The sequence below is a fragment of the Anomaloglossus baeobatrachus genome, chromosome 3, assembly GCF_048569485.1.
Source record: "Anomaloglossus baeobatrachus isolate aAnoBae1 chromosome 3, aAnoBae1.hap1, whole genome shotgun sequence".
Taxonomy (NCBI): domain Eukaryota; kingdom Metazoa; phylum Chordata; class Amphibia; order Anura; family Aromobatidae; genus Anomaloglossus; species Anomaloglossus baeobatrachus.
The window spans coordinates 127,025,983-127,170,161 of NC_134355.1; the positions used below are offsets into that span (position 1 = coordinate 127,025,983).

Consider the following 144,179-nt stretch of genomic DNA (forward strand, 5'->3'; position numbering starts at 1 on the left):
TGACAGCCCGACCTGATCTGCTGCAGTTCAGACTCCGGCAATAACTCACACTGATCCCAGGCAGAGCTGCCGCTGACACTATGGAATCCGGTCTGGTGTTATCAGCGGCGTCCTGCTCCCTCCTCACTGCAGTCTCCTGCCCGGCCGGCACCATGATTAATAACATCATACTTACCGGGATCCACTGAGACCTCCGGTCCTCCCACAAGCTCCTCTACGGCAGGAACTTAGAAGCAGCAACAGGTGCGCGGTGACGTCATCCTAGCAGACGCAGCCCACAGAGCGTGCAGTGGGCGTGTCTGCAGAAAAGTGACGGCCGGGATTGAAATTCTTTAAAGGTACAGTGCGGTCCTGAACCACACTGCGGCGTTAATAAAATGGCGCCCACACTGATGGTGGTGGGGGCCCCCTCAGAAGCTCTTGTGGTGGGGGCCCCTGGGCGGGAGCCCCGTCTGCCCCGCCTATAATCCGGCCCTGCCGGGCGGGTAAGTTCATCATCTGACCAAAACCTTTTGTACAGTACATATGGTATGGTGGTTACCTGGGAACCTGTATCCAGCAATGCTAAAGTGGGAATTCCGTCCAAGGTGATGGACAGAATTGGTCGTCCTCCTACATACTGGTCTCGCCAGTCAGCTGGGTCTTTTCTCCTTAATCCTGGGGTTTGGCCTTTGGCCCCAGGGTTTGCCGGTTTAAAGGACACCTGCGTGCAAAATGGTCAACCTCGATGCAACAACGGCAGATGGGTTGTCCAGATGAGTCGTTGCGGTCACTGCTCCTACCTCTGGATGATAGGATTCTCCTACCCCCGCATCCAGGGACCGTCCTCAGGGCAATCAGCTAACTGGATCTTTTGCAACGGCTTGGATTCCGGCTCTGCATAACTTTCAAAATCATAGTAACATCTTTGCTCAGCTTCTGTACCTGGGAACACAAGTCAGTTGGAGCACCAGGGGGCGCAGCCTGCTCAATAGCTGCTGCCACGGTTGAGGAAGGGGGTTCTATCCGCACAGGCGAGGTACTGGTTTGCCAGGACTGGGAAACAGAGTCTGTGGTTACAGGGCATTGCAGGGCTTTTATAGCTTGGTCTTTTAAAATATCAAAGTCCAAGTTTGGGTGTTCCAGGATCCACAGGCGTAGTTGTTTGCGGTCCTCTACAGATTGTAACCCCTGCAGGAATTGTTCAACCATCATTTTGTTTCCTTCCTGGTCATCAATGGAGTCTATGTGTTTCAAAGCCCGTAGTGCACCTTGCAATCTTAACGCATAGTCTCTAATGTTATCCTGGGGTCGCTGCCTGCAATTATAAAAGTCCATCCGCAGCTATGCTTCTGTGCGGGTTTCAAAAGCAGTCTTTAATTTTTCAAAGATGGTGGGCACAGATTCCCGATCTATATCGGACCAGGTTTCAACCTCCAGTTCTGCTGCACCGATTAACTGTCCCAGCACAATAGATGCCCACTGCTTACCCGTCATAGCATACATGTCTAACACGGTGCATATTTTCTTTTTAAACCTGGGTAAGGCGTCTGGTTTGCCATCATACTGGGGCAGCCACAATGCTCCGGGGACATACGGCAGGGTGATTGACATGATCGGTACCACTGCTCCGGTTCCGGGTGCTGCAGCTTGATCTACCAGAGCAGGCCCTGCTGCATTCCCGCTATCAGGTGCCTGCATTTTTCCGTTCCCCCTAGGTGTTTCTCACCACTCTCTTGAAGGACTCGAGCACCTCTGGGAACTTCCGGGTCAGGTTACTGCCTTCTTCCGCCCGTGCTTAATGCAGTCGTGGGCGGGGTTTCTTTTCGTGCCTTTTGGTCTGCTGTGGCACAGTTATTTTTCACAGCAAAATGGCGGCGTTTTTTCAAACAATAAAGTACAGTCCATAAAACACAGTTTTTAAGGCACACGTCACCTGGTTTAGCCGGGTCCAGTTCAATCCTGTTCGTGCCGCCAGGAAAAAGGGTTGTCACACCCAGGGATATGGGGTACTCAGTGCTCGGCAGAGTCTCTATTGGGAATGTCACAGTGGTGGCCGTTGCCCGATTCCGTGCCCTGGGCTCTTTTTGTAATGGTAAAATTTATAGGGGGGAATAAGATAATGTTCATTTGTGATGCCACTTGCGGTGTTGTGGCTAAATGTAGGGACCCACTGCTGCAGAATGTCTCTACTAGGGCTGGTGGAATTGGCAGCTAGAATGGTAGACCCTCCGCAAGTAGGGTTTTGCCCCAGAGGGTGTATGGTGCAGTGGGCATTGGAATAAGGTAGTCCACACAGGTGTTCAGTGCAACTGGTTTACTCACTGCTAGTAGGTGTTGACTGGTTGCCCGAGGCCAGCTGGTTTCGCCTCCAGGTCCCCTTCGTCCCAGTGCCAGTTTGGTTCTCTGGTACCTTCTTCACCTGCATCTGTCTCTGGTTAGTGGGTCTCCGTGGTATAGAACAACTGGGGGTCCCCCGTTCTGTGGTTTGTCCACTTCTGTCCGCCTGATGGTAGCGTGAACCCTGTGGGGTTGGAGTCTCTGGTCCTGTCCCCAGTTCTCACTTTGCTACTGAGTCTTCATATTCTTTATGGTCAGCAAGGTCCTTGATGGTCCCCTTGCTGTGCAGGTATTAACAGGTTGGCTTGGAGCTCTTTCCTATCCTAGGGTCCTGTACCCCATCAGTGCGTAGTTCCGGGAGTACTCCACCGTACTCCATCGGCAACTACTTCTCCTGAATACCAGTTCACCATTAACCCGAGTCAATACCTCACTTCACTTCCACCTTCACTCCTCGCCTGTCTGACACTCGTCTCTCTACAGTCACTGCAATGCTCACTACTGACTTCCTGTGTTCTCTCTGTCCACTGTCTGCCCCTCCCCCCCTGGTCAATTAGTGGACAGGATTGGCTCCACCTCTAGGCGGCCATCCATGGTCCCACCCTAGCTGGGTACCATTGTATGGGGGATTGTTGGGGAAAACTAGATTTACCTGGGTTTTTGGTGGTACCGGCACTTTTATTTGTTCGCTGATGTAACTGTATGAGGAACTGGGCTACTTTTATCCCTATAAGGACCTTATCTGAAAAGTACCGTATTTTTCGGACTATAAGAATATATATATATATATATTTCCAGAATCTGTCCCTTCATCAATTCTCAATCTACAAAAATGCTAGTGCATGCTCTCATAATCTCCCGCCTCGACTACTGCAACATCCTCCTATGTGGTCTCCCTGCTAACACGCTCGCCCCTCTCCAGTCCATCCTTAATGCTGCTGCCCGACTGATCCACCTCTCGCCTCACTACCACCCCGCTTCTCCTCTCTGCATGTCCCTTCACTGGCTCCCAATCTTCCATCATATCCAATTCAAACTACTAATACTGACTTACAAAGCCATCCACAAATTGTCTCCTCCATATATCTCTGAACTAATCTCTCGCTACACTCCAAAACGTAATCTCCGGTCCTCCCAAGATCTCCTTCTATCCTCCTCTCTCATTCGCTCCTCATGCAACCGTCTCCAAGACTTCTCCCGAACATCCCCAGTCTTCTGGAACTCACTGCCTCAACACGTCAGATTATCTACTACACTTGCAAACTTCAAACGGAACCTAAAGACTCATCTGTTCAGAAATGCCTATAACCTTGAATGACCTCACTGCCCCACCACCGTGCGGAGCTGCCGCCCCACCACCGTGCGGAGCTGCCGCCCCACCACCGTGCGGAGCTGCCGCCCCACCACCGTGCGGAGCTGCCGCCCCACCACCGTGCGGAGCTGCCGCCCCACCACCGTGCGGAGCTGCCACCCCACCACCGTGCGGAGCTGCCGCCCCACCACCGTGCGGAGCTGCCGCCCCACCACCGTGCGGAGCTGCCGCCCCACCTACACCCCACCTACTGTCTCCTCCCCATAATCCTATAGAATGTAAGCCCGCAAGGGCAGGGCCCTCTTCCCTCTGTACTAGTCTGTCTACTGTAACTTGTACATGTATTTTGTATGTAACCCCCTTCTCATGTACAGCACCATGGAATCAATGGTGCTCTATAAATAAATAATAATAATAATAAATAATAAGACGCACTTTTTTTTTACCCCAAACTTTTGAGGGAAAGTGGGGGGTGCGTCTTATAGTCTGATGGTTGAAGTGAAGGAGGGTGCTGTGGTGGTGGAGCGGATCAACAGAGGCAGGAGCAGGCGGTAGCAGCGCCTACCGTGACCACATGGGCCCACTCATTATCTCTTTTCTCATGCACTGCATCCCGACATCAATCATCTATCAGCGCTGAAATCGACACTGACAGATGGGCGGGATGATGGGCTGGGGATGCGCGCATAATTAACAGCCAGCCCGCAGGATCATCCCTGGCAACTACAGCCTGGAGTGATCATGTGTGGCTATATTCACGGCCCCCGTGCATCATGATCAGCGCGGGGGGGGCAGTGAAAAAGTATGTTCACCGGTCACCGTTCTTTGCAGCATCGCAATGTCCTTCTGCCTGCCTGATGTGTGTGGAGAGCGGTGCTCACAGCGATGACATCATCACTGTGCGCATGGCTCCACACAGGTCAGCGGCGCTGCTGCTGGCACAGACAGGAAGACGAGCGATGCTGCAAAGGGTGAGGAAAGGGGAGTATAAACGTTTATTTTTTGTATGCTGCAGTATACAGGCCATATACCCGGATGGGAATACATAGCAGGATCAGGGCACATATCAGGATTGGGGTATTTATCAGGATGTTTTTGTTTTTTTTAATCAGGATGGGGGTATATAGGAGGATTGGGGGCACATATCAGGATGTGGGCATATACCTGGATGAGGGACATATATACAAGGATGGGGATCATATACAAGGCAGGAGGATCATTACCAGGATGGGGTACCTTAGTAGAGAATTTGGGGACATCACCCCCATAACAGTATCGGCAGCAGATCCTCGCCCCTTAACAGTGTGTCAGGACCACATTTTTTGCTTAAAATGTTATTTTCCTATTTTCCTCCTCTGAAACCACGGTGCGTCTTATCGTCCGAAAAATACGGTATGTCATTTGTGCTCTAATCTCACAGTACTTTGTAAGGATTTACTTTGCACGCTGCGACATCGCTAGCCCATGCTAGCGATGCCGACCGTGATAGTACCCGCCCCCGTCGCACATGCGATATCTTGTGATAGCTGCCGTAACGAACATTATCGCTACGGCAGCTTCACACGCACTTACCTGCCCTGCGATGTCGCTCTGGCCGGCGACCCGCCTCCTTCCTAAGGGGGCGGGTCGTGCGGCATCACAGCGACGTCACACGGCAGGTGGCCAATAGAAGCGGAGGGGCGGAGATGAGCGGGACGTAACATCCCGCCCATCTCCTTCCTTCCGCATAGCCGGTGGAGGCAGGTAAGGAGATGTTCCTCGCTACTGCGGCTTCACACACAGTGATGTGTGCTGCCGCAGGAACGAGGAACAACATCGTATCTCCTATTGGTGCGATATTATGAAAATGACTGACACTACACAGATCACCGATTTACGACGCTTTTGCGATCGTTTATCGGCGCATCTAGGCTTTACATGTTGCGATGTCGTTACCGGCGGCGGATGTGCATCACTTTCAATTTGACCCTGACGATATCGCAGTAGCGATGTCGCAACGTGCAAAGTACCCCTAACTCAGTGGTCTTGAAGCTGTGGCTTGGGAGCCATATTTGGCTCTTGGGTCTATGTGGCTCACTGCTCTGCCACCTAGGTGGATTTTCACCAGGTCTTGCAAACAGCTATGAAGAGCAAGTCTCCAGACATTTGAGTAGCCTCCTACAGAAGAGCAGATCTGACTGGAGCTAGGAACCCATGGATCTTGGTATATCCCCTTGGTTTGATTATTTTGGTAGTAAAGCTTTGGCTGTCATTATACTGTTAATGAGGGCTGTGGGTGTCACTACTGTGAGGGCCAAAAACTGTGGCTTGTGATCCTCTCTAAGAGCTGGATGTGGATGTGTATTTATTTATAATAAAGCGTTTTTTCTCTGTGAGGTGTTTTTTTTTTTTTTACCGTTTATTGGAGATTACTAATGACCAAGTCAAACTTGGCCTGACATTAAGAATCTTATGCTTAATACCAGCTGGTAAAACAAAGCTGTTATTAACCCCTTACCAGAGCTGCTGGAACAGTTGGATACAGCGCCAGAAGATGGCGGTTCTATGAAAGTGCCATTTTCTGGGGTGGCTGCGGACTGCAATTTGCAGTGGGGGGAGGGGGTCCAGAAAGCTTGGGCCAACCTGTGCTGCGGATTCCAATCCCCAGCTGCCTGGATGTACCTGGCTGGATAAAAAAAATTGGGTGAAGCCCATGTCATTTTTTTTTAATTATTTCATGAAATTCATGAAATAATTAAAGGGTTTCCCTATATTTTTGTTTCCCAGCTGGGTACAAATAGGCAGCTGGGAGTTGGGGGCAGCCCATTCCTTCTTGCTGTACCTGGCTAGCATACAAAAATATGGCGAAGCCCACGTCTTTTTTTTTTTTTTTGTTTTTGTTTTTTGGAAAAAAAATAAAAAAAAGGGCTTCCCTTGATTTTCCATTGCCTTTGAAGATAACACTAAGCAGTGGGAGTTAACAGTCAGTAGCTGCTTGGGTTACCCTTAGCTAGCAATAGAAAATGCAGCGGTAGCCCACAGATTTTTTTTTTCTACCCCTAACCCTTGGGTTCGGATTATGTGTATGGGTTTTTTTCTTTTATTTTTTAATGATTTAAAAAAAATTAAAAAAAAAAAATCGACATGGGCTTTGCCATAGTTTTGTATGCCAGCCAGGTACAGCAGGCAGGTACGGGCTTCCCCCAACCCCCAGCTGCCTATTTGTACACAACTGGGAACCAAAAATATAGGGAAACACTTTTTTAATTATTTCATGAATTTCATGAAATACTTAAAAAAAAATGACGTGGGCTTTGCCCAATTTTTTTTATCCAGCCAGGTACAACTAGGCAGCTGGGGATTGGAATCCACAGCGCAGGTTGGTCCAAGCTTTCTTGGCCCCCCTGCTGCAAATTGCAGTCCGCAGCCACCCCAAAAATGGACCGTTCATAGAAGCGCCATCTTTTGACGCTGTATTCAACTCCTCCAGTGGCCCTGGTGCCGGGTGGCTCGCTGGGTAATAATGGGGTTAGGGACAGCTGTGTATTATCAGCTGGCCCTAAGCTCAAAATTCATGGTGTCACGCCAATATTAGACATGGCCACCATGAATTTCTGGTAAAGATAAAAAAAAACACAACACAGAGAAAAATATTTTTATTAGAAATAAAACACAACACAATTAGTGACTCGATCTTTATTGACCTAAGGAACCCCCCTCCGCCGTAGTCCTAAAGTAGTAGTAAAAAAATAAGGGAACACCAAAATACAAAATCCTTGTTTAAGTGTTGTTCCCTTTATTTTTTTGAGCAGTATATATCAGAAAGACTGACTGGCACATCCAACAGGTGTGAACAGGTGCTAGCTGAAAACACATTTATAACTGCAAAACACATACATACAGGTGCACAGTAAAATGCTAACAATGAACAAGGGAACTATGGTGTTACATCACTGCTATAAGAATATTTGAATAAAGAGATTTTTAGCTTATGTATTGGCCAATGGATGTGAGTCTGGTAAGCAGCGGCAAGGTATATCTCTATATACCGGGAACCTAACTCAAATGCTGTTATCTGTTTTGTAGTTCTACACAAAGATAGACAGGAGAACAGAGCTGTATTGTTACATCTCACACACTAAAAAACCTAAGCTATTGTTGGGACATGCTGCTGCCTGCTTATGATTGGGCACCTCAAATAGGGAGAAAGTGTACCCGCTCTCAGTGAAAACTCTGATAACACTCACTTGGACTTAACATACTCATTAGTTGTTAAATACCTTGATAATATCGCCAAAATGGAGAGGCAAAATTAAAAAAAAAAATGTTTTATTCCACCCTGCAGCCACTATTACATTGAATGTCTAGTTCAACATGAGAAATTTGGTGAAATGTCCTCTTGAAACAAGAAAAACACCTACAAAAGTATCTTAATATTTATTCCCGGTAAATGAAAAAACCCTATAATAAATCAAAATATAGTAATCCGGTCTTTAAAGGGGTTGGTCAGTTTTAAGCTAAAAGTCTGCCGTCTCTCTATGTAACTGCAGACTTGTGAATCCTTTCATCTCGTGCATTGAGCACTGTGAAGTTTTGCTGGTACCGGAAGCAGTGGGCCTGTGACCACAAATATGTCTTATTTGCATACAGGAGATCATGTGCTGACTAGATGGTGCGACCTTGCTTAATGCAAATGTCATATGCGGTTACATGAATCATCATAGCGCAAATGTGAGAATTCACAAGTCTGGAGCAACATAGTGATTGCACACTTTTACCTTATAACTGGACAAGCCCTTTAATTTCATTTCTTAGGCTCTTTCATAAAAATAATTTCCAAAATGATTTCTTCATGACGTCATAATTAGAGTTGAGCGCGGTTCGTGGTTCTCCAGTTCGCGGTTCGAGTGATTTTGGGGACTGTTCTAGATCGAACTAGAACTCGAGCTTTTTGCTAAAGCTTGATAGTTCTAGTTACGTTCGAGAACGGTTCTAGCAGCAAAAAGCCAAGCTAATTACTAGCTGGCTTTCCGCTGTAATAGTGTAAGTCACTCTGTGACTCACACTATTATGAAATTTCAGCGTATAGTGTGCGGGAACAGCGCATTCAGATCACTGCTGCTGGGATAATGGCGATCGCCATTTTTTTTCCCCTTGTCTTCCTTCCCTAAGCGCGCGCGTGTAGTGTGGGCGGGCCAGCATGTCAGCCAATCCCAGACACACACACAGCTAAGTGGACTTTTAGCCAGAGAAGCAACGGCATGTGTGATAGGATGTCCATGTCACATGTCCCTGCATTATAAAAACGGGTATCTGCCCGTCCGGACGCCATTATCTCTTCTGCGTCTGGGTGTCAGTCACCGCTGGCATAGCTCCTGTCTCCGATACTGCTGTGTACGCTCTACACACAGCGCTATACAGAATAGGGATAGAAGTTTCTATTAGCCATTGTAAGGGCTAATAACAGCAGGCTCAGAGACATAGGTGACAGTCAGGTCCGTGGAAACAGATTTTAACAGCTACACAAGATAACAGCGTCTGTGTAGCTAAGGTCAGGGACTTCCTCGCTGCATTTCCCCATTAGGAGGGATATAAAGTCAGGCTTACTTTCCTCTACCCAGACCCACAACCCTGCCACTGTACCCTCCTGCCCTTTGCACACTCAAGCTCATTGTTACTAAGCCATTATACTAGAAAACACTGAGTAAACTTAGTGGCATTCTAAAAGTGGCTGTTGGACTTCCATTAGTGTCCCACTAATGCAAAGCTATTTGCAGCACCACTGCATTGCACACTCAAACTCATTGTTACTAAGCCGTTATACTAGCAAACACTGAGTAAACTTAGTAGCATCCTAAAAGTGGCTGTTGGACTTCCATTAGTGTCCCACTAGTGCAAATCTATTTGCAGCACCTCTGCATTGCACACTCAAACTCATTGTTACTAAGCCATTATACTAGCAAACTATGCTGCCAGTTTAAGGGCCGTAGTTGCATTGTCAGGGATAATTATTGTTGTTTATTCTGCTGTTAATAAAGATAGACCACCGCTGCAATCTACACCACCTCTCAATTTTTACTACCACATTTTAAGTGCACAATCTTGTCGCAATCAAAATGAGTGGCAAAATGACAGATGCTGGTGGAAAGGGGAAGAGACATGTTGGAAAAGAAAAAAAGGGTTTGTCCGTGGGGAAGGTGGCAAAGCTCCATGAACATCTGCTGAAGATAGACCATTTTCCAGCAAAAGTAAGATGTCTACTACTTACCGTGGACAATCCGATGTGCTCCCTTTTTTACGGACACGAACAACTGGAACAAAGGTAGATGATGGCCAAAAAAGGAAAATGCTTGAATGGATATTAAGTGGTCCAACAAGTGCCCTCTCCACCACCTCAAGTACCACATCCAAAAAACACCAGTCCTCTGAGTTGTCATCCCAATCAAACTTGCTTTCTCCCAGCTCTGAAGTCTCCATCCGCCCTGCACAGTATGGTGGAACTGAGATGGCTGAGTCTGCAGAGCTGTTCAGTCACACTATAGCCTGGGAATCAGAGGTCTGCTCCCAAGCTACAGTGAGTACAGACCAGGAAATGGTCTGCAGTGATGCCCAGAACCTTTGTGACTCTGATTCAGGCTGTGAGGACCAAGTTTCTGAGCATAATGTTGACCCTTTTTCACAAACTGTAACACCTGTTATTATAGATAATGAGAAACATACTGACGACGATGAGACGCAGATACCAGATTGGGATGACAACTTAAATATTCTGTCAGGGCAAGAAGAGGCTCGGTCTGAGGGTGAGAGGAGTGCAAACACAACAATTGATGAGGAAGTTCTAGATTCCACCTACTGTCAACCCACAGTCAGGCACTCGAGAAGGTCAACAGAGGCGGTGGAGGAGGATGCAACCGACGACGAAGTTACCTTGCGCCTTCCTGGACAGAGTCGGAGCACTGGTAGCACGTCTACAACTGCCTCCTCAGCCACCACTCTGACTCTGAGCACTAGTCGGGGTGGATCAGCAGGTCGCATGCTCTCTAAGCCTTGCCTAGCCTGGTCCTTTTTTGACATAGCAAAAGGTCGCCCAAATTATGTGATCTGTAAAATTTGTCGTGATTCTGTTAGTAGAGGGCAAAACCTCAGCAGTTTGACAACTTCTTCCATGAATCGTCACATAAATAAATATCATATGTCCCGGTGGGAAGCTCACCGTGCTGCAATGCGGCCTAGCGGAGCGAACTATCCACCGCCTGCCCCTTCCAGTGCATCCATGCGCTCTTTATCTTCTAGGACTGTGGGGACAGCTGTCACACCTGGTTTTCCACGCACAACTTCCACCACTGTAACCGCAACAGGCAGTTTGCTTGGTAGGTTGTCAGTTGGTTTGGAAGGGGAAACAAGTGCGTGTGTACAGCTCTCTCAGTCATCTATAGCACCAACGTTGGATGAAGGCAACATCATGTCTACGCCTGCACTTTCCTCACAAACCTGCATTTTTCCAGGGACACCCTACTCACCACCCTCTACACACAGCAGCCAGATCTCTATCCCTCAGATGTGGACAAATAAAAGGCCATTTCCTGCGACCCATGACAAAGCTAAGAGGTTGAATTTATCCCTTTATCCCTCTGTAAGCTCTTGGCTACCGAAATGCTGCCTTTCCTCCTGGTGGACACACAGGATTTTAGAGACCTTATGTCTGTCGCTGTGCCCCAGTACCAGATGCCCAGTCGCCACTACTTCTCTAAGAAAGGTGTGCCTGCGCTACACCAGCATGTCGCACACAACATCACCGCTTCCTTGAGAAACTCTGTGTGTGATCGGGTGCATTTCACCACCGATACTTGGACCAGTAAGCATGGACAATGACGTTACATGTCGCTGACTGGGCACTGGGTAACTATAGTGATAGATGGTGAAGGGTCTGCTGCACAAGTCTTGCCATCCCCACGACTTGTGTGTCAATCCTCTGTCTGTCCAAGTTCCGCCACTGCTTCTGCCTCCTCCACCTCGTCTGGGTCCTCCACCTCCGCCCCAAGCCTGCCTGGTCAGGCCACCAGCATTGTAACTGTGCAGAAGGAATCACGCACCCCTCATTGCTATGCTGGCAGCAGAGCGCAATGGCATCAGGCGGTCTTTAGCTTTAAATGTCTTGGAAATAAGAGTCACACAGCGGCTGAGTTGTGGGCAGCTCTGGAGACTGAGTTTTATAAATGGTTGTCTCCACTCAACCTGCAGCCTGGTAAGGCCGTGTGCGACAATGCTGCAAACCTGCGTGCAGCCCTTCACCTGGGCAAGGTGACACACGTGCCTTGTATGGCTCACGTGTTGAACCTTGTTGTCCAGCAATTTTTAATACACTATCCCGGTCTAGATGGTCTTCTGAACAGGACACGAAAACTGTCTGCTCACTTCCGCCGTTCAACCACCGCTGCTGAGCGACTTGCATCGCTCCAGAAGTCTTTCGGCCTGCCGGTTCATCGCCTGAAATGCGATGTGCCGACACGCTGGAATTCGACTCTCCACATGTTACAGCCACTGTGGCAGCACCGTCGAGCCCTGGTGCAATACGTCATGACGTATAGCCTGGGCCAACAAGATGCAGAGGTGGGGCAGATCACCCTGATGGAGTGGACTCAGATCAAGGACCTATGCACCCTTCTGCACAGTTTCGACATGGCGACGAATATGTTTAGCGCTGACAATACCATTATCAGCATGACAATTCCAGTCATTTACATGCTGGAGCACACGCTAAACACTATTCGGAGTCAGGGGGTGGGATAACAGGAAGGGGAGGAACTACAGGAGGATTCATATACGCAAGACAAAACAACATCACCAAGGTCCAGACGTTAATCATCACCAACGCGGCAGGCATGGGACCATGGGGGATAGGGATCATCAAGGGCGCATAGTGTCAGGCGAAATGTTGAGGAAGGTGCAGGAGAACATGAAGAAATGGAGGACGAACTGTCCATGGACATGGAAGACTCAGCGGATGAGGGAGACCTTGGTCAAATTTCTGTTGAAAGAGGTTGGGGGGAGATGTCAGAGGAAGAAAGAATGGTTAGCACCTCTATGCCACAAACACAGCGTGGACTTGGTCCGCATGGCTGCGCAAGACACATGAGCGCCTTCTTGCTGCACTACCTCCAACATGACCCTCGTATTGTCAAAATTAGAAGTGATGATGACTACTGGCTTGCCACACTATTAGATTCCCGGTACAAGTCCAAATTTTGTGACATAATTCCAGCCATAGAAAGGGACGCACGTATGCAGGAGTATCAGCAGAAGCTGTTACTCGATCTTAGCTCGGCTTTTCCACCAAACAACCATGCAGGTGAAGGGAGTGAATCTCCCAGTTGTAACTTGACAAACATGGGACGGTCTAGTCATCTTCAACAGTCTACCCGTACCAGTAGGACCGTATCTGGTGCTGGTAACAGCAATTTTATTGAATCTTTTCATAATTTTTTTAGACCCTCCTTTGCAAGGCCACCAGAGACAACAAGTCTGACACATAGTCAACGGCTGGAGAGGATGATACAGGAGTATCTCCAAATGAACATCGATGCCATTACTTTGCAAATGGAGCCTTGCTCATTTTGGGCTTCAAATTTTGAAAAATGGCCAGAGCTCTCCAGTTACGCCTTGGAGATTTTGTCGTGTCCAGCTGCCAGCGTTGTCTCTGAACGTGTCTTCAGTGCTGCTGGGTGTGTGCTGACAGATAAGCGCACACGTCTGTCCAGTGACAATGTGGACAGACTAACGTTCATCAAAATGAACAAGTCATGGATCCACAAGGAATTTACTACCCCTGTGTCATCCTGGGTAGAGTAAATGCTTGTGGATTTGGAATGTGCTTGATACAAATGTACCTGTGAAGTGTACAACTGGGGCACAAGTGCTGCTACTGAAGGGGTGTCTGTGTGGCCCAATTTTTGGAAAAAAGGGAGACTCTTCTTGGAGTAACCCTTGCTGTGTTTTTTAAAAGGAGCCAAGATGAACAGAGCTGGGATCAGGAAAGACTTAGCTACCTACCCCGGTGTCATCCTGGGGACGGTTAAGGATGGCGTATTTTTGAATGTGCTTGATGCAAATCTAGCTGTGAAGAGTACAACTGGGGCACAAGTGCTGCCACTGAAGGGGTGGGTGTGTGTGTGGCCCAATTTTTGGAAAAAAGGGAGACTCCGCTTGGAGTCACCTTGCGGTGTTTTACATGATTTTAGAAGGGCGTGCCATGCCTATATCTGTGTCTCCTCCTCTTTTTCCTTGTCTAGGTCTTTGTTTTCGCATGAGTATATGTCCTTGTCACTTTCCCATGTGTTTGTGTTGTGTTGTGAGTTGTTTGTCACCTTTTGGACACCTTTTGAGGGTGTTTTCTAGGTGTTTTTATGTGTTTGTGATTGCCTCCCATTGTTTCCTATGCGGTTTGAGCGGTTCGCCGAACCGGTTCGCCAAACCGAACTCGAACGGGACCTCCGTTCGGCGAACCGAACTCGAGCCGAACCACGACCGGTTCACTCATCTCTAGTCATAATTTTAGAATATACAATATATAGACAGAGCTCAAAAGGAAAGAATGTAGTTACGCTCACCGTCAGATATAACATCATCCACACTATTTCTGTCTGTCAGTGCATAAAACCTTTGTACGGAAGTCAGTCTTCCTTATCCAGCACTCATCAGACGATTTTCATAAAAACATTTGTTTATTGTAAGAGCTAAAAGTAATCCATCAGTGCATATTCTAAAAATGAAAACAATAGAAAGGTTTTTCCTGGGGAGTATGACGCGTTTCAAACTGTAACTCCTATGATTATGCATGAGAACTCTGGAATTAGTGTTCAAACTGCATAATGCTCCCCCCAGAGAACGTTTTTCATCATAATATTTAAATATGCCATGATGGATTACTTTTAGCATTTTTATATAAATACATGTTTTTGTATAAATCACCTGACGACAAGTGCTGGATCAGTCTTTCCAACTATAAGGGCAGAAGTATTGGAACATATTAGGTACCTCTTAATTAATTCAGCTTTCTTATTAAGTCTCTTGCCATGCAGTCTTCCGTTACTAACAGTTGTGAAAGAATAGATTGTTTTCAAGAGTAGAGATGAGCGAACCCATGGAGATCAGTTCGGTGGGTTCAGCCAGACTTTAGATAAAGCCATCAATAAGGCGTAAAAGCTGAAATGCGTCATTTTTTTGCAGTGGGGTGCCTACCATCTGTCCTTACACATGTACATGGTGTTGTCTGATCTGTGTCTTTATACTTTGATACAATAAAGCCAGCTTTTATACATCATTTGCCAGAAACCTATTTCACATCACTGGATTTTTTTTCCACTTTCTTCTATATCTTAGAGAAAGTTCAGTTTGGGACGCAGAGTTTACCTGAATCCCAATGAAAGTCGCTAATTGTGCAGTTTGGGTCTCCGCTTACATGCAGCCAGCCATAAACAGATTACTGGCGAGGATTTTCTTTCTTTCTTTTTAGTACACACTACATCTGATCACGCTGTTGTTACCCCCAGTGCGAGCCATTCAAACACTGCAAGCAGCTCGCACTGGACTGAGCACTGAGCGTACCCGAGCACAGCAATGCTCACGTGAGTGCTCTGCATACGAAAAGGATCTGAACTCCGAACCTGAACTATTTTTTTTGAGAAAAGACTATGTTCGGTACAAACACCGAACACCAAACCTCAGGTTTGCTCCTCTTTAACGAAATGCTCACTGAATTTGAGTGTGGTACTGTGAAAGGAAGCCACAACTGCAAAAAGTCCCTCATGAAATTTCTTCCTTCATAAATATTACACAATCAATTGTTAGTGTTAGAGATGAGCGAACCAGTCGCGGTTTGGCTCGAGTTCGGTTCGCCGAACAGAGGTCTCGTTCGAGTCTATTCGGCGAACCGGTTCGGCGAACCGCATAGGAAACATTGGGAGACAATCACAAACCCATAAAAACACCTAGAAAACACCCTCAAAGGTGTCCAAAAGGTGACAAACAACTCACAACACAACACAAACACATGGGAAAGTGACAAGAACAAATTCTCATGTGAAAACAAAACAGCGTTACAAGAAAAAGAGGATAAGACACAGATATAGGCATGGCAAGCCCTTCTAAAATCATGTAAAACACCGCAAGGTTACTCCAAACGGAGTCTCCCTTTTTTCCAAAAATTGGGCCACACACACCCCCACCCCTTCAGTGGCAGCACTTGTGCCCCAGTTGTACACTTCACAGGTAGATTTGCATCAAGCACATTCAAAAATACGCCATACTTAACCGTCCCCAGGATGACACCGGGGTAGGTAGCTAAGTCTTTCCTGATCCCAGCTCTGTTCATCTTGGATCATTTTTAAAAACAGTGTAAGCAAGGGTTACTCCAAGCCGAGTCTCCCTTTTTTCCAAAAATTGGGCCACACACACACCCATTCCTTCAGTGGCAGCACTTGTGCCCCAGTTGTACACTTCACAGGTAGATTTGCATCAAGCACATTCAAAAATACGCCATACTTAACCGTCCCCAGGATGACACCGGGGTAGGTAGCAAAGTCTTTGCTGAATCATGACTTGTTCATCTTGGCTCCTTTTACAAAACACAGCAAGCAAGGGTTACTCCAAGCCGAGTCTCCCTTTTTTCCAAAAATTGGACCCCATACACACCCACCCCTTCAGTGGCAGCACTTGTGCCCAAGTTGTACACTTCACAGCTAGATTTGCATCAAGCACATTCAAAATCCACAAGCATTTACTCTACCCAGGATGACACAGGGGTAGTAAATTCTTTGTGGATCCATGACTTGTTCATTTTGATGAACGTTAGTCTGTCCACATTGTCACTGGACAGACGCGTGCGCTTATCTGTCAGCACACACCCAGCAGCACTGAAGACACGTTCAGAGACAACGCTGGCAGCTGGACACGACAAAATCTTGAAGGCATAAGTGGAGAGCTCTGGCCATTTTTCAAGATTTGAAGCCCAAAATGAGCGAGGCTCCATTTGCAAAGTAATGGCATCGATGTTCATTTGGAGATACTCCTGTATCATCCTCTCCAGCCGTTGACTATGTGTCAGACTTGTTGTCTCTGGTGGCCTTGCAAAGGATGGTATAAAACAATTATGAAAAGATTCAATAAAATTGCTGTTACCAGCACCAGATACGGTCCTACTGGTACGGTTAGACTGTTGAAGATGACGAGACCGTCCCATGTTTGTCGAGTTATAACTGGGAGATTCACTACGTGCACCACGGGTGATTGGTGGAAAAGCCGAGTTAAGATCGAGTAACAGCTTTTTGCTGTTTCCTTTCTATGGCTGGAATTATGTCACAAAATTTGGACTTGTACCGGGAATCTAATAGTGTGGCAAGCCAGTAGTCATCATCACTTCTAATTTTGACAATACGAGGGTCATGTTGGAGGTAGTGCAGCAAGAAGGCGCTCATGTGTCTTGCGCAGCCATGCGGACCAAGTCCACGCTGTGTTTGTGGCATAGAGGTGCTAACCGTTCTTTCTTCCTCTGACATCGCCCCCCAACCTGTTTCAACAGAAATTTGACCAAGGTCTCCCTCATCCGCTGAGTCTTCCATGTCCATGGACAGTTCGTCCTCCATTTCTTCATATTCTCCTGCACCTTCCTCAACATTTCGCCTGCTACTATACGCCCTTGATGATCCCTGTCCCCCATGGTCCCATGCGTGCCGCGTTGGTGATGATGAACGTCTGGACCTTGGTGATGTTATTGTGTCTTGCGTATATGAATCCTCCTGTAGTTCCTCCCCTTCCTGTTGTCCAACCCCCTGACTCCGAATAGTGTTTAGCGTGTGCTCCAGCATGTAAATGACTGGAATTGTCATGCTGATAATGGCATTGTCAGCGCTAAACATATTCGTCGCCATGTCGAAACTGTGCAGAAGGGTGCATAGGTCCTTGATCTGAGACCACTCCATCAGGGTGATCTCCCCCACCTCTGCATCTCGTTGGCCCAGGCTATACGTCATGACGTATTGCACCAGGGCTCGACGGTGCTGCCACAGTCGCTGTAACATGTGGAGAGTCGAATTCCAGCGTGTCGGCACATCGCATTTCAGGCGATGAACCGGCAGGCCGAAAGACTTCCGGAGCGATGCAAGTCGCTTAGCAGCGGTGGTTGAACGGCGGAAGTGAGCAGACAGTTTTCGTGCCCTGTTCAGAAGACCATCTAGGCCGAGATAGTGTGTTAAAAATTGCTGGACAACAAGGTTCAACACGTGAGCCATACAAGGCACGTGTGTCACCTTGCCCAGGCGAAGGGCCGCACTCAGGTTTGCAGCATTGTCGTACACGGCCTTACCAGGCTGCAGGTTGAGTGGAGGCAACCATTTATTAAACTCAGTCTCCAGAGCTGCCCACAACTCAGCCACTGTGTGACTCTTATTTCCAAGACATTTCAAGCTAAAGACCGCCTGATGCCGTTGCGCTCTGCTGCCAGCATAGTAATGAGGGGTGCGTGATTCCTTCTGCGCAGTTACAACGCTGGTGGCCTGACCAGGCAGGCTTGGGGCGGAGGTGGAGGACCCAGACGAGGTGGAGGAGGCAGAAGCAGTGGCGGAACTTGGACAGACAGAGGATTGACACACAAGTCGTGGGGATGGCAAGACTTGTGCAGCAGACCCTTCGCCATCTATCACCATAGTTACCCAGTGCCCAGTCAGCGACATGTAACGACCCTGTCCATGCTTACTGGTCCAAGTATCGGTGGTGAAATGCACCCTGTCACACACAGAGTTTCTCAAGGAAGCAGTGATGTTGTGTGCGACATGCTGGTGTAGCGCAGGCACACCTTTCTTAAAGAAGTAGTGGCGACTGGGCATCTGGTACTGGGGCACAGCGACAGACATAAGGTCTCTAAAATCCTGTGTGTCCACCAGGCGGAAAGGCAGCATTTCGGTAGCCAAGAGCTTACAGAGGGATAAAGTCAACCTCTTTGCTTTGTCATGGGTCGCAGGAAATGGCCTTTTATTTGTCCACATCTGAGGGACAGAGATCTGGCTGCTGTGTGTAGCCAGTGGTGAGTAGGGTGTCCGTGAAAAAATGCAGGTTTGTGAGGAAAGTGCAGGCGTAGACATGATGTTGCCTTAATCCAACGTTGATGCTATCGATGTCTCATAGAGCTGTACACACGCACTTGTTTCTCTTTCCAAACCAAATGACGACCTACCAAGCAAACTGCCTGTTGCGGTTACAGTGGTGGAAGTTGTGCGTGGAAAACCAGGTGTGACAGCTGTCCCCACAGTCCTAGAAGATGAAGAGCGCGCGGACGCACTTGAAGGGTCAGGCGGTGGATGGTTCGCTCCGCTAGACCGCATTGCAGCACGGTGAGCTTCCCACTGGGACATATGATATTTATTCATGTGACGATTTATGGAAGAAGTTGTCAAACTGCTGAGGTTTTGCCCTCTACTAACAGAATCACGACAAATTTTACAGATCACATGATTTGGGCGATCTTTTTCTATGTCAAAAAAGGTCCAGGCTCGGCAAGGCTTAGAGGGCATGCAACCTGCTGAGCCCCCCCCCGACTAGTGTTCAGAGGCAGAGTGGTGGCTGAGGATGCAGTTGTAGACGTACTACCAGTACTACTCCTCTGTCCAGGAAGGCGCAAGGTAACTTCGTCGTCAGTAGCATCCTCCTCCACTGCCTCTGTTGACCTCCTCGAGTGCCTGACTGTGGGTTGACAGTAGGTGGGATCTAGAACTTCCTCATCAAGCGTTGTGATTGCACTCCCCTCACCCTCAGACTGAGCCTTTTCCTGACGTGAACCAATATTTAAGTTGTCATCCCAATCTGGAATCTGCGTCTCATCGTCATCAGTATGTTCGTCATTGTCTATAACAACAGGTGTTACAGTTTGTGAATAAGGGTCAACATTATGCTCAGAAACTTTGTCCTCACAGCCTGAATCTGAGTCACAAAGGTTCTGGGCATCACTGCAGACCATTTCCTGGTCTGTACTCACTGTAGCTTGGGAGCAGACCTCTGATTCCCAGGCTATAGTGTGACTGAACAGCTCTGCAGACTCTCAATTCCACCATACTGTGCAGGGCGGATGGAGACTTCAGAGCTGGGAGAAAGCAAATGTGATTGGGATGACAATTCAGAGGACTGGTGTTTTTTGGATGCGGTAGTTTAGGTGGCGGAGAGGGCACTTGTTGGACAACTTGAGATCCATTCAAGCATTTTCTTTTTTTTGCCATCATCTACCTTTGTTCCAGTTGTTCGTGTCCGTAAAAAAGGGAGCACATCGGATTGTCCACGGTAAGTAGTAGACATCTTACTTTTGCTGGAAGATGGTCTAGCTTCAGCAGACGTTAATGGAGCTTTGCCACCTTCCCCACGGACAAACCCTTTTTTTCTTTTCCAACACGCCTCTTCCCCTTTCCACCAGCATCTGTCATTTTGCCACTCATTTTGATTGCGACAAGATTGTGCACTTAAAATGTGGTAGTAAAAATTGAGAGGTGGTGTAGATTGCAGCGGTGGTCTATCTTTATTAACAGCAGAATAAACAACAATAACTATCCCTGACAATGCAACTACGGCCCTTAAACTGGCAGCATAGTTTGCTAGTATAATGGCTTAGTAACAATGAGTTTGAGTGTGCAATGCAGAGGTGCTGCACATAGATTTGCACCAGTGGGACACTAATGGAAGTCCAACAGCCACTTTTAGGATGCCACTAAGTTTACTCAGTGTTTGCTAGTATAATGGCTTAGTAACAATGAGCTTGAGTGTGCAAAGGGCAGGAGGGTACAGTGGCAGGGTTGTGGGTCAGTGTACAGGAAAGGAAACCTCACTTTCTATCCCTCCTAATGGGGAAATGCAGCGAGGAAGTCCCTGACTTTAGCTACACAGACTCTGTTATCTGTAGCTGTTAAAATCTGTTTCCACGGACCTGACTGTCACCTATGGCTTTGAGCCTGCTGTTATTAGCCCTTTCAAGGGCTAATAGAAACTTCTTTCCCTATTCTGTATAGCGCTATGTGTAGAGCGTACACAGCAGTATCGGAGACAGGAGCTATGCCAGCGGTAACTGACACCCAGACGCAGAAGAGATAATGGCGTCCGGACGGGCAGATACCCGTTTTTATAATGCAGGGACATGTGACATGGACATCCTATCACACATGCCGTTGCTTCTCTGGCTAAAAGTCCACTAAGCTGTGTGTGTGTCTGGGATTGGCTGACACTCTGGCCCGCCCCACTACACGCGCGCGCTTAGGGAAGGAAGACAAGGGGAAAAAAAAATGGCGATCGCCATTATCCCAGCAGCAGTGATCTGAATGCGCTGTTCCCGCACACTATACGCTGAAATTTCATAATAGTGTGAGTCACAGAGTGACTTACACTATTACAGCGGAAAGCCAGCTAGTAATTAGCTTGGCTTTTTGCTGCTAGAACCGTTCTCGAACGTAACTAGAACTATCGAGCTTTAGCAAAAAGCTCGAGTTCTAGTTTGATCTAGAACAGCCCCCAAAATCACTCGAACCACGAACTGGAGAACCGCGAACCGCGCTCAACTCTAGTTAGTAGTGTGCCGCCCCGGTGTTAGTCGGGTTGCTCGGATCTGGTAATGTGGGGGGACATCCGGAACCAGCTTGGCGGATACTTTGATACATATAAAGGGGGTACCAGGGCAGATGGAGTTAAGCAGCCAGTTGTTAGTCCCTCCACAGGTAGGGAAGGCCCCGGGCTCAGGGTGTTGGTGGTTATTTGGGAGAGCAGGGTGCAGGGGACCATGGTACTCACTGTGGGTAGTCGTGGTGCTGGATGAGGATTATAAAGGAGACACAGACGCTGCAGGTAAACTAAATTCTCTGTGTGCCGCTGCAGGAAGCCCGTCCAAGTACCCGGTCCCACCGGTGTAACATAGTAATCCGGAGCCTGTCTCTGTGCACAGTTTCGTGTCCATGTGGGTCCCTCTAGCTTGAAACTATAAGGTCCCGCTCTTCAGTTTTTAAGTGAAGATTTGCTCCCAAGGGCTGGCACTTGGGACTTTAATGGGTTGCTTTCTCTGGAAAACCCTGTTCCCCGTGCTGATGCCCTCAGTCTCTAAGCTCTCTGGGAAGGTCCCTGAAGGTCCCCTTCCTCTGCAGGTTTATTGTCAGGACGTTGAATCGGCTCTTGACCTAGGGTCCTGTACCCCGTCGTGCTCGGTACGGTCAATTCTTTTGGGCTTTCTGGTGCCGACAGTCCTCCAAGACAATGTCCGCCGCACCCTTATCCAATGTCACTGCTACCGGTCTTTGACTCCTCTGGTCCCAGACCACTGTCTGCGACCCAACCTAGGTCCTTCTAGCTCCCCGGGATCTCACACTCCCCAGCTCCTCTTTCTTCAAGGGCTCTCCGTAGACTCTTTCTTTTGTTCCTCCTACCAGTCTGCCTGACCCCTAGGTGGATGGCCCTATTCCAGCTAGACCAACCCACTGGTGTGTCTGACAGGTCATGATGTGAAGTGTTGATTGGGATTTTGGTGCTGATGGAGGTGACACCGATTTCTGGGAACTTGGAACCATGGGGGGTAGGTCCTGCACCCTGGGAGAAGGATGAAGTTCCCTGTAGCACCCTGATGTATTCACTACAGTAGTATTATTGAAAAGTCAAAGTGTTTACAACCCACAGCAACTCAGCCATGAAGTGTCAGACTGTTTAAAGTTACTGATTGGGCCCATCATGCATAAAATTGAACAAGTCTCTTTTGACTCAATAACAACAGATCCCTGAACATTCTCTGGCATTACCATCAGCACAAGAAAAACCCATGCTCTTTGAGCTTTAGGGCATGGGTTTCTATGGTCAAGCAACGGCATGCAAGCCCTACATCACCAAGCAGAAAACACGCCAACACGGTGCTCTTGATCAGTGGAAAAGTGTTCCCTCGAATAACAAAATATTAGTGTTGAGCGAGTAGGTAACTATTCATACTCGCTATGCTTTTAGCGAGCACTGTCCGCTACTCGCATATTCGTTATGAGTAGCAGGCACAATGTAAGTCAATGGGAAATACTCACTAATCAGCAAGTAACCCGAAAGCCGTACTATTCGCTACTCGCAAGAAAAGTACGGCTTTTGGGTTACTCGCTACTTAGCGAGTATTTCTCATTGATTTACATTGCGCCTGCTACTCGTAACAAATATGCGAGTAGCTGACAGTACTCACTAACAGAATCAGGAGTACGAATAGTTAACTACTCGCTCAACACTACAAAGCATCACTGACAGTCTTCTGAACATGTTTGGCTTTTGAAAATGCCAGGAGAACGTTACCTGCCTGACTATATTATGCCAACTGTAAGGTTTGATGGAGAAAAGATAATGGTATGGGGTTATATTCTAGGCGTTGACCTATATAGGTGTTTCACAAAATAATAATCATTTATGGACACACTGACAACGCAATTGTCAAATATTTTTCTTTTAATTTGAAAGCGAAATTAAATTCTCTGCTTTGCAAATAAAATGTAGATTTCAAATATTCATCATTCTGGTACTTTTGTGCTTTTTTTATACGTACCAGAATCACGGATATACGCAGACCAATTATAATCAATGGGTCTGCGCACACATCAGTGATTTTTCACTGACCGTGTTCCGTGCGGCGTACACGCATGTCCATGATTTTTTTTCTGGCATCACTGATGTCCCACGGACCACACTATGGTGTGATCCGGGAAACACGTGCCAGAAAAAAAACGTACATATAAAATAAAAAACATTTTCAACTCACCTTTACAGCGACGCTCTATGCAGCCCATGCTCTCTGCAGCTTCCTGGCCGGCTCATGCATATTCATGAATGCAGCCAGAGCAGACCCGGAAGTAGCTGCAGAGAGCAGTGTGCGGATGCTGCAGAGCCGAGGAGTTCAGCACCATGGACAGCAGGAATGGGACAGGTAAGCATGCGTCCATGTGCAATCACGGATCACGGAGGAACATAGGCGCTTTTTACACGTTAGTAAAGAATGTCTGTGTTTTCTATTGACATGTGAAACAGGCCTAAAGAGGATTAGACGTGGAACAACACACCTAAACATTTCAGGGACATGAACTCTTCCTCACCTACTTGTAATTGGAATGTCATAGAAACTCCTATAGGCGTAGTCTGTAGGTATCCAATATTTTTTGGGCATATAGTATTTTTAATTAGATGACTTGCCAATTGTGTGTGCATATATATATATATATATATATATATATATATATATATATATATATATATATATATATATATATATACAGTCAGGGCCAGAAATATTTGGACAGTGACACAAGTTTTGTTATTTTAGCTGTTTACAAAAACATGTTCAGAAATATAATTATATATATATAATATGGGCTGAAAGTGCACACTCCCAGCTGCAATATGAGAGTTTTCACATCCAAATCGGAGAAAGGGTTTAGGAATCATAGCTCTGTAATGCATAGCCTCCTCTTTTTAAAGGGACCAAAAGTAATTGGACAAGGGACTCTAAGGGCTGCAATTAACTCTGAAGGCGTCTCCCTCGTTAACCTGTAATCAATTAAGTAGTTAAAAGGTCTGGGGTTGATTACAGGTGTGTGGTTTTGCATTTGGAAGCTGTTGCTGTGACCAGACAACATGCGGTCTAAGGAACTCTCAATTGAGGTGAAGCAGAACATCCTGAGGCTGAAAAAAAAGAAAAAATCCATCAGACAGATAGCAGACATGCTTGGAGTAGCAAAATCAACAGTCGGGTACATTCTGAGAAAAAAGGAATTGACTGGTGAGCTTGGGAACTCAAAAAGGCCTGGGCGTCCACGGATGACAACAGTGGTGGATGATCGTCGCATACTTTCTTTGGTGAAGAAGAACACGTTCACAACATCAACTGAAGTCCAGAACACTCTCAGTGAAGTAGGTGTATCTGTCTCTAAGTCAACAGTAAAGAGAAGACTCCATGAAAGTAAATACAAAGGGTTCACATCTAGATGCAAACCATTCATCAATTCCAAAAATAGACAGGCCAGAGTTAAATTTGCTGAAAAACACCTCATGAAGCCAGCTCAGTTCTGGAAAAGTATTCTATGGACAGATGAGACAAAGATCAACCTGTACCAGAATGATGGGAAGAAAAAAGTTTGAAGAAGAAAGGGAACGGCACATGATCCAAGGCACACCACATCCTCTGTAAAACATGGTGGAGGCAACGTGATGGCATGGGCATGCATGGCTTTCAATGGCACTGGGTCACTAGTGTTTATTGATGACATAACAGCAGACAAGAGTTCCCGGATGAATTCTGAAGTGTACCGGGATATACTTTCAGCCCAGATTCAGCCAAATGCCGCAAAGTTGATCGGACAGCGCTTCATAGTACAGATGGACAATGACCCCAAGCATACAGCCAAAGCTACCCAGGAGTTCATGAGTGCAAAAAAGTGGAACATTCTGCAATGGCCAAGTCAATCACCAGATCTTAACCCAATTGAGCATGCATTTCACTTGCTCAAATCCAGACTTAAGACGGAAAGACCCACAAACAAGCAAGACCTGAAGGCTGCGGCTGTAAAGGCCTGGCAAAGCATTAAGATGGAGGAAACCCAGCGTTTGGTGATGTCCATGGGTTCCAGACTTAAGGCAGTGATTGCCTTCAAAGGATTTGCAACAAAATATTGAAAATAAAAATATTTTGTTTGGGTTTGGTTTATTTGTCCAATTACTTTTGACCTCCTAAAATGTGGAGTGTTTGTAAACAAAATGTGTACAATTCCTACAATTTCTATCAGATATTTTTGTTCAAACCTTCAAATTAAACGTTACCATCTGCACTTGAATTCTGTTGTAGAGGTTTCATTTCAAATCCAATGTGGTGGTATGCAGAGCCCAACTCGCAAAAATTGTGTCACTGTCCAAATATTTCTGGACCTAACTATATATATAATATATATATATATATATACAGTACTATAGTGCATTTAGCAGGTATGACCTCAAAATACTAAAATCAAACATATTCACACACCCCTTACGCAGTGCATTCATCAATTCTGGTGGCCTGCACCAAGACCGAAAGCCATGACATCTCGCTGTTTGGTCGCTTGATCACTGAGGCTTGTGATGGTCATTATCGGTCAGACTGGAACGGTCATCGGTTGTGCCTTTGATAATACAACATAAATTTTTGTATTTTTGCATTCTTGGAATATAGAGAATAGAGGTGGTTTCTTAAATGTTCTATTGTTAAGAATTTTTATGCCTCTGCTGTGCCAAAAGTGAAAAATGTAATTATCTTTCCTTTACCTTTTTAATTCCAGGCCATGTACATAATCTCCTACTTTTAAATCCTAGCTGTAAATCAATAAGTAAAATATTTTCATTAAACTTCAGTGCACTCCATTTGTCACTCAAAAAACAACATGACTCCAAGTGTGGCTATTTTTAATTTCGCTAATAAGGATAAAGCAGAAACAATATTATAATTGGCAAACTTAGAATGACAAAAATGTCAAATATTGTACTTGTTATAGATAATTATCATTTTTTTGTACAAAGACATCGGATTACAAAATATTACATTATGTCAATTTAAATTTATTGTGTGGTCATTAGTGATGAGTGAACACTAAATGCTTGAGTGCTCCATACTCGAATCGAGCAGATCGGATGCTCAGATGGGCTCGATTCAAGTACGGAGTACTATAGAAGTCAATGGGAAACTTGAGCATTTTTCTGGAAGACCTTTTGAGGAGGGGTGGTGAGGCAGGAAAATCACTGAAGTGGATAAAAACAGTACTCAAATGGAACGAGAATAGCATGGTGAAGACACCTGGATGCATCTCTGACTCCCAGGTTACTGCTGGGAACAATATTATCAGAGCACTACTTCACTTTTACAGACTGACAATAAAAATGGATTTTATAGGAAACTATATTTTTCATTGTATAATGACTTATATATAAAAAAGGCAGATTTAAAAAGAGAAGAAAAAACCTGCCTCCTCCACCTCTTAATACCCAGGCCTTCTCTCAGTATATTTCTCCATTGCAGATGACTACAGTAGATGGTTGACATAGTAGAGGGGGAAATAAAACTACATCCACTGGTAGGCATCACTAAATGTAATTGTAACATTTTACTACCTTATCTGGGCATGTGGTGTGTGTGACCTGGTCAGACACATTATGTTTTATTTATGAAGGAGGGACTCTGAAACTCGCAAAGCCTATGTAGACAATGCAAGAACTGCCAAAATTAGTTGGTAGAAGGACTCCGATATACCCTGTATTAGGCATAAAGGATGGCCTCATACACATTCTGTTAAAATTGTTAGGCGTTAGGATTCTAGGAATACCATTACCTATGTAATAAGTGCAAGGGCTGCAATATACCCTGGAAGACATGTAGAGGAGGGCTTCACAAAACATCCCCCCCTTCATTTTTAAGGAGTTGGACTCCTAGACTGGTAAAGCGTATACACTAAATACAATGGCTGAAAATCATTTACTCCTGGGGGTACACATTTATATATGTAAGAGAATTGTAGAGGGAGGCCTCATACACATACTGAACAAATTATGAAAGAGGGCATCATACATACCATGGAAAAATTAAAAGCATAGGCCGCCTGATTATCCACTAAAAATTTGGAGCAAGGGTCAATTCCAGGTCATAATGCGCTGCGTGAGACCCGGCACCTTTAATGAACAGTGACATCGGTAATGTTATCGCTGTTCAGGGTTGAAACATAAGAGCATAGCCTTAGACAGGTTTACAGCATAAAGAATTTCATGGGAGTGATTCTTTAGATCTGATGAGGGACTATAAAATATTTATTTTCATATCAGGATTATATAGTTTATTCTGATATTGATTTTCAGAAAAAGTATACCAGTCTCATAAGGTATAAGAGATCTATTTAATAATATATGCAAATTGTGTTGTTGTGAACTGTAGTGAAATATCCAGAAGATATAATTATACATTAGTAATGCGTGATGACAGTTATTAGCAATGATAAACGACATACTCCAATACTTTTGTATACTTACAGGCCAAATTATTCAAACCACAGATCTGCAAAACCCGGAAACCAATATGCTGAACATCTCATTTGTATCCCTGTGTGAAGTCACACCAGCTGATAATGAAACTGCACAATTACAGCACCACAACAAAAACTGTTTAGAAATATATATGATTTTTTACTTTTCAGTGTCATTTGAGTCAATGACAAACCTCATGTTGAGCACATTTGTACGCAATAGTAATTCCCCCGTCAAGCTCCTAGGTTCTGCTTCCCAAGACACTTTTATCATCAAGCACATCAGCAAAGGCTATTAGATATTTACTGGTTCTGAAGACTGCGCATAATACGGGGTCTTGTACATAGCTGTATAATGGTTCTGTTTGGTACATGACATCTCTGTTGTAATGTATCTCTATATGCCTTTGATTTTATAAAGTGGCTGTGACGGTTCTCTATGCAGAGCATCTCACACACCTGGAAATGCTCTGTAGCACTTACAGATCTAGCAGTTCACTATACTGCAGTCCAGGTTGGTTCTGGGATGTGCTGGTTACTGAGCTATTCCAGCTTCTGGGTAATTGCTTAGGCTTCTTTACTGAGCATGTTCCCCCAGAATTCAGTCAGTTGTATAATTTTCTGGCTCTGTTGCTACAAGCGTCTGTCTCCTGGTATAGTGCCTGATCTTAGTATTCGACCCTTGACTGACCTCCTGACTTGCCTCTGTCTACTACCCTCTGACTTCTCCATTTCTGTCTGGCTCCTGACCCCGGCTTTCTCTCCTGACTACTCTGTTGTCTGCCCCTTGTGTTCATACTTTCTCTCCTGGTTACCCAACCTCCGACTTGTCTTACGACCTCTCTCCTGTTTGCTCCCTGTGTCTCTCCATGTCCTCTCGGTTCTGACCCTGGCCTGTCTGACTTCCCTTAGCCTCTAGATATCCCCAGTGCCACCTAGTGTACAACCTTATTACTGCATCTCTCATTCCTCTGTGAGAAGGACATTATAGTGGCATTTTTGCTAAACTCTGTCTTAATCCAACAAAAAAGAGTCAATTTCATATTTCATTGGGTCTTGTTCTGATGTTCCATAGTCTTACATCGTAAACACCATTTTCATGTCACATATAGAGAGTCAAATGAGTGGTGATGTTGTAGCATCCACAGTGCAAAGGCATAACTTTATACTCATCGCCGGGCTCGGTGATGTTGGGTCTGGTGATGTCACAGGTGGCCCTGCCCGGTTTCATGACCCTGAGGTGTACAATAAAGAAGGGTTGGGGAGTCATGATGGTGAAGGATTTGTGTTGTGACGTCACCTGCGGTACGCGGCCAGGGAATAGCTGCTGCTGTTGTCGCTGTCCTCCAGGGCAGATGGTTATAGCAGATAAGATGTGTCTGCTCCTCACAGTTGGAGCGCGCCCTGGGGAGGATGATGGGGGTTGTGGTAATGGCGGGCGCCGGCAGGGACAGGCGGAGACAGTGTCTGCGGGTTCAAGGTTTTCTTTACTCACAGTCCTGGTTTACCCGGGAGATGCCGGTCAGCGCCGTGATGGGCCCCAGCCGAACCCGAGCAATTCAATGTCACCGCCGGTTTTCCCACTGTGAGTCCTTTCTGGTCAGGGTCCCTCCAAATCCCGGTGTATATGGAATGTGGAACGGGCTGCGGGTGTTTCCTGCACTCTCCGCAGACCCTAGAATCCAATGTAGCTGTGTAGAACCCGGGCTGAGCTATATGCTCCAAGCCACGGGTCCTATGGAGCTCCCAGAAGTGTGAGGTAAAAGAAGATCTGACCGAGGTCCCAGTGTGTGCCTCACCCCAAGCTTTGCCCGAGGCTAACTGACTAAGTGTGAAGATGCTCCTTCCTTTTTCTCCAAGTGGTGTCCACCCCCCCAGGTGGTTGTCCCAGTGACCGGGAAAGTCCCATGCATCATGATGGCCACCCCCCTGCCTACCCTAGGCCATCCCCCCCAGTGGGAAGGCACCTAACTGTGCGGTTTGTATGAATGTGGGACACACCAGCAATTACCCCTCCTTACTCGGGATGTGTACTACATCTTAAAGGAGATACAGTACCTTGTGGTGACTGAGGCCTCAGAGGCGCCACAATGTCAGAAGTGCAGAATGGTGCTGGATCCCAGAGAAGTTAGCAGTAGATAAATATATTAACACACTGATATTACAATACATACAAATATACACAAGTTTATGTAAAAAAAAAGTTCATGGGAGTGAAATTTTCATGGGGTTATTGGATATACAAAAAAAACATTTTTTTAGGCAGAGATGTGTCTAAAATAATAAATGGAGACATAGCCTACGCTAAATCCGCAGAGGAGCTGGAAGGTTATCTCAGAGGTCTGCCCTCGTCCTAGAAGCGATGTTTACTCTGATCCAAAATTAGCTTTTGATTGTCTGCAGTGGTCAGGTGCACATCTTCTGACAAACTCTGATTTCAATAAAGAGTAGTCATCTCCTCCCTGGAGCAGCACAGACCTTCAGTCTGTCCTGGATACGTGGAGGGACTGGAATGTGAGTATGCTACTGTTTTTTATTTTAATTGCATGCATGGCTATTTATTTATTTTTTTCAATATTGGACAAGAAAGGGGCTTTAAGAAAGTAAAAATAGCTATTTCCCTCCCAAAAAGGTAATAAAACCATATATTATCATTGAAATATATAAAACAGTTATCCTTGTAGGCACAGTGGGTGAAATAAGTATTGAACACATCACCAATTTTCTTTGTATATATACAGTACAGACCAAACGTTTGGACACACCTTCTCCTCTCTAGAACAACTGTTAAGAGGAGACTTTGGGCAGCAGGCCTTCATGGTAAAATAGCTGCTAGGAAACCACTGCTAAGGACAAGCAACAAGTGGAAGAGACTTGTTTGGGCTAAAGAACACAAGGAATGAACATTAGACCAGTGGAAATCTGTGCTTTGGTCTGATGAGTCCAAATTTGAGATCTTTGGATCCAACCACCGTGTCTTTGTAGAAAAGGTGAACGGATGGACTCTACATGCCTGGTTCCCACCGTGAAGCATGGAGGAGGAGGTGTGATGATGTGGGGGTGCTTTGCTGGTGACACTGTTGGGGATTTATTCAAAATTGAAGGCATAGAGAACCAGCATGCCTACCACAGCATCATGCAGCGGCGTGCTATTCCATCCGGTTTGCGTTTAGTTGGACCATCAATTATTTTTCAACAGGACAATGACCCCAAATACTCCTCCAGGCTGTGTAAGGGCTATTTGACTAAGAAGAAGAGTGATGGGGTGCTACGCCAGATGACCTGGTCTCCACAGTCACCAGACCTGAACCCAATCGAGATGGTTTGGGGTGAGCTGGACCGCAGAGTGAAGGCAAAAGGGCCAACAAGTGCTATGCATCTCTGGGAACTCCTTTAAGACTGTTGGAAAACCATTTCCGGTGACTACCTCTTGAATCTCATCAAGAGAATGCCAAGAGTGTGCAAAGCAGTGATCAAAGCAAAAGGTGGCTACTTTGAAGACCCTAGAATATAAGACATATTTTCAGTTGTTTCACACTTTTTTAAGTATTTCATTCCACATGTTATAATTTATAGTTTTGATACCTTCAATGTAAATCTACAATTTTCAGAGTCCTGAAAATAAAGAAAACTCTTTGAATGAGAAGGTGTGTCCAATCTTTTGGTCTGTACTGTATTTCTAAAGGTGCTATTGACATAAATTTCTCCCCAGATGTCAGCAACAATCCATTCGATCCACACAAGCCAAGAAATCAAACCATAGATGTCAATAAATTAAATGATGTGAAATAATGAGAAAGGACACAGGGAAAAAGTATTGAGTACATGAAGAAAAAGATGTGCAAATAGCCATGTAAAGTTGCCAAAATTTATCAATAATTAGAAAGCAATCCTGCCACTTGGTGAAAAATATTAGCAGGTGGTTCAGCTAATGGCCTATAAAAAGTTGTCTCATTACCAAGGTGCCACACAAGAAACTTCTCATGATGGGTAAAACCAGTGATCTGTCTCAATACCTTCTCAACCTTAGTGTTGCAAAGCATACTGATGGCATTTGTAATAATAATGCAACTCACTTGGCTGCTTGTTGAGGTAGAGACTGGAAATGTTTCTATTTAAATGTCAGCTGGTTTATACAATCTTCATAAACCGCTCCATATGATGAACATAAACAGCCAATTCAAAGTGCAAAGTAATGTACTGGAACACAAAAAAGCAAGTTCATAGGGTACTGTAGGATCCTCCCAGTCAGGATGTATGTAGCTCTTTAACCGGAGTAATACCACTGAAGGTCTACACACTTCCACACACAGACAGACTTTGAGACTACAGGTCTCCAATTTATTTGTAAAACCACACCACAGAGTGGGGATATGTGAGCAGTCAATCCCATCCTTCTCTCTGGCTGCTCGTAAACCTGGTCCTTGCTAGCCCTATTAGCAATCTCAGTCTTAAGGTACCGTCACACATAACGAGATCGCTAGCGAGATCGCTGCTGAGTCACCGTTTTGGTGACACAGTAGCGATCCCGTTAGCGATCTTGTTATGTGTGACATCTACCAGCGATCAGGCCCCTGCTGTGAGATCTCTAGTCGTTGCAGAATGGTCCAGGCCATTTTCTTCAAAGGTGATGACCTGCTGAGCAGGACACATCGCTGTGTTTGACACTGTGTGACAGGGTCACAGTGACTGCTGAGATCGTTATACAGGTCGCTACTGCGACCTGTATTGTTCCTGCATCGTTGGTAAGGTCTGACTGTTTGACATCTCACCAGCGACCTCAAAGCGACTTACCAGCGATCCTTATCAGGTCACATCGTTTTCGGGATCGCTGGTAAGTCGTTGTGTGTGACTGGGCCTTTATGTTGAACTAGATCTTGCTTGCAAGCTTATATCACAAAGGACTACCATCTATGTGATAGATATCTCCACTTGAGGACCTGTCTGGTGGCCTTCTTACACATTGCTTACAGAAGAATTTCTAAACTACTCAAGGTTCCAGTGAGCACTGTGGGGGCCAAAATCCAAAAGTGGAAAGAACATAATTTCACAATAAATGGGCCATGAGCAGGTGCTCCCCGTAACATTTCAGACAAAGGTGTTAAAAGAATAATCACAAAAAATTGTCCAAAAGCCAAGAACCAACTGTGAAGAGCTACAGAAAGACCTGAAATCAGGAGATGCAATTGTTTAAAAAATACAATAAGCAATTTACTCAAATTCCATTGCCTATATGCATGCTCATCATGCGAGACTCCATTGCTGCACAAAATACATGTTCAAACGAGTTTAACGTTTGCTCAACATCATTTAGACAAGCCTGTGAAATACTGGGATAATATAGTCTGGTCAGATGAGTCCAAAATTGAACTCTTAGGATGCCATGATGCACACCTTGTTTAGAGGCCAAAAAGCACTGCACATCATCCCCATAACACCAAACCAAGAATGAAGTTTGGAGGTGGGAATATCATGGTGTGGGACTATTTCACTGCATACAGCACTGACAAACTTCAGATAATTAAAGAAAGGATGAATGGACAAATGTACTGAGACAATCTTGATAAAAATCTGCTGCTATCTACCAGTATATTAACCCCTTAGTGACAGAGCTAATTTTCTTTTTTTTTTTTTTTTTTTTATGTTCAACAGACTTTATTTTATGACTTTTTACCACCGATTCCTACACATGAGGAAATCTGCTTTACTGTTTAGTCTTCCTCTTCATCATCTCCACCTCCGGCTCCACCTTGGGCCTTCTTGGCATTCTTTCTCTTGACACGGCCGGGACGTCCGCCACCGTATGGTGAGCGCAGGGAGAAGTCGATGTGTTTTTGGGAGTCCAAGCGCACAATGAAGGATGGGATGTTCACCACTTGCTTGCGGACGCGGATGTGCCTCTGTCGGATCAGCACACGGGCGTGATGGATGGATTTGGCCAAGCCCAACTTGAACACTTGGGTCTGAAGACGCCTTTCCAAGAAATCTTCAATTTTCAGGCCGAGAATGTAATCAAGCTTCATCTTTCCCTCATCTAACACTCCAATACGTACCAGACGCCTAAGCAGGGCATTACCTTCAAACAGACGCTTGGGATCCTTCTCATCCAGAGTCAGCAGTTCTCTGGCAGCTTTGCGGATCTTGGCGAGCGTGAATTTCACCCTCCACACCTCACGCTTGTTACAGAGCTAATTTTCACCTTAATGACCAGACCAGATTTTGCAATTCTGACCAGTGTCACTTCATGAGGTTATAACTCTGGAACGCTTCAACGGATCCCGGTGATTCTGAGAATGTTTTTTCGTCACATATTGGACTTCATGTTAGTGCCAAATTTAGGACAATATTTTTTGCGTTTAGTTATACAAAAAATTGAATTTTGGCAAAAATTTAGAAAATTTAGCAATTTTCAACTTTTGAATTTTTATACCGTTAAACCAGAGATTTCTGTGACACAAAATAGTTAATAAATAACATTTCTCACATGTCTACTTTACATAAGCACAATTTTGGAAACAAAATTTTTTTTTGTTAAGAAGTTAGAAAAGTTCAAAGTTTATCAGCAATTTCTCATTTTTACATCAAAATTTACCAAAACATTTTTTTAGGGACCACATCACATTTAAAGTGACTTTGAGGGGCCTAGATGACAGAAAATACCTAACAGTGACACCATTATAAAAACTGCACCCCCCAAAGTACTCAAAACCACATTCAAAAAGTTTATTAACCCTTCAGGTTCTTCACATGAACAAAAGCAATGTGGATTGAAAAAAGCAAAAATTAAATTTCACCTAAAAATGTTCCTCTAACCCAAATATATTCACTTTTAGAAGAAATAACCCAACAAAATGGACCACAAAACTTGTACCCCACTTTCTTATGAGCGCACTGATACCCCACATGTGGTCAGAAACCTCTGTTTGGACAAATGGGAGGGCTCGGAACAGAAGGAGCAATATTTGAATTTTGGAAAGCAAATTTGGCTGAAATAGATTGCGGGCACCATGTTGCATTTACAGGCCTGCTAAGGTACCTAAACAGAAGAAACCCCTCACAAGTGATGCCATTTTGGAAACTAGACCCCTCAAGGCTTCTATCTAGGGGTATAGTGAGCATTTTAGATCCACAGGTACTTCACAGATTTTGTTAACGTTACGTTGTCATATTGAAAATTTTAATAATTTTCTCAAAAATGTTGCTTTAGCATCAATTTTCTCACTTTTTCAAGAAGTAATTCCAAAAATTTGACCTCAACGTTTGTTACCCACTTTTTTATGAGCACGGTGATACCTCACATGTGGTCTGAAACCTTTGTTTGGACAAATGGGAGGGCTTGAAACGGAAGAAACAATATTTGAATTTTGGAAAGGAAATTTGGCTGAAGATTGCAGGCACCATGTCGCATTTGGAGGTCCCCTAAGGTACCTAAACAGCAGAAACCCCGCACAAGTGACCCCATTTTGGAAACTAGGCCCCTCAAGGAATTTATCTAGAACTTTGATGAGTACCCTGAACCCCCAGGTGCTTCACAGAATTTTATAACGTTGAGCTATGAAAATAAAAAAATAAAATTTTACCACAAAATTTCAACCAGGTAGCTTTTTTTTTTACAAGAGTAAAAGGAAAAAATTGAGCATAACATTTATTGTGCAATTTCTCCTGAGTTTGGCGATATCTTATATGTGGTGGAAATCAACTGTTTGGGCGCATGACAGGGCTCGGAAGGGAGGAGTGCCATTTGACTGCAAAATTGGCTGGAATCAATAGCGGATGCCATGTTGCATTTGGAGAGCCCCTGAGGTGCCTATACAGTGAAGCTCCCCAACATGTGGCCCCATTTTGGAAAATAGACCCCTGAAGGAATCTATCTAGATGTTTGGTGAGTACCCTGAACCCTCAGGTGCTCCACAGAAGTTTAGAATGTTGAGCTGTGAAAATAAAAAAATACATTTTTACCACAAAATTGTTACTTCAACCAGGTAGCTTTTTTTTTTACAAGTGTAAAAGGAAAAAATTCAGCATAAGATTTATTGTGCAATTTCTCCTGAGTATGTTGATACCTTATGTGTGATGAAAATCAACTGTTTGGGTGCACAGCAGGGCTCGGAAGGGAAGGAGCGCCATTTGACTGCACAATTAGCTGGAATCATTAGCGGACGCTATGTTGCATTTGGAAAGCCCTTAAGGTGCCTAAACAGTGGAGGTCCCCCACAAGTGAACCCATTCTGGAAACAAGACACCTCAAGGCTTTTATCTAGGTGTATAGTGAGCAGTTTGAATCCAAGAGTACTTCACAGAATTTAATAAGCTTAGGTTGCCATATTGAAAATTTTCATTTTTTTCACAAAAATGATGCTTAGCATCAAATTTCTTACTTTTTCAAGAGGCAACAACAAACCGTGGACCCAACAGGTTATCCAATGTCTTATGAGCACAGGGATACCCCACATGTGGCCAAAAACCTCTGTTTGGATAAATGGGAGGGCTTGGAATGGAAGGAGCACCAATTGAATTCTGGAAAAGTTGAAATAATTTGCGGGCACCATGTCACAATTGCAGGGCCCCTTAGGTACCTATACAGCAGAAACCCCCCCACAAGTGACCCCATTTTGGAAACTGGATTTTATTCAGGAGTATAGTAAGAATTTTGAATCCACAGGTACTTCACAAAAATGTTGCTGTAGCAACAAATTTCTCACTTTTAAGCTATGTGGCCATGATCCAGTGACACGGCGTTTAGTATACAGTGTCAGCCTTCCTGCAGAGATGTGAGTGTTGTCCACGGGAGAACGCAGCTGCCCTTGCCCACGATTTGGGTTCAGGCTGCTGTGGAGCTCTATGCTACCTGCAGAGAACACTCTTGTCTCCGCAGCATAAATTGACATGCTGAGGCTCGGGAAGCTGCACCACAGGTCAGTGTATGCTGCAGAGAAAAAAAGCACAGTGGGAATAAGATTTCTAAAAATCCTTCCACTGTGCTTCTACTGCACAACACAGCGTTATGGATGCAGGAAAAACACTCTGCGCCCAAAACGCTGCAAACCCCGATTGTTGGCGCACAGCCTAAAATGCTACAATGGATGAATGGATAGAGGTCAAACAATTATAACATCCCACCCCCCTGCATATTCTAAGCTGGCACCCTTTAGTGCCTTTCATGTGGCACTAATGGGTGCCTAGCCTTGTATTTAGCCCCCCCAAAAAAATTAATAATTAAAATAAACGACGTGGGGTCCCCCCTATTTTTGATAGCCAGCTAGGGTAAAGCAGACAGCTGTAGCCTGCAAACCACAGCTGACAGCTTCACCTTGGCTGGTGATCAATTTTTAAAATAAACAAACAAACATGGGGTCCCCCCCAAATTAGATCCCCAGCCAAGGTGAAGCGGACAGCTGGGGTCTGGTATTCTCAGGGTGGGAAGAGCCATGGTTATTGGACTCTTCCCAGCCTAAAAATAGCAGGCCGCAGCCGCCCCAGAAGTGACGCATCCATTAGATGCGCCAATCCTGGCGCTTCGCCCCAGCTCATCTCGCGCCCTGGTGCGGTGGCAAACGGGGTAATATACGGGGTTGATACCAGCTGTAATGTCACCTGGCATCAAGCCCTGGGGTTAGTGAAGTCACGGCATCTAAACAGATACCCAACATCACTAACCCAGTCAGTAATAGAAAAAAATAAAGACAAAAAAAAATTTATTTGAAAAAACACTCCCCGAAACATTCCTCTTTCATCAATTTATTGAAAATAAACAAATTCTGGTCGCTGTAATCCATTTTGGAGGTCCCACGCCGACTCTGGATCTTCTAGAATATGGGGGCACGTTAAGGGAACGTATCCCCCATTTTCTGGAAGAGCAAGCTCTCCATGAGCAGTGTGGGTGCAGTAATCTGAGAATACTGCACTCACACTGCCCCGGTCCAACCTAGGGCAGAGTGACCTACAGTAACCTCATTCCAGATTATGAGGGGCATGCTCACAGAACATACCCCCCAATTTCTAGAACAGCAGGCTCTCCATGTGAGGAGTGTGGCTGCAGATTACTGCACTCACTCTCCCCCGGTCCACAGTACAGCAGCATGTGCAGCAGCAAGGTCAGCGTCCCTGCTTGCAAGGATCCAGCTGACAGCCACTGTCTGCACATGCGCCGCCAGCTTTCCAGAAGGAGGCGGCGTGATCGCGGGGACAGAGCAGCAGCCAGGTAACGGGGAAGACCAGGGGCTGACGCGGGGTGACGGCGGGAGACCTAGCGGGACCTGGGGACAACTTTTCTGTCGCATGTGACGTGTCACATGCGGCAGAAAGAGCAGGATGAATGCGGCCGCGCGCTACTGTGCGCTGCGCGCCGCCATCTTGCATGCTCCGGAGGGGGGAAGGGGGGCGGCTCTGGAGAACCGGAGGGGGCTCCGGGGGACCAGACAGCTCCAGAGTACCAGAGGAGGGGTCAGGGGGAGGACATTTCCCTGCGATCTGAAATGTTTGATCATTTCAGATCCGAGGGAAATGAATGTAGAGCCGGCGGCGGCAGTTTTCGGCGCCATCCTGAATGCTCCGGAGTGGGGCTCTGGAGAACCGGAGGGGGCTCCGGGGGACCAGACAGCTCCGGTGTACCGGAGGAGGGGTCAGGGGGAGGACATTTCCCTCCAATCTGAAATGTTTGATCATTTCAGATCGGAGGGAAATGAATGCAGAGCCGGCGGCGGCAGTTTTCGGTGCGCTTCGGCGCCATTTTGACTGCTCCGGAGGGGGGGTGGGGGTGGGGGGGGCACTCTCTGGTACCAGGGGCCTTGGGGGCACTAGGGGTTTATATTTCTTTCTCATCTGACATGTTTGATTACGTCAGATGAAAAAGAAATCAGTTTTACCGGCCATTTCTTTTTTTTTATGTGATCGTCGGTATACGGGGTGTACCAGCCATCACATTATCGGGGTCCAAAAAATACACCACGATTCATAATCTGGGGGGTCTCAGCTACCCCCGGTAGCTGAAACCCTGAGATTTTCGGTCGCTGGGGGGCGCTACAGGATTTTTTCAGAGCGACGCTTTAAAGCGGCGGAACAGAATAAGTACCCTGTTTTGCCGCCGCTTTAAGTCGTACGGCCGTCATTATGAGGTTAAAGATGAAAAAAGGATGGACACTTCAACAAGACAATGATCCCAAACACACAGTCAAGGAAACTCTCAATTGCTTTCAGAGAAAGAAAATAAAGATGCTAGAGTGGCCCAGCCAATCACCTGACCTGAATCCAATAGAAAATGTAGGAAGGAACTAAAGCTTAGACTTGATAGAACGAGACCACGAAAACTTCAGGATTTGAAGAGTGTTTGCCTGGAAGAATAGGCCAAAATCATACCTGAGCCATGCATGCGACTAGTTTCTCCATACAGTAGGTATCTTAAAGCTGTCATCACCAACAAAGGTTTTTAGACAAAGTATTAAATACATTTCAGTAAGCGTGTTCAATACTTTTTCCCTGTATCATTTCTCATAATTACACATAACTAATTTATGGACATCTTTGGTTTGATTTCTTTGCCTGTGTGGATTGGATAGTTGTTAGTGACATCTGATGACAAATTCTGTTAATAGCACCTTTAGAAATATATGTACTTAGAAAATTAGTAACATGTTTGATACTTATCTCACCCTTTGTATTTGCAAAATTTGAGAATGCAGACATTTTGCATGTCTCATACTTTTAGGGGAAACATTTTCTCCTGTAGGGAAAACTTGCAATGTTTTTTGTTATCCACTATCTGTCAAAAATCACAATGGAGCCTTAAGTGTGACAGTGGTAAAAAAAAAAAAAAAGGTTGCATTTGATAAATATTTTATGTTTTGTGTTAAGATTTGCCTTAGTTTCTTTAGTAAAAAATGTTTTTAGAAATATATTCACCTTTTTATCTCTTTATTCATGGCTGGATGAGAGAAACATTCATAGCTGAATGCCAAAAGTTTGATTAATACTTCTTTGCACTGGTTTTATTATACTATGCAGCATCTCATACATATAAAATGTAAGATTTGCCTACCTATTTAGTGGCATCAAATTTACCACTGCACATAAACATTGTATCTGAATGTTCTGCGTACCCTGAGATCGAGCTTAAAATGGGCTTTACAGGTTTATATAGCATAACTGAACCTTGAAAAACCATTATTGTTCATAAAGAATGGAAACATTTACAAGGACAAAAGAAAAATCGTATGTGAGAGTATGTCGGAAAAGCCCTTTCCAAAAGGAAATCCATTCATCGGAGACTCGGGTGCATTGTGAATGAGATGTTTGCTGAAAACTGGGAAATTAGAATGTATGTTACTCGACTTTGCTTAAAAGAATAGCTTGCAGGTAAAGGTTTTCTTTATTGCCAATTGTTTTGTAGCACTGCAGAAGCACTGAAAAGCTCGTTGAATTCGTAATGTCTTTTCTTCATCTCATTTCCATTCCAGCTTTAGAATGATCAGTAATAACACTTGCTTTTGTTTTCCAGCGGCAAATAGGAATTACGTGGTGCTATATTTTAGTCATTTCAAGTTTTACTATTTATTTACTAAAGTGCAGCAATAATATAAAAATAAAACTCAAAATACGAATGGTAGATTTCCTAACAGTAATATTTTCAATGTACTTAGCTGGATATCTGTTGTGCAGAATTCAGGCGTCCTAAGTCTCTGCTTAGAAGGGTTTGATTTATTTTAAGGTTCTAAGCTTCCTTCACTAGTACATAATACATTTATTGTTAACTACCCCCATCTTGTATCTAAATGTTGGTCTATTCAGAAAAGCAGCATCAAATATGCAGGTAAGTATGTTGTAAAAATGAAGGTTCAATCCACTAAGGACAGCAACCTGTTATAGCCAGGATTGGAATGGCCATCTGGCAGTTTTGGCAAGTGCTAAATGGGATGGTCCTATAGTGGGCTGCATCGCTCCGTAACACTCAGGATGTCAATACTGATGACAACTGAAGCAGAGCAGAGAGCCATCAGGTCCCTGTTCTACCATTTACTTGTGGCGCTCCTGAGGCTCTGGTCGCAACAGGGTACTGCAATTGAGATAAGGCGCAGTTCCTATCTGGGGTAAGTGACACCTGGTTTGCCGGTGCTCACACCAGACACGTTACACATGCAGTTAGGTGCCTTCCCCACAGGGGGGAGTGGACTGGGGTGGACAGGGAGAGTTAGCCATCCAGTAGCATGGGACTTCACAGTCACCAGGACAACCACTGGGGGCGGGTGCCACATGGGGTATAAGAGGAGGTAGCCATGACACATAGTGAGCTTTTTGGAGGGACGTCCCATGAGACCAGACTGGGTGCAGGAGAGCACCAGTGCTGGTGGGATGACACACAGCTTATCTTTCTGTTGTGGAGCCTGGGGCTTGTGAGCTGGAGCTCGGCCAGGTTCCTTCGGCCAGTCGCTGGAGAGCGAGGACAAACAGGACATTTACACTGACACCAGTAACTGCCTGAAACTTGCACTGGATAACCAGAGACTTACCAGCAGTGAACCAGTACGCTATCAGGCAATCTCCTAACCAGTGAGTAAAACACCTGAACCGGAGCTCTTGCCTTATTTCCATTATTTACCGGCGACGCCGTCCCGCACTCCGGCACCCACTACCAGCCAGCCACCCTCCCGGGGCAACCACTCCGCCTGTGGGGAGTGACTCTATCTTGGCTGCAATCAATATCGACTCCCGGTAAGAAGAACCCTGCAGCGGCAACCCCTACCTGGCTGCAAACCACAGGTGGTGTCACGAAAAAAGCTCTATTAATATCCCTGTAAATACCCCCTTTTAAAAGCAACCCCCCAGGGTCACGGAACCGGGCACCAGCCATTACACCCGTGACACTTCCCATATCCCTAGGGTGCGTCATACTCACTCAGTCTGCAAGTTGTGTCTAGCCTGTGGCCAGAAAGAGTATGTGAAGCAGCACAATAACATCACCACATCGTGCCACCTGCACCAACACATGCTTCAGAGGACAGGCACACTGGAGTTATTAATTATTATTATGATTAAGAGCCTTTTTTCGCTTGAAAAGCGTTGACATTTCTTTGCTCTGTACCCGCCCTAACAATTTTTGATATGGGCTTTTTAATTATACTTAAATACATTTTTACATTTTATTTGCTGGCACTGCATTTTTTCACCTCCTATGTTGTTCTTCACCTGCCAGCCGAAGCAGGTTGTCCGTGCACCACCACCCTCAATGTTCTCCTGCGAGCTGTGCATTTCTCCTTTTTCTGACACTGGAGTTATTATTATTATTAGGGGGCAGAAGGCATTACAATAATAATAATAATAATAATAAAAAAAAAAGAAGCCTATGTTGTGCTTCTTTATAATAATAAAGCCTGCCATCAGTGACAGACACAGACAGAAGAGTCCCCTGCACAAGACCAATATCTCATTTTTTATAACTAGCGTAGATTAAGCATAAGGGGAATGGTATTCTCAGGTTGGGAAGGACCATTGTTATTGGGCCCTCCCCAGCCTAAAAATAGCAGCCAGCAGCCACCCCACAATTGGTACATCCATTAGATGTGCCAATTGGGACATTTTATTATTAATAATAATAATAATAATAAAAAAATAAAATAATTATTTATATAGCGCCAACATATTCCGCAGCACTTTACAATCAGGTGGGGGCTTGTACAGACAATTCCCATATACTACCCCATTGCTATGGCAATTGGGGTAATATATGGGGTTGATGTCAGCTGTGATTTGTCAAAAATCACAGCTGCCATTAAGTGCTGGGTTGGTAACGGAGAGGTGTCTATGAGTCCCTCCATTACAAACCCTGTAAGCAAAAAGAAAAAAAAAACACAAAAATTCTTTATTTTAAATACTGTGTTTTTGCAAAAATAAAATACTGTCTTATAATTTTTTTTTGCCCCCCAAAAAGCACTAGGGCTTATCTTCAGGGTAGGTCTTTTTCTTGGAAAAAGATAGTTGGGGGTCAGTTATCTTTGGCAGGCCTCTCCCAACACATAAGCTCCATGTTGCTTCCAACCTTTTCTGGCCAACACACTCACATAAATCAGATGGTACTTATACACACACATACATATCAGATCACACACACAATCACACATCAGATCGCTTACACACACTCGCCACATCCAGCAATACCGATTGCTTCCGGCCAGCAGGGAAAGATGGGACACAGTGCAGTGGTACGCATGGAGGACCCAACTATGGAACGAATCAATGCATTACACTGCAGGTCCTATGTGTTCCACTGCACTGTGTCTCAGGGTTCTCTGTCGGCCAGAAAAAATCGGTACCGCTGGATGTGGTGAGTGTGTGTGTGCGATCTGATGTGTGATTGTGTGAGCGATATGATGTGAGATTATGTGTGTGATTTGATGTTTGTGTGTGTGTGATCTGATGTGTGTGGGTTTGCAATCTGATGTGTGCGGATGTGCAATCCACTGCAAGCCCTCCTGCTTGGCACCTGGTGAGTATGATTGTGAGGTGTCCGCTGTCTATAATGAAGTATCCTGCAGTATTCTTTAACTTTTTTAGCTGCATGGACTGCATTATTGAACTGCGACTAGGGCTTATTTTCGGGGTAGGATTTATATTTAAGCCTTGCTCCGAATATGCTGAAAATCCCTGCTAGGGCTTACTTATGAGGGAGGTTTTGTTTTTAGAAAAACACGGTAATAAAATAAAACACCCCCTTTACCATTTTTTTAACCCCCCAAACACCTCTGCAGGTCCAACGTAATCCAGACAACGTCCCACTGCTACATCCGGAGGCCATGGTGAGCGGTGACATTAGAACACGTGACTACTCACTGCTGCCTCCAGGACACAGTGAGAGCAGCATGATAGCAGCCGGAAGTGACCTCAGGTGAACTATGAATGTCTGACTGTGTGTCATGGTGGCAGCTCAGTCTGGCAGTCTGGCACCGAGTTCACCTGTAGTCACTTCTGGTGGTTCTCATGAGACACTCAGTGTGAGCCACACGCAGACGCAGTGACCTCAAGTGAATTCAGTGTCAGGATTTTGGGTTTTCTATTGAGCTTTATGCATTTGTTGTCTTAATCAAGATGATGGTTGATGATTAATTTTGTCCCATGTGGTTCCTGTCAGTCTGCCTATTTAAGTTCCGATGCATCATTCATGCCTTGCCTGAGTATTTGTTTACTTAGCTTGGTGCTCTGAGTGTGCTACTCCCTGGACCTTACTCCTCTGACTGTGGTTGCTCCTTACTTCTGGCTGTTCCCGGCTCCACTCATGGTTTCCGGATCTCTCTTGCTACAACTGTTTCCAGCAAAGATGCATTAAAGCAGAATCACTGGATATGCTGTGGTTTCCTGGCCTCTCTTCTCCCTTCTCAAGTCTCAGGTGGACTTGTCTCTACTCTGTTTTAAGGGACGTGATCCAAGAAGCGTGTCTAATCTGCCAGCACTTATACAGTACAATGGTCTGCATCAGCATCATGTAAGTCAGTACCTGTTGGCAGTGTCTACACTGTCCCATACACTTTACTGTGCAATCTTGGCCTGGTTATTAAGGACTGTTCGCCACTTGTTTTTTCTGTGTATGAACTGTTTCCAGATCTAAGGAAAGCCCTGCTATGAACCTGAACAGACTTATTGCTGCATTTCACTAATTTACTTACACTTGCTTGAATTAGTTTTGTGTGAGCTTTGTTGCACTGTTTTTGCACCTAGGTGAATACAGACTTGAATCACCATCTGTTTTGTCTCAGTTCAGTCCCCCACCATCAGGTTCCAAGGTAGCCATTAAATCTTAACCTCTTCACAACACATGACGTACTGAGTACGTCATGGATCGTGTGAGGTTAACCACTGCCGGCTGCCACTGGCAGTGGGCAGCGCTATTCCTGCACATCAACTGATTTGAACAGCTGACATGTGCGGATATGAAGTACGAGTGGATCCGTTCTCCACTCACATCTGTTAACCCCTTGCATCTAGCTGTCAAAATGTGACAGCGAGATGAAACAGCGCGCCGCGGTAAACATTCCCTTACCTGGCACCATTGGAAGTCCCGTGATGTGATCAAGTGGATCCGATGGTTGTCATGGTAGCACAGGGTCATGTGATGACTCATGTAGATATCCTGAGTCACTTCCTGGCAGACTGCCCTGTGTAATAGGAGAGCTGAGTTTCTGTAGATCTCAGTTGTGTAGCTGTGATCTGGAGAAATGGAAGACCGATCAGACTGCTGATTCTTATAGTCCCCTGGGGGACTAGTAAAATTTTAAAAAAACAACTAAAAAGAAAGTTTTAAAAAAATTAAAAAAATAAAAAAACCTAAAAGTTCAAATCACCCCCACCATTCGCCCCATTGAAAATGAAAGGGTTACAAAAAATAATACACACATTTGGTATCACCGCATTCAGAAACGCCAAATCTATCAAAATATAAAATCAATTAATCTAATTGGTAGACAGTGTAGCGGCAAAAAAATTTCCAAACGCCAAAATTACGTTTTTTGGTCACCGCATATTTTGTGCAAGATGCGATACAGGCGATCAAAATGTAGCATCTGTGAAAAAATAGTACCGTTAAAAACATCAGCTCAAGACGCAAAAAATAAGCCGCCACTAAGCCGTAGATCTCGAAAAATGAGAACGCTACAGATTGTGGAAAATGGTGCAAAAACTGCGCCTTTTTTTTTTAACAAACTTGTGATTTTTTTTTAACCCTTTAAATAAAAGTAAACCTATACATATTTGGTGTCTACGAACTCATACCAACCTGAGGCATCACAGCGACACATTACTTTTACCATATTTTGAACACGGTGAATAAAATATCCCAAAAACACTCAGGCAATCACACTTTTTTTGCAATTTTTTTCACACTTGGAATTTTTTAGCTGTTTTCCAGTACATTATGTGGTAAAACTAATAGTTTCATTCAAAAGTACAACTCATTCCGCAAAAAAAGCCCTTATGTGGCAAGATTGACGGGAAATTAAAAAAAGTTACTGCTCACGTTAGAAGGGGACCAGTAAAAAAACAAAAAACGGAAAATCGCCCAGGGGTGAAGGTTAAAAGGTTAAAACTTAGCACTGTATGTGTCATGGGGCAGTGTATTCAGGCAGTCCAGTAGCTGTGAGGCCTAAAATCCTTAAAAGAGCTTTTAAAGTTCCTGGAGTTCCCAGCTGTTGGGACACCTCTTACTAGAGTTCACAGCCTCCAAATGTCCTAGCAGCTGAGACCTCCAGTATCCTTTAAGGGAACCTGTCACCAGGTTTTTACCTTATGAGTTGCAGCAACCAACAATGAGCTCTTCTGTACAGCATTCTACAATACTGTATATAAAAGCCCAGGTCATTCTCTACAACATAAAAAACTTCTGTATTATGCTCATGTGGCGCCCCTGAGGCTTCCGTCGCCACAGGGACATTGCACCCCAGTCAGAGGTGTAATGTCCCATCCTGGGTAAGGAAAGGGGTACATGCCAGTTCACAGGTAAAACTGCACTACACCCATTGCTAGGCACACACTGGGACCAGGGACAGTGGCAGCAACCCTCCCATGCTGCATGCTGGGAGGGGTCGTAAGACCCATCCCTGCTCCCATAGGGTGGTAGCTTAGCAACCGGGCGGTGGGAAGAGCCAGACGAGTGTAGAGCAGAGAGGAAGGTCAGAGTTTCAGTTTACCTTAGGGAGTGAGAGAGTGAGGAGTCAGCATGTAGCTGTGAAAGAGAAAGGAGCTCTGTGAGTTCAGAGTGTCCGCAACAGAGAAAGAAAGTAACAGAGGAGAGAAACCGAGAGTAGAAGAAGAGCTCTAGTCAGGCAGGAGCTAAAGAAAGAAGAAAGTGACGCTTCCTGGTGAAGACCCTGGGACTCGGAGGGTCCAGGTGACACCAAGCAGGGAACGAAGGGATTCCAGGGCCACAGATAGCTTCAGAGCTGGTGGCCAGTGAAGTCAGCAGAGAAAGGACACAATTAGAGGGGTGCACTGGCATTTGCCCCCAGATCTACCCAGGATCGGCGGAGGTCCCTGACGGTGGTCCCAGCAGTCCAAAGGCTCCTGCAGGCCTTGACAAGAACTGTGAGTAAAGACCTTGAAACTGCACCCCTGGTGTTGCCTCAGTTATTTCTCTGCATAGACACTAATAAGCACCAACAGTGTCCCCGGGGGCACTGCTCCACCTGTGGGGAGCAGTACCACCATTGCTGCCATTCCATCACCCCGGAGGCCTCACACAGCAGCGGCGGCTTAATAGCCGCAAACCACAGGTGGCGTCACGACAAATATAAACTTTATTCACCCCAAGTCACCAGCCATTTTAACTGACACCCACTAGGGCCACGGAGCCAGGCCCCGCCATCACTGACGACTCCCGGACTAGTCCGGCCCGGCACCGGGTGTCCCATAGCCCTGGGGTGGGCGAGTCACTCACCTAGGAGGTGGACCAGTCCAATGGCTGTCTCTGCTCTTGGTGCAGCACTTCCTCCATCTTTAGTAATAACTGTCCACTGTCCTCCTGCCCAGCCCCCCAATAACATGGACCTTCGCAGCCTGAAAATACCAGTTCCCAGCTGTCTATTTTACCAGTGATTGTTATCTCAAAAAGCCGGGGGATCACACGTCACTTTTTTTTTTTTCCACTTTACCTGACAATTACAGTAATGCCAGTAGAAAAGATGGCTACAGCATTACTGTGATTGACAGACAATCCCCACATGTTTAGTGGCAGAAAATCAGGCTCCAAACATCGGGAGGGGACTTGAAACTTGCAAAGCGAATACCAAAATACTCTATGAATAACGAAAATCCAAAATACCTTAATATTTGTGTGAGTAATGAATATTGCTAAATACAGTATATGCCCTCATAAGGAAGTAAATTTGTAGTATAGTCCAGCAAACAGGTGCAAGGAATATTTTAACCCCTTAGTGACGGAGCTAATTTTCACCTTAATAACCAGACCAAATTTTGCAATTCTGACCAGTGTCACTTCATGAGGTTATAACTCTGGAACGCTTCAATGGATCCCGGTGATTCTGAGAATGTTTTTTCGTCACATATTGGACTTCATGTTAGTACCAAATTTAGGACAATATTTTTTGCGTTTATTTATGAAAAAAATTGAATTTTGGCAAAAAGTTTGAAAATTTAGCAATTTTCAACTTTTGAATTTTTATACCGTTAAACCAGAGATTTCTGTGACACAAAATAGTTCAAAAATAACATTTCCCACATGTCTATTTTACATCAGCACAATTTTGGAAACACACATTTTTTTGTTAGGAAATTAGAAGAGTTCAAAGTTTATCAGCGATTTCTCATTTTTACATCAAAATTTACAAAACCAGTTTTTTATAGTGGAATTTCTGTCCCTTACGTGCTGCAGTGAGTAGTGTCCGAGTAACCCACCTAATCTAATAGTAAGGGCGTGGTAATAGGTTGCTGGCTGGACACCATGCGCATACAAGTGTGAACAGTGCCCTATGCGCGCCACTAGTGTGCAATTTACCTTGCACCTGTGAAGTGTCCATCATGTTGAGAGGCTTGTCTGCATCCTGTTTGTGCATTGAATGTGTTGGCCTGGGCTAACTGGACTGGTTGCCCTTTTTTGCTGTGAGTACATTTTATAATACATTTTTGGGGGAGTTTTTATCTCCTCTTCTTGTTGCTATTTTTGACATTTTTTTAGGGACCACATCACATTTGAAGTGACTTCGATAGGCCTAGATGACAGAAAATACCCAAAAGTGACACCATTCTAAAAACTGCACCCCCCAAAGTACTCAAAACCACATTCAAGAAGTTTATTAACCCTTCAGGTGCTTCACATGAACAAAAGCAATGTGGAATGAAAAAAAGCAAAAATTAAATTTTACCTAAAAATGTTGCTCTAACCCAAATTTATTCACTTTTAGAAGAAATAACACAACAAAATGGACCCCACAACTTGTTCCCCACTTTCTTATGAACGCACCGATACCCCACATGTGGTCAGAAACCTCTGTTTGGACTCGGAACAGAAGGAGCAATATTTGAATTTTGGAAAGCAAATTTGGCTGAAATAGATTGCGGGCACCATGTTGCAGTTACAGGTCCGCTAAGGTACCTAAACAGAAGAAACCCCTCACAAGTGATGCCATTTTGGAAACTAGACCCCTCAAGGCTTCTATCTAGGGGTATAGTTAGCATTATGGATCCACAGGTACTTCACAGATTTTGTTAACGTTACGTTGTCATATTGAAAATTTTAATAATTTTCTCAAAAATGTTGCTTTAGCATCAATTTTCTCACTTTTTCAAGAGTTGATTCCAAAAATTTGACCTCAAGGTTTGTTACCCACTTTTTTATGAGCGCAGTGATACCTCACATGTGGTCTGAAACCTTTGTTTGGACAAATGGGAGGGCTTGGAACGGAAGGAACAATATTTGAATTTTGGAAAGGAAATTTGGCTGAAAAAGATTGCTGGCACCATGTCGCATTTGGAGGTCCCCTAAGGTACCTAAACAGCAGAAACCCCGCACAAGTGACCCCATTTTGGAAACTAGGCCCCTCATGGAATTTATCTAGATGTTTGGTGAGTATTCTGAACCCCCTGGTGCTTCACAGAATTTTATAACGTTGAGCCATGAAAATAAAAAAATACATTTTTACCACAAAATTGTTATTTCAACCAGGTAGCTTTTTTTTTACAAGAGTAAAAGGAAAAAATTCAGCATAAAATTTATTGTGCAATTTCTCCTGAGTTTGGCGATACCTTATATGTGGTGGAAATCAACTGTTTGGGCGCATGACAGGGCTCGGAAGGGAAGGAGTGCCATTTGACTGCAAAATTGGCTGGAATCAATAGCGGATGCTATGTTGCATTTGGAGAGCCCCTGAGGTGCCTATACAGTGAAGCTCCCCAACATGTGGCCCCATTTTGGAAAATAGACCCCTGAAGGAATTTATCTAGATGTTTGGTGAGTACCCTGAACCCTGAGGTGCTTCACAGAAGTTTATAATGTTGAGCTGGGAAAATAAAAAAATACATTTTTACCACAAAATTGTTACTTCAACCAGGTAGCGGTTTTTTTTTACAAGTGTAAAAGGAAAAAATTCAGCATAAGATTTATTGTGCAATTTCTCCTGAGTATGTTGATACCTTATGTGTGATGAAAATCAACTGTTTGGGTGCACAGCAGGGCTCGGAAGGGAAGGAGCGCCATTTGACTGCACAATTGGCTGGAATCATTAGCGGACGCTATGTTGCATTTGGAAAGCCCCTAAGGTGCCTAAACAGTGGAGGTCCCCCACAAGTGACCCCATTCTGGAAACAAGACACCTCAAGGCTTTTATCTAGGTGTATAGTGAGCAGTTTGAATCCAGGAGTACTTCACAGAATTTGATAAGCTTAGGTTGCCATATTGAAAATTTTCATTTTTTTCACAAAAATGTTGCTTTAGCATCATATTTCTTACTTTTTCAAGAGGCAACAACAAACCGTGGACCCAACAGGTTGTTATCCAATGTCTTATGAGCACAGGGATACCCCACATGTGGCCAAAATCCTCTGTTTGGATAAATGGGAGGGCTTGGAATGGAAAGAGCACCATTTGAATTCTGGAAAAGTTGAAATAAATTGCAGGCACCATGTCACATTTCCAGGGCCCCTTGGGTACCTATACAGCAGAAACTCCCCACAAGTGACCCCATTTTGGAAACTGGATTTTATTCAGGAGTATAGTAAGCATTTTGAATCCACAGGTACTTCACAAAAATGTTGCTGTAGCAACAAATTTCTCACTTTTAGGTTATGTGGCCGGCGTCTAGTACACAGTGTCAGCCTTCCTGCAGAGATGTGAGTGTTGTCCACAGGAGAACGCAGCTGCCCATGCCCACGATTTGGGTTCAGGCTGCTGTGGAGCTCTATGCTACCTGCAGAGAACACTCATGTCTCCGCAGCATAAATTGACATGCTGAGGCTCGGGAAGCTGCACCACAGGTCAGTGTATGCTGCGGAGAAGAGAAGCACAGTGGGCACGGGATTTCTAAAAATCCTTCCACTGTGCTTCTACTGCACAACGCAGCGTTATGGATGCAGGGAAAACACTGCGCCCAAAACGCTGCAAACCCTGATTGTGGGCACACAGCCTAAAATGGTACAATGGATGAATGGAAAGATGTCAAACAAATATAGCGTCCCACCCCCTGCATATTCTAAGCTGGCGCCCTTTAGTGCCTTTCATGTGGCACTAAAGGGTGCCTAGCTTTGTATTTAGCCCCCCAAAAAATTAATAATTAAAATAAACGACGTGGGGTCCCCCCTATTTTTGATAGCCAGCTAGGGTAAAGCAGACAACTGTAGCCTGCAAACCACAGCTGACAGCTTCACCTTGGCTGGTGATCAATTTGGAGGGCTCCCCAGGCGTTTTTTTTTTTCTTAAAAAAACCAAACAAACGTGGGGTCCCCCCCAAATTAGATCACCAGCCAAGGTGAAGCGGACAGCTGGGGTCTGGTATTCTCAGGGTGGGAAGAGCTATGGTTATTGGACTCCTCCCAGCCTAAAAATAGCAGGCCGCAGCCATCCCAGAAGTGGCGCATCCATTAGATGCGCCAATCCTGGCGCTTCGCCCCAGCTCATCCCGCGCCCTGGTGCGGTGGCAAACGGGGTAATATACGGGGTTGATACCAGCTGTAATGTCACCTGGCATCAAGCCCTGGGGTTAGTGATGTCACGGCATCTAAACAGATACCCGACATCACTAAAGCAGTCAGTAATAGAAAAAAATAAAGACAAAAAAAAAAATTTTGAAAAAAAACTCCCCGAAACATTCCCTCTTTCACCATTTTATTGAAAATAAACAAATTCCGGTCGCTGTAATCCATTTTGGAGGTCCCACGACGACTCTGGACCTTCTAGAATATGGGGGGCACGTTCAGGGAACGTATCCCCCATTTTCTGGAAGAGCAAGCTCTCCATGAGCAGTGTGGGTGCAGTAATCTGAGAATACTGCACTCACACTGCCCCGGTCCAACCTAGGGCAGAGTGACCTGCAGTAACCTCATTCCAGAATATGAGGGGCACGCTCACAGAACGTACCCCCCATTTTCTAGAACAGCAGGCTCTCCATGTGAAGAGTGTGGCAGCTTTCCAGAAGGAGGCGGAGTGATCGCGGGGACGGAGCAGCAGCCAGGTAACGGGGAAGACTGGGGGCTGACGGGGGGTGACGGCGGGAGACCTGGCGGGACCTGGGGACAACTTTTCTGTCGCATGTTCGTTTTTTGATTTTGTACCAATAAAGCTTTTTGTATTATACTTATGTGTAATTTCTCCAATTTCCTTATTTAAATTTTCTGTCGCATGTGATGTGTCACATGCGGCAGGAAGAGCAGGATGAATGTGGCCGCGCGCTACTGTGCGCTGCGCGCCGCCATCTTGCATGCTCCGGAGGGGGGAAGGGGGGCGGCTCTGGAGAACCGGAGGGGGCTCCGGGGGACCAGAGGGCTCCGGTGTACCAGAGGAGGGGTCAGGGGGAGGACATTTCCCTGCGATCTGAAATGTTTGATCATTTCAGATCGGAGGGAAATGAATGCAAAGCCGGCGGTGGCGGCAGTTTTCGGTGCGCTTCGGCGCCATTTTGACTGTTCCGGAAGGGTGGGAGGGGGGGGACTCTCCGGTACCTAGGGTTTTGGGGGCACTAGGGGTTTATATTTCTTTCTCATCTGACATGTTTGATCACGTCAGATGAAAAAGAAATCAGTTTTACCGGCCATTTCTTTTTTTTTTATGTGATCGTCAGTATACGGTGTATACTGGCGATCACATTATCGGGGTCCAAAAAAAATACCCCGATTCATAATCTGGGGGGGTCTCAGCTACACCCGGTAGCTGAAACCCCCGAGATTTTTGGTCGCTGGGGGGCGCTACAGGGTTTTTTCGGACCGATGCTTTAAAGCGGCGGAACAGAATAAGTACCCTGTTTTGCCGCCGCTTTAAGTCGTACGGCCGTCGTTATGAGATTAAAAGTAGAAAAATCTTTTATTTCATCATAGATAAAATTCCATCATGTCAGGCAAAAAAACATAGAGGAGGATGCGTTTCGGATATCACATCCTTATTCTGTTTCCATACCTATGTGTATGCCCTCATCTCTATCCCTATTCGTTCTGTAAAAAATAATATTTGTAGTGCGTTATCACTGAGTCACCTTACTGAGCCATTGCATCCCCAAAACTGGTTTTACACAATTATGCCTAGTTTGTCGTGTTACTGACTTCACTCTCATCAGTTCACTACTAACTGCTGACTTACTGTAACCAGAAAGTAACTTGCTTTTTACTCCCAAAAACACCCCCCATTTACAGAGCTTTGAAATTGTGACCCTTTCTTTACCCTGTGCCTGAAATGTTAGTTTCACTTACCCCACAAATTTGCATTAGAAGGCAATATTCATACTCATTCTGCCATATACACTAGAGATCAAAATTAGAAAATAATGTATGATTACTTGCTTTTTTGTATAATAATGTAATACATTGATTAACATTTGAAGGTTTTTTGTAAGGGGTGCACCATGCCACTAGAATCGTGTTTTACAAAAGATCCAAAGTTTATTACCACTAAACTTTTATTTTGCCCAAAACGTGATGATAATTATAGAACAGCAATGACTGGAGCACAGACAAAGATTATAATTAAATTTTCTGAAGGTAACAATGGTCACCAATCGGTAGGAAGTGTACAGGCCTTTGCTGACATTATTAGTCTCTCACACTGCTCTGGTGTGATTTTGGTCCATTCTTCTTTCAGTCTCTTCCATAGTTCTCTGACTGTTGTGGGTTTCTTGGCTATAACTTTGTCACCAAGGATTTTCCACAGGTTTTCTATTGGGTTTAGATCAGGACTCTGGGCTGGCCATTTCATTGTTTCAATGTTTTCTGTTTCAAGGAACTGCTTAACCTGTCCTGCATTAAAATTGCTGGTTGATTGAGAGATGAACACAAGTAGGGAAACACGTGTTGTTGAAAAACGTTCTAATATACACTTGCATTCACTCTACCATGTAGCTGTAGGAGAGGTCCAACTCCTGGTGCAAAAAAACATTCCCCAAACCATGACACGTCCGCCACCATCTTTCACTGACTTCTTAACACACTTTAGGTTCAGTCTTTCCCCAGTTTTTTGACGAACATACTGTTTCCCATCAGATCCAAATAAATAAAACTTGCTTTCATCACTAAAATGAACTGTGGACGACTGCTCCTCTGTTTACACAACATGCTCCTCAAATTTATCCTTTTAATTCTTTTTGCTAATGAGAGGTTTAGTCACTGCAGAGTGGGCTTTCAGTCCAAATGCTCTTAAACATCATGACACTGTATGCCGAGAAAGAGCCATACCCTTGTTCAGTTCTGAACTGCCGATCAATTCCAGCTGCAGTTTTGAAACAATTACCCATGGAGATTTTCTGCATTATCCTGTGCTCAATTGTGAGGGTGACTAGCCTTCTTGGGGGAACTTGAAAGCGTTTGTGGCGTTGTAAAGATGCAATATTCTCAAAATCACAGACTTGGAACAACCAACTTCTTTTGCTATGGCTGATAGGTCACCCCTTTGGCCTTCATCTGGACAACCTGCTGCCAGAGGGTTTCAGTCACTTTGGAATACATACAATTTTTGCAAAGTCAGTGCAAACTGGAAAGTTAGGCTGACAGTTAATAGAATTTGTCAGATAATTAAGGAAATTAGCACCAGCTGTAGGATTGACACCAATAACTTGCAGGTATCTGAAAGTGTCCTCTAATTTTGTTCTTTTACATTTATGTAATTTACATTTTTATTATGTTGTTTTGAAAAAAATCAATTTGTGAAAAAAGATTAAAATACTGCTAGTTTACTCATGTTAGGATATAATTACATAGGACAATACAGTGACCTTAACATTTTAGAAATTGTGTGCTGTTCTCTAATTTTGATCTTCACTGTACAAATTAGATGGGCACCATGTCCTACTGCTTTCAGCTGACTTTAACATTATGTGTTAAAAATGTAATTTTGTTACAAATGTCATCTTCTGGCAAGTCTCCATGGGACATTTAGTATGAACTAATTTGTGAATGCTGACAATTTTTTTTGTCCTCATAAAAGTTAGGTTCTAAGTTCACATTTTAATTAATGTGCCTCAGGGTGGGTGCACATAATCTGGATACACTGCGTTCAAGACGCAGTGTGCATTTTCCTGGGGACACGCAAATGTTTTCTGCAGGAGACTGCAGCTGCCCATGCCCACGATCAGAGTTTGGGGTGCTGCGGACTTTCTTTTCTCCGTGCAGACACTCACGTCGTCACAGCATAACTTGATATGCTGCGGTTCATGAAGCCGTGCTGCATGTCAGTTTATGCTGTGGAGAAAAGAAACCGTGAATGGGATTTCTATAAATCCCATCCACTGTGCTTCTACTGTACCATGTTGTGTTTTTGGACTGCAAACCCTGATGATGGGAACATATTCTGAGTCGATGTGTCTGTGATTTGGTAATGTTTTTTAGATTATTCAATGAATTTAGCAAAAATAGGATACCGCTATACTTTTAATGTTCTTGCAGGACCAAGATGAAGACAGTCACAGCCCTCAACTGCTTAAAGGGGTTGTCCATCTTTAAGGACATTATTTTTCTCAAGTGCATATATTTAGAGAGAAAATAAATATTTTTTGCAATTGTGTCTAATTAAAAACTTGTCTCCCGTTGAAGCACATGCGAAACACGTGTCGGGACCGAGTCCACATGTGAGGCTGACAGACTCCCTTTTTGGGTGCTATACATACCACAGGTAGCTCCTTCAGGTGCCAATTTCCCCACCACTGTATGATTTTTTTTTTTCTCTCTATCTGAGATTATGCTATGTATTTTCTGGTGGTATTACATACTGGTGTACTCAGGCCCTGATTTGGACCTTATCCTGTTGGTTACTGTTTAATGTATGGACATTCCATCATTCCACTAGCCCAGGGGATATACTATTGATATCTTTTGGTTACTTATATGCCCCCCTGGGATATAGTCATACCACTTTCTTCCCAGTTTTAGCTAAGGGGTAGTCTGTCTCCCTCCCTGGGACCTTTTTCTCTCTCTGTCTCATCTAATTGGATTTTAACTATGTATGTCTAACTACTAACTGTCATCACATGTGATTTTGATATTTGCACTTTTTGTAATAATAAAAACTGTATACTTTCTCACAACTGTGGTACAGTAGTTTTACTTCAAAAACATGATAAATACCCCTTCTTGTCCACAAGTTTCAGAATATCTAATAGGTAGGTCGGGTTTTGCTAGTTATTCCCACACCTGCCTAACTGCCCCCCCACCCCTGTACTTCCTTCCTCCTTCCTCCCCTTGTAATAAGAGACAGGGGGAGGAAAGACAGGCAGGCAGACAGGGACAGGAATAGATTTCAAAACGTGACCCACCTATTAGATATTCTATTGCACCCCTCATCAAATAACAGTGCATTTCACAAACTTTACTTGCATGTATTTCAGAAAGTATACATCCAATCTCACAACTAAAGGTATGTTTAGAATCAGCATGATAGCGCCAGTATAGCACTGGCTTTAGTTTATATAGGAAAATCCTGGTCGTTGGTCCTCTTTAAGCCTGGGGTCTCCAGAACAGCACGATGATGATGATTGCACACGCACTGGACGTTGGACTCTCAGCTCCGTGTCGTGATTGTGCTGTGCCAGGAACTTGATATCCTGTGCATGCGATGACAGCACAATGCACCACCCAGTTTAGACCCATCAGGATTCTGGATGAGTATATAATGTTGCTTTTTATTTTACTTAAACATTTGGGTGTGACTGTTGGTGCATTATAAAATATGGGGACCCCGATACATTGCAGGGAGTACTGGGGAGGGCATTATACAATGTGCGAGGCCCTTTTATAGTGAGGGGACCTTATACAATGTGTAGGCTCTTATAAAGGGTCATTATACAGCTTGAAAAGAAATGCAGGGGTCATTATACACCATGGGAAGTAATGTGGGGGCCATTATTCAGGATGAGAGCTAATGCAGAGGCCATTATATAGCATGGGAGCTAATGCAGGGGCCATTATACAGTGTAGAAGCTAATGTGGGTGCCATTATACAGTGTGGCTGCCAATATGAAGGCCAATATACAGTTTGAGGGCTACTGTGGGAACAATTAAAGTAATCGGGCTACTGTGATGGCTATTATACAGTGTGGAGACCATTATGCTTTGCTTTTGGTGAGCTGTGGGCGCATTATACCCTGTATATGTATAGTGCGTATATGGAATGTTTGGTCCTCCAGACAGTGTATTGGCAAACTGTGTGCCCATCATGCTGTGTATAGGAGAGCTGTGGGTCCATCATACTATGTATAGGGTTGATGGGGCACACCATACTGTGTATTGGAGAGCTGTGGGTCCATTATACTGTGCATAGCAGAGGTCTCAAACTTGGCTGAGTATAAGGGTCGCATAGAGAACTTTTTTTTTTTATTTGGGGGGCCACATTCTTTGTAGGACAATGTGACATTTTTAGTGATAACATATTTTTTGTATTCATCTTTGGATCATGTTCCTTGAACTTTTTTTGCTTGTTTATTATAACAAATGTGCACTTTTTTATTTCAGCTTATGTATAAAAAAGCATTTTAAATAGTAAAAAAAGTCATGCTTTATTTCAATTTTTTTCTTTTAACTGTTATCCCTTTTTGTAAGTAATATTGTTTTACAGTTAGCACCATAAAGTAACTTTGGCCAACATCTTGTAGTAATGTTCCCATCCTGGTTCTCACTTGTAGTAATGAGCCAAATCCTGGTCCTCTTGTAGTAATGTGCCCCTCTTGTCCCCTGTAGTAATCTGCCCAACTTGTGCCCATAATGTTCCCCATTCTTGTCCCCGTCCTGTTCTAATGTGCCCATCCTTGTCCCTTTGTAGTAATGTGCCCATCCTTGTCCCTTTTGTAGTAATGCCCCCATCATGTAGTAATGTACCTATCCTTGCTCCCTTGTAGTAATGTGCCTATCTTGTCCCCTTCTTATAGCAATGTCCCATTCTGTAGTAATGTGCCCATCCTTGTCCGCTAGTAGTAATGTCCCTTATTATGCCCCTGCTCACATACACACACACACACACACACACACACAAAAAGATTATTCTCACCTGTCCTCCTTTCCCTCTGTGTCCTCTTTTCTGCTTTTTGCGGCCTGCAGGCACATAGACCCAGTGACAATTGCAGCCCTATGCAGAAGGCCACCAATGCAGTCAGCACTTTACTTCAGTTGAATGGTTTGCGGCATACACCAACATCAGCTGCTGGCCTCTGATTGGCCGGCAGCTGCCATTGATATAGCTTTGCAGAAAGCTCGTCTCTGCGGGGCACTGTAAATTATTCAACTGAAGTAAAGCTCTGATGGTGGCGGTTCCATGTACCGGGCTGTGATTGTCATGGGGTCCATGTGCCTGTGGGGTGCAAGAAGCAGCCTCAGGGGCCGCATGCAGGCTGTGTGTTTTAGACCCCTGGTGTACAGGGAAGGTGTAGGGGCATCATACTGAGTAGGACCTCCGACACACATCCGTGCCGCCGGTACGTGTTTGACATTTTTTGCACGTACCGGCGGCACGGAGACACGTTCAGCAATGCTACCCTATTGTAGCAGGCACACACACGTAAAACCACACGGAACGTGTGTCCGTGTGCGTTTGTACGTGTGTGCGTTTTTCTACACGCTGACATGTCCACGTTTTCTCCGGCAGCACGGGTGTCACACGGCCCGCACCCGTACCACATGGATGTAGTGTGGATGTGTGACGCCCTGGACAAGCCAGGGGTCACAGGTAATGACATCACCACACCCTACACCCCGGTTAGGTACATCAAAGCTAGACCAGAAATCCTTGTTGCCTTCCCCAGGGGCTGATGTTCACACCAGGGGGTGGAGCCAGGCGGTTGGTCTCCACCGACCAAGGAGTTCACAGTCCTGGAGGAGGGAAACACAGGCAGTGAGAGAGGAGAGTTCAGCTCAGGCAGAGCTGGAGTGCAGGAGAGTAGTTGAAGTGTGAGGAGAAAAGTGACAGCAACAGAGCATGAAGTTAGTCCGGGTGTGTGCCCCGGACGGAGACAGCAAGGTTAGCAGATGGCGGTGACCGTCTGCAGGAGTGGCCTATCGGAGGTGCCGTGAGGACCGTGGACGGGTGGTGACCCGGCGGTACCGGACCGGTGCACAAGGAGAAGCCAGCACCATTGGCAGGGGCCTTTCGGATCCTGGCAAGGCTAGGAGTCGCCATATATTTGCCAAATCCGTCAGTGAAGGGGACCTGCGGGTTTCCAAACAACTAAGTCCCGATTGAAGGCAACAGTCCAACCGTATGAGAGAGACACCGCCACCGCCAAGGCACCAGTTTCTCAGGGCCATCGCCTGCGGGCAAAGAGGGGCTCCTCCGGCCCATATCCAAGTCGGGGAGCGGGTTACCGGTGGGAACCCATCGCTACCAACACTACACAAGGTGCAGGGAAAGAGGCAGTCACCGTTAACTACCGGGGAAAAGCAACAGCAGCCGTCCGTGGGAACCGTCTTTCCAGCCGTGTGTTTTACCGAGAACTGTGTCACCGTCTCAGGCTGAGTGAGTACCACCGTGCCGTGAGGCACAGCGCTGCCCACCCCCCCGCGACCCTGCAACTCACCAGGCCCCGCACCTGGCCTGCCATCCCTCATCCTCCACCCCATCACTGGGCCCCGGGACAACCAACCCCTACCCACGGAGGGGAGAACTAACAACGCTGCTGCTCCCTGTCACCGCTCCCGGGATCCCCATACAGAGCAGCGGTGGTGTTACCAAAAATCACCACAACCATGGGTGGCGTCACGGACAATAAATCCCCAAAACCAAACCCCTTTTCACTCACGGGCGAGGAGCGCTGCTCAAGTCCCCGGGATCCGTTCCATCGCTCGAGCCACTGAGCAGCAGCGGCCGCAGCAGCAGCGGCAGCCAGACCCGAGCAGTGGGAGAGCGCAGCGTCAGATGTGGTCCAGTGTGACACGCGCCGGAGAAAACACACGTGTCAGTGAAAAAAACCCAAAACATTAACTCACCTTCTCCAGCCCTCCTGTCTCTGCTGCTGCTGCCACTTGCTGCTGACCGCCGCTCATTATGCTCATTTAATATTCACTTCACTGCGGCCGGCGGCAGCAGCAGCGGGGAGACGGCAGGGCTGGAGACCGAAGATCAGCACCACGGTTGCGCAGACCATGTGAGTATGCAAATTACCGGTTCTACGTGTGCTATCGCGGATAGTACACTTAGAACACACGTGGACCGCATGTACCCGAGACACGTAGTTACCACACGCAACACGCAGGGTAAATACGTGTCTCACGGCACATGTGTGTTTTTAACGGAAGTGTGTTTCAGACCTAAAGGGGAGCTCTATATTGAGGAACTTAGGAAACATTATTAAATGTTAATTGGACACTTAAGAACCATTGTTGTTATTGGGTCACTCAGGGTATTTTAAAAGTTAAAGGTGCACGTAAGGTATTATTACTTTCTAAAAATGTGGACTCTATTTTCTAGGGCACTTGTGAAGGTCAGTAATATTTTTTAAGGGGCAATTTTACCATCTACAGGGCACAAAAGAGGCATTTTTTCTATGTAAAGGCCCTGTCACACACAGAGATAAATCTGCGGCAGATCTGTGGTTGCTGTGAAATTGTGGACAATCAGTGCCAGGTTTGTGGCTGTGTACAAATGGAACAATATGTCCATGATTTCACTGCAACCACAGATCTGCCAAAGAATTATCTCTGTGTATGACGGGGCCTTAAGGGTCATAGTGGTGGCATTACTATGTAGGGCAATAAGATGATCCCTGTTTTTCTACCGCACAGCAGATGCAGTAATTGGGACACATACGGCAGCAGCGGCTCAGTATTGGGGTATCAGCAGGATGATGAGTTGTGTAGGTTGGGACTAGATGGGACGATGCTGGAACGGTGAGAAGTCAGATGTGATTTTATTGTATTCTCTGCAGATGAGTCGTGCCTGGAGAAATAGTTATGTCGGTCTCAGCCAGATGGAAAAGCCAGGAATATTGAAACTCCATAGAGAAAGAACATCAGCTGTAAGTCACCATTTATAAATGTAATCTCTTACTTGTGCAGGACTGATATATAGCACTATACGGTTACTGTATAGCGGGAATTTAAGTGTTATTCTTTGTGTAGAGAATTTATTTTCAGTAACATTGCTGTCATTTGCTGAGGTTCTCCTATACCTATGAATAAGCTGTGCCATCCAATTTGTAATCACTGTTACCTGGGTAGGGGCCAACTCAGATGTTTCACCCCCCTCTAAGCTGAACCCCTAGCTACGCCTCTGCCCCACACAGATCTTAAAAAAGAAGGGAATGCATTGCAAGAAAAACTTTGAAAAAAAAGCAGGACTAATTTTATTATAAGATTAGTTTGGGATCTCAAAAGTCAGACCGCCACCAACTATAAAGTCCTATCATATCACAGTGATAGTTCATTACTTTATATGATGGAAAAATCACATTAACATTTACATAAAGTATTTTTTAGACTTAATAACAATCTGTGCTGCTGTACTTTCATGTGATTATTTTTCGCTTCATGACTTCCTTCATTAATTTGTTAGCTCTCCTTTTTTCTTAGTGTGACTATTTTTCCTGTTTGTCAGTCTTTGGTAGCAATGAATTTGCAGGCACTGTGGAGCCAAAATGAATTTATACTTCATATTTATGCAGCAGTGAGATTTATATTTCAATATTCAGAATACAGATTGATATTCTTTACACAAAGGAGTCTATTGAGTCTATTTATACCTCCTTGGCAAGAGGCTATTGCCTAGAAGGACTGGTGAGTGATTTGCTGGCCTATGAGTTATTGGTGTTTTGTATGAGGCTATTTTGCAAGTAAACGAGATGAAAATCCTATTACTTTTGTTTAATATACGGTAATAGAGATAATACATGACACTGGATGATTTGATGAAGAAATCTTTACACTGATAATTTTATTAGCAGCACCAGTCAACAGCCTACGTAATATTCTTTACAGTGACATAAAAACTGCAATACAAATTATTTGCACTTGTAGACATTAAGGAATGTTGAAATATATTTCATAAAGTTTTAAAAGATCAAAAACCAAAGTAAAGTATATCAAAATACTAAAGAAAAAATAAGAAACAAGAGTGTAAACAACATAAAGTTATATTTTTCAACCATAGCATTTCTGCTGGCAGCAGCCATTAGGTGTCCAGTAAAAACAATTTATCACCTATCCACAGGTTATTGCTTTTCCAGTAGCCTCTTTACATTCCCCCATTCCTACACAACCAAATAGTCAGTAGTGTACCGCCAATTCAGACCACACAGCTGAAATGGGGGCCCACGAGTCAGGGAGGCCCGGTGCCAGCACCGATACCAGGCCACCCACTCAGCATCACACTTTCAACTGTATTGGCATCACGGACATTTGGAGGTTGTGAACTATTACTAGAGGGTGAACTCTTACTACAATGAACTCTTACTACTGCGAACACTTATGACGGCGTCACACGGTATGATATATCGGGCGATATGTCGTTGGGGGTCACGGATTCCATGACGCACATCCGGCATCGTTAGAGATATCGTACCGTGTGACACCTCCAAACGAGAAAAAATACTTACCTTATCGTTGCTTGTTGACACGTCGTTCATTTTCATAATATCGTCCCACCTTCTCTGCACCGGTTGTTCATCGTTCCCGAGGCAGCACACGTCGCTCCGTGTGACACCCCGGGAACGACGAACACAGCTTACCTGCATCCCGCCGGCAATGCGGAAGGAAGGAGGTGGGCGGTATGTTACATTCCGCTCATCTCCGCTCCTCCACTTCTATTGGCTGGCCGCTGTGTGACGTCGCTGTGACGCTGAACGTCCCTCCCCCTTCAGGAAGAGGATGTTCGCCGCCCACAGCGACGTCGTCCGGCAGGTAAGTGCATGTGACTGGGGTTAACGACTTTGTGCGCCACGGGTAACTAATTACCCGTGACGCACAAACGACGGGGACGGGTACGATCACTCGTGCAATCGCACGATAGATCGTACCATGTGACGCCGGCATTAGAAGAGTGTGAACTCCAATGACCTAACTGCCAGATTTCTCGCAGTCGGGTCCCCTGCTGTGCTCAGTGTCCCAGGAGCTGTGGTGATCGGTCGTGTTTTCCATCACTGTAGCTTCTGGTAGTAGCAAAGCTGGGATCATCCTGGGACGTCATGTGGCCTACATTGGACCTGCAGGTGTGTTTTTGGGGTTAATAAATTGGTGAAAGAGGGTGTGGTTTTTTTTTTTTGTTTTTTTTTTACAGAGTGGGGAATGAGGTGGGGAATGAGGTGTCTCATAGACACCTCTCTATTACTAACCCAGGGCTTTATGGCAGCTATGATATTTGACAAATCACAGTTGACATCAACCTCATATACTAAGCCGATTGCCACTGCAATTGGGATGAGCAGGGTAAAGCTCCACAATAGGTGCATTTAATAGATGCGCCAATTGTGGGGCAACTGCAGGCTGCTATTTTTTAGGCTGTGAAGGGTCCAATAATGTGGACCTTCCCAGTCTGAAAATACCAGTCCCCAGCTGTCTACTTTAACTGCACTGGTTATCACAAATAGGCAGGGTATCGCACGTAAATTTTATTTTATTTTTACTGCGCCAGCAAAATCACAGTAATGCCGAAAGCAGCAAAGATGGCTATAGCATTACTGTGATTGGCAAGCAATCCCTGCATATTTAATGGCTGAAAATCAGGCACCAAACATGTGGGGAGTGGACTTGAAACTCAAAATATCAAAATACTCGACGAGTAACGAATATCCAGAATACCTTTTATATTGTGTAAGTGCCAAATATATTCGCTCATCACAATTCCCTATTGCTACTAACTGTTCGTTATGTAAAAACAAATATTCATTGTGAATCACCACTGAGTCACCTTACTGGGTCATTGCATCCCCGAAACCTTTTTTACACAATTATGCCTAGCCTGTCACACTTCCTGTTACTGATTTCACTCATTATAACTAAAAAGTAACTTCCTTTTTACTCCCAAAAACACCTCCCATTTACAGAGCTTTAAAATTGTGACCCTTTCTTTAGCCTGTTCCTGTAATGTTAATTTCACTTTCACCACAAATTTGCATTAAGAGGCAATATTCATACGTATTCTGCCATATGCAAATTAGATGGTCACCATGTCCCACTGCTTTCAGCTGACTTTAACATTATGTAACACCCTGGGGTCGAGGGGTTTTTACCCGACACGTCGCCGGACCAGGGGTGCAGATCCTCTGTGTCGTCACGGGTTGGCCTGGCCCAGTTTTGTTACCCCTAGATGTACAAGAGGAAATTAAGGCAGTGGACAGGAGGCAGGACGGAGGATGGGGGTGGTAGTGACGGTTTAGGAAAGTTTTTATGATCGTGACGCCACCTGATACGTGGCCGCCGCTGTGGGTGCTGCACTCTGGGGCTGATGGTGAAGGTCGCAGCTGGGATGGTGTCGCTCCCCACAGGCGGAGCGGGGTTACTCTGGGGAGGATGATGGAGGACAGACGAGGGTGGTGGTAGTCCCCGTTGGCGATAGTGTCGGCAAATGAGAGGCAGGGGCTGCAGTTCCAGGTCTTTTACTCAGTGATAGTTGAGGCGCTGCCCCAGAGTACTTATCTCTGCCACAATGCGCTCCAGCCGATTCCAGAGAGTCGGCGGTCACCGCTGGTGCCAGTGAAAGTCTTTCTAGTGAAGTGTCCCTCGGTTGATATCCGGAACCTGGGCCAAGCCTCCAGCTTGGATCCCACAAAGAGAGAGAAACACTAAACTCCTACTGTCTGTGCATGATGTTATCCCAAGCTGTGCCCCAGAAGGTCTGCTGAAGTATGATGGTTGTGCCTACTTCTACTCCATATATCAAATGAATGGCCTTAACTGTGTTATCACGTGCCTCACTACCCGCCATAAACCCTGCCTGATCTGGGTGGATTATTTGAGAGATCAGAGGTGCCAGCCTGCTTGCAAGGATTTTAGCAAATAATTTTGTATCCACATTCAACAGGGATATCGGGCGATAGCTAGCACATTGTGTTGGGTCTTTCCCCATCTTAGGTATTACCGTGATGTGTGCTCTCAATGAATCTGCATTGGGAGTTGAGCCCTCTGAAGCCCTAGAATTAAAGGCTGACAGGAGGTGTGGGGATATAATCTCCTTAAGTTTTTTGTAGTATACGAGGGGGAGTCCATCAGGCCCAGGTGCCTTTCCCGATTTGGATGACCCTATTGCGTCCACCAGCTCTTGATTTGAAATTGGAATTTCCAATGCGGCTATCTCGGAGTCTGTCAACCGCGGCATTTTTGCTTCTCTGATGTACTCTGAAATTTTACTTTTAATAGATGATTTTGACAAAGTGGGGTCATGTGTCTCTAAATTATATAAGGATGCATAGAATTTTTGGAACGTCTCCGCAATTTCTGCCGAAGAATGTAATATTGATCCCTGAGGGTGTGTAGGGGAAATTTTTGATATAAAGGTTGTCGCCTGTTGTTGTCTGAGTGCTCTCGCTAATGTCTTGCTACACTTGTTCCCGTATTCATAAAAATATCTACGGCATCTATTGAGGACCTCTTTTGCCTTGCTGTTGAGTAGTTTCCGTAGCTCGTCCCGGACTTTGAATAAGGTTCCCCCCACCTCCGCCGAGGGCATTTGCTTATGTTGTGTCTCCAGATCTCTCAGCTGTGTTAGCAGTCTGTTGACCTCTAGTTCCCTTTCCCTCTTTCTTCTTGCCCCTTGCTGTATGAGAACCCCTCGAATAACACATTTGTGGGCCTCCCAGACCGTCGTTGGTGATGTATCCCCACCCGCGTTCAACGTAAAGTATTCAGTCAGGGAGTTCTGTACTGACTGAAGGCTTTCAGGGTCCTCCAGTAGGGAAGTGTTCAGTCTCCATTGCCACTGCTGTGGAAACGGAGACTGTAGCACCATAGACACAGTGCAAAGTGCATGGTCAGAGAATGTTATGCTATCTATCTGGGCTTTGGAGATCCTTTCGAGGTCTTTATGTTTTACAAAAAAGTAGTCCAATCTGGAGTATACCCCATGTGCATTTGAATAGAAAGAGTAGACCCTGTCAGACGGGTGTAACAATCTCCATGTGTCCACGAGCTGCTGCTCATGTAATAAGTACCGCAGCCTGCGGAGGGCTGATGTAGGATGTGCAGAGGCCCCCGAGGAGGTGTCCTGAGCTGGGTTTAGAGCGATATTGAAATCCCCCCCCATAATGAGTGTCCCCTCCACGAATTCCTCCATAGTTTCAACAAATCCGGCCAGGGTATCAATTTGCCCCACATTGGGGAGATATATAGAAGCTAATGTGTAAATATGCGTAGCGATCCTGCCCTTCACCAACAATAGCCGTCCCCTGTCATCACTGCGAGAGTCCATGAATTCCCAAGGGATGGAGCGCGAGACAAGAATACTAGTACCTCGGGACTTCGGGTCCGGCGAGAAGCTATGATACGCCTCAGGGAACCAGCGTGATGTCAATTTAAACGGTTTATGTTTGCACAGATGCGTTTCTTGCAAGAAAGCAATTTGGACCCCCATTTTTTTTAACGTATTTGCCAGGATAGACCTCTTACCCGGGCTATGTAAACCTTTAACATTCAATGTCCCACATTTCACCTCAGAGTTCCCTGGTTTATGCATGTTGGGTCAGGAACAGTGTTGAACCCCTTACAAAACACTGACCGGATACGGGAAAGTGGGGTAAGGATCGGGTGGGGGGGGGATCAAGAATCAGGTAGAAAAAAGAACTAGCAGCAGAGAAGAAAGAGCAGAGAGAGAGGAAAAAAAAAAAAAAGCGATAAGTATTAGCAGACAGAAAATATAAACAGTAACAGCTGGCCTAAAGGAATGGCCAGTAAGTTTCACACAATAAAACTATGCAGTCTCTGAAGAACTTAGAGACCTGGTGCTCTCCAGATGGGAGAACCACCCTTGGGGTGCGTGGAAGACCAAGGGCAAAAGCTAAACAAGCTCGAGGCAGAAATGACAATATTATAGTGAACTGAAAACCCACGTCTCACCCCCCCCCGTTACACGACAGGGCAGTGAGAGGCACATTTCTTAGAAGAACAACACGTTTATCAGACTATCCATCAACATTATCAATTGAAGGGTCCATGTGAGACCCCCTTAGGGGGAGAGAGAGACAAAAAGAGGGGGTGTGAAAGGGAGAGCGAAAGAGATAGAAAAGGGGAAGAAAGGGGAGAAAAAGATAAAGAAGAGAGAGTGGAGGAAGAGAGAAAAAGGGGCGAAAGAGAAACGACGGAGCAGAGAGAGAGAGAAGAAAGAGAGAAAGGGACGAGAGAGAAAAGGAGGAGCAAGAAGAGAGAGGAGAAAGAGAGGGAAGAGAGAGAAGAGGGAGAGAAAAAGAGAAAAGGGAGGAACACAAACTGATAAAAGAGAGCATAGAGGGGGAATAATAATCTCTCCACCTCTCTCCCTGCCACCCAAGAAAAGAGAGACAAATACATTTCAAGTAGCAATTAACCCAATATTTAAGTTCGCGTCCGGCCTATAAGGGGCCATCCTCCCACATCTCCCGCTCCCCCCACCACAAGATAGAAAACCGCAATCAGACCCAAGTCTTCAATCTGGCTCCTCCTGGGAAGATTCTCTGGCCAGCTTGGGATCCCTGGAACTCTTCTGAGGTCTTGCACGGCGGCGTCCACCTTCTCTTCTTCTTTGGGGTAACCCGGCGGGTCTGTCCATATGTAGCCAGTTAGGGATCTCTACTGCCGGTGTATCAAGAAATTGGAAGAGACCCTCCACCTCCTCCGGCCGCTTCAGCAGATATTGGTCTCCATTGTGGCGTACTATTAGGTGAAATGGATGTCCCCATCTGTAAGATGCTCTTTTCTCTTTAATTTTTTGTAGAATAGGGAGGAGCTGACGCCTCATATACAGGGTTCTGGCTAATATGTCAGGAAAAAGCTTGATTTCAGACCCTTTGTAAGAGACGGTTCCATGGACCCATGCCTTCCTCAGTATGGCTTCTTTATCCGTGTAGTAATGCAGTCTGCATAGAACATCTCTCGGCTGTGCTGTGTCACCCGGCCCCTGGCGGAACACTCTGTGGACTCTGTCGATCACATAAGTGGAGTCCTCTGCAGCTCCCATCACTTTGTTGAAAATTAAAGTTACAGACTTAAGGAGGGCAGCTGCTGCTATCTCTTCTGGGATGCCTTTTAAACGAATATTATTTCGCCTCCCCCTGTTTTCTTGATCATCTAACAGGATGGCGACATTTTGCAGGTGTGTACTGGCTTTGGATAGAGTTTGCTCCAGTGTGTTAACTCTTTCAAATAGTGTAAACACATCATTCTCCACTGCAGTGGTGCGTGTATCCAGAGCATCAATGTCCCCTTTCACAATGGACAGAGCCCTCTCATGTGCCGCCTCCATTTTAATAACTAGATTGTCCAGGTCATGTTTGGTGGGGAGAGCAGCCAGCAGCTGCAGGATGCGCTCTGTATCCACAGTGGAGCTTCCTGGGTTAACTCCTTGTGTGAGCTGACCTCCATTTTGGTTCCCCTGACTGTGTGGGGATTGACTGCTTTGGGAGCCTGACAACTCCTGACATGCCTGGGAGGCTCTGCATTCATTACCCCCATGCATATCTCCATCAGTTCCCAGACTCCTGCTCTCTTCACCAGCCTGGCTCATCAAGCTCTGCTGTGGGGCCTGAACTCCACCGCCCCCCTCCTTCTGAGTATTCTGTGCAGCAGCCTCACCTCCTGTATACCCCTGCACCACTGGTCTCTGTGACGAAAGCAGAGATCTCGGTCCCAGCTGATCTCTGACGGTACCGCCCTGTACCTGCACGCTATGTATCGCCACCGCCACTTCTGTCCCGCTGCCACCACTGACGGCTGCTGTTGCTGCAGGCCCCTGCCTCATGGATGCAGGTGCCATTACTGGAGCAGGCCTGGAGACCGGAGAGAGCTTCCCCCCTTTGAATAGACGATCCACTGCTGCGCTGCTGCTTCTCAGGGCTGGTGGTCCGGTCTGTGGTGCTGTGCCTCTCTTCCCCGGCATGTTAGAGAGTGCCAGGTGGGTTTTGCTATGTTATTTGCCACCTCAGCCTGCAAGAGCTCCTACAGAGCACGTCTGCCTGCCATCAAGCTCAAGCCACGCCACAGCTCTACTTCTAATGTTCTTGCACAACCAAGATGAAGACAGTTACAGCTCCCAACTGCTTAAAGGGGATGTCCATCTTTGAGGACATTATTTTTCTTAAATGCATATATTAAAAGAATATATATATCCATTTGTCATGGCAAAAAAAATGCACATAAACAGTTTTGACACCGTTTTGGTGCGGTTTTCTGCTAGGAGATACAAATTTGGTGAAGAAATCTGGACATTTCAGCACCAAATTTGCATCTCTTCTGTCAGAAAACCAAACTGAAATTGTGTCAACCTTTTTTTTTTTTTTTTTTTGCCAAGACATGAAGATTTGATGCTGAAATTTATACACCAAATCTGCATCTTCTGACAAAAAAACGCATCTAAACGCAATGCGGTTTTAATGCGGTACCTTTGAGATTTTTTTAGCAGAAGATGCAGATTTGGTGTATAAATTTCAGTAAATCTGAAAAACAAATCTGCAACGGTTTTGATGTCATTTTTGTGCAGTTTTCTGCCAAAAGATACAAATTTGGTGCAGAAATCTGGTGCAGACATTTCAGGAATTTGATGTATAAATTTCAGCGTGATTTTCTGCCAAAGATGCAAGTCTGATAGAACTCAGGTCACCTTAGGTGAAGTCACGGAGTTCAATCAGTTCACCTGAGGTGAGTTTTCCTGCGGTCACAGGTGGGGTACCATGGAACCTCCAGCTGTGGCCGCACATAAACTCAATAAACTCAGTGCCTTCAACGCTCACAGCTGCAGCTCAGTCAATCTCTGACTGCAGCCGCAGTGAGCGGTCATGTTCTGTGCGAGCATGCTGCGACTTCAGAATTTAGCAGAGCTAGGGTCATCGTGAGACCTCTTGTGGATTACATTAGACCTAGGTATTTTTGGGGTAGATAAAGGGATGAAAGAGGGTAGGTTTGTTTGTATTTTATTTCAAATAAAGGTTTTTTGCTTATTTCTTTTCATTTATAGTATTAACAATAAGGAGGGTTCTCTTAGATACCTCCCATTACTAATGTAGGGCTTAGTGGCAGCTGGGAGCTGCCAACTCCTTATATTACCCTGATTGCCACTGCACTAGGGCAATCAAGATGAGCAGGGTAAAGTGCTGGGATTGTCCCATCAGATGGATGCGACAATTCTGGGCAGCTGCAGGTTGCTATTTTTAGGCTTGGTGGCCCAATTACCATGGATGTGTGCTTAGGATAATGGTCTTGCTTGAATTTCCAGTCCACACCTACTTTGGTTTTATGCATTACATTCTCCAGTAACTTACAAATAAGCGTATTCCCACCACGTCTGGTAACCTCAATATATGTTTCAATGCTGATGTCTTCGTCAGGAGGTGACACGCTTATTTGTAAGTTGCACAATCCTTATATAGACAGGCTGTAATCTCATTGGCAGATAAACATATGCAATTGCTACGTTTATGCTTTATGCATGCTGTTTCTGTAGGCACTTTTACATTTGTACTGGTAGTATATCTATGCTGTTTATGGCTGTTTATGCCCTAAACCCAATCACTGATTTATTGGGAGTTCCCCTTTGTGGCATATAAGACCTAATATATTCTAATACTAACTAGCAATTGTATATGACTGCTTACCACCATTGTTTAAACAATACAGCCTGCCCTTGATATATGATACCCCTTGGTTAGCAACTACATATCATTTAAATGTGACCGACTGTGAGCTATACTAATTGATATTATGTTAAAAATATACTCTTAAATATATTTTTCTTCAAATACGTAAAAGCGCATGAAAGAAAGGACTTCAAAAATGTAAAAAATAAATGTATTTTATCTATTTAAAAATGGTTGCCAAGGTTCAGTTACAGAAAGGAAAAATAATATACTTTGTCAGCTTACGTAAAAAGAGTTCATTTAGTCCATACTGATCAATGGGAATTCTTCATCCATCTCTCCTTGGGTTCTGAATGGCAAGGCAGGGGATATACCGTAGGCTGGACAGCATGTGTTCATCTTGCAGCCTCGAGCCTTCTGAGCAGCTGACAACGTGTAGGAGCGAGCCAGGAGCCCCCTCCATCGTGTGTTATATGACAACTGTCCAGTCCATATAGGGTGTTTTAGTTGAACATAGTTCCATATGACATAATCTTCTAGAAGCTACCAGAAGATTTATATATATCCTTCCATGTCAGTACTCAAGTATATTCAATATGGGCATTTTAATATTTATTCCTTATAAAAACTTTACTAATAACCTATGCCCTCCAACATAAACAGAACTGTGAACTTATATGTCCTACTATAAAATATTTGATAACTAGATGTATTAATTTTAATGTTTTTACAAACCCCCCTTGAAGCGGGTGAAGTAACCCCGAAAATTAATTAATACATCATTAAAATGACAAATCTTCTTTCCTTATTTGGCGATAACGGATTAATATCAATAATAATGATGAATAATAATTAATTTGCATTATTCATGTTGTAAGTTCAATAATATAATAATGTGGATTTCTGTTATGATAGGCCGTGACTGATCAATCATATAAAAATATATAACTATACTTCGCTAGACCTAAAAAGAAATGCAAAAATTCAAATCCGCTCACCATATGATGTCGTCTGAGCTGATGTCTTCTTATCTCCGATGTAATCTGGCATAAACACAGTCTCTTAGAAATAAATCCTTTGATAAAAAAAAATGAATGGTTACCAATTTAATACAGTCCCGTATTGCGTTTATCATCGTTAGATCAAAGTCCATAAACTTTATTCTTTATTACAAAGTCCATAGCCAATGTTGATAAACCACAGTTCATGAGTGTAGAAGAATAGCAGAAGTCTTTGATGTCTGTGCAGTGTAATTTACATTAGTCACCTTTATCCTCCATGCTGCCTGTTGTCAAATCCTGGAACAGATGTTAAGACGTTCTTGGTCAGCACGACAGGGGTTAACTTTAACATGTCATTGTTCTTCTTAGTATCTGTAGGGAGGTCTTAATGCACAGACCATGTGTCATTGTCCATCCTTGAACCATAAGATCACTGTGTTTCTGAGGTGCAAACACGGTAAGTGTATTGTATGTTTCACAGTCTCGTTTGAGACGTTACCTTTTGGACCTTTTTGCAGAATCCCTTTTAACTTTAGGAAAATTATAAAGTCTTTTTATCTTCTGTAATCTTGATTGAAGACTTCATTCCCTAATCTAAATACCAAATATGGCAATAACTATCACTAATAAATGTCACAGCGTATCATAACTCTAATACTATAATACCATGTCATTATTATTATCGTAGAAGTATTAATATAATTGATACTTAGAATGATGTAATAATACTGCATAATGGTATAGACAATAGTATTCTCATGTAATGACCTTTTTTGTCATTGGTGCATTACCCTTCCAAACCCATAGGTGGCAATGTGTTGAATGTAACCAAAATATAATATAAAATATGAAATAATATAATGTGTACCTATAACATGTATCATATTATAAATATGAAAGGCAACAATGTGGCTTTTTAGTTAGATCATTTGTAAAATTATAAACTAAAGGAAATAACCTTTTAGGAAAGACTGGATGATTCCATCAAAACACAATAATACCCATTATTAATTATTATTGATTAAAAATATAATATTAATATTTGTAAATATAGGAAGGTAAACCTAGATGTACCTCGATCTTCCATCTTTATTATTCTAATTTAATTTATTTGATTTGTCTATTATTTATTAAATAACCTACTATAAGAAAATGTGTAACTATAAGTAATATTTCATCCTCATTGTGTTAACATACTAATATAAAAATAATGTATTACTAGGAAGTAGACAATTGTATATATTGATGAAGGAAGTATTCTTTTCTTCCAAAAAATGGAACTTTTCCCTTTTAATATGATTCATATTTAATAAAGTAATATTCTTATATTAGATATTACTGAACTAAATATTGAAGTGTTTTCTCAATTGAGATATTTAAAATTTGAAGAAAAAATAAAAATTGTAGAATTAAGATTTTGATTAAAAATGTGAATATTAAATAATAATAATTAATATAAAAAAGGAATAAAAGGAAAAATGTAAATCGGAATAAAAATAAAAATTGAAATAAAAATAAAGCCTTCTATATATATAACACCTATGTCTTTAATAATACATAACCTTAATGTTACCAGTATCTTATAGGATTTCCATACCGATCATATCAGTAACCTATAAAAATAATTAAGTCATGTAACCTTGCAAATAATACACTTCTCTTAGTATATAAATGCATTATGATATACTTCAAATATATTTTTTTTATTCCCAATTCTTCCTTTGTACTTGAAATATTAATTATTAAAGTATCCTGTAAACACATATATTTATCAAATATAAATGTGTGATTGAGACCAAACCTCTCCCTTTCAATATCATGAAATATGATATAATAAATATTAATATGTCAAGATTAAATTAAATTAAAATTTATGTTGTATATCTTCAAGACCATATTATAAATATCACTTCCATATTTGAAAAGAAAAATGATTACCAATCTATGTATCAATAAAAGAAGTGACTAACACAAAAGATCCTAACATCTCTATATTAAAGAAATATGTCTAAGAACAAGATATACTCGGTATGAATTCCTCCATTTATACTTATGTACTATAACTTATTTATTCTAATATTATACATACATATAATACAACCTCGAAGTTAAAACAAAAAATTCCTTTTTTTTTCCTGGATCCAAGTACTTGACATTAGCAGCTGCTCCGAAAATCAATCATTCATAGACACATCTATGCACACAAGACTGTCATTCATAGACACATCTATGCACACAAGATACTCCTACATAGAAACATTGACAGACACATATCCCTTTTTTTCCAATTATTCTATGCGCATTTCAAAAATTATGTTACTAATTTGAAGTACTTCTCGAAAAAATACAAATTCCAATGTATTACATACTGTACATTTGACCATAGAACAAACATTTATTATTAGCTTTAGTACCAAGTCACATGCTCTGGTTACGTGCAAAGAACACCATTCCAAAACAGCAAGCAGTTTTACTACACTCCAAAGCTCAGATTACATTTCTAATAATTCTAAAGAAGATGTATGTATATTCATAAAAGAAACGTTAAAGTAATAGTTCTCTAGCAATTGGTACCTGAGAAAATAATAATTTTTATTAATCGTGCTTTCGCGATTAACCTTACCCAATAAAATATATGTTACCTGATTGAGGACAAGAACAAATGTATAAATAAAAAGTTAATACTTCATCAATCTGCTTTACTGATAAATTCTGAGGGAAAAAAAAGAATAAAATTATTATCATATTTATGATAAAAATGAAACACTTAAAATCTGTTACTTTCTCTTATTATTTTATTTTAAATATTATTATTCATATACAGAGATCAAATTATTAATTTATAACATTAAACTATCATTTTACTAAATGAAAATATGACCTTGATTTACTAACACTACCTTTAATATATATATATATATATATATATATATATATATATATATGCATAGATTCACTGTATATGAATAAACATATTTATCAAACAATAAAATTAATTTACCCAGAAATCCACTTTATTTAGCTGAAGACCAAACCTAAATTTTTCTTCAAAGATTCGATTTATTAGATTCATTTTAAACTTATAGGAATCTCTGAACTTATGTAATTCAAGTTTTTCTCTTAAATGAGAAAGAATGTCTCCCAGCTGCCGCTGGCTATCAAATTCTAACCCAGGGAAAGAATCTGCACAAGACACCTGTTTCTGTCTTTCAAAGCTTTTACTCATCATTTGTCTGGGATCCTCAATCCCAGTGACCAATCCCTCCACTGGAGACAAGGGTTTTTCCTGTGGAAAAAGATTTTTAGATGATAATAATTGGGATGGATTGTATGGTTTATAACACGTATGCATTTTCCTCCGAATTTCATATATCCTGTCACAGAAATATCTGGATCTGGGAGACACTGTTGGTTTTTCACAGAAACTCTCCCTTTTTCGTGTTGGTTTTTCAGAATTAATTAATTTCTGTTTTGATTGACTTTTTCTAACAAAATCAATAAATGTCGTACATTCGAATAGGGACTTTTTATTTACTGCCACCGCACAAGCTGCATTATCAAGGAAATTAAATTTCTTGATGAATAAATGTATCATTCCATCCAATCTGACATTTGGAATGACCGCCCTATACAAACGTTCAAAAACGGACATAAATGAGAACGTACTCTCATTCTGTTCAATTTGTAATTCCTTCAACATCTCATAATTTGGATCAGATTCATTCTTTGCACAGAAGATGAGATTTTTCAGCCTTATGATATCGTTATCATTTGAACAATCAAATGTCTCATTGTCAGAAGACTTTTTTAATGACAATTGTCTAAAGAAATGCTGAGGTATCCACATACGGAATAACTGATTTGTCTCACTATTGGTTAAATTTAACTTCTCGATGGAACTTTCAAATATCTCTGAATTTCTGCAAACATGTATTTTAGGATTATATGCGGGAATTAATTTGCATATGTCCAATAGACTCTTTCTAAGTTTAATTCCTAACTTAGCCTGTTCTATTTTTAGAAACTGATCGTCGCCATTTTCTCTCTGCACGTGTCCTTTCTGCACGTGTCCCACTCTGGCTCCTCCCCCTTCTGGCTTCTCTACGTCATTTCCTGCTTCTTTCTCAGTATGCTGAAAATCACCTTGAATACACAGCACGTGTCTGTCGCCATTGTCAAAATTCTGATTTGCAAAATTACAGTCTAAATCTGATTTATCATTTCCAACATTACAGTCAGAATTCACAATATCACTGACTGACATTCCAGGTTCTAAGCAGTCTTTGGATTTCTCTATCACTGACTTTCCTGACAATTCAGGCTGTCTATTTCCAACATTTTTACATTTTTCTACGATTAACTTGTGAAAATCATAGACTAAATGACAGACATTTCTGATTTTCTGTTTCTCTCTATTAAAAGACCTTGCACATTCTACACGTGAATTCTCAAGTTCACACTCCTCATAAAAGCGTAACCAAATCTCTTCCACATTAGAAATATCTGAATAAGTGAACTGAAGTTTACTTTGCTTAACATATGAAGAGATAAAATCCATTTTCTTACCTGAAATGATCAGATGATCTCATGGATGATCCTCTAAGACTTGATTCACCTTGCTCAGCACGTCCAATACTTCTTATGGACTGACTTTATCTTTCTTGCTCAAAAATACGTCAAAAGTTAACTTCTGTGGCTTTATAAAGTCTTTAAAGTTCATTTAAAAAACTTTCATGCAACTTGACTTATACGTATTTCCTAGGTTCTGCGTGATTTTTATAAATTGTCGATTCCCTATCACTTTGCGGAGGCATATATCTCTGATGTCTCTGTCTGTCCCCCCTTATGCAAAGTGAAGGAAGAAGCACAAAAATGAATAAAAAAAAACACGAATGACTGAGCTCGCCAAAATGTTAAAAATATACTCTTAAATATATTTTTCTTCAAATACGTAAAAGCGCATGAAAGAAAGGACTTCAAAAATGTAAAAAAATAAATGTATTTTATCTATTTAAAAATGGTTGCCAAGGTTCAGTTACAGAAAGGAAAAATAATATACTTTGTCAGCTTACGTAAAAAGAGTTCATTTAGTCCATACTGATCAATGGGAATTCTTCATCCATCTCTCCTTGGGTTCTGAATGGCAAGGCAGGGGATATACCGTAGGCTGGACAGCATGTGTTCATCTTGCAGCCTCGCGCCTTCTGAGCAGCTGACAACATGTAGGAGCGAGCCAGGAGCCCCCTCCATCGTGTGTTATATGACAACTGTCCAGTCCATATAGGGTGTTTTAGTTGAACATAGTTCCATATGACATAATCTTCTAGAAGCTACCAGAAGATTTATATATATCCTTCCATGTCAGTACTCAAGTATATTCAATATGGGCATTTTAATATTTATTCCTTATAAAAACTTTACTAATAACCTATGCCCTCCAACATAAACAGAACTGTGAACTTATATGTCCTACTATAAAATATTTGATAACTAGATGTATTAATTTTAATGTTTTTACATATTATCATTCTCATTATAACTGGCCACATTTATATGCATAATTAATCTAACCACCACACGTGGATATTAGCAGCTCTGTGTTTGTTTTTAATATAAATGTTTTTTCCTTGTATGTCAAAAAAATTTTTTCAATAAAATATATAACTTTTTAGCCTAATACTTGTGTGAGTAAAATTGTGTACTAGTGATATCAAGTAAGTTTCCAGGCTATTGTAATTGCATAAAGAGGCTGTTGTACTCTATGACAGAATATGCAAAACATTTGGCCTAGCAAATGTGGAAAACTAACACATAAAGCTCTCGCCTGGTTCTCCTCCTATCTCTGCAACCGCTCCTTCACTGTTTCCTTTGCTGGCTCTTACTCCACTCCTCTCCCCGTCACCTTCGGGGTTCCTCAAGGCTCAGTATTGGGCCCTCTCCTTTTCTCTCTATATACCGCCCCTATTGGACAAACCATCAGCAGATTCGGTTTCCAATACCATTTCTATGCTGATGACACATAATTATCACTAGAACTACTGGACTCGTGACACCTATATAGAAATGCATGGTGCAAAGTAGTCAAAATGACTACCTCAGTAGTTCTAGTGTTATTTACATCATCTCCAATCATCACCCCTGCTTTGTTACGAAATACCAGAGATTGTCTGTCTGCTGCCTCTCAAAGCATGTCCTCGCTCTATCTGAAACTGAATCTCTCCAAAACTGAGTTTCTTGTGTTTCCTCCCTCTACCAACCAACCTACACCCGACATCTCAATTACCTTCGATGATTTAATCATTATTCCCAAGCAGCATGCTCGCTGTCTTGGGGTCATATTTGACTCAGAACTCTCCTTCATTCCCCATATACAATCACTCACTCACACATGTCACCTACATCTCAAAAACATCTCCAGAATCCGACCATTTCTTCCTTTCGAAACGGCAAAAACCCTTACTGTCGCTCTTATTCATTCCCGCCTGGATTACTGCAACTCTTTATTGATTGGTCTCTCTCGGACCAAACTCTCCACTCTCCAATCTATCTTGAATGCAGCAGCCAGGGTCATATTCCTGTCCAGCCGCTTCACCGATGCCTCCACCTTGTGCCAGTCACTACACTGGCTACCTATCAGCTACAGAATACAATACAAACGCATATCCCTCACCCTCAAAGCTCTCCACAGCTCTCCACCACCATATATCTCATCCCTCATCTCTGTCTATCATCCTACCCGCCCCCTTCGTTCCACAAATGATCTTAGACTAACATCCTCCATAATACGAACCTCACACCTCAATCTCCAAGACTTTTCTCGTGCTGCTCCAGTTTTCTGGAATGCACTACCCCAAAGAATGCGACTAATATCCAGCCCCCACGTTTTTAAGCGTACATTAAAAACACATCTCTTTAGACAAGCTTATCATAATAACTTACTAACCTGACTCCCCCCCCGTCCCACCTTCTAAATGCTACTCGTAACCTTCTCTCTCCTATTTCGGTCCTCACATTCTACATACAACCAATAGCACGTAAGGGCACCCAAAAGTTTACTGTCTAAATACCAGATCATTCATCTTTATGTGTAACCAATACACTAGCATAACGATGGCCGGCCAGATCTACAAGTGTGCTTCACATCTTGTGTCCCCCTATTTCCCCATAGATTGTAAGCTTTCGAGCAGGGCCCTCAATCCTACTGTAGCTGTTAAATTTTGTACTATTTTGTTTTGTTTTTGTCTATACAACCCCCCACCGGATTGTAAAGTGCTGCGGAATATGTTGGCGCTATATAAATAAACTTTTTTATTATTATTATTATTATTATTACATAAAGGGATAAAACAATGTCAAACACAATTTTTATCCTTAGAACTGACAACCATTTTCTTCCGTTTAACTAAACTCACAAGGAAAATGGCATCACAACAACCAGACAGAAGCACCGTATTTTTCAGATTATAAGACACACTTTTCCTTCCAAAAATTTGGAGGAAAATGAGCGGTGCATCTTAACATCTGAAAGTAGCTTATCGGGAGATGGAGTGTGGCGCCCTGGACTAGCCAGGTCGTCACAGGTAACACACACACACACCCCCATTAGACAGTAACATTAGCCAAACACAAAACCCTTGTTGCCTTCCTCCAGGGTCTGATGTCCACACCAGGTGGGGAGGAGCCAAGCGGTTGGCCCCACCCACCGAGGAGTTCACAGGCCTGGAGGTGGGAAAAGCTGACAGTTTAGTTCAGGAGTTCAGTGGAGGAGGTTGAAGTGAAGAGTGTCTGGGTTTGGGGCCCAGGCACTAACAACAAGGTTGGCAGACGGTGGTGGCTGTCTGCAGGAGTGGTGAATCAACGCGGAACCGTAGGACCGGGGTCGGGCGTTGGCCCGCCGGTACTGACCGGGGGGCGAAGTGAAGCCAGCACACACAGGCAGGGCCATCGGACCCCGACTAGGCTTGGAGTCGCCGTCAACAGTCAAATCCGAGTGTGACAGGAACCCCAGGGGTTTCCTAGCAGCCAAAGACCCGATAGAAGGCAACCGCCCACACCGTGAAGGTATACAGCTACCGCCCAAGGCTAGAGACCTAAGGGCCAGCGCCTGCGGGCAAACGGGCTCCTCCGGCATCCATACACCGGGGAGCGGACTACCGTTGGGGATCCACCATAGTCAAAAGAGTACACAAAGGTGCAGGGAAAGACAGCCGCCATCACCTGTCCGGGGAGAGACACTGCAGCCGGCTGCGTGACCCGTCCATCCAGCCATTTGGTTTACCGAGGACTTTGTGCATCTCTTACTGAGTACACCCGTGCCATCTGGCACCGCGCCGCGCTGCCCCTACAACCCTGCCCCTCACCAACCCAGCCTCCCCATCACACCACCGGGCCCCGGGACCACTGACCCCTAGCCACGGAGGGGGAAAACAACATCCCAGCTGCTCCATACCATCGCTCCCGGGATCCCCGTCACCAGCAGCGGTGGTGCCTACCTACACCACAACCCGTGGGTGGTGTCGCAGACTAACCCCCCCAAACCAACCACCCCTTTCACTCACGGGCGAGGAGCGCCGCTCGAGTCCCAGGATCTGGCCCACCGCTCGAGCCACCAAGCAGCAGCAGCCACAGCAGCGCCAGACCCGAGCGTTAGCGAGCGCAGCGGCGGCATCCTCCCCGCCCGCGACAGGAGAATGAGCGCAGTGCTGGCTGCAGTGGGGATGGCTGTGCAGGCTGTGGTGGGGACTGCGGTGGAGCAGGGCGGTGCGGCAGGTGTCCCAGATGGTCTGTCGGTGGTGTGGGATTCAAGTAATGCAACCCGAAGTCGGCGCGTTTGCAGATGGAGCTCTTAGCTCAAGAACTCATCTGCGCATGAGCCTCCTCCAACCCATTGATCTCCCAGCAGTGGACTTAAGGAAAATGGTGCTCGGAGGTGGCGCGTGCACAGAGGAGATCTGGGTTTGTCTTAGAGCTGAGAGCTAAATCTGTGCACATACCGATTCCGGACGCCATTTCTTTGAAGCCCACACCGCCAACAGAGCATCTAATACACCGGCTGCAATGCCCTGCTCCACACAGCCAGCACAGCCACCACCACTGCCAGAAAGGCCACCCCACCGCTGCCAGCACAACCACCCCCACCAAAGCCAGCATAGTCACCCCGTCGCAGCCAACACAGCCGCCCCCACCGCAGTCAGCACCACAGTCAGTACAGCAGCCAGCAATGCAGCAAGCACCACCTTACTCCAGCCCCCCCCGCCTCCTGTGACCCTACTCCACCACCACTGCTGCCGCCCTCTGGTAAGACACCACCGGAGTATAAGACGAACCCCATTTTTTTTTACCTTTCTTATTTCTAAATTTGGGGCGCGTCTTATAATCTGGTGCACCTTATACAACGCAAAATACGGTAATTTCTCTTGTAAAAAAAAGCTAAACTTTTGTTTGTTACTGTATATAGTGGAAAAGAAACTGCCAGTACCTGATTCAGGAAAAGCAGCAACCTTTGCTAAAAGTTGTCTTTTAAAACAATGCAGCATTCCTCCAAAAGTAATGCTCTTATTTTCTTGCATTTTTATGTGAGAGCTGCGTCTCTTATGCATTTGGCTGCCCATAATGTCAGTTTTAATTTGACAACTGCTTCTGCCCATCCAAAATTGCTTTCTTTTCTTCAAGGTCATATATATTTTGGGCAATTTTCCTCTAGAAAAAAAATACATGGCTTTCTACCTTTAACGCAAAATGTTAGTTGAAGTAATTCAATTCAGTTTTATAAGTATGCACAGAATAGAGGGATACTGTACATTTCATTACTGAGGCACTTTAACTTGGTAAATTTCCAAGCTAATGACTCCTGCTCTCGCATGGCTTGATCTGCTTTAGGGGATTTAAATATCACTTTGCCTCATATTGTGCTACTTCAACATAACTTTCATATAAAAGAATAATTTAATCCTTGAGATGTACATTTTTTTTAGATAAGATTTTCATAAAAAATGATAGATGATAGGGCATTTAAGCAGATCTCCGGTTACACAGTAAAGGACACAACTGTACAGAAATTGCTTAACATACACAATTATGGCCGAAAGAGTTGGTACCCTTAAAATTGTTCAAGTAAATGAAGTATTTCTCACAGAAAATTATTACAATTACACGTTTTGTTATACACTTGTTTATTTCCTTTATGTGTATTGGAAAGCGCACAAAAAAAAAACACAAAAAGACAAAAAGCACATAGTTTTACACAAAACTCCTAAAACGGGCCCGGACAAACTTGTTGGCATCCTCAACTTAAGATTTGGTTGCACACTCTTTGGAATGGATATGTGCTATCAATCCCTTTCTATAACCATCAACCAGCTTCTTACACCTCTCAACTGGAATATTGGAACACTCTTCTTTTGCGAACTGCACCAGATCTCTCTATTTTGATGGCTGCCTTTCCCCAGTAACCCCTTACCGACATTGGATGTACTGGGTACGTCCTGGCTGTCAGTGCCTTAACAACCATGGATGTACCCAGTACATCATGGTGATTTTGCGGGCACAGCAGCTCTGCCTGCATGACCGCCGCTGGGTCTCCGGCTTATGTTAAAGCCAAGACCCATCTGTCACTGCCAGGAGTGGTGTCGCACCATTCATGGCAGCTGAACCCCAAAATACTGTGATAAATAGAAATCTCAGCATTTAGGTGGCTGGGAAAGGATTGCTCTCTACTCCCAAGCGATCGGGAACCCTGTGACATGATCATGGGGACCTGATTGCTGCCATGGTAACCAGGGGCCATCATCATGTCGACGCCAGGGTCACCCAGCTATATAAAGCCCCACAACCCTTTCCAGATGCATGGTGTGAGAGGTGAACTGTCAGTGCAAAGGATTGTGTGAATGATCAAAGGGATAAAAAGTAATGTCCTATAAAGGGACTAGGTAAAAAAGTTAAAAAAAGAAAAAAAAATGGAAAAGCATAAAAAAAATCCCAAATACCTACAGTTCCATGGGTTGTAAACTTCTTGATGTGCACCATAGACAAAGGAATATGAACATATCTGGAGATAGACTTGTAATATTGAGATTGTTGAAATTTTACAACAATCTTGGTTCTCAAGTCTTCATACAGTTCTCTTATTCTCCTTCTGTTCTCCATACTTAAAGGGGCGTGCCAGACACACAGTGCAAAGACTGAGTCAACTTCTCCCCTTCTTATCTGGTTTCAGGTGTGATTTTCATATTGAACTAACAGAGTTAAATAGATGGGTAGAGTGCTCAAAAAGGGACTAACATGTAATCTCAACCCTATTTTAAAATGTGCAATTTTTATTAATATTCATTAAAATGTACCCACAAACAGACACACAAACATATAAATGAGAATGGATCACGTTATCCTTGTAAATAACCAAGGAGTTTTATATACACACTCACTTTAGGAAAGGGAAACTAATATAGCCCTATAAGGGTAGTGTATCCCTACCTAACAACGGAGGGTATGAAACCATAAGTTACCGGGCGCCCCTGTTCCACGTTGGCTCTCCCTCTCCCTGACCCTGATATAGGGATGGGATGGAAAGCCCTATAGTGGTGCTTGCACAGTACAATATATATGAGTTCCCAAATGATAATACTCCTTCCTGTATTGTTTTCCTTAGATCAAGAAGGTATCAATTTACTGATCTATAACCAGGAATTCCTTACAGCTTACAGCCATGGATTGTTATTGAACAGGACCCGCTGCCGTCTCCCCTTAGCCTCCTGATGAACCTCTGAAGGGAGAGGAGAAACGCGTTGAGGCCTGGCAGGCCTGGATTCCTGCTTCTCAGGGAAGTAATTCATCTTTTCTCCCTGTTATACTATATTATATAGAATATGATTGGAGCAACCTTGTCTATTTTGCAGTAATTTGCAGGGGTGTCTGTATCCCATTTTTCTTTCAGCTCCTGGGGTATAATGGGGAGATTATCTGAGCCCCTTGTGATATGACTCTAGGTGACTGTAATATACTTTTGGGGTATACCACCCTTTAACATATGTGGTTGTAAATAACTCTTATGGATCACTACCTTGCATAAAGATAATTTATTAGGAATAGAAGTCTATACGTCTTGTACAGTGCTAGTATCATGAATAGGAATTCCTGGTTATAGATCAGTAAATTGATACCTTCTTGATCTAAGGAAAACAATACAGGGAGGAGTATTACCATTTGGGAACTCATATATATATTGTACTGTGCAAGCACCACTATAGGGCTTTCCATCCCATCCCTATATCAGGGTCAGGGAGAGGGAGAGCCGACGTTGAACGGGGGGCGCCCGGTAACTTATGGTGTCATACCCTCCGTTGTTAGGTAGGGATACACTACCCTTATAGGGCTATATTAGTTTCCCTTCCCTTTCCTAAAGTGAGTGTGTATATAAAACTCCTTGGTTATTTACAAGGATAACGTGATCCATTCTCATTTATATGTTTGTGTGTCTGTTTGTGGGTACATTTTAATGAATATTTAATAAAAATTGCACATTTTAAAATAGGGTTGAGATTACATGTTAGTCCCTGATTTTCATATTGTCCAGAACTTTTACTTGACAAAGATGAGTTTCAACAAGCATCACATGCTTAAAAACAAAGTTGTTTACCCATAATTTTGAAAAGATACCAACAATTTTGTCCAGTCCACTTTTGGGATTTTGTGTGAAATTTTGTCCAATTTGCCACTTTTTCTCTTGTTTTTTTTTTTTTGTGTTGTTCCAATACATGCAAAGGATATAAACATGTGTATAATAAAATGTGTAATTGCTATAACTTTCTTGGGAGAAAAACTTCTTTTTCTTGAACAATTTCAAGGGTGCCAACACTTTTTTGGCCATAACTGTAAATTTATATAAATAAAACAGCTTAAGTTAGAAGGGATTCTGTATAAATGCATAGGTAACCTGGGAATCTTGCTTTTTCTAGCCTTTAGGTGCCTTATTAAGAAATAATAGGCCTTAACCTATGTAGCGAAGGCGCCATTACGCAGTTTTAGGGTGCGCACCTAAGCTACCAACAGTCCAAAAATTTGAGGAATGTAAAAAAATAGGACAATTTGTTGTGAGTTGCACGTAAAAAAAATTGAGATGTCAATGATGTTTTTGAAGATGAAATATCCAAAGTTGTGAAGATGTTGAGCAACAATATCCTGTGAAACGTTTAGTAATTGCAACCATTTTTTTACAAAGCTTTCTCCTTTCAGAAGCTCAAAAGTATTGGACAAATTAACTTTATCATAAATAAAATGTTCATTTTTAATACGTTTGAATAGAATTCTTTACAGGCATTGACTGCCTGAAATGTGGAAGCCATGGATGTCACCAAATGCTGGGTTTCCCCCTTGTCATGCTTTGTCAGGACTTTTCTGCAGCTGACTTCAGTTGTTGCTTGTTTGTGGGTCTTTCTGACATAAGTTTTGTCTTCAGCATGTCAAATACAGCTCTAAGGAGCTTGAGATCTGGTGACTGACTTGGCCATTGCATTATATTCCCCTTCTTTGCCTTAAAAAACTCCTGGATTGCTTTTGCAGTATGCAGTATGACAGTATGCAGTATGGGTTACTTCTTCCCCAGTTGTCAGAGTGAAGTCGTTCTTCTCAAGTAAATGAATAATACAAAAATATGATGATATGGCCTAATCTAAATGTAGAATACAATTGTCCACAGGACAAAAAAATTACAATTTTTCACCATCCAAAAATTCTTAGAACTTCACCTTTATTGATTTATTATTAACATAAGTAATGATCATTCTACATAGAAATAAGCAAATTTAAAAAATGTGAGATGACAGAATGTGATAAATGACAGTGACTCATACAGGAAAAATATATCTTTGTACTGAATTAGTCAGTAGATGTAACACTTGTCTGTGAATAACTAATGGAGAGAATGCGCATGCTGAAATTTAATTAATACAATGTGCCTTATGTTTCTTTCAATTATATTCATTTATGTGACTTATACTTCAAAGAGCTTTAATACAACCATGTGTGAAACCTGTGACAGTTTTCTTAGAGAAACGAAATGATAAAAAGATAGCTCGGCCCAGGTAGGTTTTCTCATTATAAATTGTACTGAGATCTTTAATAATATTCAAACATGAGGAATTTGTTCTCGGGGACGGGTATCCCACAATACGTATGTAAGGTAAAGTAATGGCATTTACTCTACAAATGTAGTCAGAAAAAAAAATGCATCTCCAAATATAGCAAGTGTGAACAGGTGCTAACTGCTAAAACTGCACGAAACACAAACAAGGGATACAGCAGCACTCTGTAAGTACCAAAAGTACCAATATATATGCAAACATAGAATATATCAAATATAAACAACATTAATGCTTTAATTAATATGCTTAGCAAAGTCAAGGTTCTTTGCCAAAAATTTGCCAATTCTTGTATGCCTAACAACCGTGGCAAGGTGATCTTTCTTTGATGGGACCCGATCTTAGTGTCATGCATCTTCTGGACTTAAAATTGACAATATATGGGCAAATAGGTTCTAGCACTAATTAAAATCACCCTGCGGCTGACGTATGGATATCACAATCAGAATAAGAGGCTGTCTACACATCCAATATATACTTTAAAAAACCCCAACAAACTGCATCTCCAAATATAGCAAGTGTGAACAGGTGTTGACTAGTGATGGGCAATATCTCCCAATGTTTGGGATCGGGAGCCTTGCTCAAACGTTTTGTAAAGATTGAGATCTGGATCGAGATAACGCGAACTTGGGTCTGAACACCAAACTCGGGTTTTATAGTTATGGGATGGGGGGACTGTAAAATAAAGAATATAGTTATTAATAAACATTGTCATTATGCTTACAAGTCCCGCAACGCGTCGTGCAGACTCTGTCTCCTGGCTGCTTCTGCTTCCGCGTCCGATCATTGCTGTGCCCCCTGGTAAGCATCACTGCCTAAAGGACCTTCCATGACGTCATAGCCATGTGGCCAGTTTGGTGTGAATGTTGTACAGACATTGACTTACAGACTGGTCATATGACTACGACATCATCAAAGGTCCTGTTAACTGAACTTTGTCACTGTGCGAGTGTCGCACCGGCATCTCCCAGTACGGCAGCATACTCTCCTGACAAGAGTGGTTGGCTGCATGTATTTCCATGCAGCTAAGGCACTCATGCCCGGAGAGTGTCAGTCTATGCGGGGTGATGCCGATGCGAGACTGCGCAAGTCATATGCAAGTAGAACTCTGGCCTCTGGCCTGCTTCTCACATTATTTTTTAACATAATTAAAAAAATGGGCTTCCCTGTATTTTGATTGCCAACCAATGTAAAGCCAGGCAGATGTCTCAATTTTTACAAAACGTTTGGGCGAGGGTCCTGATCCCGAACATTGGGGGATAATGATTGGATGTGGAAGCAGAAGTGGCCAGGAAACATAGTCTGCAGGACGCATCGCGGCACCTATAAGCATGATCATAATGTTTTTTAATAATGTACTTTTTTTTTCTTCCTGTAACACGATCTTCCCAGGAAAACTCGTGTTCGGGATCGTGTACACGATCACTATGTGGTCGGTACGAACCCTGAACTTTACAGTCCATCAGCCCATCACTAGTGTTGACTGCTAAAACTGCATGAAAGATTCAACATCAAAAAGAGGTCACCTTGCAGCGGTTGATGGGCATACAAGAATTTTCCAATTTTTACTCAATGAACTTTCATTTTGCAAAGTATATTTTATATAGCATTATTGTTGTTTAAATTTCATATATTCTATGTTTGCATATGTCTTGGCGCTTACAGAGAGCTGCTGTATGCCTTGTTTGTGTTTGTATGTAGTCAGAAGCTGTTAATGAACCTGCACTCACATCAGCAGGCTGTATTGGTCCTTTGAGAGGCTGCAGTCAGCTCAGAATTTAGCTACAGAAATCGCCCAATAAGAGACCTATATACAAGCAAGAAAAGACAATAGCTACTGTATGTGGTCCTTCTGATATAGACATGTGGCGCCCCTGAGTACATCAGGGTGCCATGGGGTACTGCATCCCTACCCAGCGTGCAGGGCCTACCCCCCATGGTTCCAGGTTTCTAAGAAATTGGTGTCACTACTATCAGCACCACAAATCCCAATCAACACCTCACATCATGATCTGTCAGACACACCAGTGGGTTGGTCTAGCTTGAAAAGGGCCACCCACCTAGCGGTCAGGCAGACTGGTGGAAGGGAGGAAGCAAGAGAGTAGTGAGAGCCCTGACAGAGAGAGGAGCTGGGGAAAGGGAGCTCCCGGGGAGCTAGACCGAGGTTGGGTCACAGACAGTGGTCCAGGACCAGAGGAGTTGGGGACCGGTAGCAGTGACATTGGAAAAGGGTGCGGCGGACATAGTCTAGGAGGACTGTTGGCACCAGCAAGCCAAAAGAACTGACCAGAACCGAGAACAATGGGGTACAGGACCCTAGGTCAGGAGCCGATTCAACATCCTGGCAATTAACCTGCAGAGGAAGGAGACCTACAGGGACCTTCCCACAGAGCTCGGAGATTGGGGGCATCAGCACAACGTGGCGGACATGGTTTTCCAGACAAAAAGCAGCCCACTGAAGTCCCAAGTGCCAGCCCTCAAGAGCACAGCTACACTTCACATAGTGAGCGGGGCCCAAACAGCTTCAAGCCACAGGGCCACAAACAGACAACTAAATTGTGCACGGAGGTAGGCTCCGGACTGCCAAGTGACACCGGAGGGAGTGGATACCTGGACAGGCTCCCCGCAGTGACTGTGGTGCACAGAGAATTTGGTTTACTTGCAGAGTGTGTGTCTCCTTTATAATCCTCATCCAGCATCACGACTACCCACAGTGATTACCCTGATCCCCTGCACCCTGCTCTCCCAAATAACCACCAAAACCCCTGAGCCCGGGGCCATCCCTACCTGTGGAGGGACTAACATCAGGCTGCTTAACTCCATCTGCCCCAGTACCCCTTACATCAGCGGCGGTACTCCCATTACCGCAACCCACAGGTGGCGTCATAAACTTCTCCCCTGTAAATACCCCCTTTAAACGGATCAAAGTGTCCGCCAACCCGGCTCCGGGCCCCTCGAGCCACCACGATCCCGGATCTGAGCAGCCCAACCAACACCGGAGCGGTGCAGACATCCCTTGAAGAGTTCAAGGTGTGATTCTGGTGCTTCTGGAGCCATGTTACAAGAGTCAAGCCAGACAAAATTAGGAATTGGGGAAACCATTAGAAGAGTCCAAAATTAGCCTACAGTGATGCTTACTCATTTATTTTATTATGAATAGCTTATATAGCACCATTAATCATCACCATAGACATTGAGGCTCACAATATAAATTCCATATCAGGACATATTTTGAGTTTAGGTTGTAACCAGAGTACCCCAGGGAAACCCACCCAAACACAGGGAGAACATACTAACTCTTTAACCCAGGAACGCAGCGTTGAAAAACAATAATGCTAACCACTAAGTCACTGCTGCCCCATGTTAAGACTAAAGAAAAAGGGAACCTGTTATACAGAGGTATTTATTACAGAAGAGATTAATTTCTTATACAGAATCTTCTTTAACCTTTTGCCATCAAATTGGATTAAGTATATTTAGCTATAACCCAATATTGCCATTGCTGTAAATAGGATAGAGACTGCCCAAATACACATGCTGAGAGTACTTATATGTAACCTGTTTCTTTTCCATTGTTCAAGTCTGCTGCATTCTTCCTGTATAAAAAAAGAGTTAAAGGGATAAGTCACCATGTTTTTCCTAGCCCATCTGAGAGCAGCATGATCTAGGCAGAGAGTGCCTGATCCCACTGATGTTTCACTCACTGGGCTGCTTGCTGTAGCTTTGTTAAAATCACACTTTTATCTGCTGAAGATCTGTAAGTTCTCTGAATGCTTAGCTGTGTATAACTCCGCCCACACCACAGATTGGCAGCTTTCTATGTACTCTGTGCATTGGCAGAAATCTGCCAATCAGCAGCTGGTGGGGGCGGGGGCAAAGCACAAAACAGGAAAGAACTCCAAAAAAGGAAACTTAGGGATTTTTAGAAGGTATTTCACTCAATATTCTGTGCACATGACAGGTCCTCTTTAAAAACTTGGAATTTATGTTCCTTTAAAATAAATAATAACAATAACAAGAACTAATGTCTTTTTAATGATGATTCAATAAAGGATTCACATTTTTACACTAGGTACTGTTGTTTTATTGACTTTAGGAAACAAACAATAGTTTCAAAAGTGTTCTTCCCCCAACGGTTCTAGGGTTCAAAATTTCCCAAGGAAGTGATTCAAATTGTCTCTCCAGGAAAGCAGACAAACTCTAGCACCACCTATTGGAAGTAGCAATGCTAAAAGTCAAAAGTGGCCTTTTAACAAGCCTTTTTCATATGACCTAGGATATGTGCCAGAGCAGAATCCCAATTTGCAGACACGGTGTTTCGGGGTGATTGCCCCTCGTCAGTGCAAAGTGTGGGTAACTGATCTGGCTCATGAGAAGCTGTGTGGTGACCATGGGGGAAGACTATTCTCCTTACGGTGACCTGACAAACCAGTCTGGCTGTCAGTGGTGATGGGAATTATAGCTGCAATGCCCCTCTGGGAATTATTCAAATTGTCTCTCCAGGAAAGGAGACAAACTCTAGCACCACCTATTGGAAGTAGCAATGCTAAAAGTCAAAAGTGGCCTTTTAACAAGCCTTTTTCATATGACCTAGGATATGTGCCAGAGCAGAATCCCAATTTGCAGACACGGTGTTTCGGGGTGATTGCCCCTCGTCAGTGCAAAGTGTGGGTAACTGATCTGGCTCATGAGAAGCTGTGTGGTGACCACGGGGGAAGACTATTCTCCTTACGGAGACCTGACAAACCAGTCTGGCTGTCAGTGGTGATGGGAATTATAGCTGCAATGCCCCTCTGGGAATTATTCAAATTGTCTCTCCAGGAAAGGAGGCAAACTCTAGCACCACCTATTGGAAGTAGCAATCCTAAAAGTCAAACGTGGCCTTTTAAAAAGCCTTTTCATGTGACCTAGGATATCAGCCGGATCAGAATCCGAATTTGCAGACACTGTGTTTTGGGGTGATTGCCCCTCGTCAGTGCAAACTGTGGGTAACTGATCTGGCTCATAAGAAGCTATGTGAAGGAAGTGAGACATTGTTTTCTGTAATAACGAGCCTCAGTGTGATTGCTGACTAATAACATCAGGAAGGACAGCAGTACAATACTAATTTGCAACACAAATAATTTTTAGGTCATAATTATAACAGTAAAAATATCCGGCAGTTAAACTTTTTACAATTCAGAAAATCTTGTGCACAAGCAGTCACTTAGGCATAAAATGTAATTCTATGAAGTATTCAGTGATTATCTCACAGATGATGTTTTTTTCGGAAATAGTTTAGGGAAAAGACATCAAAGGAAGATCACGTTCACAGTTTATTTCATTGTTATGGTATCATTTACAGTGTAATAAGGAAGAAAATAATGCTGGGAGGAAATTTACATAATTGCATTTTCAGCAAGGGTGCTGTTGGTTTTATGTAGCCGACTTTTACCAAGAATCAACTCATTAACCACTCCAAGGTTTTATTTTAATTGGCCGTGACACTATAAAACACTGTGGGAGAAAGAGCACATGAAGCAAAAAAGAGCAATAACTCTGAGTAGTGCAGTAATTTAATTACTGTAAGGTAATACCTATGTAACAGATTATATAATACACACAAATCAATCAGATATTCTCCGGAAACCAAGAGATGAACAGTTTTTAGAAGTTACGCAGCAGCATCCTGGAAAAAAGTAAGCGGCAGTGTAGGGTAGAGACCACCTAATTCTGTTCCACATAATGGTTCTACAAGGGGTTATACACATTATATAGACTAAAAAGTATTAAATGTTAATTATTGTCCTTCAATTTACACCTACACAGCCCCTGTTATGCTGCAGACCCATCCCAATTATACATTCTTCAATTTTGTATTTAGCATATTTATCCTGTACTCGCCACAATCAACTTTCATTTTTGCTATTTGCTCACCTTCTTCCAAAATTCCATAACTTTTTTTTATTTTCCATCCACGCGAGGGTTTGATTTTCGCAGGAGTTTGCACTATATATTTTTCCATACAATATTTTGTGCAATGGTAAAAAACTGCAAGTGCTATTAAATATTGAAGAAAATGCAATTTGATCATTAGTTTTTGGGTTTTATTTTTTTTTATTATTTTTTTATGATTTATTTTTATTACTCTTTTTTTATCTATGTCAAAATTTAAAGATGACAAGTAATAAGAGCATCCTTAAACTTTTAACGTAAAGTAGAACATATTTATTCTTACAGTTTTACATTAAAAGCAGCAACAAACCTCACATATTCTAGACATGTCACAGTTGTCTTTAAAAATAAGTGGAATAAAAAAAATTATGTTGCAAATATTTTTAATTAGTTCACTATCAGGCTAATATGCTCAAAAAATGTTTCTTGGCAAGATATTCAAATAATTTTTGCCTTTTTTTTTCCGTACATGTGGCTTAATCTTTATATTTTTATTATTTCTTATCATATATTTCATTTTTCAACTTTTTTTTTAGGATGGCTCAAATAACATTTTGAATTGCAATCCCCCTTAGGACTCTTTCACACGTCAGTGATTCTGGTATGTATGTGTAACGCCTGCCTGGATCCACAGACTCAGATGGACTGTAATGGGGAGGCTAGAGGGAAGCCACTCACCAAGAAGGACCCCCAGAACCCTGAAACCCTTTAACCCCTATACAGGGATTTGGAATTACACAGGGCCCGGGTGATCACTACCTGTGGAAGGCTGCAGTCCAATGAGAGTAGTAGTCAGGCAGGGTCAAACCAGGAATTGCGGAACAGGGACAGAATCGTCAGGCAATGACGTAGTCAGCAAACGTAGCAGAGGTCAAATCCGGATCGGGCAATGAGGTACAAAAACAGTAGGCAGGAGGGTAGTCAGAAAACATGCAGAAGTCAGCACACAGGAATAACTAAACAGAATAGGACGTAACAGGAGCCAGGAAAATCAGAACTATCTCTGGCAGTGGTCATGTGACAGGAGGGGGAATAAAAAGGGTGTGGTGTCTTCCCATTGGCTGTAGCTGAACGCTGGCAAATTCAGCTGGAAGACACATGCCACCCACAGTCAGCCAGCGGTACTGCAGATCCCAAGATATCCCAGCCCAGTGGATGATCGGAGCCTGCGCCCATTGGTGCCGCTGGCATCGACTCCTCTCCCATCACCAGCACCATCCACGATAGGAACATGGCATCGCCTGGAGATCGGAGCAGAAGTCCCTGGAGCAGACTCCGGCGGTGACGAAACAGTATGTTACGGTTTTTATACATAGAATCACGGACATACACAGACCCATTAAAATAAATGGGTCTGTGCATACATCAGAGATTTAGAGATAAGACCATTTTTCTCCGGCATCACTGATGTCCCATGGATTACACAGTGGTGTGATCTGTGTAACACGTAGCAGAAAAAACAAGTACCTTTGAAATAAAATGATTTTTTATATGCTAATGAATATTCACTGCACCGCAACCCGGAAGTAACAGCAGCAGTGAGACAGCAGCGGCCAGAGACAGTAGCGCGGGAGACATCAGAACCCTGGACAGCGGGAGCGTGGACAGGTGAGTATAAGTGCCTGATCTATGTGTGCTATCATGGATAGCACACGGAGAACACACCTGTGCCAAAATCACAGCACACGGAGGGCCATATGTATCTTTAATACGTCAGTGAAAATCGTGTTTGTTTTTCCCTAACGTGTGAAACAGGCCTTACATATATTTTTATATTGTCGGCAGCAGGCATAGAAACAATGAATCAGACTGTGTGATGTCTTTTTTAGTTTTATTTATTTTTTTTCTCATAAAAAAAGGTGGTGGGGCAATTTAAAGGGAATCAGTCATGATATTTGACCTATCTAACCTATTCATATGGACATACAGGTTATAGAACGCTGAAAAAAGCCATAAATGTATGTCTTATATCAGATGCCTTTTTGTGGATAAATCATTTTTTATCACTTTATGTAAATAAGCTCTTCCAGGCTAGGGGGCAGATGCTGCTGGAAGATAACTCCGCCTCCAGAGTTTATATAAAATAAACGGGGCATTACCAGTGTGATGTGTGACAGCTGTTCTCTGTTCTCGCTGCAGAGCTGTATGTGATTGAAAGGGAACGCTCACACGAGCGTGAAAAATGGACGAGTGCAATGAGAGAAAATCTCGCATTGCACTCTGACCAATGTTAGTCAATGAGGCAGAGCAGTTGATCAGCTTTTCTCACATCCAAATTCTGGATGCGAGAAAAGTCGCAACATGCTAGGATTTTCTGCGAGAACCGTATCACTCGCATCCATTCAAGTGAATCGGTGCAAGAGAAACATTGGATTGCACTTGGATGTTATCCCAGTGCAGTGCGAAATAATTACAGGTTGACAATTGAGGAGATGGGGAGATTAACCCCTCCCTCTCCTCGACAGCACCCGTCCTCAGCAGAGCCTAAGCCGGGGGTCATTAGCATATCACATCCAATGCTCTCGCATCGGATGCCATACATTCATGTGAGTCCAGCCTAACTGACACTTCTGCAGGTTCCTCTCAGCTTCAGCCTCCATCTCACAGGCAGACAGTGTTGCAATATTGTTACAATAAAGCAGAGCTCAGTGAGCAGTAAAAAATGTGTTTGGAAGAAAACAAATTTTATTTCTCCTGTTCAGTATGTTAGGCTGCTTTCACACCTCTGTTTTTTCCTGTGCGGCACAATCCAGCGCTTTGCAGAAAAAATGCAACCGTTTTTTTTTGCGCGCCGGTTGCAGGGTTTTTTGCATAGACTTTCATTAGTGCCGGATTGTGCCGCATGAGCTTGCGTTCGGTCCGGTTTTTGCCGCATGCGGCAGATTTAGCCGATGCGGTGGCTGGATAAAACGCTGCCTGGCAAGTTTTTTTGTCCGGCAAAAAAAACTGCATCGCGCCGCATCCGGTCGATGTGGCGCGATTTGCAATGCATGGCTATGGACGCCGCATGTGGCGTCCTGCGGCAAACACCGCATCCGGCCACTGCATGAGGTTTTTTCCACTGCGAATGCTCAGTAGCGTGTCGCAAGCGGCAAAACCCGGACGGGCTGCATGTCAAAAACTTATGCAAAGGATGCAGTATTGTCGCCGCATCCGTTGCATAGGTTTTAGAGCCGGATTGGCCGGCTCTGCTAAAACCGGATGTGTGAAAGCAGCCTTATTTGTCTGACACTGGTAATGCCTCTTTTATTTAAATCATCTCTGGAGGTGGAGTTATCTTCCGGACAGTATCTGCCCCATAGCCTAGAAGAGCTCATTTACATAATGTGATAAAAGATGATTTATCCACATCAAGACATCTTATATAAGACAGACAGGTAGGACTTTTTTCAGCATTCTAGAACTTGTATTTATACATTAATAGCTTTGATAGGTCAAATGTGGTGACAGATTCCCTTTAGCATAATTAAAAAATATTTTCATTGTTGATTTCCCCATTTAATTACATTGAGGAAGCTTTAATAGCCCCAGTTTTAGAGTGGAAATTTAGACACCTGCCTGTATAGCAGAGCTTAGTTGGTTACCTAGGACCCAGCAGCTCTACCTACATCCAAGGATCACAGGATCACTAGGTCTGGAGGGGGAAGAGCTGTCAGCACTTACTTTACTGTAAACATAGAGCTTGTTCAAAACTGTTTATATTGCAATCAAAAAGGCAGAGATGGCAACAAACCATGTCTACCTTCCCTGTGGGGATTTTGGTCATCTTTGGGAGCAGGTTTCATGCTGTAGCAGATGTACATGGAAACAGCGGGCCTTTAAGGCCCCGTCACACTAAGCAACATCGCTAGCAACATCGCTGCTAACGAACAACTTTTGTGACGTTGCTAGCGATGTTGCTGTGTGTGACATCCAGCAACAACCTGGCCCCTGCTGTGAGGTCGTTGGTTGTTGCTGAATGTCCTGGGCCATTTTTTAGTTGTTGCTGTCCCGCTGTGAAGCGCACATCTGTCACGGCCGGGCGGTCGGGCAGACCCAGGAGGTGGATCCACTGGACCGAACTCTCTGAGATGGTGGTAGGGAGTCCGGCAGCTGAAGCACTGATGGGCAGTAGAACAGTCCGTGCAAGTGAAGGCAGCGGAGGAGTCCCAGGGACCACGGAGTCACAGAAGGTGGTCTTGGTGACGTAGCTCAGGTTCGGAGGCCGAGGTGATATCAGGCGGGGTCCGGAACCTCTGGAGCAAGATGACGGGTCACCGCAGGGATCCGGGATGGTACGGACTGTCAGATGGCAGACGGACAGCGTGCGGGGATCAGGACACGGCAGACTGGATGGCGAGGCAGGTACGGCTCTACAAAGACAGATAGGTGAGTACAGGCACATAAACACCAAGAGACCTGACTCCTAGCTCAGGGAACACGAAGATCAGGCCCCGCCCCCTTGGACAATGACCCCCTATATACCCTGTACCTGTGCAACCTCATTTCCTGTTAATGGACGCTGGCCCTTTAAGAAAGGGTCAGTGACCGCGCGCGCGCCCTAATGCGCATGCGCGCCGCCCGGGTGCCAGAAGCCAGGGAAGGAGGCTGCGAGGAGGACGCAGGGGAGCCGGCCAGGTCCAGGGAAGCTGTCGGGCGCCGGGATCGGGGGCCCGGAGCCCTGGGACGGACGGAATCCGGTGACTGGGGAGCGGAGAGCGTGGCAGGTGAGCCGGGGAACGGGGGTAAGGACCCGGGGAGCGTGACAGTACCCCCCCCCCCACGCCCCCCTCCCCGCAACCGGGACATGAAGGCACGGATAAGAGGAGTGCCCACGTTCTCCCTGGGCTCCCAAGACCTATCCTCAGGACCATACCCTTCCCAGTCCACCAGGAAGTACTGTCGACCTCGTACGGTCTTCATGGCCACGATATCCCTTACCGCATAGATGTCATCATCGGCAATAGGAGGAGGGGCCGGACTGGCAGCAGCGGAGAAGGGACCAAGGACAACCGGCTTGAGCAGAGAGACGTGGAAGGAGTTGGGTATCCTCATCGTGGCCGGGAGCTGTAGCTTGTAGGATACCTCATTGATCTTGCTGAGGACCTTAAACGGCCCGATGTAGCGAGGACCCAGCTTGTAGGAAGGTATCTTCAATCGGATGTACTGGGAAGCAAGCCAGACCAGGTCACCAGGAGAGAAACACGGAGGATCCAGACGTCTCTTGTCAGCGTGTTTCTTCATCCGCTGGGAAGCGCGCCCAAGGGACGCTTTGACAGAGTCCCAGATGGTAGCAAAGTCACGAACTGCAGTATCAGCAGCCGGGACATCCGATGAAGGGGATATAGGCAATGGGACGGCGGGCTGGAGTCCGTAAACAACATGGAAGGCCCAGCAGGATCTGATGGGACATGTGCGGAAGGACGTAGAAGGCGATGTTCTCGGTGTGAAGAGCACCGATGCGCAGTTCAACCGGCCTGGTGGTCCAGGAGATGGTGTCAGAAAGGGGTCTCCCATCCACAGAGGCAATCACCAGGGGCTTGTTGAGTGGGATAACAGGCACCTGGTATTTGTCCACGGTGGCTTGCTGGATGAAATTGCCTGCTGCCCCGGAATCAAGATAGGCCTCAGCCGTGAACCGCGTCTCTCCCGTTGTCACTTGCACGGTCCATGTGACCGGATCAGAGAGAGTCCCAGCACCTAGGGTGGCCTCTCCTACCAACCCTAGGCTTTGGAGTTTCCCGGCCTTTCCGGACAGGAACGGAGGAGGTGTGTGCCCTCACCGCAGTAAAAGCAGAGACCCTGGGCAAGCCGCTCTGCTCTACGTTGTGCAGACTGACGCACTCGGTCAATCTGCATGGGCTCGTGGACGGGACTCCCAGCTGTTGATGACTGAGGTACGGAGGGCTTCTGAGGAGGAGATGAATGCCGTAACGGGCGTCTCTCACGAGATAGCTCTTTGGAGCGCTCCTGAAAACGTATGTCCACACGAGTTGCTAGGGCAATCAGGGCATCTAGGGTGGAGGGCACGTCCCGACCCGCCAACTCATCCTTGATGCGACTCGAGAGTCCCTCCCAGAAGGCGGCTGTTAGGGCCTCATTATTCCACCCGAGTTCTGAAGCCAAAGTGCGAAAACGGATGGCGTATTGGCCCACCGTCAGTGTTCCTTGACGTAGGCGGAGGAGTGATGAAGCAGAGGCAGAAGCGCGTCCCGGCTCGTCAAAGGTGCTGCGGAATGCCTGCAGGAACTGTTGAAGATCCTTGGTCATGGGGTCCTCCTTCTCCCACAAGGGGTTCATCCACGCCAGCGCCTCGCCCTCTAGGTGGGACATTATAAAGGCGACCTTGGCTTGGTCGGAGGCGAACAGATGTGGCAGCTGCGTGAAATGAAGGGAACATTGATTTATGAAGCCCCTGCAGGTCTTGGGATCTCCAGCATAACGAGGAGGTGACGCCAATCGGAGTCGGGAAGCATCTGACGAGGTTGCCACTGGTGCGGGGGCCATGGCTTGCCTGGCGGGGGACCTGGGTGCCGCAGGCGTCATTGATGCTTGTAATGTGTACAGGCGGGTGTCCACGGAGGTCATGAATTGCAGCATGCGGGTCTGGACTTCATGCTGGCGTTGGAGTTCCTCTTGCAGAGCCATGAGTGCTGCAGCGGGATCCATGGCCTGATCTTACTGTCACGGCCGGGCGGTCGGGCAGACCCAGGAGGTGGATCCACTGGACCGAACTCTCTGAGATGGTGGTAGGGAGTCCGGCAGCTGAAGCACTGATGGGCAGTAGAACAGTCCGTGCAAGTGAAGGCAGCGGAGGAGTCCCAGGGACCACGGAGTCACAGAAGGTGGTCTTGGTGACGTAGCTCAGGTTCGGAGGCCGAGGTGATATCAGGCGGGGTCCGGAACCTCTGGAGCAAGATGACGGGTCACCGCAGGGATCCGGGATGGTACGGACTGTCAGATGGCAGACGGACAGCGTGCGGGGATCAGGACACGGCAGACTGGATGGCGAGGCAGGTACGGCTCTACAAAGACAGATAGGTGAGTACAGGCACATAAACACCAAGAGACCTGACTCCTAGCTCAGGGAACACGAAGATCAGGCCCCGCCCCCTTGGACAATGACCCCCTATATACCCTGTACCTGTGCAACCTCATTTCCTGTTAATGGACGCTGGCCCTTTAAGAAAGGGTCAGTGACCGCGCGCGCGCCCTAATGCGCATGCGCGCCGCCCGGGTGCCAGAAGCCAGGGAAGGAGGCTGCGAGGAGGACGCAGGGGAGCCGGCCAGGTCCAGGGAAGCTGTCGGGCGCCGGGATCGGGGGCCCGGAGCCCTGGGACGGACGGAATCCGGTGACTGGGGAGCGGAGAGCGTGGCAGGTGAGCCGGGGAACGGGGGTAAGGACCCGGGGAGCGTGACAACATCGCTGTGTGTGACAGCGAGACAGCAACAACTAAATGTGCAGGCAGCAGGAGCCGGCTCCTGCGGAGGCTGGTAACCAATGTAAACATCGGGTAACCAAGAAGCCCTGTCCTTGGTTACCCGATATTTACCTTTGTTACCAGCCTCCTCCGTTCTCACTGTCAGTGCCGGCTCCTGCTCTGTGCACATGTAGCTAGCTGCAGGACACATCGGGTTAATTAACCCGATGTGTGCTGTAGCTAGGAGAGCAGGGAGCCAGCGCTAAGCAGTGTGCACTGCTCCCTGCTCTGTGCACATTTAGCTGCAGCACACATCGGGTAATTAACCCGATGTGTGCTGTAACTAGGAGAGCAGGGAGCCAGCGCTAAGCGGTGTGCACTGCTCCCTGCTCTGTGCACATTTAGCTGCAGCATACATCGGGTAATTAACCCGATGTGTGCTGTAGCTAGGAGAGCAAGGAGCCAGCGCTCAGTGTGCGCTGCTCCCTGCTCTCTGCACGTGTAGCTCCGTGCGGTGGTAACCAAGGTAAATATCGGGTTGGTTACCGATATTTACCTTAGTTACCAAGCGCAGCATCTTCCACGCGGCGCTGGGGGCTTGTCACTGGTTGCTGGTGAGCTCACCAGCAACTTGTGTAGCGACGCTCCAGCGATCCCTGCCAGGTCAGGTTGCTGGTGGGATCGCTGGAGCGTCGCAATGTGACATCTCACCAGCAACCTCCTAGCAACTTACCAGCGATCCCTATCATTGTTGGGATCGCTGGTAAGTTGCTTAGTGTGACGGTACCTTACTCTGCAAAGACATTTTTGAATGTCAATGTAAAGTAAAGTGTTGACCGTCAGGATGAATAAAATGTTTGAGCAGTCTGGAACAGATTACACATGTGACTCTTATGTATCATGCCTAAACTGTTACACTGCTGTAATTTTCTGCAAATTTATCATTTATTAACCTATTCACCACCCAGCTATATTGTACTGGAAAATGGAAAAAAAATTGAAATTGCACAAAAAAGTGCAATATTGTATTTTTTTTATTTACCATGTTTGGTAAAACTGACCAGGAAAGTATGATTCTGTGGCGCCCTGGACAAGCCAGGACATCACAGGTACTACACCAACACACCCCACACCCAGGTCAGGCACACCTAAGTCAAACAAAAATCCTTGTTGCCTCCCTCCAGGGGCTGATGTTCACACCAGGGGGTGGGCCAGGCGGTTGGTCCCGCCCACCGAGGAGTTCACAGTCCTGGAGGCGGGAAAAGCAGAGCAGTTTAGTTTTGGAAGTGGAGCAGTGAGGTGGCAAAAGAGCAGTCTGAAGTTGGTCCGGGTGTGTGGCCCGGACGGAACAGCAAGGTTGGCAGACGGTGGTGACCGTCTGCAGGAGAGGCCTATTGGAGCTAGCCGTAAGGACCGTGGACGGGCGATGGGCCGGCGGTACCGGACCGGTACGCAAAGAGAAGCCAGCACCAACCGGCAGGGCTTACGGACCCCGACAAGGCTAGGAGTCGCCGCTGAAATTGTCAAATCCGTTAGCAAAGGGAACCTCCGGGGTTTCCCAGCAGCCAAGTCCCGACAGAAGGCAACAGTCCAACCGTTAGAGGGAAATATAGTTACTGCCAAGGCTACAGTTCCCAGGGCCAGAGCCTGCGGGCAAAAGGGGCTCCTTCAGCACATATCCAAGCTGGGGAGCGGGTTACCGATGGGAACCCATTGGAACCATCTACACTACACAGGTGCAGGGAAAGGCAGTCACCATCAACCTGCTGGGAGGAGAAACACCGCAGCCGTCTGTGGGACCCGTCCATCCAGCCGTTTGTTTTACCGGAGACTCTGTGTTCATGATTGGCTGAGTGAGTACCACCGTGCCGTGCGGCACAGCGCTGCCCCCGCGACCCGGCCCCGTAACCCGCCTGCCATACTTCCCTACCCCATCACCGGGCCCCGGGACAACCAACCCCCTACCCACGGAGGGGAGAACCAACATCCAAGCTGCTCCCTGTCATCGCTCCCGGGATCCCCGTCCAGAGCAGCGGTGGTGTCACCAATCTCACCACAACTGTGGGTGGCGTTACGGACAATATCCCTAAAACCAAACCACCCCCTTTCACTCACGGGCGAGGAGCGCCGCTCGAGTCCACGGGATCCGGCCCACTGCTCAAGCCACCGCCGAGCAGCAGCAGCCGGACCCGAGCAGTGGGTGAGCGCAGCGTCCCCTCCTCCGCCCATGACAATTCCTTAGGTCAGTATGAATTTTTAGATACCAAATGTGATGCCCTGGCCAGGCCATGTAGTCACAAATAGGGCCCCACACAACACCCTTCCCTCACAGGTGGCATCAGCCAACCTCAAAACCCTAGTCACCCCCCTCGGGGCTTGATAGACACACCAGGGGGCGGAACCAGGCGGCTGGAAGACAACCACCAAGGAGTCTAGACAGCCCGGGGCGGGGAAAGTAAACAGTTCAGTTCAGTGCAGTCAATTGAGTTTTAGAGTTCAAGGAGAGTGGAGGTCAGGCCTGTGTCTCAGGCCTGAAGGAAAACTGACAGGTACCAGGGTAGGAACCCTGGTTCTTTTGGCTATGAGGCAGACGGCGGTCTCCGCCTACAGGAGCCGGGAAGACGGCTCGGTGGAACCGAGGTGGACCGGGACAGGGTTGTAGCCCGTCGGTACCGACCCGGGGAACCGACTCGGAAACCAGAGCACACAGGGGGGTACTTAGATACTGAAGCTAGGTCCAGAAGCGACTGGAACTGGTTAATTAACTGATTGAGGCCAGGACTAGAGGTCCTGCCCCACCCAAAGTCCCGATTGAAGGCAACAGCCCACCAAGGGGGATAAAAGGCCACCGCCATGACTCAGAGATCCCACGGGTCAGCGTTTGCGGAACAGGGCTCCTTAGGCCACATCCAGCTGGGAGCAGACTCCTGGAGTTGCAAGCACAGGCAGTCCACTGTTCTAAAACAGGTGCAGGTGAAAAACAGAGACCACCAGCAGGATGGGGGAACCAGAACGCAGCCGACTGCGGGCACCGACCACCATCACTTTGGTTTACCAGAGACTCGTGTGTTTTCTTAATAGTGAGCACACCAGCACCCTGCGGTCGCCCATCTCCCTGCACCACCAAACCCCAACAGGTCCTGGGGCCACCATCCCTGCCCATAGAGGGGTTAACAACTTGCTGCACAACATCTCTTCCAGGTGCCCCGTAACTGCAGCGGTGGTGTTCAATATCACCACATACCGTGGGTGGCGTCACGAACCCAGTATGGCCCAGCCTGTACCTAAACGTCCACCAAAGCCCCCTTTTCATTCAGAGTGTCCACGGCAGGCTGCTGGCACGGGGGCGGCACACCCTGAAGCTTTAACGTCATGAACAGGATACTTACCCATGCACTTACCTTGTGGAAGTGCGCCTTGTATTGAAGTCAGCGGTGATCCTTTGAAAAATTTCCAGAAAACGGCATCTTGCCTCCATCTTTTGGCGCGAAGATTCCCGCCCAGGGTCTTCTTCCCTGCGAAAAGAGCGTGATAGCTGAGGCCCCACCCCCTGGGAACACAGCTGAAAAGCAAAGCCGGAAGTCGCAAAACGAAACTTACCGGCCAGAGAGAGGAGTGCCAGGAAAAGACCAAGGCGGGCGGGTGAAAATTCTGCGACATGTGACCGAGCAGATAAAGGGCAGGGACTGCAGGACCCTGCCACCCTTCTGGTTCCTGGACCCGGTGAGAGTAACATGGCCGACTCATCCAACAAGCCCGGAATGCAGGAGCTCGTGCCCGGGACCGCGGCGTGGGTGGAAGCCCAGACTGCACGGATGTGTCGCCGGATCCAGGCGCAGGCGCGCTTTATGCTGGAGTGGTGGATGGCCGAGATGGAAGAGATGGCTGCGGCCATGCGGGCACGCGAAGTGGAGGCAACCATAGAGGAGCGGGTAAGCGACCCACGCTCCTATGTCCCCGAGGGACCGCCGATCAGGCTGAGGGACCCGGTCTGCCCCTGCCCTTTATATTGCCTCCCTCACTTTCCATACCGGTTGCTGCTGACCCCCCGCTCGGTCTGCTGCCATCAACACCGGCAGTGGAGTCCATCCCACTGGCCCGCGAGGACCAGCCTGAGGAAGCCGCCAACTGCCAGCCTGTCACCGCCCCGACACCGATCCTGGCTCCATGTATCATCCACACCCAGAAGGTGCCCCGACTTGCTCAAGACCCATTACTGACCCCGGGAGAGGCCGCGCCTTAGACAACAATGGCTTCAGCAGCCCGCCCAGCCAAGGTGGAGGTGATCCCTGACCGGAAGCCAGCCCAGCGGGCAAAGCTGGCCGCTCCCAGGTTCCAAGCCTTGGCTGAGGCGTCGCGGGGCTGCAGCTGTCAAGCAGCCGAGCATGCCATGACACAGCAGGGTCCCCCAGTGCAGAAAGTGCCGGTTGTGGCCGGCACGGGGAAACTCCGGCTGGGTCTGACCCCAGCACAGAGCGAGTTGGAGCAGGCCGCAGACGCTCCATATTGGGAGCAACAGTGCCAGCTGGGCTGGGAAATCGCAGCCCGTGAAAAGAGGAAGGCGGAGGTCTTATCCCGGACCATTCAGGAGAAAGACAACCTACGGAACGCCACCTACCAGGTGAGGGGCCTGACATACGAAGGCCAGGTCTGGCACTTTGACCCCCGACGAGGATGGGGTTTTATCTTCGAGCCGGGCCTGGAGGCTGAGATTTTTGTGTCCCGGAGAGACGTGTACCCGCATCTCGCTATCGGCCATCCCGACCAGGACCTGGAACCCGGAAAGCTGGAGACGTACACCCAGCACTGCAGAGAGAGGGGGTGTTTGCCCTGGATGTCCGGAGGAGGGTAGCCCAAAGTGCCCCACAGTGCAGCCACCCCTCTCCGCCTCCCTCCAGTCCCGAAAATGAAGAGTATTAAGTGGTAGTGGTTACCGGCTACCTTTCTGCAAGTCCCCATTGGGACTCTGTTCTGTTCCCGTTGTTTTATTACCTGTTCATACAAAAAGACATGGCTGAGAACTTGCAGGCCAACCCAAAAACTATTGGGTCTTGTAAATAGCCCCAGACCACCCTTTTAATCATCCTGCAGTCTCCGGAGAGGAAGGGCCTGCGGCAGAGTAGGGCGAGGTCCCGTCACCAAGGAAACCGGTGACTACCCTCCGGGTCAGGGGTCCCCTGGACGTGGGGCCTCTGAGAGAGACTGCCGGGTAAGGAACTTATTACCTGCCCGTTTGGCCAACACCCGAACCTGTTTCCTGGACTGGGGAAAAGGGGTGCTGACCTGGTTTTTTAGAGGCAGCACTAGTGCTAGGTTTGCTTGGGTGGGTTAAGGTGAAAAGGACCCGGTCCCATCCCGGTTAATAAAATTGTTTTATGCAATGTTTAAGTGACCTGCCTCTCGTTAAGGGAAGAAACCAAAGCATTCATACTCTGTAAATATGTTATTATAATTGTATGTGTTCTAAAATCTTTTTATCTTTTCCAGTTAAACAAAATAAACCGGTGGTGGTAGGACAGCCCGCGGACGGTCTGTGTTTAACCAAGGGGGATTGTGACGCCCTGGCCGGGCCTGGAAGTCACAAATAGGGCCCCACACAACACCCTTCCCTCACAGGTGACATCAGCCAACCTCAAAACCCTAGTCACCCCCCTCGGCGCTTGATAGACACACCAGGGGGCGGAACCAGGCGGTTGGAAGATGCCCACCAAGGAGTCTAGACAGCCCGGGGCGGGGAAAGTAAACAGTTCAGTTCAGTACAGTCAGTTGAGTTTTAGAGTTCAAGGAGAGTGGAGGTCAGGCCTGTGTCTCAGGCCTGAAGGAAAACTGACAGGTACCAGGGTAGGAGCCCTGGTGCCTTTGGCTAGGAGGCAGACGGCATTCTCCGTCTACAAGGGCCGGGAAGACGGCTCAGTGGAACCGAGGTGGACCGGGACAGGGTTGTAGCCCGCCGGTACCGACCCGGGGAACGGACTCGGAAACCGGAGCACACAGGGGGGTACTCAGACACTGAAGCTAGGTCCAGAAGCGACTGGAACTGGTTAATTAACTGATTGAGGCCAGGACTAGAGGTCCTGTCCCACCCAAAGTCCTGATTGAAGGCAACAGCCCACCGAGGGGGATAAAAGGCCACCGCCATGACTCAGAGATCCCACGGGCCGTCGTCTGCGGGCAAGGGCTCCTTAGGCCACATCCAGCCGGGAGCGGACTCCTGGAGTTGCAAGCACAGGCAATCCACCGTTCTAAAACAGCTGCAGGAGAAAAACAGAGACCACCAGCTGGGTGGGGGAACCAGAACGCAGCCGGCTGCGGGCACCGACCACCATCACCTTGGTTTACCAGAGACTCGTGTGTTTTCTTAATAGTGAGTACACCAGCACCCTGCGGTCGCCCATCTCTCTGTACCACCAAACCCCAACGGGTCCTGGGGCCACCATCCCTTCCCACGGAGGGGTTAACAACTTGCTGCACAGCATCACCCCTGGGTGTCCCGTAACTGCAGCGGTGGTGTTCAATATCACCACATACCGTGGGCGGGGTCACGAACCTAGTATGTCCCAGCCCGTACCTATACGTCCACCAAACCCCCCTTTTCATTCGGAGTGTCCGCGGGATCCCCCGGGTCCAGAGACCCTCGAGCCACCCACCGGAAGGTCCAGACCCGAGCAGCGGCAGGCTGCTGGCAAGGGGGCGGCACACAAACATGTATAGTTTTATATTAACTTAAATAGTGAAAAAAATTCAGAACTTTGTAAAAAAAAAAAAAAAATTGTCGCCCTTTATTCAGCAGGGAGCTCCTTTTAGCTGGCTTTAATGTGCTCACTTCATTGGCGTGGTGGGCACTAGCAGCCGACGTACTGGCTAGGGGGCCAACCGCTGTGCTCCCTTGAGCAGCGTGACCACCTCCTCTTCCTCCGAACTGCGTACATCAGACAGATGGCCTTCAGTCCATGTGGGGTCAGGGACCTCATCATCCCCTGCATCATCTTCCCCCAAATCCTTACCCCTTCCCTCCTTGCCTATCACCTGTGTCACCTCCTGGCACTTGTGTTTCATCATAATCAGAGATATGTTGCGGTGGTCTACTGACCATGTGTATTAGCTCTCCTATGTACTCATCTTCAAACACAAAAAGTGTTTGTTTGTTTTTTAATTTTACCTTTCAAATTATATCTAAAGCCTATTGATTGTTAAAAAATGTCAAAAATTGTAAAATAAGTAATTTCAATTCTTGCTACACCTCACTTTATATTTCCCCTTTCCCTTTTCCCTGTTGTTATAAATAAAGACATTATACAAACACAACAAGTGGTTGGGCATCAATGCACTCAATCTGTTCTTCTACTGGGTCAGAGCCAGAACCCAGCCAGCGGAGTCATCAAAAAGCTGAAGTGACTGCTGCATGACTTGAGGCTCATACTACTTTGCTGATTTGCAAGGGGATGAGGTGGAAGACCCATGGGCTGCATGTGCAAACTGTGCTTTCAGCAGAGAACAGCTTGGAAGACAAAGCAAAGAAACCGGAGGTACTCTCAGCCATGCAATCTAAAACCACCTCTACTGGTACTGGCCTGATCATTTGTGCAGCAATACTTGGTCCTACGAAATTACCCGGAATGTCCTGTCACCTGCGTGTACAAGAAGAAGGTATTTCATTTGGGCATGTAGCAGGCACAAATCGACCATGTCCTGTCCCTGCAGCAGCCACACCACCATCAGCAGCAGCAGTATAGCAACGTCTATGTCACCTATTTGATGCTCTCCATTTTTTTACCTCAAAAAGTGCACAGTAAAGGAGAAAGAGTGCCTAGCAGAGTATTGTACTGTTAGGGTACTCTGCACTAGGCTCTGATATGGCACTGTACACCAGGATCTATTATGGTACTGTGAACAAGGCTCTGGTAGAGCACCTTGCACTAGGCCCTATTAGGGCACTCTGCTCCAATCTCTATTAGGGCACTTTGCACCAGGCTCTATTAAAATATTGTGCCCCAGATTCTGTTAGGGCATCCTGCAACAGGCTCTGTTAAAGCACTCTGCACCAGACTCTGAAAGCATGCTGTGTACCAGGCTCTATTAGGGTACTGTGAACTAGGCTCTGTTAAGGCACTCTGCACCAGACTTTATTAGGGTAATCTGCACTAGGCTTTATTAGGGTACTGTGTATTAAGCTCTGTTAGGACACACTACAGGAGGATCTATTCGGTCACTCTGCACCAGGCTCAATTCGGGTACTGTGCACCAGGCGCACTAGTAGGTTGCTGTGTGTGACGCCCTGGACCAGCCAGGTAGTCACAGTTAGAGCCCCGCACAACACCAGTCCCCTAACAAGGTGTCAGCAGCCAACCATTTAAACCCTAGTCACCTCCCTCAGGGCTGGATGGACACACCAAGGGGCGGAGCCAGGTGGTTGGACACGCCTACCGAGGAGTTCAGACAGCCTGAGGCGGGAAAAGTAGGCAGATGAGTTTGGAGGGAGAGTTGAGTGGAAGCAGGCCTGTGTGTCAGGTCTGCAACTGTCTGACAGGTGCCAGGGTAGGAGCCCTGGTACCTCTGGCTTGGAGGCATATGGAGGCCTCTGGCTGCAGGAGCCAGGAAGACGGCTCGGTGGAACCGTGGTGGACCTGGACAAGGGTAGTGGCCCGCCGATACCGACCCGGGGAACCGACTCGGAAACCGGAGCACAAGAGGGGGTACTCAGACCCTGAAACGAGGTCTAGAAACTACTGGACTGAGTTAAATAACTGATTGCGGTCTGGACTTGAGGTCCTTTCCCACCCAAAGTCCCTCATAGAAGATAACAGCCCAACGAGGGGGATAAGCAGCCACCGCCACGGATCCCACGGGCCAGCATCTGCGGGCAAACAGGCTCTTCTGACATCCACAAGCCGGGGAGCGGACTCCTATCGTTGCAGGTGCAGGTAGTCCAACATCTCAAACAGGTGCAGGAGAAGGGCAGAGACCACCAACCGGGTGGGGGAACCCGACTGCAGCCGGCTGCTGGCACCAACCACCATCATCTTGGTTTACCAGAGACTCGAGTGTTTCATTCTACTAGTGAGTACACCAGTGCACTCCGGCCGCCCATCTCCCTGCACCACAAAAACACCCCCAACGGGTCCCGGGGCCACCAACCCTGCCCACGGAGGGGTTAACAACTTGCTGCATACCATCTCCCCCGGGTGCACTGTAACTGCAGCGGTGGTGTCCACCTTCACCACATCCCGTGGGTGGCGTCACAAACTCAAAACACGGCTCCGGCCGTACACCTACGTCCCCATACCACAAATCCCCCCCTTTTTCAGTTGGAGGGACCACAGGACCCCTGATTCTGGAGACCCTCGAGCCACCCACAGAAGGTCCGGATCCGAGTGGCTCGGCTGCCGCCGAGCACGGGGCGGTACACTGTGCACTAGGCTCTGTTAGGACACCTACACCAGGTTTTTGGTTTTCGGTTGCCACACAGTCAGCCTGAAAAACACCTCAGGAAGAAGCAAGGTGGTTGAGTACGGGGATTCCTGGTAGACCAGGCACGCACGGGGAACAGGTCCCTAGAGCCAGACATCTATTTGGTGGTCTGCTAAAACCTGCCGGTGAGGGCACTCCACGTGTCTCACCAACCAACACAGAGTCCGCAGCATCAGCAGCAACGAGGCAGCCCATAAGTGAGATAGGGCCAGAAGCCATCTTTACTTGGTCCACGCTGCCAGCAAACGGGCCAGAAAGGGGAGAAAAGGCAGCTGCGACTTCCCTGGATGAATCCCATATACTTCAAGTAGGGGGTTATCCGAAACAAGAAGTGCTAGGAAGGCGAGCTTACAGTCACCCCTATACCAGCCTGAAGGATACCTGGTTCACTCTGGTCTATCTCAGTATCTCCTGGGTTACCTGACAGAAAACAACTGAAAGTGAGTAAAAACCGTGAAAGACATTCCGGACTGTGTGTGAGTTCTTCTGTGACCTATTGTACTACGCACTTACACCAGAGCCCCTGGGGCCAGCCTCACTCTCGGGAGGCTATACCATCAGACTGCAGACACCATCGGCCCCAGACGTTCGTTAAACTGCAGGGTCACCCCTCAACCTGACCGCAAAACCGAGAGTGGCGTCACGACTCCTATGAAAGTGAACTTGACATACCTGTTGCCGGAAGGGTCCCTACAGAGAAGTCCCCACAGTGTCCCGCAGGCGACCGCTGCAGCGCTGTAGTGAGCGACTCAAGTGCACCCTACAGCAGGCCTTATTAGGGCACTCTGCACCAGGCTCAATTAGGTCACTTTGTACCAGGCTCAATTAGGGTACTGTGCACAAGGGTGCTGTTCACCAGGCTCTGTAATGGCACTCTGAACCAGACTCTATTAGGGCAGTCTTCACCGGGCTCTATTAGGGTACATTGCATCAGGCACTATTAGGCCACTCTGTACCAGGCTCTATTAGCGCACCCAGCACAAGCCTCTGTAAAGGCACTCTGCACCAGGCACTATGTGGGGACTCTGCAACCTTCTTATTAGGGTAGAGTGCACCAGGCTTTGTTAGGGCAACCTGCTCCAGGCTCTATTTTGGCATTCTACACCAGGCTCAATTAGGATACTGTGCACCAGGCTCTGTTACAGCACTCTGCACCAGGCTCAGATAGGGCACTCTGCAAAAGGCTCTGCTCGGGTACTCTGCATCAAGCATTATTAGGGCACTCTGCTTATTAGGGAAGTATACACCAGTCTTTGTTAAGTCAATATGCGCCAGGCTCTGTTTGGGCACTCTGCACCAAGCTAAATTAGGGTATTGTGCACCAGGCTCTGTTTTCGTACTCTGCACCAAGCTAGGAATAGAATGGCAGGGCTACCAATGATCTGGCCTTTAGAAATACACAATTCATCATGCACCAAACTTCAGGGTCAGAAACATTAGGCATATTCCCTTGAGAAAGCCACCTTAGGTGAAGCATGTGTCAAGTTGCTGGGGTCTCCAGGGAGATTCTCCTCATCCATTATGGGTATGGGTATGCTGATGCAATAATATTGTATATGTTGTTTTGTGTTTTGTAGAGATGGGGTATTTTCATTATAGCTATTCCAGTGGTGCAATGATACTTGTGCTCGCTGTCTTACCCCACTCAGAGACTGATTTATATAGTCTGGTACTTACCCATTGATTGGGATGGGTTTATTCCCGGGATTTTCCCTCCCCTACTAGTGGGGTTTATGTCTGAAAATGCCTCTTTAAAATTTGACGTATGTACTGTATGTTGAACTATTTATAAAATGATTTTCAATAAAGAGAATATTTTAGTGGATGTGTTACTCCAATTTTTTTCATGGTTTGACAATGATCCAACCTTTATATAGGACTTGTCACATGATGCACCAAGCAATTGTCGCGGGCGGAGGAGGGGACGCTGCGCTCTCCCACTGCTCGGGTCCGACTGCCGCTGCTGCTGCGGCCGCTACCGCGGCCGATGCTGCTCGGTGGCTCGAGCGATGGGCCGGATCCCAGGGACTCGAGCGGCGCTCCTCGCCCGTGAGTGAAAAGGGGTTTGGTTTTGGGGATTTATTGTCCGTGACGCCACCCACGGTTGTGGTGATTTTTGGTAATGTGACGCCCTGGGCAAGCCAGGGGTCACAGGTCATGACACCACCACACCCTACACCCCAGATAAGTACACCAAAGCTACACCAAAAATCCTTGTTGCCTTCCTCCAGGGACTGATGTCCACACCAGGGGGTGGGCCAGGCGGTTGGGTCCGCCCACCGAGGAGTTCACAGCCCTGGAGGCGGGAAAACCAGGCAGAACAGATCAGATGGAGTGAGAGTTAAGCTAGGGAAGTGAAGGAGTGAAGAGATCAGTTTAGTGAGAGCTGAAGTGAAGTGAAGTGGTAGAGGAGCAAAAGAGAGTGACAGTTGAGAAAGCCTGAAGTTGGTCCGGGTGTGTGCCCCGGACTGAGGACAGCAAGGTTAGCAGACGGCGGTGACTGTCTGCAGAAGAGGCTGCTTGGATGTTGCCGAAAGGACCGTGGACGGGTGGTGGCCCGGCGGTACCGGAGCGGTATACGAAGAGAAGCCAGCACCATTGGCAGGGGCCTTTCGGATCCCGGCAAGGCTAGGAGTCGCCGTGAATTTGCCAAGTCCGTTAGTGAAGGGGACCTCTGGGTCTCCCAACAACCAAGTCCCGATTGAAGGCAACAGTCCAACCGTTAAAGAGAGACACCGCCACCGCCAAGGCACCAGTTTCTCAGGGCCAGCGCCTGCGGGCAAAGAGGGGCTCCTCCGGCCCATATCCAAGCCGGGGAGCGGGTTACCAGTGGGAACCCATCGCTTCCAACATCATCTTAGGTGCAGGAAAAGAGACCGTCACCGTCAACTACTGGGAACCGTCTTTCCAGCCGTGTGTTTTACCGAGAACTGTGTCCCCGTCTCAGGCTGAGTGAGTACCACAGTGCCGTGAGGCACAGCGCTGCCCCCGCGTCCCTGCACCCCACCAAGCCCTGCACCGGCCCCGCCATTCTCATCAAACACCTCATCACTGGGCCCCGGGACAACTACCCCCTACCCACGGAGGGGAGAACCAACAACTTTGCTGCTCCCTGTCACCGCTCCCGGGATCCCCATACAGAGCAGCGGTGGTGTCCACACAATCACCACAACCTTGGGTGGCGTCACGGACAATAAACAATCCCAAAAACCAATCCCCTTTTCACTCACGGGCGAGGAGCGCCGCTCGAGTCCCCGGGATCTGGCCCATCGCTCGAGCCACCGAGCAGCAGCAGGCTGCAGCCGGACTCGAGCAGTGGGAGAGCGCAGCGTCCCCTCCTCCGCCCGCGACAACTTGGCGTCACGAACAGGATCTTACCGCTCTGCCATTGGATAGAGGTGCGCCTTGTTACCGCCGGAGGTGTCCGGCCAGAAAATTTCAGAAGCCGCCATCTTTGGCGCGAAGAGTTCCCGCTCGAGCGTCTTCTCGAGTAGCGGAGGCGCGAAGGCCAAAACCCCGCCCCAATAGAGGAGGGGCCGGAAAGAGGCTAAGGGGGATGAAATGGCGACTGGTCGCATGTAGCCGCGGCTATACAGATAGGGACGCCGGGACCCCACGATCCGCTGACCCGTGCAAAGAATGTCCGCTCCACCTAGCTATGCGGAGGCTACCGAACCGGTGCCCGGAACAGCGGCATGGCTGAGAGCCCGAACGGCGGGGATCTGCTGACACTACCGGACCCAGATCTGCAGGCTGATGGAGCAGTGGACCGTAGAGGTGGAGGACGTAGCTGCAGTTGCACGGGTGTATGGAATGGAGGCTATGATGGAGGAGCTGGTGAGTGACCCATGCCCCTGTGTCCCCGAGGGACCGGCCGTTGCAGCTAAGGGACCCAGTCTACCTCTGGCCCCCATGCCGCCTCCGTCCTCCCTGCCCGCGCACCGCGCTGCACCTGGCCCATCAGGCGTACATCCCTTTGTCACAGTGGCTGAGAGAGTCGCGAGCCCGGAGGCTGCGGCAGCTGGCGGTCACCCGCCTGGCGCAGAGACGGACGATAGTGACTCTGGGCCTGACACCGAGCCCGTTTCGGAAGAAGATGAAGGAGTCGTTGCTCTGCAGGGCACGGAGGCCACTTACATCCCCCGGAGTGGGAACAACGGGTATCGGGCGGCCCTTCCTCGCCGCGCTTGCTATGCGCTGGAGGGGCTGGTGCCCGTGTTCTTCCACCCAGAGCCGGGTGAGGAGGACGAAAGTGCACATTAAGGGCAGCGGAGCACTGTTGCACAGTCCCCGTTGGGACCACCAGTGTGTGTTTAAAAGTTGAAAGTTTTTGAAAATGGAAAGAGAATAATTACCGAAGCCTCACCTGATTACCGTGATTTGGAACCGGCCGTTGCCGGCATTGTTGTCCCCGTGGGGACCGCTTGAAAAGTTGCATAGGGAACTCTCTATGAACAGGCCCGAGAACTTGCAGGGCAACCACAAACATTATTGGCATGTAAATAAAATATGTTTGTTGCAGCTAACGTTACCGCCTCCGGAGAGGCAGGTTGGAGGGAGGGCCCGCAGTGGAGCAGGCTGGGGCCCAGCCACCACAGGAACTGGTGGCTACCCTCTGGAGGGGAAGGACAGATCCCGCTCGGGTAACTTGTTCAGGACTGGGGTCAAGGGGTGCTGCCTGTTTCTTAGAGGCAGCATCAGGGCCAGGTTACTTGGGTGGGAGAGAGCGGCAGCAGCAACCGGTTAAAATGTTACGTAACGTTTAAGAAAAGTGCCTCCCACTGTGGGATGAAGTTATTATACTTGTATGTGTTGTTTTTTTATCTTTTTTTCAGAAAAATAAAACCGGTGTTGGACGGGCAGCCCACGGACGATCTGAATTTTGCTAAGGGGGAATGTGACGCCCTGGGCAAGCCAGGGGTCACAGGTCATGACACCACCACACCCTACACCCCAGATAGGTACACCATAGCTACACCAAAAATCCTTGTTGCCTTCCTCCAGGGGCTGATGTCCACACCAGGGGGTGGGCAAGGCGGTTGGCTCCGCCCACCGAGGAGTTCACAGCCCTGGAGGCGGGAAAACCAGGCAGAACAGATCAGATGGAGTGACAGTTAAGCTAGGGAAGTGAAGGAGTGAAGAGATCAGTTTAGTGAGAGCTGAAGTGAAGTGAAGTGGTAGAGGAGCAAATGAGAGTGACAGTTGAGAAAGCCTGAAGTTGGTCCAGGTGTGTCCCCCGGACTGAGGACAGCAAGGTTAGCAGACAGCGGTAACTGTCTGCAGAAGAGGCTGCTTGGAGGTTGCCGAAAGGACCGTGGACGGGTGGTGGCCCGGCGGTACCGGAGCGGTATACGAAGAGAAGCCAGCACCATTGGCAGGGGCCTTTCGGATCCCGGCAAGGCTAGGAGTCGCCGTGAATTTGCCAAGTCCGTTAGTGAAGGGGACCTCAGGGTCTCCCAACAACCAAGTCCCGATTGAAGGCAACAGTCCAACCGTTAGAGAGAGACACCGCCACCGCCAAGGCACCAGTTTCTCAGGACCAGCGCCTGCGGGCAAAGAGGGGCTCCTCCGGCCCATATCCAAGCCGGGGAGCGGGTTACCAGTGGGAACCCATCGCTTCCAACATCATCTTAGGTGCAGGAAAAGAGACCGTCACCGTCAACTACTGGGAACCGTCTTTCCAGCCGTGTGTTTTACCGAGAACTGTGTCCCCGTCTCAGGCTGAGTGAGTACCACAGTGCCGTGAGGCACAGCGCTGCCCCCGCGTCCCTGCACCCCACCAAGCCCTGCACCGGCCCCGCCATCCCTCATCAAACACCTCATCACTGGGCCCCGGGACAACTAATTTGATCAGCTTCTATGAAGAGGTAAGTTCAAGTCTGGACCAGGGAAATGCAGTGGATGTTGTGTATATGGACTTTTCAAAAGCTTTTGATACGGTGCCACACAAAAGGTTGGTACATAAAATGAGAATAATGGGGATAGGGGAAAATATGTGTAACTGGGTTAAAAACTGGCTCAGTGATAGGAAACAAAGGGTGGTTATTAATGGTACGTACTCGGACTGGGTCTCAGTTCATAGTGGGGTACCACAGGGGTCAGTATTGGGCCCGCTTCTTTTCAACATATTTATAAATGACCTTGTTGGGGGCATGCGGAGTAGAATTTCAATATTTGCAGATGATACTAAACTCTGCAGGGTAATCAATACAGAGGAGGATAATTTTATATTACAGGGAGATTTATGTAAATTGGAGGATTGGGCTGAGAAGTGGCAATTGAAGTTTAATGTAGATAAATGTAAGGTCATGCACTTGGGTAGAGGAAATAACATTTATGATTATGTACTTAATTGTAGAACACTGGGTAAAACAGACACAGAAAAAGACTTGGGTGTATGGGTGGATGGTAAACTTCACTTTAGTGGACAGTGTCAGGCAGCTGCTGCCAGGGCTAATAAAATAATGGGATGTATTAAAAGAGGTATAAGTGTTCATGAAAAAAATATAGTTCTACCTCTGTACAAGTCACTAGTGCGACCGCACTTAGAATACTGTGTACAATTCTGGTCACCGATATATAAGAAGGACATAGCTGAACTGGAGAGGGTGCAGAGAAGAGCGACCAAGATTATTAGAGGAATGGGTGGGCTGCAATACCAAGATAGGTTATTAAACTTGGGGTTATTTAGTTTGGAAAAACGAAGGCTTAGGGGGGATCTAATCACAATGTATAAATATATGAGGGGACAGTACAGAGACCTTTCCAAAGATCTTTTTACACCTAGGCCTGCGACTGGAACACGGGGGCATCCGCTACGTCTTGAGGAAAGAAGGTTTAATCATAATCACAGACGAGGATTCTTTACTGTACGAGCAGTGAGACTATGGAACTCTCTGCCGCATGATGTTATAATGAGTGATTCACTACTAACATTTAAGCAGAGCCTGGATGCCTTTCTTGAAAAATTTAATATTACCAGTTATGTATATTAGATTTTATGACAGGGTATTGATCCAGGGAACTAGTCTGATTGCCGGATGTGGAGTCAGGAAGGAAATTTTTCCCCATTGGAACCTGTTTGCCACATTGGGTTTTTTTTTTGCCTTCCTCTGGATCAACATGTTAGGCTACGGGTTGAACTAGATGGACTTAGAGTCTCCCTTCAACCTTAAAAACTATGATACTATGATACTATGAACTACCCCCTACCCACGGAGGGGAGAACCAACAACTTTGCTGCTCCCTGTCACCGCTCCCGGGATCCCCATACAGAGCAGCAGTGGTGTCCACACAATCACCACAACCTTGGGTGGCGTCACGGACAATAAACAATCCCAAAAACCAATCACCTTTTCACTCACGGGCGAGGAGCACCGCTCGAGTCCCCGGGATCCGGCCCATCGCTCGAACCACCGAGCAGCAGCAGGCCGCAGCAGCAGCGGCAGCCGGACCCGAGCAGTGGGAGAGCGCAGCGTCTCCTCCTCCGCCCGCGACAGTAACACCACCGCTGCTCTGTATGGGGATCCCGGGAGCGGTGACAGGGAGCAGCAGAGTTGTTAGTTCTCCCCTCCGTGGGTAGGGGTTGGTTGTCCCAGGGCCCAGTGATGGGGTGGAGGATGAGGGATGGCAGGCCAGGTGCGGGGCCTGGTGAGGTGCAGGGTCGCGGGGGGCAGCGCTGTGCCTCACGGCACGGTGGTACTCACTCAGCCTGAGACGGTGACACAGTTCTCGGTAAAACACACGGCTGGAAAGACGATTCCCACGGACGGCTGCTGTTGCTTTTCCCCGGTAGTTAACGGTGACTGTCTCTTTCCCTGCACCTTGTGTAATGTTGGTAGCGATGGGTTCCCACCGGTAACCCGCTCCCCGACTTGGATATGGGCCGAAGGAGCCCCTCTTTGCCCGCAGGCGCTGGCCCTGGGAAACTGGTGCCTTGGCGGTGGCGGTGTCTCTCTCATACGGTTGGACTGTTGCCTTCAATCGGGACTTAGTTGTTTGGAAACCCGGAAATCCCCTTCACTGACGGATTTGGCAAATTTACGGCGACTCCTAGCCTTGCTGGGATCCGAAAGGCCCCTGCCAATGGTGCTGGCTTCTCCTTGTGTACCGGCACACACCCGGACCAACTTCAGGCTCTTAAGCTGTCACTTTCCTCTTTTCACTTCCTCCTCCAAACTCTGTCTCTCCTCTCACTTCCCTAGCTTCACTCTAACTCTTCTGCACTCAAGCTCTGCCTGAGCTAAACTCTCCCTCTAACTGCCTGTGTTTTCCCTCCTCCAGGACTGTGAACTCCTTGGTGGGTGGAGACCAACCGCCTGGCTCCACCCCCTGGTGTGGACATCAGCCCCTGGGGAAGGAAACAAGGATTTCTGGTCTAGCTTTGATGTGCCTAACCGGGGTGTAGGGTGTGGTGATGTCATTACCTGTGACCCCTGGCTTGTCCAGGGCGTCACATTCCCCCTTAGCAAAATGCAGACCGTCCGCGGGCTGCCCGTTTAACACCGGTTTTATTTTTTTTTTTAAACTGTAGAAGATATAAAAATGTAAAACGGTAACAGACATACATGCATATTAACATCATCCCACATCGGGAGGCACTTTCTTAAACGTTTCAAACGGTTTTAAACGGTTACGGCTTCCGCTCTCACCCACCCAAGTAACCTGGCCCTGATGCTGCCCCTAAGAAAACAGGCAGCACCCCTTGACCCCAGTCCTGCACCAAGGTACCCGAGCGGGATCTGTCCTTTCCAGGGGACCCACGTCCATGGGGAGCCCCTGGAACCCCCAGAGGGTAGCCACCGGTTCCGGTGGTGGCTGGGCCCCAGCCTGCTCCACTGCGGGCCCTTCCTCCAATCTGCCTCTCTGGAGGTGGCAACGGTGGAAGCTGCAACAACAACTTTATTTACAAGCCACCAGTTTGTGGTTGCCCTGCAAGTTCACGGGCTTGTCCGTAAGGAGTCCCTTACGTAACTTTAAACGGTCCCCACGGGGACAACAGTGCCGGCAACGACCGGTTCAATCAAGCAGACAATCAGGTTAACTTCGGTTAATCATTTTCATTTTCAAACTTGCAGAACCTTTAAACACACAGGTGGTCCCAACGGGGACAGTGCAACGGTCCTCCGCTGCCCTTACTGTGACTCTTTTGTGTCTGCTGGGTCCTCTGCCACCAGCATATCAAACATGCAGTGACAGGCTTGCTGTGACATGGGCGCCCGGTATCCATTCCCACCATTACGCGCGGTGTAATAAATAAACTACCGGTTCCCCCACATAGCGGAGACGCTCACTTGCCTCTTCACCTTCAAGGGCGGGTTTAGCACCAGAGCTGGAGTCGCTGGAGTCACCATCACTTGCATCTGCGTCAGGCGGGTTGCCGCCAGCTGCCGCAGCTTCCTGGCCTCCAGCATCCAGCACATCAGATCCTTCTGCAGTAGCACGGGGTAGCAGGTCAGGCGAGTTTACACTGAGGCGCCCCATAAGTAACGGCAAGGGTGATGCATAGGTCGAGACTAGGCCGGGCCCCTCAGCCGCAGTGGCCGGTCCTGGTATCACTTAGGGACGTGGGTCACCAGTCGGCTCTGTTACATCTGTTCCCCTCCCGTACATCGGGGCAGTTGCAATCAGCATCTCCACCTCGTCGGTCCACTGCTCCATCATCCGGAAGATCTGATCCTGTTGACGTTGGTGGAACTCAATCACCCGGGCCTTCATCCATGCCACGGTCCCGGGCTCGGGGTCTGGCGCAATCACTGCCGGGACTTCTGGCACATTTTTATTAAGTGGCCGCGGTCCTAGCGGTTCCCCCAGGAGTGATTCAGGGACGTCCGGAGCATCTGCAGCCGGTTCGTCCGCCGGGGCGGATTGGCAGGGTATCGCTACCGGTTGGGCAGGTAGCGGGCCTAGTGGCGGGGCGGCAGCAGCTAACACGGGTAGCGGGGAGAGAGGCAGGGTGAGCAGATGCAGGCCGGGCTCCTCAGCCTCAGTGGCCAATCCCTCGGGAATACAGGGGCGTGGGTCTCTTACCCGCTCCTCCAAATCCTCTTCCACCTCGCGTCTCCGCATAGCAGCCACTACATCCGCCATGTCGGTCTCCCATTCCTCTAGGAGGAGCTGCATATGGGCTTGCAGGCGGTTATTCAACGGGGCAGTCCGGTCTCTCAGCCACACCGCCGTGCCGGGTGCAAGAGCGTCCTCGTTGGCGGTCGGACTGCGCATCTTGGCAATCGAGCCTTCCAGGAACCCAGTATTGTTGCAGAGTCCTGGCGTCTCTGCTTTCATAGCCGCGCTCACATGCGGCCCGCCGCCATTTCGTCCCCCTTAGCCTCTTTCCGGCTCCTCTATCGGGGCGGGGTTTTTTGCCTTCGCGCCTCCACTACTTGAGGAGACGCTCGAGCGGGAACTTTTCGCGCCAAAGATGGCGGCTTCTGAAATTTTCTGGACGGACACCTCCGGCGGTAACAAGGCGCACCTCTACCAGATGGCAGAGCGGTAAGATCCTGTTCGTAATGCCAAGTTGTCGCGAGCGGAGGAGGGGACGCTGCGCTCTCCCACTGCTCGGGTCCGGTTGCCGCTGCTGCTGCGGCCGCTGCTGCTTGGTGGCTCGAGCGAAGGGCCAGATCCCGGGGACTCGAGCGGCGCTCCTTGCCCGTGAGTGAAAAGGGGTTTGGTTTGGGGATTTATTTTCCGTGACGCCATTCATGGTTGTGGTGATTTTTGGTAACACCACCGCTGCTCTGTATGGGGATCCCGGGAGCGGTGACAGGGAGCAGCAGAGTTGTTAGTTCTCCCCTCCGTGGGTAGGGGTTGGTTGTCCCGGGGCCCAGTGATGGGGTGGAGGATGAGGGATGGCAGGCCAGGTGCAGGGCCTGGTGAGGTGCAGGGTTGCGGGGGGCAGCGCTGTGCCTCACGGCACGGTGGTACTCACTCAGCCTGAGACGGTGACACAGTTCTTGGTAAAACACACGGCTGGAAAGACGGTTCCCACGGACGGCTGCTGTTGCTTTTCCCCGGTAGTTAACGGTGACTGTCTCTTTTCCTGCACCTTGTGTAATGTTGGTAGCGATGGGTTCCCACCGATAACCCGCTCCCCGACTTGGATATGGGCCGGAGGAGCCCCTCTTTGCCCGCAGGTGCTGGCCCTGAGAAACTGGTGCCTTGGCGGTGGCGGTGTCTCTCTCATACGGTTGGACTGTTGCCTTCAATCGGGACTTAGTTGTTTGGAAACCCGGAGGTCCCCTTCACTGACGGATTTGGCAAATTTACGGCGACTCCTAGCCTTGCCGGGATCCGAAAGGCCCCTGCCAATGGTGCTGGCTTCTCCTTGTATACCGGTCCGGTACCGCCTGGTCACCACCTGTCCACGGTCCTCACGGCACCTCCGATAGGCCACTCCTGCAGACGGTCACCGCCGTCTGCTAACCTTGCTGTCTCTGTCCGGGGCACACACCCGGACCAACTTCAGGCTCTTAAGCTGTCACTTTCCTCTTTTCACTTCCTCCTCCAAACTTTGTCTCTCCTCTCACTTCCCTAGCTTCACTCTAACTCTTCTGCACTCAAGCTCTGCCTGAGCTAAACTCTCCCTCTAACTGTCTGTGTTTTCCCTCCTCCAGGACTGTGAACTCCTTGGTGGGTGGAGACCAACCGCCTGGCTCCACCCCTGGTGTGGACATCAGCCCCTGGGGAAGGCAACAAGGATTTCTGGTCTAGCTTTGATGTGCCTAACCGGGGTGTAGGGTGTGGTGATGTCATTACCTGTGACCCCTGGCTTGTCCAGGGCGTCACATAATCACAGCCATGCTACTACTTGGCGTTGCTGTGATGACTGTGGAAGTGCCCACAGCCGAGAAGCTTGCTGATTGGCTGCACTGCAGCCTTTCAACAATCTTTGTTTGGCATCTGAACTCAAATTCGGATACGTACTTCCATGAAAAGTCCATTTTTGACTTTGTGAACCGAACACTAGGTGTCCGGTACTTACCCCGAATTTTACAGTTCAGGTTCGCTCATCACTAGTAGAGACAGAACGATGCAGCTGGAAGAAGGGGAAATATAACTGAAGCTGAAATAACTTGGAGAAACCCAGCAGTGGATCCCCAAGTTAAGAACCAAGACTGCTCCGTGAGAAGGGAGATCCTCTGCTTTCGCTTGATTAAAAGGGGCATTTGTGCATGACCTTAAGAGCCCCTGGTTAGCTTGAGTGACAGTAAGGCTATGTGCGCACGTAGCGTTCTGTCCCTGCAGAAATTTCTGCAGCGATTTGAACAGCACATGTGCGCTTCAAATTGCTGTAGAAAGAGTCCGTAATAAAAAAAAAAGCCGATTTCATGCGCTCTGAGTGCAGCCCCTCCCAAAGACAGAGCGGGGGATGCATGCAGAGCGCACGGAATAAGTGACATGTCACTTCTTAGAACACGTGCTTCGGGCAGCAGCCGAAGCGCTGCACTCTAATACTCCACGTGCACACGTTTTATGCACAATCTTCATAGATTATGCTGGGGACGCAGGACGCATGCAGTTACGCTGCGGTGCAGAACGCAGCATAACTGCATGCAAATACGCAACGTACGCACATAGCCTTACTGTGGGAAAAAAGGGAGAAATTATCAAGAGACATAACATCCTAAATGTTTCCCAAATGATGACCCCTTCCGATACCATTCATCATAATAAAGACATTAAACAGATATGGGTCCCACTGATTGAATGGATCCCCAATTGGATTGAAAATCAAAATGATTTACTTATTAAAAAAGAGTATTTTGGAAGTGCAAGCTTATCAGCCTCAAATCTCATGGTCTAAATTAAGTAACAGTTTTGTTTTTTTAATCAATTGAAGCACGCCAAATTTTAAAAATAGGCAAATAACTTTTTAAAATAGTTTAAATTAACAGTTTGATGTGCTTTTATGTTTTTTCCATATACATACTGTGTATGTGTCTTTTATGTGAATAATGTTAATTCCTTATAAGTGCTTATCGTATTTTTCAAACTATAAGACGCACTTTTTTCCCCCAAAATTTTTTTTATAGTCCGATGGCTGCGGTGGAGGGGGGTGCGGTGGTGGTGGAGCGGGTCATCAGAGACAGGAGTAGGCTGTAGCAGCGCCTACCGTGACCATATGGGCCCGCTCATTAGCCTCATTTTCATATGCACTGCATCCAGACGCCCATCATCTCTCAGGCCTGAAGCCAGCGCTGACAGGTGGGTGGGTTGATGGGCGGGGTGGTGCGTGCATACTAAACAGCCAGCCCGCGTGATCATCCCTGGCTCCTATAGCCTTGAGTGAACATGTGTGGCTATATTCACTGCCCCCCACGTATCATCATCAGCGCGGGGGGCAGTGAATAAGTATACTCACCGGTCACTATTCCCTGCAGCATCACAATGACCTCTTGTCTGCTTGCCCACTGATGTGTGTGGAGAGTGGTGCGCATAGCGATGACGTCATTGCGGTGCACACGGCTCCACACAGGTCAGCGGCGCTGCTGCTGGCACAAATAGGAAGACGAGCAATGCTGCGTGGAGTGAGGAAAGGTGAGTATACAGCGGGAGTCCTCCACTTATGACTAGAGTTGAGCGCGGTTCGTGGTTCGTGGTTCTCCAGTTCTAGGCTCGAGTGATTTTGGGGCATGTTCTAGATCGAACTAGAACTCGAGCTTTTTGCAAAAGCTCGATAGTTCTAGAAACGTTCGAGAACGGTTCTAGCAGCAAAAAAACAGCTAAATCCTAGCTTGGTTTCTGCTGTAATAGTGTAAGTCACTCTGTGAATCACACTATTATGACATTTCAGTGTATAGTGTGCGTGAACAGCGCCTTCAGATCACTGCTGTTTCTATAATGGCGATCGCCATTTTTTTTTTTTTTTTCTTGTCTTCCTTCTCTAAGCGCGCGCGTCTTGTGGGGCGGGCCAGCATGTCAGCCAATCCCAGACACACACGCAGCTAAGTGGACTTTGAGCCAGAGAAGCAACGGCATGTGTGATAGGATGTCCATGTCACATGTCCCTGCATTATAAAACCGGACATTTTCTTCCAGGACGCCATTATCTGCCTTCTGCGTCTTTGGTGTCAGACATCACTGTCGCAGCTCCGTCCTCCTGAGTCCTATCGCCGATACAACTGTATGCGCTGCATACACAGCGTTAGACAGCTTAGGGAGAGCACTTTATAGCAGTCCTTTTAAGGGCTCAAACCGGCAGGGTCAGAGAGCCATAGGTGACAGGTCCTGAAAACAGCGCCAGCGTCTGTGTAGCCAAGGTCAGGGATTTCCTCCCTGCATTTCACCATTAGGAGGGAATAGAAAGGCAGGCTTCCATTCCTCTACTCAGAGCACCACAATCCTGCCACTGTACCCTCTTGTCCTCTGCACACTCCAACTCATTATAACTAAGCCATTATACTAGCAAACACTCAGTGTACCTAGTGGCATCCTAAACGTGGCTATTGGACTTTGCTATAGTCCCACTAGTGCAAAGACATTTGCAGAGCACGTCTGCCTGCATTGCACACTCCAACTCTTTTTAACTAAGCCATTATACTAGCAAACAGTCAGTGTACCTAGTGGCATCCTAAACGTGGCTATTGGACTTTGCTATAGTCCCACTAGTGCAAAGACATTTGCAGAGCACGTCTGCCTGCATTGCACACTCAAACTTTTTTAAACTAAGCCATTATACTAGCAAACACTCAGTGTACCTAGTGGCATCCTAAACGTGGCTATTGGACTTTGCTATAGTCCCACTAGTGCAAAGACATTTGCATAGCACGTCTGCCTGCATTGCACACTCAAACTTTTTTAAACTAAGCCATTTTACTAGCAAACACTCTGTGTACCTAGTGGCATCCTAAACGTGGCTATTGGACTTTTGTCTATTCACACTATTGTAAACATATTTGCAGCACGTCTGCCTGCATTGCACACTCAAACTTTTTTAAACTCAGCCATTATACTAGCAAACACTCAGTGTACCTACTGGCATCCTAAACGTGGCTATTGTACTTTTGTCTATTCACACTATTGGAACGATATTTGCAGCACGTCTGCCTGCATTGCACACTCAAACTTTTTTAAACTCAGCCATTATACTAGCAAACACTCAGTGTACCTAGTGGCATCCTAAACGTGGTTATTGTACTTTTGTCTATTCACACTATTGGAACGATATTTGCAGCACGTCTGCCTGCATTGCACACTCAAACTTTTTTAAATTCAGCCATTATACTAGCAAACACTCAGTGTACTTACTGGCATCCTAAACGTGGCTATTGTACTTTTGTCTATTCACACTATTGGAACGATATTTGCAGCACGTCTGCCTGCATTGCACACTCAAACTTTTTTAAATTCAGCCATTATACTAGCAAACACTCAGTGTACCTAGTGGCATCCTAAACGTGGCTATTGTACTTTTGTCTATTCACACTATTGGAACGATATTTGCAGCACGTCTGCCTGCATTGCACACTCAAACTTTTTTAAACTCAGCTATTATACTAGCAAACACTCAGTGTACCTAGTGGCATCCTAAACGTGGCTATTGTACTTTTGTCTATTCACACTATTGGAACGATATTTGCAGCACGTCTGCCTGCATTGCACACTCAAACTTTTTTAAATTCAGCCATTATACTAGCAAACACTCAGTGTACCTAGTGGCATCCTAAACGTGGCTATTGTACTTTTGTCTATTCACACTATTGGAACGATATTTGCAGCACGTCTGCCTGCATTGCACACTCAAACTTTTTTAAATTCAGCCATTATACTAGCAAACACTCAGTGTACCTACTGGCATCCTAAACGTGGCTATTGTACTTTTGTGTATTCACACTATTGGAACGATATTTGCAGCACGTCTGCCTGCATTGCACACTCAAACTTTTTTAAACTCAGCCATTATACTAGCAAACACTCAGTGTACCTAGTGGCATCCTAAACGTGGCTATTGTACTTTTGTCTATTCACACTATTGGAACGATATTTGCAGCACGTCTGCCTGCATTGCACACTCAAACTTTTTTAAATTCAGCCATTATACTAGCAAACACTCAGTGTACCTAGTGGCATCCTAAACGTGGCTATTGTACTTTTGTCTATTCACACTATTGGAACGATATTTGCAGCACGTCTGCCTGCATTGCACACTCAAACTTTTTTAAATTCAGCCATTATACTAGCAAACACTCAGTGTACCTAGTGGCATCCTAAACGTGGCTATTGTACTTTTGTCTATTCACACTATTGGAACGATATTTGCAGCACGTCTGCCTGCATTGCACACTCAAACTTTTTTAAACTCAGCCATTATACTAGCAAACACTCAGTGTACCTAGTGGCATCCTAAACGTGGCTATTGTACTTTTGTCTATTCACACTATTGGAACGATATTTGCAGCACGTCTGCCTGCATTGCACACTCAAACTTTTTTAAACTCAGCCATTATACTAGCAAACACTCAGTGTACCTAGTGGCATCCTAAACGTGGCTATTGTACTTTTGTCTATTCACACTATTGGAACGATATTTGCAGCACGTCTGCCTGCATTGCACACTCAAACTTTTTTAAATTCAGCCATTATACTAGCAAACACTCAGTGTACCTAGTGGCATCCTAAACGTGGCTATTGTACTTTTGTCTATTCACACTATTGGAACGATATTTGCAGCACGTCTGCCTGCATTGCACACTCAAACTTTTTTAAATTCAGCCATTATACTAGCAAACACTCAGTGTACCTAGTGGCATCCTAAACGTGGCTATTGTACTTTTGTGTATTCACACTATTGGAACGATATTTGCAGCACGTCTGCCTGCAATGCACACTCAAACTTTTTTAAACTCAGCCATTATACTAGCAAACACTCAGTGTACCTAGTGGCATCCTAAACGTGGCTATTGTACTTTTGTCTATTCACACTATTGGAACGATATTTGCAGCACGTCTGCCTGCATTGTACACTCAAACTTTTTTAAATTCAGCCATTATACTAGCAAACACTCAGTGTACCTAGTGGCATCCTAAAGGTGGCTATTGGACTTTTGTCTATTCACACTATTGGAACGATATTTGCAGCACGTCTGCCTGCATTGCACACTCAAACTTTTTTAAATTCAGCCATTATACTAGCAAACACTCAGTGTACCTAGTGGCATCCTAAACGTGGCTATTGGACTTTTGTCTATTCACACTACTGCAAATCTATGTGCAGCACCTCTGCATGACAACCTCCTGCTCTGTTTTTAATAAGCTATAATGATAGCACAAAATACTGCCATTTAGTGGCATCATAAAACTGGCTGTTGTATTCCATTAGTGCCCCACTGGTGACAAGCTATTTCTAGCACCTCTACATCACACCCTCATGCACATTTTGCTACGCTAATGTTATAGCAAACTCATGGAATTCATTGCTGCATTTCATAATTCGGAGGGATAGAAAGTCAGGCTTCCTTTAGCTTTTCCTTCTGTTCATAGACAGCATCTCCAAGAGCAATTTCCCCTCCACGTCTAAGTGTGGAGAGGCAGCTAGTGCGCATGCGTGTGCCGATGTACCCCAGCCGCAGCATAATTACAGTGTTTCGCGTAGTGAGTATGCTCAGCCTGACTGTGTTATTCCTGACGCTAAGTCTTCTTTTCGGGATACAGCGCATGCTCCCACACTAAGTGTGAAAAGCCTCTTTGCACAGGTGCTTGCATTCCGTGCCGGGTCTAAGTCCTGTTTTGTGCCTAGACACCATGCTAAAGCTGATAGTCTTTTTTCAGAGACTGTATTTCATGCTACTGAGCATGCTCAGGCACTTCCTGCATCAGAGACTAGGTCCGGTAATGAACTCTTTGGCCCTGGCCCTGATGTGGGGGTCCCATATAGACCACAGGGCATCAGGTGTCCTCCCAAATGGCTTGCAGAGGCCCACACCTATGACTTGTCACCGCATTATTGATGGTCAGACGATGACTGGTGAGGTGTTTGGGTCATGGCAGCCATGAGGTCATCATTGAAGTTGCGTTTCCAAATAGGACGCTAGTTATGCCACTCATGACGTGTCACTCTACTTTTGTCTCCAGGAGGTGCATTGTGGTTCACCCTGGTTTGGGGCGGACCCAGGTTATAAAAGGGGCTGGAGCCAACAAGGAAGTGCGCAGTCTTCTATTATGCTCCGAAAGAGCACACCTCCATGTGTTGAACCCATTGCGGCTTTAGGCCAGAGGTAGGCAGGGATTGGGTGGTGGATGCAGGCCACCACCACAGTTGGTAACGCAGAACGGTTAAGACCAGCTCCTGTCCTACCAGTCCTGCTTGTGCAGCCCAGTGGCATTAACAGGCCTGCTGCTGCTAATGCGCCTGCTGTCCACAGGTGTGGCCCCTACGCACACGGTCAGCGTACTCAATGGCCCCTGTGTTGTTAACAGGGAGTTCCTGGGCTGGGTGGGCATGTGGACCCTGTGACGCTAACAGGGCTCCCAGTCTCCAGATCCGAATGGCGTCTAACTCGGTTCAGGCTACTATTAGTTTCATAGCCACACAGCTCTGTATCCTCCACCAAACCTTCCAGTTGCCAACCTCTCCTTTTCCAACTGGGAGCACGGTGGACACTGACTGCTGATGGGGATATATACCTTTCTCTTTCTTTTCTTATTAATTTTCGTTATATAGCGGTCACAGATTATATACCACTTTATCCAAATCTGCCAGTCCCACTGTAACAGATGGTGTTTCTTCAGCAAATGTTACAGTTGCTTAACCACCAAATCCACGGACCAAAACTTTTTTCCCCTTTCCAACACACCTGTTCCCCTTTCCAACAGCATCTGTCCTTTTTAAACTCATTTTGGGATATGACCAAAAGTGCAACTGTGCAGGGACACCGTACTCAACGCCATCTCAGCACAGCAGCCATCCCTCGGTCCCTCCGATGTGGACAAGTAAAAGACCATTTCCTCCTATCCATGACAAAGCGTTGAGATTCACTCTGTGCAGCACTGGTGTTTAGTGGAAAAGTAGATCTAAGATTGCGTACCACATTCTGCAGATACTCCTGTATACGTGCGTCCATTTCTATGGCAGGAATTAGTTCGCCAAATTTTGTCTTGTACCGGGGATCTAACAGTGTGGCAACCCAGTATTCAGGATTACTTCAAATTCATACAATCCGAGGGTCATGTAGGTAGTGCAGCAAGAAGGCGCTCATGTGTCTTGTGCATCCAGGAGGACCAAGTCCTTGGTGTGTTGGTGGCAGAGAGGTGAGAATCGTGCATCCTTCCTCTGCCCTCTCCCCACAACCTCGCACAACCGAAATGTGAGCAAGCTCTCACTCATCTGCTGAGTCTTCCATGCCCATCGCCAGTTCGTCCTCCATTTCTTCATGGGCTCCTGCACTTTCATCAACACTTTTTGCTGATACTATGCGCCCTTGTTAATCCCTCTCCCTCACCATGACTGCCGCATAGGTGCCGCTGACCATCTGGACCTCGTAGATCTTGTTATCCCTTCCGCATATGACTCCTCCTGTACTTCCTCCCCTTCCTCTTGTCCCAACACCTGACTCCGAATAATTACAGTGTGCTCCATCATGTAGATGACCAGAATTGTCACGCTGAGAATGGCATTGCCAGTGCAAAACATCTTCGTCGACATTTGTGAACTGTGTAGCAGGGTGCATAGGTCCTTGATCTGACACCACTCCAGCAGCGTGATCTGCACCACCTCTTGATCAAGTTATCCCAGGATATATGTCATACCGTATTTCAGCAGGGCTCTGCGGTGCTGCCACACATGCTGCAACATGTGCAGATTCCAATTCCTGCGTGTCGGAACATCGCATTTCCGGCGTTTAACTGCCAGACCCTAAGACTTCCGGAGTGATGAAAGTTGTTGAGCTGCTGTGTGCGCACGATGGAAGTGAGCACATAGCGAGCGTGCCCGCTGCACAAGGCCATGTAGGCCGTGATGGTGTTTTAAAAATTGCTGGATAATTCGGTTCAACACGTGAGCCATACAAGGCACGTGTGTCACATTGCCCTGAGGATGGCCCGCAGCCAGGTTTGCATCCTTGCCGCACACGGCTGTTAAGTCACCAACGGAGTCCGCTCCGTCAATTTGTACTCCGGTCGCCAGGTGACAACGTGTTCCTTTCATGAATAGTGCTGATGATGGGAGAGTAGTCGATGCCAGCGGCGCAGGTGGACGCAGGTTATGCTCACCCACTGGGCTGCATTACCTTGACAGATGCAGAATCTCTGGCTGAATGTAGCTGGTGGGTATCTCACAGATGAAATACCATCATTCAGCTACAACCAATGGGAAGACACCACACCCTTTTTTATGCCCATCCTGTCTGCAGACCACTGCCAGACATAGCTATGAACCTCTGGTTAATTTTACCCCCAGTTCAGTTTTAGGATTTTGTGTGCTTGTTATCTGATTACTTTTCCTGCTTGCTGTTTATGTACCTTGTTGGCCGATCCGCATTTCACCTCTGCTTGTTTTCTGATTAAGTCCTGGCCGTCCCATTGTGTTCCTGTTCCTCAATTAATGTTTTGACCCTGCCTGACTACTATTCTCTGGAATAGCGGTGTGACTCACATTTCCCATACATTTCAAAGTAAAACTTTGACCGCCTGATGGCATTGAGCTCTGCTGCCAGCATAGTAAGGAGGTGTGTGGTAGTCCTTGTGCGCAGTTGCAAGGAAGGGTGGCCTGACCACACAGGGTTTGCGCCAAGGTGGAGGACCCACACGAGGTTGAAGAGGCAGAAGCAGTGTATTAACTTCTACATACAGAAGAAGGATTGAAACAACTCGTGGGGACGGCAAGACTTGTACAGCAGACCCTTCTCCATCTCTCACCATAGTTTGCCAGTGCCCAGTCAGTGACATGTAATGACCCTGTCTATGCTTACTGGTCCAAGTATCTGTGTTGAAATGCACCCTGTCGCACACAGATTTTCTCAAGGAAGTGGTGATGTTGTGTGCGACATGCTGGTGTAGCGCGGGCATGCTTTTCTTGGAGAAGCAGTGGTGATTGGGCATCTGGTACTGGGGCACAGCGACAGACATAAGGTCTGTAAAATCCTGTGTGTCCACTAGGCGTAAAGGCAGCATTTCGGTAGCCAACAGCTTACAGAGGGATAGAGTCAACCACTTAGCTTTGTCATGGGTCGCAGTAAGTGGCCTTTTATTTGACCACATCTGAGCGACAGAGATCTGGCTGCTGTCTGTAGACGGTGTTGAGTAGGGTGTCCCTGGAAAAATGCAGGTTTGTGAGGAAAGTGCAGGCGGAACCATGATGTTGCCTTCATCTTGCCTTCAGATCTGTTCATCTTGTATCATTTTTAAAAAACACAGCAAGCAAGGGTTACTCCAAGCGGAGTCTACCTTTTTTCCAAAAATTGGGCACACAGACACCCCATCAGTGGCAGCACTTGTGCCCTACTTGCAAACAGGATGTTTTGATTTGCATCAAGCACATTCAAAAATACGCCATAATTAACCGTCCCCAGCATGACACCAGGGTAGGTAGATAAAGTCTTTGCTGAACCATGACTTGGTCATCTTGGCTCCTTTTAAAAACAATGTAAGCAAGGGTTACTCAAAGCGGAGCCTCCCTTTTTTCCAAAAATTGGGCCCCACACACACCCACCCATTCAGTGGCAGCAGTTGTGCCATAGTTGTACACTTCACAGCTAGATTTGCATCAAGCACATTCCAAATCCACAAGCATTTACTCTCCCCAGGATGACACAGGGGTTGTAAATTCCTTCTGGATCCATGACTTGTTAATTTGGATGAACGTCAGTCTGTCCACATTGTCACTGGACAGACGCGTGCGCTTATCTGTCAGCACACACCCAGCAGCACTGAAGACACGTTCAGAGACAACGCTGGCAGCTGTACACGACAAAATCTCCAAGGCGTAACTGGATAGCTCTGGCCATTTTTCTAGATTTGAAGCCCAAAATGAGCAAGGCTCTATTTGCAAAGTCATGGCATCGATGTTCATTTGTAGATACTCCTGTATCATCCTCTCCAGCCGTTGACTATGTGTCAGACTTGTTGTCTCTGGTGGCCTTGCAAAGGAGGGTCTAAAAAAATTATGAAAAGATTCCATTAAATTGCTGTTACCAGCACCAGATACGGTCCTACTGGTACGTGTAGACTGTTGAAGATGACGAGACCGTCCCATGTTTGTCAAGTTACAACTGGGAGATTCCCTCCCTGCACCTGCACGGTTGTTTGGTGGAAAAGCCGATCTAAGATCGAGTAACAGCTTCTGCTGATACTCCTGCATAAGTGCGTACCTTTCTATGGCTGGAATTATGTCACAAAATTTGGACTTGTACCGGGGACCTAATAGTGTGGCAAGCCAGTAGTCATCATCACTTCTAATTTTGACAATACGAGGGTCATGTTGGAGGTAGTGCAACAAGAAGGCACTCATGTGTCTTGCGCAGTCATGCGGACCAAGTCCACGCTGTGTTTGTGGCATAGAGGTGCTAACCGTTCTTTCTTCCTCTGACATCTCCCCCCAACCTCTTTCAACTGAAATTTGACCAAGGTCCCCCTCATCTGCTGAGTCTTCCATGTTCATGGACAGTTCGTCCTCCATATCTTCATGTCCTCCTGCACCTTCCTCAACATCTCGCCTGCTACCATGCGCCCTTGTTGATCCCTGTCCCCCATGGTCCCATGCCTGCCACGTTGGTGATGATGAACGTCTGGACCTTGGTGATGTTGTTGTGTCTTGCGCATATGAATCCTCCTGTAGTTCCTCCCCTTCCTGTTGTCCCACCCCCTGACTCCGAATAGTGTTTAGCGTGTGCTCCAGCATGTAAATGACTGGAATCGTCATGCTGATAATGGCATTGTCAGCGCTAAACATATTCGTCGCCATGTCGAAACTGTGCAGAAGGGTGCATAGGTCCTTGATCTGAGACCACTCCATCAGGGTGATCTGCCCCACCTCTGCATCTCGTTGGCCCAGGCTATACGTCATGACGTATTGCACCAGGGCTCTGCGGTGCTGCCACAGTCGCTGTAACATGTGGAGAGTTGAATTCCAGCGTGTCGCCACATCGCATTTCAGGCGATGAACCGGCAGGCCGAAAGACTTCTGGAGCGATGCAAGTCGCTCAGCTGCGGCGCTTGAACGGCGGAAGTGAGCAGACAGTTTTCGTGCCCTGTTCAGATGGCCATCTAGGCCGGGATAGTGTGTTAAAAATTGCTGGACAACAAGGTTCAACACGTGAGCCATACAAGGTACGTGTGTCACCTTGCCCAGGCGAAGGGCCGCACCCAGGTTTGCAGCATTGTCGCACACGGCCTTACCAGGCTGCAGGTTGAGTGGAGACAACCATTTATTAAACTCGGACCGCAGAGCTGACCACAACTCCTCAGCTGTGTGACTCTTATTCCCAAGACATGTCAAGCTAAAGACCGCCTGATGCCATTGCGCTCTGCTGCCAGCATAGTAATGAGGGGTGCGTGATTCCTTCTGCGCAATGAGAACGCTGGTGGCCTGACCAGGCAGGCTTGGGGCGGAGGTGGAGGACCCAGATGAGGTGGAGGATGCAGAAGCAGTGGCGGAACTTGGACAGACAGAGGATTGACACACAAGTCGTGGGGACGGCAAGACTTGTGCAGCAGACCCTTCACCATCAATCACCATAGTTACCCAGTGGCCAGTCAGCGACATGTAACGTCCCTGTCCATGCTTACTGGTCCAAGTATCGGTGGTGAAATGCACCCGTTCACACACAGAGTTTCTCAAGGAAGCGGTGATGTTGTGTGTGACATGCTGGTGTAGCGCGGGCACACCTTTCTTAGAGAAGTAGTGGCGACTAGGCATCTGGTACTGGGGCACAGCGACAGACATAAGGTCTCTAAAATCCTGTGTGTCCACTAGGCGGAAAGGCAGCATTTCGGTAGCCAACAGCTTACAGAGGGATACCTCTGAGTCAACCTAAGAGTCAACCTCTTAGCTTTGTCATGGGTCGCAGGAAGTGGCCTTTTATTTGACCACATCTGAGGGACAGAGATCTGGCTGCTGTGTGTAGACGGTGTTGAGTAGGGTGTCCCTTGAAAAATGCAGGTTTGTGAGGAAAGTGCAGGCGGAGACATGATGTTGCCTTCATCCAACGTTGGTGCTATCGATGTTTGAGAGAGCTGTACACAATCACTTGTTTCCCCTTCCAAACCAACTGACGACCTACCAAGCAAACTGCCTGTTGCGGTTACAGTGGTGGAAGTTGTGGGTGGAAAAACAGGTGTGACAGCTGTCCCCACAGTCCTAGAAGATAACGAGCGCGCGGATGCACTGGAAGGGGCAGGCGGTGGATGGTTGGCTCCGCTAGGCCGCATTGCAGCACGGTGAGCTTCCCACCAGGCCATATGATATTTATTCATGTGACGATTCATGGAAGAAGTTGTCAAACTGCTGAGGTTTTGACCTCTAGTAAGATAACCATGCCAAATGTTACAGATCACATAATTTGGGCGATCTTTTTTTATGTCAAAAAAGGACCAGGCTAGGCAAGGCTTAGAGGCCATGCGACCTGTTGATCCACCCCGAATAATGCTCAGAGGCAGAGTGGTGGCTGAGGATGCAGTTGTAGACGTGCTACCAGTGCTCCGACTGTGTCCAGGAAGGCGCAAGGTTACTTCGACGTCGGTTGCATCCTCCTCCACCGCCTCTGTTGACCTCCTCGAGTGTCTGACTGTGGGTTGACAGTAGGTGGGATCTAGAACTTCATCATCAATTGTTGTGTTTGCACTCCCCTCCCCCTCAGACCGAGCCTCTTCTTGCCCTGACCGAATATTTAAGTTGTCATCCCAATCGGGTATCTGCGTCTCATCTTCATCAGTATGTTCCTCATTCTCTATAACCACAGTTGTTGGAAAGGCAGCATTTTGGTAGCCAACAGTTTGCAGATGATGAAAGTCAACCTCCAAGCCATGTCATGACCTTCTAAAAGCATGTAAAACACAGCGAGGGGACTCCAACCACAGTCTCCCTCGTTTCCACTAACTGGGCCACACACACCCTACTTGACTGGCATCGGTTGAGCCCCCTTTTGAAAAAGAAAAAGATGCTTTGCATGAAGCACTCTCAAAAATACGCGTGCCTTTCCCGTCCCCTGGCTGACCCAGGGGAAGAAAAGTCCTCTGAGAGCCATGACTTGTTCATCTTGGTTCTTTTAGAGACACAGCGAGGGGACTCCAACCACAGTCTCCCTCGTTTCCACTAACTGGGCCACACACACCCCACTTGACTGGCATCGGTTGAGCCCCCTTTTGAAAAAGAAAAAGATGCTTGGCATGAAGCACTCTCAAAAATACGCGTGCCTTTCCCGTCCCCTGGCTGACCCAGGGGAAGAAAAGTCCTCTGAGAGCCATGACTTGTTCATCTTGGTTCTTTTAGAGACACAGCGAGGGGACTCCAACCACAGTCTCCCTCGTTTCCACTAACTGGGCCACACACACCCCACTTGACTGGCATCGGTTGAGGCCTCTTTTGAAAAAGAAAAAGATGCTTGGCATGAAGCACTCTCAAAAATACGCGTGCCTTTCCCGAAAAGTCCTCTGAGAGCCATGACTTGTTCATCTTGGTTCTTTTAGAGACACAGCGAGGGGACTCCAACCACAGTCTCCCTCGTTTCCACTAACTGGGCCACACACACCCCACTTGACTGGCATCGGTTGAGCCCCCTTTTGAATAAGAAAAAGATGCTTGGCATGAAGCACTCTCAAAAATACGCGTGCCTTTCCCGTCCCCTGGCTGACCCAGGGGAAGAAAAGTCCTCTGAGAGCCATGACTTGTTCATCTTGGTTCTTTTAGAGACACAGCGAGGGGACTCCAACCACAGTCTCCCTCGTTTCCACTAACTGGGCCACACACACCCCACTTGACTGGCATCGGTTGAGCCCCCTTTTGAAAAAGAAAAAGATGCTTGGCATGAAGCACTCTCAAAAATACGCGTGCCTTTCCCGTCCCCTGGCTGACCCAGGGGAAGAAAAGTCCTCTGAGAGCCATGACTTGTTAATCTTGGTTCTTTTAGAGACACAGCGAGGGGACTCCAACCACAGTCTCCCTCGTTTCCACTAACTGGGCCACACACACCCCACTTGACTGGCATCGGTTGAGCCCCCTTTTGAAAAAGAAAAAGATGCTTGGCATGAAGCACTCTCAAAAATACGCGTGCCTTTCCCGTCCCCTGGCTGACCCAGGGGAAGAAAAGTCCTCTGAGAGCCATGACTTGTTCATCTTGGTTCTTTTAGAGACACAGCGAGGGGACTCCAACCACAGTCTCCCTCGTTTCCACTAACTGGGCCACACACACCCCACTTGACTGGCATCGGTTGAGCCCCCTTTTGAAAAAGAAAAAGATGCTTTGCATGAAGCACTCTCAAAAATACGCGTGCCTTTCCCGTCCCCTGGCTGACCCAGGGGAAGAAAAGTCCTCTGAGAGCCATGACTTGTTCATCTTGGTTCTTTTAGAGACACAGCGAGGGGACTCCAACCACAGTCTCCCTCGTTTCCACTAACTGGGCCACACACACCCCACTTGACTGGCATCGGTTGAGCCCCCTTTTGAAAAAGAAAAAGATGCTTGGCATGAAGCACTCTCAAAAATACGCGTGCCTTTCCCGTCCCCTGGCTGACCCAGGGGAAGAAAAGTCCTCTGAGAGCCATGACTTGTTCATCTTGGTTCTTTTAGAGACACAGCGAGGGGACTCCAACCACAGTCTCCCTCGTTTCCACTAACTGGGCCACACACACCCCACTTGACTGGCATCGGTTGAGCCCCCTTTTGAAAAAGAAAAAGATGCTTTGCATGAAGCACTCTCAAAAATACGCGTGCCTTTCCCGTCCCCTGGCTGACCCAGGGGAAGAAAAGTCCTCTGAGAGCCATGACTTGTTCATCTTGGTTCTTTTAGAGACACAGCGAGGGGACTCCAACCACAGTCTCCCTCGTTTCCACTAACTGGGCCACGCACACCCCACTTGACTGGCATCGGTTGAGCCCCTTTTGAAAAAGAAAAAGATGCTTTGCATGAAGCACTCTCAAAAATACGCGTGCCTTTCCCGTCCCCTGGCTGACCCAGGGGAAGAAAAGTCCTCTGAGAGCCATGTCCACATTGTCAGTGGACAGACATGTGTGCTTATCTGCCAGCAGACCCCCAGCAGCACTGAAGACAGGTTCCGAGAGAACGCTGGCTGCAGGACACGACAAGATCCCCAAGGCGTACGTGGCGAGCTCAGGCAATTTATCAAGATTGGAAGCCTAAAATGAGCAGGGCTCAAGTTGCACAATAATGGAATCGATGTTTCCTTGCATATACTCATATATCTGTGTGTCCTCCTCTTTTTCCTTGTCCAGCTCTTTTGTTTTCACATGAGTATATGTCCTTGTCACTTTCCCATGTGTTGTGAGTTGTTTGTCACCTTTTGGACACCTTTGAGGGTGTTTTCTAGGTGTTTTTCTGTGTTTGTGATTGCCTGCCATTGTTTCCTATGCAGTTCGAGTTCGGTTCGTCGAACGTTCGACGAGCCGAACTCGAACGGGACCCCCGTTCGGCGAACCGACCTCGAGCCGAACCGGGACCGGTTCGCTCATCTCTACTTATGACCGCATATCAGGCCGCAGCTGAAGTAAGCGCGGGATCAGCGGTGACTTCAGTCAGATGATGTGTGGTGACAGCTGAAGTTACCGCTGATCCCGCGTGGCTCACTTCACTTGCGGCCTGACCCTCACGAAGAGCGGTCGTGCTCTATAGCCGCTCTCTGTGATTGTCAGATGTAGCAGAGCTAGATGCGACGTGGGACCTAGTGTGGATTACATTAAACCTGGATGGGTGTTTTAGGGATTAATAAAGTGGTGAAAGAGGGGGCTGTTTTTGTTTTATCTCAAATTAAGTATTTTTTGAGTTATTGTGTTTATTTACTTTCACTTTTCACTTACAGCTTAGTGATGGAGGGTTTCTTCTAGATGCCTACCATCACTAAGCTAAGACTTAGTGGCAACTATGGGCTGCTGCCATTAACTCCTTATTACCCCAATTGCCACCTCATCAGGGCAATCGGGATGAGCCGGGAAAAGTCCCAGGACTGTGGCATCTAATGGTTGCGGCATTTCTGGGCAGTTGCTGGCTGATATTTTTAGGCTTGGGGGGCTCCCAATAACGTGGGTCTCCCCAACCTGAGAACACCAGACCCCAGCTGTGAGACTTTATCTTGGCTGGCTATCAAAATTTTGGGGGAGACCGCACTGTTACGGGGGGACTGGCAGATCAGGATAAGGTGGTAAATATCCCAATCGCCAGTCGGGGCCCACCGTGCTCCAGATGACAAAGGAGCTGCTGGCAACCCGAAGGTTAGGCAGAGAATACAGAGCTGGGTGGCTCTGACATAACCCAGGAGACCTGGGAATCGGTCACGTGTGTAGGGACACATCAGACCAGACGACAACCCAGTTAGCGTTTCAGTGTACCTATGGCGCCACACCGACCACGTGTGCAGAGAACACGTCAGGCCAGGTGGTGACCAGGTAGCGTTGACCGGAAGACCGCCGCGAAAGCGCCTTGTCAGCCACGTGTGTATGACATGTCAGACTGAGCGGTCCCCCGATTAGCGGTTCTGGCCACCAGGGCTCTCAATTAGCCACTTGTGTACAGGACACGTCAGACCAGGTGGTCACACTGATAGCGTTGACTGAGAAGCTGATACGAGGGGAACAGGGTCCACACACCCAGGCCAGGAACTCCCTGTTAACACCACAGGGGTCCTAGGGTACACTGTCCGTGTGCGTAGGGGGCACAACCGGACAGATGGGGCAGCAGCCGCAGCCTAGTTAACTCCACTGGGCTGCACAAACAGGACTGGACAGTAGAAGGTGGAAGCCCGGTGCCTGACCCTAACGTGCCGAGCCACGGGTGTCATGGCGTGACAAGCACCGGACGTCTAACCCTACCTACCGCTTCTAAACAAAAGCTTATGCCACAATGGGCTCTATACATGGAGGTGTGCTCACAACAAGTATATGAGAAGACTGCGCACCTCCATGTTGTCTCCAGCCACTTTTATAACCTGGGTCCGCCCTCAAACCCAGGGTGGACCACAATGACACCTCCAGGGTCCAATAGCGGAGTGCCATGTCATCAGCAACATCACCAGCAGCCTATCTGGAACCGCCACGTCACTGATGACCTCATGGCTGCCACGCCCCAAACACCACACCAGTCATCTTCTGATGACCCATGGTGAGGTGCTGTGTCATAGGGGCGGGACTCCGCGAGCCAGTCCGGAGTGGCCATATCATCAGGACACCTGATGTGTCGGCCTATGAGAGCCTGCCACCTCAAGGACATGCCCAGTGAGGTCCTTACCGGACCTAGCGTCTGATGCACTAAGTGCCTGAGCATGCTCAGTAGCCTGAACAACAGTCTCAGAAATCAGACTATCTGCCTGAGCATGCTCAGTAGGCACAACACAGGACTTAGACATGGCATGATGTCCAAGTACCTGGGCGAAGACGCTTTTCGCACTAAGTGTAGGAGCATGCTCAGTAGCCTGAACCGAGGACTTAGCCTCAGAAATGGCACTATCAGGCTGAGCATGCTCACCAGGTGAAATACTGGACTTAGGCTCCGGCTGGGGTAAATCAGCGAGCGCATGCGCACTAGCCGCTTCTCCATGTGACGCCCTGGGCAAGCCAGGGGTCACAGGTCATCACATCACCACACCCTACATCCCAGTTAGGAACACCAAGGCTACCAAAATCCTTGTTGCCTTCCTCCAGGGGCTGATGTTCACACCAGGGGGTGGGCCAGGCGGTTGGCTCCGCCCACCAAGGAGTACACAGCCCTGGAGGCGGGAGGAACCAGGCAGAAGCTAAGTGAAGTGAAAGTGAAGTAGTAGTGGAGCAAAGAAGAGAAGAGAAAAAGTGAGAGTAGAAAGGCCTGAAGTTGGTCCGGCTAAGTGCAGGACAGTGTCAGCAAGGTCAGCAACAGCGGTGATTGTCTGGAGGGGGACTGCTCGGAGGTTGCTGGAAGGACCGCGGACGGGTAGTGGCCCGGCGGTTTGGAGCAGTATACGAAGGACAGTCAGCACCAGGGCAGGGGCCTCTCGGACCCCGGCAAGGCTAGGAGTCGCCATAATTTGCCAAATCCGTCAGTGAAGGGGACGTCTGTCTCCAAACAACCAAGTCCCGATTGAAGGCAACAGTCCAACCATTAAGGAGGAACACCGCCACCGCCAGGGCACCAGTTCCTCGGGGCCAGCGTCTGCGGGCAAAGTAGGGCTCCTCCGGCCCATATCCAAGCCGGGGAGCGGGTTACCGGTGGGAACCCATCGCTACCAACACAGGAACATTAGGTGCAGGACAGAGGGACATCACCGTTACCTACTGGGAGAGCAAGTGCAGCCGTCCGTGGGAACCGTCTTTCCAGCCGTGTGTTTTACCGAGAACTGTGTCACCGTCTCAGGCTGAGTGAGTACCACAGTGCCGGAAGGCACAGCGCTGCCCCCCCCGCGTCCCTGCGCCCACCAGGCCCTGCATCTCCCACCTCCTCACTGGTCCCCCGGGATCACCAACCCCTACCCACGGAGGGGCAACACAACAACTGGCTGCTCCACGTCACCACTCCCGGGATCCCCATATCGAGCAGCGGTGGTGCTAACAAATCACCACAACCGTGGGTGGCGTCACGGACAATATACTCTATCCCAAAACCCAAACCCCTTTCACTCACGGGCGAGGAGCGCCGCTCGAGAACCCCCGGGATCCGGCCCACCGCTCGAGCCACCACTGAGCAGCAGCAGCAGCCGGACCCGAGCAGAGGGGTGAGCGCAGTGCCGACACCCTCCTCCCCGCCCGCGACAACTTGGCGTCACGAACAGGATCTTACCGCTCTGCCGTTGGGTAGAGGTGCGCCTTGTGACCGCCGGAGGTATCCGGCTGAAAATTTCCAGAAGTCGCCATCTTTGGTGCGAAAAGTTCCCGCTCGAGCGTCTTCTCGAGTAGCAGAGGCGCGAAGGCCAAAACTCCGCCCCAATAAAGGAGGGGCCGAAAAGAAGCTAAGGGGGACGCGATGGCGGCTGGCTGCATGTGAGCGCAGCTATAAAAGCAGGGACATCAGGACTCTGCAGTCACCCTGTTCCTGGAAGGAGTTGCCAGCAGAATGTGGATGCCGTCCCGAAGCACCGTAGCCCCCGCGCCGGGAACCGCGGCGTGGGTGGAAATCCGTACCGCGCAGCTCTACCTGAGGCTGCAGGTCAAGATGCAGCTCCTCATGGAGCAGTGGGAGACCGACATGGCGGACGTTATAGCCACCATGCGGAGACGCGAGGAGGAGGCGGAGGAAGGGAGGGTGAGTGACCCACGCCCCTATGTCCCCGAGGGACCGGTCGCTGCGGCTGAGGGACTCGGTCCAAGCCCTCTCCCTCCGCTGCCTCCTTCGCCACCCGTCCCGGAGGCCGTGACCCCGCCACTAGACCTGCTACCACCGCAACCGGTAGCGATACCCAGCCCGTCCGCCCTCGCGGACCGACCTGCAGCCAGAGCCCGTGGCAAGTCAGAGGTGCTGCCATGGAAGGCCCCGAAGTCTGCACCGGAGGCAGTCCCTGAGAAGTTCCCCGAGCTGGAGCTGGTGACCCGTTCCGAGCCGAAGGCCCAACCGCGGAAAGCCCCTGTGCCCATCCCCCACACCTCGGCTGAGGTGGCGCCGGGTTGTCGCTGTAAGGCGGCGCCCAAGGCCAAGACACCGCGCCGGAGCTCACAGCAGCCCCGTATTGGGATAGGGAGTCGGTACCGCTGGGCCTGGAGATCGGTGAACGGGAGAGGAAGAAGGCCGAGCTGGTGGCCCAAGCGATAAGGGAGAAGGAAAATCTCCGCCAGGCCACGTTCCGTGTCCGGGGCCCGTTGTACGAGGGGCAGGTGAGGCGGTTTGATGTCCGCCGGGGCTATGGGTTTATATATGAACCGGGCCTGGAGGCCGAAGTGTTTATAGCCCGGCGGGATGTGAATGCCCACCTGCCTGAAGAGCACCCCGGCCGTAATCTGATGCCGGGGGATATTGTCCAGTATACCCGGCACTGTGGAGAGAGGGGGTGGTTTGCCCTAGATGCCAAACTGTGTGGCAGCCAGGAGAGCAGAGTGAGTCCTGCACCCCCTCCCTCAGATGAAGCCGAAGAATCTGAGTAAGGGCAGCGGAGCACCGTTGTCCAGTCCCCGTTGGGACCCCATGTTTAAAAAAGTTGAAAAGTTTACAGATGATGAAAATGAAAAAAATGATTACCGTGTACCTCACCTGATTAACAGTGATTGAACCGACCGGAGCCAGCACCGTTGTCCCCGTGGGGACCGTTTAAAAAGTTAGCATGGGAACTATCCATGGACAAGCCCGTGAACTTGCAGGGCAACCACAAACGTTAAGTGGCTTGTAAATAAGTTGTTTTACCATACCGTTTCCACATTGCCGCCTCCGGAGAGGCAGGTTGGAGGGAGGGCCCTCAGCAGAGCAGGTTGGGGCCCAGCCACCACAGGAACCGGTGGCTACCCTCTGGAGGGGAAGGACAGATCCCGCTCGGGTGACTTGTGCTGGACTTGGGTAAAGGGGTGCTGCCTGGGTTTTAGGGGCAGCATCAGGGCCAGGTTGCTTGGGTGGGAGAGAGCGGAAACCGTACCCGTAAAACCGTTCAGTAACGTTTAAGAAATGAACCTCCCGCTGTGGGATGATGCCATAATTTATATTTATGTTACCGTTTACTTTTATACATTTACAGAAAATAAAACCGGTGTTGGACGGGCAGCCTGCGGACGGTCTGCATTTTGCTAAGGGGGAATGTGACGCCCTGGGGGCAAAGTAGGGCTCCTCCGGCCCATATCCAAGCCGGGGAGCGGGTTACCGGTGGGAACCCATTGCTACCAACACAGGAACATTAGGTGCAGGACAGAGGGACATCACCGTTACCTACTGGGAGAGCAAGTGCAGCCGTCCGTGGGAACCATCTTTCCAGCCGTGTGTTTTACCGAGAACTGTGTCACCGTCTCAGGCTGAGTGAGTACCACAGTGCCGGAAGGCACAGCGCTGCCCCCCCGCGTCCCTGCGCCCACCAGGCCCTGCATCTCCCACCTCCTCACTGGGCCCCGGGATCACCAACCCCTACCCACGAAGGGGCAACACAACAACTGACTGCTCCACGTCACCACTCCCGGGATCACCATATCGAGCAGCGGTGGTGCTAACAAATCACCACAACCGTGGGTGGCGTCACGGACAATATACTCTATCCCAAAACCCAAACCCCTTTCACTCACGGGCGAGGAGCGCCGCTCGAGAACCCCCGGGATCCGGCCCACCGCTCGAGCCACCACTGAGCAGCAGCAGCAGCCGGACCCGAGCAGAGGGGTGAGCGCAGTGCCGACACCCTCCTCCCCGCCCGCAACATCCACACTTAGACGTGGAGGAGGAAGCATCCAGCTGGACGACCCGAGGCACAGCCAAACATGGCAGCCGGCGCCTGGGCGCAACAGGAACCGCAGCAGGCTGCTTGCGGCTATGGCGGCGTCGATTCGTAACACGCACATTGTTTTTTTTTAATTATTTATTTAATTTACTGTACATATAGACCCACCCACCGGCATCTGTGATTGGCTGTAGTCAGACAGCTGTCAGCCAGCATGGGTGCGGGTCTGCCTGCAAGCAATCCCTGCCACTGGTGACCAGGGAAGGAGTGAATATGATATGAGCCTAATGAGCGGCCGCCTCACGAAGATGAAAGAGCTGCTGCGGCAGCAGTGTGACAGCCGACTGGTGATCAGTGAGTATATAGCGCTTGCTCTTACCCCTTTGTGCCCGATTCTAGTCCCCATAGACTTTATATGGGGAGCAGTATCTGGCCAAATACCAGCCCTCCGAAATGCAGGGACAAAACAAAAAAAGAAATGACATGCTGCCGTGATCACCACAAAGACGCAGCCAAAAAGAACTGCAATGTGCGGACAGCAAAAAAAAAAATCTCATAGACTTTGCTGGGGAAGGAGATTCATGCAGTTTTGAGACCAAAACTGCACCCAAAAAACGCACAAAAATGCTGTAAAAAATGCAGCGTGCACGCATAGCCTAAACATTTATGTTTTTATGTGATGGGGAACATATATACAAGGCAGGAGGATCATTACCAGGATGGGGTACCTTAGTAGAGAATTTGGGGACATTACCCCCATAATAGTGTCAGCAGCAGATCCTCGCACCATAACTGTGTGTCATGACCACATTTTTTGCTTAAAATTTTATTTTCCTATTTTCCTCCTCTAAAACCAGGGTGCGTCCTGTGGTCCGGTACGTCTTATAGTCCGAAAAAACTGGTTTCTTCATTCATTTTCCTTCAATAGATTAAGTTCCACAATCATATAATTAAAATAATTGATTTTCATTTCTTAGACACGTAAGTAGTTTCATCACCAATACAATATGTTTACTACACCATATAATTCATAAACTTATCACTTATAACTCAATTTTTTTTTCCTTTACCCATCTAATTCTATTAAAACTACACTCTACATACTACACAATAACATATGGCAATGTTCTCACCATATTTCGTCTCTTTAAAACATGTTTTTTTTTCCTCCCCCAGATCATTTTTCCCTTTTTTCCCCACGGTTACTGTCACTCAAGCCAATGGAGTTTCCTGCGGTCACGAGCAAGTGCCCTGTCTAAACAAGCGAAAGCAGTGGATCTCCTTTCCCACGGAGCAGTCTTTCTTCTCAATCTCCTGCTGGATTTCTCCAGGTCATTTCAGCTTCAGTTACAGTATATTTTCCCTACATCCAACCGCTTCGTTCCACCTCTGCTGTATCAAGAGGAACAACACGCTAATAATATTAATATTTTTTTTTCCCTCTGACAATTTATATCACATATAAACTTTCATGCATCCTTTATTTTCATTGTTTTATTTTTAGAGAAGATACAAATATATTTAATCACTATTCTATAACAATTGAATTTAAACATAGACATTTGTTTAAATCTTTTTTCACTGTACAAAAAATTATTCACTTACAACATAGAATAAATCAATCCATATATAAAATTAAAAGCCCAGCACATAATTTAATACGTCATAAAGGTCCCTTGATGTGGTGAAAATGTCCATAGCTCATTCACTTGTCCTCGAGTGGTTGACTACTATTCTTCACTCTCAATCTTTGGGGCACTCTAATGTTCTATGAGTTTGATTCTACAGAAACAAAGAATTATTTACCTTAACTAACTGTAAAACTGGTAAAAAATGCAAAAAAAAATTTAAAAAAATAAAAAAAACCTAACAGTTCAAATCACCACCCTTTTGCCCCATTGAAAATAAAATAATTAAAAAAATAAATAAAACACACATATTTGGTATCGCCGTTTTCAGAAGTGCCCAATCCATCAAAATATCTGATCGGTACACGGCGTGGCAAGAATAAAATTACAAGCGCCAAAATTACATTTTTTGGTTGTCTCAACATTGCATTAAAATTCAATATCAGGCAATCAAAACATCCCATCTACAAGAAAATGGAAAATGGTGACAACACATTATTCATTTTTTGGACAAACATCTGAATTTTTTTTTCACCACTTAGATGAAAGTGAAAGTAAACAGTTGGGATCTATGAATTTGTACCGACCTGGAGCATCACACTGACACATCAGTTTTAC

At 46.8% G+C, this 144,179-nt stretch overlaps 1 protein-coding gene across 1 annotated transcript; it reads right to left on the reverse strand.

Annotated features, from left to right (window-relative positions):
* Positions 1 to 33,358: 33,358 nt before the first annotated feature.
* Positions 33,359 to 82,672, reverse strand: LOC142297185 (small ribosomal subunit protein uS4-like). The gene is made up of 2 exons (XM_075341453.1): positions 82,517 to 82,672; positions 33,359 to 33,863 (listed from the first exon to the last, which is right to left on the reverse strand). The coding sequence occupies exons 1-2, from the start codon at positions 82,670 to 82,672 to the stop codon at positions 33,387 to 33,389; spliced, it is 633 nt and encodes a 210-aa protein (XP_075197568.1). The 3' UTR covers positions 33,359 to 33,386.
* Between the last annotated feature and the right edge of the window lie 61,507 nt (positions 82,673 to 144,179).

Coding starts and splice junctions, on each gene's coding strand:
- LOC142297185 (XM_075341453.1), bottom strand. CDS start 82,672: ATGGAGAACAGAAGGAGAATAAGAGAACTGTATGAAGACTTGAGAACC. Junction 33,864..82,516: donor AGTTTACAACCCATGGAACT/GTAGGTATTTGG, acceptor GGTGAAAATTAG/CTCTGTAACAAGCGTGAGGT.